At 43.3% G+C, this 144,179-nt stretch overlaps 2 protein-coding genes and 1 pseudogene across 6 annotated transcripts; 2 read left to right on the plus strand and 1 right to left on the minus strand.

The window, feature by feature from the left end:
* The first annotated feature begins 6,798 nt into the window (after positions 1–6,798).
* Positions 6,799–7,197, plus strand: LOC101519295 (small ribosomal subunit protein eS12-like). The gene has a single exon (XM_036497837.2). The coding sequence runs from the start codon at positions 6,799–6,801 to the stop codon at positions 7,195–7,197; it is 399 nt and encodes a 132-aa protein (XP_036353730.2).
* Positions 7,198–16,158: 8,961 nt separating this feature from the next.
* EVA1A (eva-1 homolog A, regulator of programmed cell death) lies at positions 16,159–94,209 on the plus strand. Of its 5 annotated transcripts, XM_058667706.1 has the most exons (5): positions 16,163–16,257; positions 23,441–23,538; positions 64,672–64,794; positions 71,908–72,078; positions 93,026–94,209. In XM_058667706.1, exons 4-5 carry the CDS (start codon positions 71,979–71,981, stop codon positions 93,397–93,399), a joined length of 474 nt encoding a protein of 157 aa, XP_058523689.1. In that variant the 5' UTR covers positions 16,163–16,257; positions 23,441–23,538; positions 64,672–64,794; positions 71,908–71,978; the 3' UTR covers positions 93,400–94,209. The 5 variants fall into 5 exon arrangements, with proteins under 5 accessions (XP_058523691.1, XP_058523689.1, XP_058523690.1 ...); XM_058667708.1 differs by lacking the exon at positions 23,441–23,538 and having other exon boundaries at positions 16,159–16,257; XM_058667707.1 differs by lacking the exons at positions 16,163–16,257; positions 23,441–23,538 and adding an exon at positions 37,023–37,067.
* A 25,898-nt stretch (positions 94,210–120,107) lies between these two features.
* Positions 120,108–120,527, minus strand: LOC101519448 (ubiquitin-conjugating enzyme E2 C-like; annotated as a pseudogene).
* Positions 120,528–144,179: the final 23,652 nt, after the last annotated feature.

The raw sequence follows: 144,179 nt of genomic DNA on the forward strand, positions 1-144,179 counted from the left end.
GACCCAACTCCCAAAAGAGGCTTCCACACCAGCTGCCAGTTATCAGAGAAAACAGAGGATTCTAGGAGGTAGGAATGAAAAATAAAATGGGTACCTAAGCCTCTGAAAGGTGTGCTTTTCAGGTAGGGTGGAGCAAAGGCCATGTCCTTTATGCAAGCAGGCTGCCTGGCTGGCTTGTTCAGTGCTAGTAGGTTCATGGACACTCAGAAAATATCTCCAGGGACTCATGGCCTAGAAATTTGAGGTGTTTGTCTACAATGGGGTTGCTAAATCACAGCATCACAATGCTGGGTGAGCAGACAGGAGGCATGTGTGCAGTCACTGTGTGAGGAAACCAGGGGCCAATGGTCAGGATGACTGCAATATGGTGGTCCTGAGTCTCACATGCTCATTCCAGCAGGATCCATCCTCTCTGCTCTGGGAAATGCAGGAGAAATAAGGACCAGATGACTATCGCATTTCACATTTCTATTCATTAAGAACAATGGCTACCGCTTCTCGGCCTTTTGGCTAAGATCAAGTGAAGAACGATGGCTGGTGTTTGCCAAGTGCCTGTTAAGGAACACACACTCATGCTGTAAGATCTACTTGCATTATCTCAAGTCCTACAACATCTCCATGAGATCAGTGTTATTTATGTTACCATTTAAAACAGAAAAATGGGTGAGCACAGTCCTCTGCCCTGCATACCAGAATCCCATATGGGTGCTAGTTCATGTCCCGGCTATTCCATTTCCTATCAAGCGCCTTGCTTGTGGCCTGGGAAAGCAATGAAGAATGGCTCTAGTTCTTGGGCCCCTGCTCCCTCGTGGGAGACCTGGAAGAAGCTTCTGGCTATTAACTCGGATCAGCTCAGCTCCGGCCATTGCGGCCATTTAGATAGTGAACCAGCAGATGGAAGACCTCTCTCTGTTCTTCTCTCGCTTTAAAACTTTTCCTTTCAGAAAAAGATAAAATAAATCTTTAAAAGTGAGAAAGATGAAATTGAAAGAGCCGAAGTTATTTTCCTAATATCTCACAGCTAGCATGTGGTGCCGGGGTGTTGGAACCTCTACTGTCTGGAGTTAGAGCCCACTCCTTGTCCTTGGAAGCTTTGCAGCCACCGAAATTTTGTGTCCATTTATTGCATGCTTAGTTTATCAGTTATTGCCCAGGAGAGGAGGCAAGAATGAAGGGGCTGGTTCAAAAGCCCCCAGATCAGCTTCTGGCAAGTTCTGGAAATTAGAATAGGACTGTGTCTTTGTGGAGGAAGAGGGCAGTGAGTTCAGAGGGAAACTCAGGGGAGTAGAGGTGCCCAGGGTCACTACTGCCATGGGACTTTATGTCTGACTGAGTTTAGCTGCCATCACATCCTGACCACCAAGGGTAGACTCCTAGACTGGACTTTGTTATCAGTCAGCAAATTATATGTCAGAACCAGGCATGCCAAGCTGTGGGGATTGGCAGCGAGCTCAAAGGTAAACCAGTCTAACTCTTCATTTCACAAGTGGGGAACCTTAGGCCTAAAGGGGAGAATAGGGATATGGCTGAGAGAGGCTGCAGTTTTTTGAACATTGTCTTGTTTAGAGAGCCCTACCCTGAGTCTTAGCTCTGTGAGTGATGCTGTGTCAATTTCCAGGTTCCAGTCTTAGGAGACCGGAAGCTTCTACTTCCTGCTCTGGCAACATGGACCCTTGGAGCCCAGCTGTCACACTCTGAGGAAGGCTGAACAGCCCCAACAGAGACACATGTGAAGAGGAGTGTTAGTCACCAAAACCAACGCACAGAAGACTCGTTGGGAGGTGAGGGTAAGGCCTCTCCCACTCAACCAATATCTGAATCTTGAGCACCAACTAGAAGGCCTGCAGTTTAATTCAGGCTGGGCACTAACTAACCAGAGTTGGTATCAGGCTGCACAGGTTTAAGGGTTCAGCCTTATAAGATTGTCTCACTTTAGGTGCCAGTCACAGCCATCGGTTTCCTGGGTAACCTGCTTTTCTATCTGACTGGGCCACACAGTTGATATTCCCATAATTGTTTCCTTGCCCAGGTTTTGATAATTTGCTAGAATGACTCTCAGAACTCAGGAAAATGCTATGCTCTATACTTACTAGCAAGTTTATTACAAAGCATGGAGACAAACATGAAGATGAAAGGTGTATAGTGACGGTTTGGAAAGGCTCTGATCACAGGACCTGTGTCCCCCAGGAGGTGGGCTGTACCTCCTCTCACCAGCATACACAGATGCACCCTGAACCCTATCATTTTAGGGGTTTTATGAAAGTTCTATTATGTAGGTGTGATTGACTAAATTGTTGGTTATTGGTGATTAAAGTTAATCTTCATCTCTCTCCTCCATGGAAGTTCAGAGTGGAACTAAAAGTTCAACCCTCTTATCATCTAGTTGATTCCTTCTAGTACCAGCACCCACCTGAAACCATCTAAGAGTTTACCAAAAGTTACCTCATTTAATATCAATTCAGTTATATCTGAAAAGGCATGTTACAAAAAAAAAAAAAAGGAGAAGCCCTTCTCATAACTTCTTTCACTCAGAAAATTCCAAGTTTTTGAAGCTCTGTGTCAGAAAAGGGAGTTAGGGACCGAGTATGTATTTTCACTGCACAGCGGGAGGTTGAGCATAAAGACTTAGGGGCCCTAGGACAGTCTGATGCAGAATTAGAATTCCTAGGATGTTTCTATTCTTCAGCCCTTCCCAGGTGATCCTGATGGTCTGGGTTGAAATCACTGATCACAAATCATTTGTGTGCCATTGGGAGAAACAGCCCAGCATCCTCTACATGCGTAGACTCTCCTAAATTCTGCACTTCTGGGTCTTCCTGTTTGTGGACAGATTCCTGGACAAGATGAGTTATTTCTACTCCCTGGTTAAGTCAACCTGGGAGTTCCAAGTTCTCATTTAACTTGTCTTGGGATCTGCAGTGTGATATCTGTTACCCTTGGGCCAGGCTAATATGACAGTTATTAGGGTTGTTTGACAAATATTTATGGCTCTCTCCCATTCTGAGACGTGGAAGGATTTTTCCTTTCTGCTTTTCTCTGATGGAGTGGGGCCAGATAAATAAGTCTGGCTAATGAGCAGATGTAATGTTTTTTCTGGGCCAGAGCATTTTATTAGAGGTGCAGGTCCTTACAGAATTCTCTTTCCTCCCATTTGCATCATGAATGGCAACATTCTGGATGGTGGTTATTCTACCACCATGGATTCCTGAGTAATAATGATGTATAGGGCCTCCATGCCTTTTGGTTGACTACAATATGCATGTGCTGTTATCAGTAAAGGGATTTTGACTGGAGCCACTGAGATTTGAGGGATGTTTGTTACTGTGGTAGAACCCCGTTCAGCCTTACTGATCAAACCAGAGGTGCAAGCTGAGGGCTCTGAGGCCTCCACATTCCTGTTTTTGGAGTTAAGGAGAATGCTTCATATTCAATTTGAGTGTTTTTGTTTTGTTCTACTTCAAAGATTTATTAATCAAAAAGTTCTAGCCTATTGCATGAATGAACATTTTCTCCCAACCCTCTCCAAGTAAGCCTGTCAGGGGCCTGTCAGTATTCTCAGAACAACCAGTAAGTGTTGAGAAAATGATATTATCAGTTGAAAGGTAACACTTTTGTTTGTCTATCACATGGGACTCTGATAGCAATGAATGCTGGAGCATAAACTGACAAAGGAAATTCTACCTAGCAGTGTTGAAAATATTTTGTAGAATATTGCTTTTTTGAAAGGCTAATGTACGCGATATGTTTTATCATTTTTCTGTAAAGTCAGTGGCTTGCCTATACTCAGCCAAGGAGTGATATACAGTCAAAGACCACGTAACAAAGTTTCAGATTGTATGTACAATGATGGCCATGTAACGTTATAATGAAGCTGAGAAATTCCTATCGCTTAGGAATTTCATTATATACTATAGCACTATGCATTACTTCTATGTTTGTGGCACTGCTAGTGTAAGCAACCGATCGTGTTACCAGTTGTATAAAAATACAGAGACTACGGGGCATCGACTGGTAGCCCAGCGAGTCAGACACTGAATGAGATGTCCACATCCCATTCTGGAGTGAGCAGTTTCAAGTTCCAGCTCTCCTCCCAACTCTAGCTCCTTTTTTGTTGTTGTTGTTTATAAAAAAAAGATTTATTTATTTTTATTGCAAGGTCAGATAAACAGAGAGGAGGAGAGTCAGAAAGGAAGATCTTCCCTCTGATGATTCACTCTCCAAGTGACTGCAACAGTCTGAGCTGAGCCAATCCAAATCCAGGGGCTAGGAGCTTCTTCCAGGTCTCCCACGCAGGTGCAGGGTCCCAAGACTGGGCCGTCCTCGACTGCTTTCCCAGGCCACAAGCAGGGAGCTGGATGGGAAATGGGGACATTGGGATTAGAACCAGCGCCCAAATGGGTTCCTGGCGCAGTCAAGAACTTTAGCTACTAGGCCACGCCGCCTGGCCCCTCTAGCTCCTTTTTAATGTGCACACCGTGAGGTGGTCATTTTCGGCTCAAGTAAGCAGGTCCGTACAACCCATCTGAAAGTTCTAAACTGAATTCCTGGCTTTAGCCTGGCCCAGCCCTGGGCATTGAAGACGTTTGGGAAGGGAACCAACAGCTGGTGATTTTCTCTGTATGTCTGTCTCTCTTTTTAAAAATAATTTATTTTATTTATTTGATGGTGATCACAGGGTTGACCAGGGTGGGAAGGATTGTTCTCCTTCCTCTGCGACAGTCCCAAATAGGCTGCCAATATTTGGAGCATGTGCGTCATGGAAACAGACATTCTCCATGTCTGTCTGTCTGTCTGTCTGTCTCTCTCTCTCTCTTTTTTGTTTAACCATTTATTTTATTTTATCGTATTTTATTCTCTTTTTTAAATTAATTAATTTTTAATCATCTTACTTAGTTGATTAGGGTACAAAGGATCAAGGGCTACAGAGTGAAAGTGGGTAATACCATTGTTTCCACACTAATATCATTTTTCCCTGTATCTGGGGTCAGGGGAGAAACAAAGGGAAAAGCCCCACCCAACCTCCCACCCATCCCAGATCCCCAATGGGAGGCGCGCTCTGAGGGTCCTGCTCATACAGTTTTGATAGTTCATCAGTTCTGGATTGCTGCCAATCTCTCAGTTCCAATTGCAATGAATCCTATTCAGAATCCACTGGCTGACAGGCTCTTCATGGTTGGGGTTCTAAGATTAGCAGTTCAGTTGGAGGGATCTCTGAACAAACTTCACCTGAGATGATCCCAGTCCTGGTTCTTGCGTGAGTTTGCTGGTACAGAGTCCGACACCGTCCATCACACCAATCAGCTTATGCACATGCTGGTCGTTGGGATTGCTGGGTTCGTTCTGTTTCCAGTCCTGTCTTCCTCGTGAATCAATGGGTGTTGTAGTCCAGCTCGATCTAGGCCTAACCATTTATTTTATTTTTTATTGAAAAGTCAGATGTACAGAGAGGAGGAGAGACAGAGAGAAAGATCTTTGGTCCACTGATTCGTTCCCCAAATGGCTGCATTGGCTGGAGCTGAGCCAATCTGAATCCAGCAGCCAGGAGCCTCTTCTGGGTCTCCCATGTGGATGCAGGGTCCTAAGGCCTTGGGCTGTTCTCAACTACTTTCCCAGGTCACCAGCAGGGAGATGGATGGGAAGTGAGAACGTCAGGGTTAGATCCAGTGCCCATGTGGGATCCTGGTGCATGCAAAGTGAGGACTTTAACCACTAGGCTTCCGTTCTAGGCCCTGCCTCTCTCTTTTTAAAGATTTATTTATTTTTACCTGAAAGACAAGCCATATTTATGGAGAAAAGAAGAGACAGAGAGAAGGATCTTCCATCTGCTGGTTCACTCCCCAAATGGTTGCAATGGCCAGAGATGAACTGATCTGAAGCCAGGAGCCAGGAACTTCCTTTAGGCCTCCAATGGGGTTATAGGTTCCCAAGGACTTGAGCCATCCTTCACTGCCTTCTCAGCCATAAGCAGAAAGCTGGATTGGAAGTGGAGTGGCCAGGACATGAGCTGTAGCCCATTTGGGATGCTGGTACCACTGGGCAGAGGATTAGCTTGCTGTGCCACTGCACTGGCACCTAAGTGTTTATCTCTTAAAAATAAAGTCTAGCATATGCTACATATGAATGCCATGTATTGCTTGATAATGATGATCTCTATATTACTGGCTTACATAGTTATGTTATATAAGCGATATATATATTATTATTTTAGAGTGTACTTCTGCTTATTTTTTCTAAGTTAACTATAAAACTGCCACAGGCAAGTCCTTCAAGATAGTTTCCAGAAGAAAGTATTATGGGACATGACAGCTTCATGTTTTTTATTGACCCTGAAAGGATGTAGAGTGGAAAGACTGTGTAGGGCCCAGTACGATACCGTAGTGGTTAAAGTCCTTGCCTTGCACTCGCCGGGATCCCATATGGATGCAGGTTCTAATCCCAGCAGCCCCACTTCCCATCCAGCTCCCTGCTTGTGGCCTGGCAGTGCAGTCTAGGATGGCCCAAAGCCTTGGGACCCTGCACCCTTGTGGGAGACCTGGAAGAGCTCTTGGCTCCTGGCTCCTGGCTTCAGATGGGCTCAGCTCCAGCCGTTGCAAGTCACTTGGAGAGTGAACCATCGGATGGAAGATCTTCCTCTCCGTCTCTCCTCCTCTTTGTATATCTGCCTTTCTAATAAAAACAAATAAATCCTTTTTTTTTTTTTTTTAAAGAAAGCTTTTTCTTTCCTGCCACTGCCACCGAGCTGCGCGGAGGCGAGGCCCTAGTGCGTTCGAGATTCGGCTTCACTCACAACCCACCGCCATGGCCAAGGAAGGCATCGCTGCTGGAGGTGTGATGGTCGTGAACACTGCTCTACAAGTGGTGCTCAAGACCGCCCTCATCCACGAAGGCCTCGCGCTTGGCATCTGTGAAGCCGCCAAAGCCTTAGACAAGCGCCAAGCCTACCTCTGTGTGCTGCCGTCCAACTGTGATGAGCCCATGTATGTCAAGTTGGTGGAGGCCCTGTGTGCCGAACACCAGATCAACCTCATTAAGGTTGATGACAACAAGAAACTTGGGGAATTTTTAGGCCTCTGTAAAACTGACCAAGAGGGGAAACCCGGTAAAGTGGTTGGCTGCAGTTGCATAGCCATTACGGACTATGGCAAAGAATCTCAAGCCAAAGATGTCATTGAAGAATGCTTCAAATGCAAGAAATGAATAAATAAATGTTTGGCTCATAAAAAAAAAAGAAAGACTGTGCTACTGATGATCTGGACCTTTTATACACCTAGGTTAGTATATACATTTGAATCCTAGTTTTCAATAAGCAACTTTAGAATTCTAGGGTTTACCAACTATGGGCAACTGCCTAGGTTATCTTGTACTTAGACAAGTGTTAACACTGCTAGAAGAAAAGCAACCCATATAAAGTGAAAAATGTTCATGTATTTCACAATATAGATTTAGGAGCATAATGGTACTTCTCCCTCTACCCTCCTTCCTGTCCACATGTCCCACTCATTGTATTCCCTCCTCATTTCTTTTTTTTTTCCCTTAACTTTTACAATGGCATAACTTTCAGTTCACTTCAGAATCACAGGCTTAAATAGCAAGTAGGGGAAAAGTTATACTGTTCCTAAAAGGGTATGGAGGAAGGTGCTACACAATAATCACATCTCAAAATGTCAGTCTCATTCAGATAGCTCATATTTTTTCACTCTGTGCATTAGTTACCATAGATCAAGGCAAATGTATGATATTTGTAGTTTTGAGACTGGTTTATTTCACTAAGTGTAATGGTTTCTGGTTGCATCCATGTTGTTGCAAAAGATAGGATTTCATTCTTTTTTTTTTAATGGCTGAGCAATATTCCTTAGGGTATATATACCGCATTTTCTTTCTTTTTTTTTTTAAGATTTATTCATTTTATTACAGCCAGATATACAGAGAGGAGGAGAGACAGAGAGGAAGATCTTCCGTCCGATGATTCACTCCCCAAGTGAGCGCAACGGCCGGTGAGCGCCGATCTGAAGCCGGGAACCTGGAACCTCTTCCGGGTCTCCCACGCGGGTACAGGGTCCCAAAGCTTTGGGCTGTCCTCGACTGCTTTCCCAGGCCACAAGCAGGGAGCTGGATGGGAAGTGGAGCTGCCGGGATTAGAACCGGTGCTCATATGGGATCCCGGGGCATTCAAGGCGAGGACTTTAGCCGCTAGGCCACGCCGCCGGGGCCCACCACATTTTCTTTATCCAGTCATCATCTGATGGACATTTGGATTGATTCCATATAGATTGTGCGTTGGATGTACATGTAGATCCAATTTTCCCATCACTATTTGTTGTCTTTTCTCCCTGGATTGATTTGTTTGTTTATTAAATATTAATTGACTGTAGATGTGTGGGTTAATTTCAGATTTTATTCGGCATTATTGATATGCATGTCAATTTTTTTGTCAGTGTCAAGCTGTTTTAATTACAGCCACTCTATAGAACATCTTAAAGTCTGATTCTGTGATATCTTCAGCTTTGTTTTTGTTGTTTAAGATTATTTTTGTGTAACTTTGTGCAGAAATCACTGCTTCTCTGGAGTGAATACAGAGATGTGGGAAGGATTTGTCCAAGGATCTTTATCTGTAATGGACATAAACCATATCTCCCTATGAAGTAAATCACTACCTAGGAGCAGGTAGCTGCTTCTCCATCTTTTTTTGGCCATCATATTGTTTTAAAGATAATTGATTTGAAAGCAAAGTGACAGAGATGGAGAGATCTTCCAACTATTAGCTTACTCCCCAAATGGTCACAACAGCTAGGATTGGACCATACCAAATTTTAGGAACCAGGAATTCCTTTTCAGTCTTCTATGTGGGTGATAGACACCCAATTATTTGGGTCATCACCTGCTTGCTGCCTTTCTTGGTATGTTATGATGCTGGTTTGGAAGTGTGGAGGAGCCAGGACTTGAACCAGGCACTCAAATAGAGAATGGGGGTGTCCCGAGTGGTGACTTAGGTTGCTGTGCCATAATATCATCCCTTGATTTCATGTTTTTATTTCTACTTAGAATCTTTTCTCATTTTCCTATTGCTGCCGTTATTTTTACTCTTCCTCTTTAATTTTTTTTTTTTATTTGAAAGAGAGAAAGAGATTGTGAGTCTATCTGCTGATTCATTTGCCAAATACCTGCAAGAGGCAGGCTGGAATTAAGTATGAGTCTCCCATAAGGGTGACAGGGACCTCAAGAATTTTAGCCATTACCTGCTGTTTCCCAGAGTACATAGCAGGCCTTTCTTTCTCCCCCTTCTGGAGTTTGGGAGGTTGGAGATCAGGATTCCAGCATGGCTGGGGTCTGGTGAAAGCTCTTTCTGCCTTACAGATCTCGACTTCCTCACTGTGCTCCCACAGGATGCAGAGAGCTGCTGCCTTTTGTTTTCTTGCAGCTCTTTATATACTCTGCTTATTGCTCCTTTGTCATATACATTGCAAATACTTTCTCTATTTTTGGGAACTTTTGGAGTATGTCTCTTGTTGCTCTGTTCTCTTGCAGCTGTTTTTTCTGCTTGCCTCTTTACCTTTGTTTCCCACTAGTTTCCTGTTCTTTGAGTTTGAAAGTGTCTCTTTTTAATGGTACAAACTTTCTTAGAATGTTTAATGATTTGTGATTGCAAGTGATTCTTTTTATTTGCTTTTGCCTCCATATACATCACCTATTTGCAAGCATGCGTAGTATTAGGTGAGGGGCATGAGAAAGCCACATTCCTTACTGCTATGATTGGTTACTTGCTGCCAGTCGCCATTTGGTAGTCATATTCTTAAGCGTGATAACCACGCTTACTTGCAGGGGTTGTCAATTGCCCAAGGCACAGGTGGCTTCCCACTAGGTGCAGACAGCTCTGTTGCTTGCTATCTAGAACAAATGGGGAGGGGTAGGAGGAAGTTGGAAGGTGAGGAAGAATTTCAAACACTTGGTGTCTTTCCCTGCAGAATCTTAAATAATAATCCTGTTGGTGATTCCAGAATTCTCTCCTTCGCTGGTAACCAACAGCTCTATTTTCGGAAAGGTGTGTCCTGTCTTTGACCTTTTGGAGCTGCCTTCTCTGTGCATATTGGTTGTGGTTTTTGCTTCCAGTTTAATCCATCTGCATTCCATGTTTTAGTCATTTTTCCTTATTTCTAGTTTACACAAGTAATATCTTCTTGTTTCCTGATGCAAATTATGCTTTCTAAGAATGTGAGGTGAAGGGAGAGGAAGCCATGTATAATCTGTCATCCCTTTTAGATCATCAAATCAGTCATTCCTATTGCGCAATATAAATATATATAGTCACTTATATTACACTATTCTAACATACTATAAAAGTGATTTATATTGCACCATCCAGTCTGATATTTCTGAAATATGAAGTGTTTCTTTTGGGCAAAAGAGCACTAAGAAGGACTGGAGAGTTTGCCTCGTTAATGTGAATATTCTCAAATAGGCATAGTTGTGCTTGACTGATTGTTTACTCAAAGCTAAAGAGGATGAAGAAAAGAAAGGGATTCAGACAAGGTTAAAATATCTGTCTTCACATTTATCTCTGATGCTGTTGTCTACTGCAATTTCCCAAATGTCCCATCCTGACTTAGGAGCCGCCTGTATCAATTGTGTTTAAATATCATTTACATATTCATATCTGAGTCAACTTTCAAGTTATAACACTTCTACAGCTGTCACTGGCTAATGATTCTGTTGGGAACAAAACCATCCTCTAATAAACCTGGCTGAGCTGAGTGGAAACAAATAGGCCATAAATTACAGAGAGTGGCCTTGGCTTGTGGCTTGTGGTTCATGGCTCAGGGACAAAATTTTCGTAAGTTGCCCGTGCCCATGACAAATATGTGCCCTTGCAACTTCTCCTTGAAGTGGCAGGGAACAGAAAAAAATCCTGCTTATGGACTTTAGGCATTGGTGAGTAGCCCTTAATTTTTCCTGTCTCTCTAACCTACTTTAAGGGAGCTAAGTATCCTATTTTTCTTATCCTACTTATTAAAATGCAAAATGATCAAAAAATTAAACTCTGTATTCCAGTTAGTGAATTTCACCCAATATATCATTTGTTCCTGGGGTAATACCCACTGGGCTTTGCCTACTGTCCTCCACCAATATACATAATAGCTTGGAAAAAACTTAATTGACATGCTATCGATGAACCAATGCAATTAAAGTAGGACAGACATCTATGTTTATGCTAAAAGAGAAGACAAATAAGTGACCCCATTGCCATCACTTTTCTGACTTAATGTTTTCTCCTTTGAATGTTTTTATCTGTTTGTGTAGGTGATTGGACCAAGAAAGTAAGCTAATCTAGCTTTTCTTCAGGATCATTCCTTCACCATTGCCCACTAAAGGGATACTGCCGTAAAAACAGAAATTTCTTTTATTTGCTGTCATCAAACGAAGTTTACTGAGATTTGTTCTCAGATCAAGGATTTTGGGAAATGAAAACACCATGAGAGAATGCTTCTAGTCAGATTCCCAATGACTCAGAGAATTTCATGTGTTTACTGATGTGAGAAGACATTTGAATACATTAACTTTGAATCTATAGGAAGGGAAAATTAAGAGTACCTCTCATTTGTTGAAGGAACTGAAGATATTCAGATACAAGCTTTCCTGAGTTTGTTGCAATACAGATATGTAGAAATTATGGACATTGGATGGAACTAGAGTATCAGGAGAGTTCCACATTTTGACATATTTACATAAATAACTCTTCAAGTTCACATAGCTGCTCTTAGAATGAAAATCTCAGGATATTCAGAACTGCCAAGTATTAGCTCTAATATTTGGGTTAAAAATGGACTACAATCTACCAAGAAGAAGTCATAATCCTGAAGTTTTGGGACAAGGATACACACACTAGACTAAACTGCTATTAAATTCCTCAGTTCTGATAATAACTCAGCCTGTTGCTACCAGTTCTACAATTAACAGGGACCAAGTTGAACTAAGACTGGTATCAGCAACATTTTAAAAAATGGTTTTTTTTTAATCCACATTGGGATTAGAGATTAAGAAGTTTATGACCACATTTATGGCCAGCAAACACTGCTGAGGCCCCTCATGACACAAAGGAATCCCCTGCATACTTTGTGTTCTGTCTTTTCCTGTGGCATTACAGTTCTCCAGTTTTGGATTTTTCCCTTTTCTGCATTTGATGGCTGCATAAAGTGTTTTTTTTATAATGGGACTTAAATCTTTGTTCTGGATAAATGCCATACTCAACTATATGCTTTTCTGCTTGGATTATTGCCACAGTTATTTTATGAACATATTTTTCTGCTCCACAATGTAATTTTGGTTTACCGCCCAAGGTCTGGGACAAATTATGCTCCTTTCTTTCTGATTTTTGTTTCTGTCTTTGTGGAAGGCCCGTTCATTTCCAGCAGAGATATCCTGAGCACACTATCTTGTTGGTCTTCTTGCCTCTAAGCCACTTAGGATTGATTAGAAGCACACGGACAATTTATTTCCGGTGCTAACAGATTCAGCCATAGTCCACGTTCTTGAAAAAATACCTGCTCCTAAGTCATTTTATGTTGTTAAAATCTTGTGGTTTCCATTCTTTTTTTTTTTTTTACATTCTACAGTCATTAAAAACGTGGGGTAGAGAGGAGAGATCTTGACCTTTAAATAGTTTACATAATAAAACTAACTCAAATAGTTTCATAGATTTAGACATCCTGATTATAAAAGCAATATATGTTTATTAGGGAAAAACTCAAAATAGAGAAAAAGAAAATTCAGAGAAAATATATATTAAGTTTGAGTGTCTTTTATTTAAAAATCTTTTTTTCCTATCTACATAAATAGCATTGCAGTTAGGGCTACACAGATTTGTATCTGGCTTTTTGAATTTTGTATCATATAAACATTTTCTCATATTATTATCAGTCTTATGAACATCTGTATTGGCTTCAAGGCATTCAGTCATGAAGATCTACCATAATTTTTGTTTATTTGTTTATTTATTTGAGAGGCAAGAGACAGACAGAGAGTTCCCAGGCTTTGGTCTACTCCTTAAATGAGTGCAACAGCTAGGGAGAGGCCAGGCAGAAACTGGGAGCCAGAAATCCACTCCATGTCTGCCACATAAGGATGCGGGTACCCAGCTGCTTGAGCCATCATCTGCTGCCCTGGGGAATGCACATTGGCAGGAAGCTGGAACTGGGAGCAGTGTTAACATTCAACAAACACACTCCAATTGGGAAGCAAGCATCCTAACACGTCCTACCTGCTGCAGGCTGGATGCCAATTCTGACATGCATCCTAACGTAACGACTCCTTTGCTGTTGAATATTTTGTTTCTGAAAGTTCTACCAGTGTACTTTATGATTTTTAAAAATCTGGTATTTAAAATAATTTTCTGGTTTGTTGCCTTGAATGACTCAAAACTCCATATGTTGTCTCATTAACGTACAGTTCAAACATTCAAAGAAGAAAAAGAAGACAATGCGAATATACATCTTATATAACCATAGCACTTTCGTAAAAACTAAGAAGCTGACATTGACTGTGGTCTGCACTTTTTTTTTTTTTCAAATTTTCCCAGGGTTTTTGTTGTTTGTTTTACTAATACAGTCTTCCTTTTATAGGATGCAATTCAGGAGACCTGACTGCACTTAGAAGTCAACTGTTAGAGCATGGTAACCAGTGGTATCCTCAGAAAGATGGGTGAGTTGTCTGTTTTTAGACCTTTTCATAGCTGACAATGTTGTTGTCTTCCCTTGACTCATCAAGAGCAGCCTTTGCGTTGTTGTTGAGTCACAATTTTCTCTTTCCGTATTTGAATATAATTCATGTTCCTTACATACTTCCTTTTCTTCAGCCTAATCATCCTATGTCTCTTGAGTTCTCTTCTATGATTCAGTTTCTCCTATGATCCGGCTCCTTGAGTGATTTTTGGCTGTCACAGCTTTGATTGCTTGCAACCTGGTAGAACTCTCATCTGTGGTATATTGCTTAGAATTCCAGACTCCAGAAGTCTCACCAATGAAGTACAATGAAATTTCTACTATCTCTCCAACTTTTGGTTTCCATCTTCAACACTTGAGATTTTGAGACAGCCTGTGACTATGAGATACTTCTCTGAGCAGATATATGTCTTTGTTAATTCACACTTGTTAATTCACATTGAATTAACAAAGACATATATCTTCAAATATAGTTCCCTAATTTATCATACTGTAATTCATGAATTCCCCATTGCAAGGGGAAATCTTAGACATTATAAGGGCTTAGGGTTCTTCAAAACTCATCGTCACCCAACAAAATCGTATGTCTTGAGAGAAATTTGACATTTAATTTTTAATTAATTGCTTTGATTTTTCACAGAGAAATTAAGTTAGAAATTTCTTCTTATGGAAGGTGATAATGAAAGTTATATAATTATTACCTTCAACAAAATTCAGATTGTCCCAAACTGACAGGATAATTTTAATTCTCTGGAGGCTTAAATTGCCTAAATATCCTTACTCTAAATTGATCCAAATAAATATTAACATATTAAAATTATACCACCTTGGTATAAATTAAATACTGAAGCCACCCTCAAGATTGACCAAGTTATTGACTTAGTATGATTATTCACACTGTTTATAGATAACATGATGTTATTTTGAGTATAAGAATAGAATATAGTGAAAGAATTTGCTAAATGTAGATAATAAAAATAGATTGGGCATAATGCTATTTTTTTCTTTGATTATGTAAATAAATGAAAAAACTACTAATAAAACATCCTCAGTGCGTAGTGATAATGGATTCTCTCAGTGCTTATAAATCATCATCATCAGTACCTTTGAGCTATTGATGCATATTGGTGTAATGATAATGCTTTACATTGCTTACTACTTAAAACAATCATGGGGAGGGATGCTGGTTATTGGCCTGGAGTTAAGATGCCTGAATCTCATACTGGATGGCTGGGCTTAGCCTCTGCTCCACTCCCCAGTCCAGCTTCCTAAAAGACGGCAGATGATGGTCCAGGTGATTGAGTTCCTACAACCAATCTAGGAGGCCCGAATTTTGGTTCCAGCTCCCAGTTTCTGTCTGGCTCAGCCTCCATCATTATGGACATTGGGGAGTGCATCAACAAATGGGAGCTCTCTGTCTGTCTCTCTTTGTGTCTGAAATAATAAAAAAGAAATGTATTATATGTATTAGTATCTGTACTTTACAGAATCAGAAAAGGATGCCTAGAAAAATAAATTTTCATGATAATATTCCTCTTGAAGGATAGGGCTGCCCTTCAAGGCCTGCCTACTTGGAAGCCAACATTTTCTCTCATTCGTATTTCTATTTTCATATTCACTAGTATGTTCCAGGCTCCAGGTATCTGGCATATAATTCCTGGATCCATTTTTTTATCCTGTTAGAAATTTTTAAAAAAATTTTTTTTTGGAAGATGTAGTTATTTTATTACAAAGTCAGATATACAGAGAGGAGGAGAGACAGAGAGGAAGATCTTCCATCCGATGATTCACTCCCCAAGTGAGCGCAACGGCTGGTGCTGCGCCGATCCAAAGCCCGGAACCTGGAACTTCTTCCGGGTCTTCCACGCGGGTGCAGGGTCCCAAAGCATTGGGCCGTCCTCAACTGCTTTCCCAGGCCACAAGCAGGGAGCTGGATGGGAAGTGGAGCTGCCGGGATCAGAACCGGCGCCCATATGGGATCCTGGGGCGTTCAAGGTGAGGACTTTAGCCGCTAGGGGATGCCGCTGGGCCCGAAATTTTCAAAAAAATTTTTAATCAATCATTATTATTTCTTTGGAATTTCTGACCATTCCTTGATCATATACTGCATCTACCCTCAAGAAAATGGTATGGTATAGATTTGAGCCTGGAGCATTAATTCACCTGTTACCGGCTTGTCATTGTCAGCACAATTAGGGATAGAATTTAATATACAAAGTGGGGAACTATGAAGTTTAGGTGAAGAAAGCCCTTGGGTTGAAATATCGCTGCAGACATTACCTGCTCCTTGCTAATCCTGATTCGGAGCCAGAGCTGAGCCAGCAGGATTCATGCCGAAGCTTCAGTTGGTATGACTGCGAATGTCCTGAATCTTTGGCTTCTCTTCTGTATGCAGCCCAGGTGAGGTTCCACTGTCGTTTGCCCATGGCCAACCTGTGAGTGAGGAAAGCTGTGAGAGACAAAGAGATGAGGCAACTGAAGAATGTATGTTGGCAGCATTCACCATGGCTCTTGCAAGATCCAGGACCCTCTTACCGATTCAGAGGTGAATTCTCAATGCTGTTTTTCTTTTAGAATCCTGGGTCTCTTCACTTTGACTCTTTGCACATCTTTTTTTTTTTTTTTTTAAGATTTATTCATTTTTGTAGAAAAGGAGATTCACGGAAAGGACAGAGAGATCTGCCATTCACTAGTTCACTCCTCAAATGGCTTAATGAGCAGAGCTGAGCTGACCCAGAGCCAGGAGCCTGGAGCTTCTTCCAGGTCTCCCACGTGGGTGAAGGATCCCAAAGCTTTGGGCCATCCCCTGCTGCTTTCCCAGGCTACAAACAGGGAGCTGGATAGGAAGAGGGACCATATGGGATCCCAGCGCGTGCAAGGTGAGAACGTTAGCCATTAGGTTACCACGCCGGGCCCTGAAATAGTTTCAAGAGTTCACTCGCTCTGATAGAAAGGCCAATTATTCATTGAATGCAAAAACCAGAAGAACTACAAAGATTAAAACTCGATGTATCTAAATATCTTAGTCCACTTAGGCTGCTATAATAGACTGCCACAGACTGTGTCATTTATAAACAACAGATTTATTTTTCACAGTTCCAGAGACTGGGGATCCCAAATATCAAAGTGCTAACAATTTGTCTGGTGAGGGCCACCATTATAGTTCTCGCTGTGTCCTCATGTGGCAGAAGGAGCAAAGAAAATGTATGGCACTATCATAGGAGAGTGCCACCCTCATGACCCAATCCCCTTCACATACATTAAGAATTAGATTTCTACATAGAATTTTGGGAGGAAACATACACATTCAATCTAAAACAACAGTAAGGTCAAAAATATATGCAATGTCAAATTTTATCACATTTGCTTTAGTTTCTTTGTAAAGAAATAAAAAAAAGTTGAATTCTTGTTTTCATACCTCTCCAATTACCTTCATCTGTTTCTCTCCCCAGCAAATTTGTCATGTAAAGGTAAATACATGCATGTCTACAAACAATATAAAATTATTTCTTGTCAAATGCACATGTTTTGCATGTTTTCCACCTCAACATTTACATTGCTGAAATATAAAAAATATGCTTGTCCTTTAATTGTGTTTCAATGGTCTCTCTCTCTCTGTCACACACACACACACACACACACATCAGTCCTTATTTATCTGGTTTTGTCTGAACATTAGTGATGACAATCAGAGGTGAAATGAACATTGTTCTGTGTTCTGAGGAGTGAGTGCAAGATTTCATCTGAGATGTCAACCTAGCCTCAGAATTGTTAGGTTGCCAACTTACAGGTTTCCATTATTTTATCTTAAAGTAGATCTTAGAGGTGGTTAAACCAATCTCTCTTGCCCTCTCTCTGTCTCTTCTCTCTGCAGCTCTGCCTTTCAAATAAAAGTAAAAAATGAAATCTTCTAAAAAATGTAAACAATTTAAAAAATGCAACTGAACTTTTACTTGCAGCATTTGACAAGTCCTGTTTTTCTCTCTCGACCTACAGGAATATGTCAGACTCGATTGTGTCCTATTGAGAAATGTTAAATGGAAAATCATTGTTATTTTGCATTCCATTTTCCAAGTAGTCATTTTTTTTCATATGCTAATCCTTCATTCATGCTCTTCATGTGAAGATAAGGAAGAAGCTCTTGCCCTTCTCTTTAAAAGTTGGTTTATTTCTCTTTTTTTAATCTTGTAGATTAAGACTTCTGGATACTAAACTTAGACAAATTAAATATGTTGAAAATGTCTTCTATTATGTCTGTTGTCTCTTGGAAACAAACATTATTTTATGTAAGTTGTCTTTATGTACTGAAGTTTTGTTATTGTCAAGCTCATTAAGCCTTTGTGATTTCTGCTTTTCATTTTTTCTTTGGGAATTCTTTCTATTTCCTAAATCATATAGATTTTTTTGAAGACTTTTTTTTTATTGGAAAGTCGGATTTACAGAGAGAAGTAGAGACAGTCAGGGAGATCTTCCATTTGCTGATTCACTCCCCAAGTGGCCACAACGGCCAGAGCTGAGCCGATCTGAAGCTAGGAGCCTAGAGCCTCTTTTGGGTCTCCCACGTGGGTGCAGGGTTCCAAGGCTTGGGCTGTCCTCAATTGCTTTCTCAGGACACAAGCAGGGAGCTGGAAGGGAAGTGAGGCTGCCAGGACATGAACCAGTGTACATATGGGATCCTGGTCTGTGCAAGGCAACGACTTTAGCCACTAGGCTACCGTGCAGGGCCCGATATATTTTTTTTAAATGTTATGAGGTATCTTCAGGTTCCAACAGTATCTTCAGGTTATGGAAATTTCCATAAATAAATCAAATTGTTTAAGTAACTCTCATAAATCACACTTTCCTTTACACGTCTTCGTCTACTTTCTACCAAGATACCTAATACATGTCAATTTGTTTCTGGTTTTTTTTCTTTCATTCCTTGGATCTATTTGTCCATTTGTGGGCTGGTCTTCTCACCTGCTTACTCTTGGGAGTCAAGTTCTTTGCTGCTCTCCTTTTTCAGAATTATTTTGACCTTTTGCATTTCAATAAGCCAACTTAGAATCAATCTTTCCATCTCAATGATAATGCTAACTGAAATTTTTATTATTATTACATGAAATTTATAGGCTAGTTTGATAAGATTTATTGTACCAAATAGCTCTCATTATTTCTTTTTTTGTTTTGTTTGTTTGTTTAGGAAAGTCAAATCTACAGAGAGAAGGCGAGACAAAAAGAAAGACCCTTCATCTGCTGATTCAATCCCCAAGTGGCCATAAAAGCCAGAGTTGAGCTGATTTGAAGCCAGGAGCCAGAGCAGGTGCAGGGTCCCCCATGCAGGTGCAGGGTACCAGGCCACAAGCAGGGAGCTGGAAGAGAAGTGTAGCAGCCAGGATTAGAACCAGAGCCCATGTGAGATCCTGGTGCATACAAGGCAAGGACTTGAGCCATTAGGCTACCATACTGAGCTCTTCCATTTTTCCTCCATTAGATACAGCCTTCTCTGTCTTAATCTATTCTTTGAAGTGCCAACTTTTATTCAGTCATCTTTTTGCACCTCAGTTCGTTGATCTACAATATGGGAATAGTAAGAATACCAGTATAGAATCATTAAAAAATTTAATATACCTAGACAGTAGTAAATCCTATATAATAGGTTGCTAAATAATTAACCGCAATATCTGAAAAGTGAAGGAATACAGTAATATCCATTGGAATGTACAAGGAATTTTGAAACAAAAATGGTTTAGATTTGGATCTTTTTTTTTTTAAGATTTTTAAGTTTATTTTTTATTGGAAAAGCAGACTTACAGAGGAAAGGGGAGACATAGAGATATATTTTCCATTCTCTGGTTCACTCTCCCAATGGCTGCAGTGGGTGGAAGTGGGCCAATCTAAAACCTGGAGCTTCTTCCAGGTCTCCCACTCCGGTGCAGGGTGAGGCCATGCTCTGCTGCTTTCCCAGGCCATAAGCAGGGAGCTGGATAGAAAGTGGTGAAGCAGGGACCCAGCGCGGTAGCCAAGCAACTAAAGTCCTCACATCGCACACACCAGGATCCCATATGGGCACCGGCTATAATCTGGGATGGACGGACGGAAGACCTTACTCTCTGTCTCTCCTCCTCTCTGTATACCTGACTTTCCATTAAAATAAATAAATCTTAAAAAAAAAGTGGTGAAGCATCTGGAACATTAACTAACACCAAGAAGGGATGCCAACACCAGCAGGTAGAAAGTTATCCAGTTGAACCATTGTTTCAGCCCCTAGATGTGGATCTTTAACATGGGAAAATATTAATGTTAAGACAAAAAAAGATTCCTAAATCTTGGAAAGGTCTATATAGTCTCTGAAATTAAAATACAAATCAATATGGGCTATAAACTCTAGATTAGGAAGCTTTCAAAAAAATCATTGGTGAGGGTCCGGCGCAATAGCGTAGGAGCTAAAGTCCTCGCCTTGCATGCGCCGGGATCCCATATGGGCGCTGGTTCTAATCACGGCAGCTCCACTTCCCATCCAGCTCCCTGCTTGTGGCCTGAGAAAGCAGTCGAGGATGGCCCAAAGCCTTGGGACCCTGCACCCATGTGGGAGACCTGGAGGAAGTTCCTGGCTCCTGGCTTCGGATTGGTTCAGCTCTAGCCATTCCGATCACTAGGGAAGTGAACCATTGGACAGAATATCTTCCTCTCTGTCTCTCCTCCTCTCTCTATAACCGCCTTTCCAATAAAAATAAATAAATCTTAAAAAAAACATTGGTGAATTGGAATATACTCTCATGTGATATACTCTCATGGCTGGACTAAGGAATATGCAGAGAACTGTTAGACATTATTTCTTGATACATCTGTGAAGGTGATTCTGGAGAAGATGGATATGTGAACCTGTAGACCAAGTGAAGATGATTTGCTGTCAGTGTTAGTGGCCCAAGCTGCACAGTCCCATGCATGGCTCATTGGGTGGAGCATCTCCTCAAATCTGGGCTAACTACCTGTATCACCCTTCGTCTGCTTCCATGCACTCCTTGTAGCACCAAGGAGAGGCTGGGAATGATGTTACCATAGCCCTCCTCTCCCCTGGAGGAGAGTTAGTGTCGGCCGTTGAAAGGTGTTTGAGATTGAAGGCAGAGGGGTCGGGGAAGCCACGCTAAAGGAATTGCAGGCAGGGGCGGGAGGCAGATGTGAGTTCTTCAGCAGCTTCAGAATATTCCAGTGTGAGTGTCCTTCTTTGCTGCTGTGGGCAATGGAGCGAGCCAGTGCTGTCCTCTAGAGAACGGAATATTTGAGGCAGCTTCCAAGTGAACTCTTCAGATCCTTTCTGTTGATGGTGCAGGCTGGGGTCATCTCAGAAGACCTCTTTGATTTTTATTCCTTGGCCCTAAAGTATGTATAAAAGTCTTGCTTGCCTTGTTTTAAAACCGGTTGTACCTGGAACAGATCAAGAAACATGGTAGCTGGCCTCCAAGATGGCCCTTGTACTTTCTCCTCACATTCAGGACTTTGAGGAATCTTGTGTTGCGCTGTGACAGGCTTGACCCATGTAACAGATAGAATAAGATGGAAGGGATGGCGTGTTGACTTCTGAGACTACATGTGAGTTTGTCCTGGGGCAAGCCATCTGTCCAACCCAGGAGATACTCTGGTAGCCTTCTGGAGAGGCTCACCTCATGAAGAACTGAGTTCTCAAAATAAATAAACAAACAAATAAATAAAAACAAACAAAGAAGGTGGGGCTTGGTGTGATAGCCTAAGGGCTAAAGTCCTCGCCTCGCATGCGCTGGGATCCCATATGGGTGCCAGTTCTATGCCCGACCAGCTACTCTTCCTATCCAGCTCCCTGCTTGTGGCCTGGGAAAGCAGTCAAGAACAGCCTAAAGTCTTGGGACCCTGTACCCGCATGGGAGACCCAGAAGAGGCTCCAGGTTCCTGGCTTTCGATCAGCTCAGCTCCAGACATTGTGGCTGCTTGGGGAGCAAATCAGTGGACGGAAGATTTTCCTCTCTCTCTCCTCCTCTCTGCATATCTGATTGTCCAGTAAAAATGAATCTTCAAAAAAATTAAAAGAACTGAGTCCTCTCACCAGCACCCAGCACCAACCTATCTAGCTGGGGAAGTGAGCTCCCTTGGAGTGGACCCTCATCCCTGGGCAAATCTTCAGATGACTTGGATCCCAACCAATATCCAACTATAACTGCCTGAGAGGCTCCTAGCTGGAACTCCCTAATTGAGCCACACCCAAATTCCTGATCCATGAACACCACGACATATAATAAAGGATTATTGTCATAAGTTGTTTCATTTTTTCCGGAGGGTAGTAATTACGCAGAAATAGAGATACATGGTAAGTGGCATCTGTATTCCTTAATAGAGTTGTCTTCTTCCTATTTGTTCCCAAATACCGTATGTATGTACACAGTCACCAAACAGTGAGAATTAAATTTTTTATCACCATTTTCTTACCTCAATTATTTGACAAGCCCAGATTTCTTGCGGGCTTTCAAATTGGTTGCTAGTTTCTGTCTTAAAAAGTTATTTGTGACTCTCAACCCTAGCAATATGCTCATTGCTTAGTCTTCTTGTAGAAAGAAGAGAGAAAGTTTGAGAATGACCAAAATTTAACTGGTTTGAGTACTCTTTCTGCCTAATCTTGTTATTATTTTCTTATTGGAAAGGCATAGTCGGAGAGAGAGAAGGGGAGAAAGAGTTCTTCCATTGGCTGGTTCATTCCCCAAATGGTCACAATGACCTGGGCTGGCCATGCAGAAGCCAAGAGGTGAGAGTTTCTTCGGGATCTCCCATGTAAGTGCAGGGGCCCAAGGATAACCATATCCTGCTGTTTTCCCAGGCACATTATCAGATAACTGAATAGAAAATGGAGCAGCTGGGACTTGAACTAGTGCCTACAGAGAACACTGGTGTTTCAGATGGCAGTTTTACAACACCAACCCCTCAGCTTGTATAAACTTGAGTGCATTTCCAAACGTGTCCAAGTTTTTGCTTTCTTGGTTATTAAATATAAATAGTAGTGTACTTCTAAGCTTTTAAACAAGTTACATTTTAAATGTATTTTAAAACATACTGTCTGGCACATCTTGGTCATTTGACAATGGTTTTGATGATGATGATGATGATGCTAATCATGATAATGTTTTGATTTGAATGTGGCTTGTTGTTCAAAGGGTGATGTGTTAGAAGCTTGGTTCCCATATTGGGAGATGTTGGGGGACCATTCTAGTTGGGTCATGTAGGAGGTGGTTAGGTTACTGGGAACGCTACTCTTGGAAGGTATTTTTTTATATTTATTTATTTTTATTGGAAAGGCAGATTTACAGAGAGGAGGAAAGATAGAGAGGAAAATCTTCTGTTGGATGATTCACTTTCCAAGTGGTTGCAATGGCCGGAGCTGAGCCAATCCAAAGCTGAAGCCAGGAGCCTCTTCTGGGTCTCCTAAGTAGATACAGAGTCCCAAGGCTTTGGGACATCCTTGACTGCTTTCCCAGGTCACATGCAGGGAGCCGAATGGGAAGTGGGACTGCTGGGGCACGAACTGGTGCCCATATGGGATCCTGGTGTGTGCAAGGTGAGGACTTTAATCCCTAGGTTACTGTGCTGGGCCCCTTGGGGTATTTCTTATAAGTGTGAGTTGTTATAAAAGAGCAAGCATGGACTCTGAATCCCTCTTTTTTCTCATTTCCCATATGATCTTTCCTGCATGCCCCACCCCCCGCCACAATGCCATCTACCATCAGGTCTTTACCAGAGCTGAACAAAAGCTGATGCCTGCTCTAGGACCGCCACAATCCTGAGCTGAATAAATCGCTCTTCTTTATGCAACACCTAGCCTCAGGTATTTTGCTTTAGCAACAGAAAATGAACTAATACAGATTATGATGGTGACTATGATTATAGACGCCAATGTTTGGCATTCGCCTTCCACAAGTCCCTGCTTGTTTCAGTTCTCTTCTATGGTTGTATGACCTAGTATCCCTCCTCCACGTTTGTATCTAACAGTAAGAGCTGTTCAGTTATCTGTGGCAATTCTGTGGGTTGACTCAGATTAATTGGTTGGTTCTTTTGCTCCAGGTGATAAATAAATGGATCTGTAGTCATCTGGTGGCTTGTTTGTGTTGGCAAAAGCAAGGTAGCCTGTTCACATGGCTGGTGTCTTTACTGTCTGTTGACTGGAAACTCAGTTTGGCTGTTGTTGGCAGAGGCTACAGTTGGTTTTTTCATATGGTTGTGTTTTTCATAGCGTGCTGATTGTGTTTTAAGAGAATACCTGAAGAGCAAAAGTTTCAAGAAGCAGGCATTGAAAGCTAGTGGTTTTTCTAAGGCTAGATCTAAAACTGTCTGCTATGCTTTGAATGGCTCCCCCCAAATTCATATTTTAATAGCATTTGATCAAAAGACATAAGGGAAGTGACTGGGTCAAGAGGGTTTTGCCCTCACTAACATGTGAATTCATTCATGGACTAATAGATGAATCGGCTACTCTGGGATTGGCTGTTGTAAAAACCAGTTTGGGGCTATTTTGCCAGGCACTTCTAACTCCTGGGGGATCTCTAGCACTGTTGGTTAGTGCCTTATACACAGTTTATGAAATCCCATGTGCCTGTTATTTGCCACTGCTCAGGCTGAAATCCTCATGTTGAGTGCTGTTTCCCACTGGAATTGTGTGTGTGTGTGTGTGTGTGTGTGTGTGTGTATTTCTTTTTGCACATAAGTTTGGTACAATTCTTTCCATTAATTAGTGCTTAGCAAGCATTTTGCAATTTGAATGCAATGCTGTAGGGAAGCAGTGATGGGAGGGAATTGACATCTATTAAACACTGGGTCAAGCATGATGCTACGTGTTTATATACACACACCATCATGTGTATTCTTCCTAACAGTCTGGTATAGTATCATTCCCACTGGGCAGATGAAAAAAACTGAGCACTGAACTTTTCCTGAGAACAATAAAGTCCGTCTGATGCCAGTACCCTTACCTATCATTGGCATTGCCCAGCCTGCCACAGCCTTGGCATGAAGCTATTTGGAGAAAGAAGGGGGAACTATGTGAGCAATGAGGGACTGTGGTTTCCAGAGCACTTGAACCATAAACTCCACATGGCGAGGGCACGCTCTTCTCAGCCTGGCTGTATGCAGGCATTCACTTCACCTGGGGCCTAAGCTAAACATTAACACACTCCAGCTCATTTTCCAATTCCCTTGGTTCCCATGGGCTTTGGCCAAACAGATCCTGTCCCTTCTTACTCCCATTGAAACAACTCTGGGCACCGTGACAGCATGTTTGGAAGCACTGTGGCATATTTGTGGTGATTAAACTTCACTCACACATCTGGCTTTCCAGCTTCCACAGGCCTCGTGGCTCCAGCCCAGCCTGAGGCTCCTCCTCCTGCTCTCTGAGAGTTCTCAGGCAGGGGCCTGTGGCTCCTGCTCCCCAGACTCAGAGTGGAGGAAAACCCCTGGCCATGCATTTCCAGAGGGACTTTCAAGGGATCAAAGAGAGAAAGCAAACACTGAGGGAAAATGTGCTACTTATTCTAGGGACAAATGACACTGGCAGCTTTCTCCTCCCTGGCAATACTTGTTTTCCCCAAAGGATTATGCTCCTGGTTGCTTCCTCCCACAGAACTGAGCTCTGCTCTGCTCACTGCCTGGAGCTTCTGTCTCCTGCCTCTCCCCACCACACTTTCTGCTTTCCCATAGGCTGGGAAAAAATTAAGAAGATTAAAACCATCCATGAGAGAAAGTGGGTTAGTGCCTGCAAATGCCCCTCATCAGCAGCTCAGATGAACTTGGCCATGTGATTGATTTTTCTTGGAACCAGAGGATCCCTGGGGAAGAAACACGAATGGGGTTGAGCAAGGAGGGCTACCATGTCTTTTTTTTTTTTAATTTTTTAATTGACACCGAGAGAGAGAGAGAGAAGAGAAGAGAGAGCAACAGAGACAGAATCTTCCATTTGCTTGTTCACTCCCCAGCTATAGGCCTGAAGCTTCTCCTGGGTCTCCCACAAAGATACAGGGACATAAATCTAGGCCATCCCCTACTGCTTTTCTCAAGGCATGTTAGTAAGGAGGTGTATCGGAAGTAGAACAGCTGGGACTCAAACTGGTGCCCATATGGGATTCCAGCACTGACAGCAGTAGCCTTATTTGCTATGCTACAGAGCCAGACCTGGAGGTGTTTTTCTTCAAAGAGTAATTCCACTTTTTCTTCCTCCTCCTTCTTCTTTTAAGATTTATTAATTTCAATAGAAAACCAGATCAGATTTACAGAGAGAAGAGACAGAGAGAAAAATCTGTCTGCTGGCTCACTCCCCAAGTGGCTGCAATTGTTGGAGCTTAGCTGATCCAAAGCCAGGAGCCAAGAGCTTCTTGCAGGTCTCCCACATGGGTGCAGGATCCCAAGGCTTTTGCAACATCCTCTACTGCTTTTCCAGGTCATAAGCGTTAAGTGCAGCAGCAGCGAGGAGATGAACCAGCACCCATATGGGATGCCAGTACTTGCAATGTGAGTATTTAGCTGTTAGGTCATCGCACCAGGCCCGCAATTCCATTTTCATGGTTGGTCTGAGAGCTGTTCTGCAGCATAACTGAAAGCAGTCTTTTTCTAGAGGGCAGAGCGTCCCTGGTCCTGGTTGTGTTCCAGCTGCCTGCACCCATAGAGGGAACTTGTGCTGCTCTGTCCTGGGGTGGCTTGGCAGCTTTGCATTTCTGAGGATGTATGACCTACCTAGAAATCAGGGAGTCCCTGAAAATGACAGAAAGAATAGGATCGCTGGGAGAGACTGTGAAGTGCGGTCCCTTTTATCCTGCTTTCCCTCAGCACCCACCATGGGGGCGGCTAAGACCAAGGGTGAGAGTAAGGAAGGTTGCCTTGACAACTTCTGTGGAAACAAGACCCACCTGCAAACTTCAGAGGAGGCTGCCTCGGACTCTCAGCTGGTCCTGGTGACCACGCCAACAGAATGGTGCCACTCCTCTGCAAGTCATGGTCTCTACAACTCATGAGAGACTTCCACCCCACCCTGGGGTGGGGGGACACCCCAGTAAGGATTGAACTTACATTTCAACTCAGAGGGATAAAAAAAAATATTACATTCTAGCATCCTAATCACATATTCGGTGTTGTGTCAAACTCTGGAGACAGAAAGATGGAGAAGTTCCCAGGGCCTGGATCCCAGTGCAACCCACGGCAGAACTCTACAAGGAGGACATGTCACTGGTGCTGAGGACTTGGGAGAGTTTACTACCGCTAGCTGGGAGCAGATGAGTCTTCTCCAATGGGCCCCCTTTGTTCTAAGTCTTAAAGAAGAACTAGAATTCCTTCCAGGAGGATGGGGGTGGAGTTGAGAATGTTCTGTACATAGGTACAGAAGTGTGAAATGGCACATAATTGGGAAATGGCAAAGAGGTTGATGAAGCCTTAGGTAGGGTACTGCGGGCTGAGTGGGAGGGGAATGCAGGTAGGTGCTGAAGAACTTTGCATCCCGGCATTTTAGTGACAGGAACAGATGCATTCATTCTGAAGCAGAGCCAGTGAAACGAGGTCACAGGGAAGGAATGATCACAAAGGTAGGAGGGGATGCCAGGGACGAACAGGAACCTCAGGACAGATACGGCAGAGAGAATGGGAACCCAAAGGCAGCCATTGGAGATTAATTCCAGTGTAGTGCTGGGGACAAAAATCAAACTTTAGTGAGCTGATGATTGAATGGTGGCAAAAACAAACAGAAAAAGCAAGAACTCTGAGTACAGCAATTTGTTTAGAATGTGTCTGTGAGAAGAAATAGAAAATGTGCATAAATGAGTCCAGAATGTGGAAGACATATTTAATAATAGTCTGTTACCATATTTTATTCATCTGATTTTTCTTATAGATAATTTACTACTATCTATATTTATGGGATACAAGGTGATGTTGTGACATATAAATACAATGTGAGATAATAAATGAAGTTACTAACATATCCATCACTGCAGATATTTATTATTTTTTAGTGAGTTGTGTTTATTATCTTTATAGTGATACTATCTGATTTTGATCTTATTTTTTATTTTAATTTTGAATATAATTTTGATTTTATAATATCAAAATATGAATATTTTGAAAGGAACAATGCCCTATTACTAGCTATATTCACCATGTTGTGCAGAAGAAACTAAAAACATCCATACCCTTATTTCTACTGTCTTAGTCTTCATCCTTCAACCCTCATTTCTATGTCCCCCACCCTCAGCCTGTGATAACTACCATTTATCTGCCTGTTTCAAGAGTTCTATTCTCTGAGATTTCACACATAAGAGATTATTATTTGTCTTTATGTATCATTACTTTTTCTTAGTATAATATAATTCCATCCATGGTAATGCTCATGACAGAATCTCTTCATTAAAAATTATTTTATTTGAAAGACAGTTTTTATGGAGAGAGAGGAGAGATAGGGAGAGAGGTCTTGCATCTGCTTGTTCACTCCCAAAATGGCTACATGGTCAGAGCTGAGCTGATTTGAAGCCAGGAACCAGGAGCTGCTTCCTGGGTCTTCCCTGCAGGTGCAGAGGCCCATAGATCTGAACTATCCTCCATTGTCTTCCCAGGTCATAAGCAGGGAGCTGGGTCAGAAGTGGAGCAGCTGGGACTTGAACTGACACTTTTATAGGATGTTGGCATTGCTGGTCCAAGAATTTTATCTGTTTCAAAGGCTACAAAGATTTCAATTATCTAAGTCCATTCATCTACTGGTGGACACTTGATTTCCTTTCTTGACCATTGTGGATAATGCTGCAATGAACATGGGAAATGCAGAAATCTTAGCAAATTGATTTAAAATATTTTGGGTAAATATCCAGAAGGGGGATTACTGGATTATATGGTGATTCTATCTTTAGCTTTTTGAGGCACATCCATATGATTTTCCATAATGGCTCTTATATGTCTTACATAACAGAGGAGGTTCAGGCATGTTCAATGGTCAGAGGAAGAAGTTACGAAACAGCAAAAGGGAAAGGAGAATGAAGCTGAGAAAGAAAGGCTTGGCAAGTGACAGATTGCAGCTCAGAGAGGATCCCCCAGACCAAACTCCTATGTTCCTAGGGAGTTTGAAGTCACACATCTGTGTGGCAGCTGTTCTCCTACTCATCTCCTGCTCATCTCTCTGCAAGTACAAATAACTTATGCTTCTGAGAAGTACAAGAGCAGTAAACCACTAAAAACAAACCCAAGTGCATCATACTGTACATACGTTAATCAAAGGATTCCTGAGTTGGACCTTCAGTGAAACAAATAAATCAGCCTTTTATGTATTATTTCTTCTTCACTTAGGATTAAAATTTTAGGTTCCTTATTCACATGTGTAGTAAATCCCAAACTCCCATCCGATATGTTCATTCAGGAGGTTGACTGGGTGCTGGTTACAGGTGAAGAATGAAATTAACTCCAGTTTGGGCACTGGGCTCCAGACTACATTGCCACTCATCCATCTGATCTGATTAGATCTAGTACAGCTGTGTGTGAGAACACCCTGTTCCAGAACTGGCTTCAGGAGGCTGATGAATGAGCAAGCTGATTCAATGCAGGGACTGTGCAGTTTTCAGGAATTTCAGACCTCCTCAATTATCTCTGGTGGCTGGTACACAATTCTCAAGGAAATTAGCAGTTTGGAAGGAGTTCTTTTTTCCCCTGTGTTTGCCCATTTATCTTTTAGACCAAATAACCCTATTGATTTCTCAAGATCACACATTTCAGAGTTGTGGGAGGTGCATCTTAGAGAAATCTTGGAGAGATACAGGTAACTTTGTAACAAATGCTGATTATGCTCACTGAAATACTGCAGTTATGCTGTTAGGCTTAGGAACCGTAATTCAGATACATACTTAATTCCAAACACTGATGTCTTCTTTTGTTCTAAAAGTGTGCAACTTTCTGCATTAAGAGGATGCTTTTTAATAGGTCTTGTGATAGGATGCCTCAGTGTCATGAAAGAGCCAATAGTATTTTCAAATAAGAAAAATTTGGATGTTTTGACAACTTTTTAAGGCCATATATATCATGGTTAGGTTTCTAATTTGCATTTCATTGAAGGACAACTATGGAAATTTTCTTCAGGAGTGTTTCATAGTTTCATTCTCTCTCTCTCTCTGTCTCTCTCTCTTTTTTTTCCTAACTGAGAATTTGTATTTTACAGTGGCTTCCTGGTGGGCAGAAAGAGTGCAGAGTGGGGCGGGTTTGTTAGGGTTCTGTTCATATTTATTTAATTTTGTTATCCAACATGAAAATGTAAAGGATATGTTAGTGTAGGCATGAGTATCTTCCTATAGAAAACAGATGGGGAAAAGCAGCAAAATTTACACCAAGCTATGTTTATGGTTTAACTGTTTGAGTGTGTTTTGATTTAAAACCTATCATTAATCAAATATAATGCATTGGGCAGCAGCAACTGGTTAGAGAAATATTTTGATATTTTTACTCGTACCCCTTCAACAAGACAAAGTGATTGTACCATGCATATTTACATCTCTACTCTTCTGACCAGGAAATAATTTAATGGGGTGAGCCCACAGACTGAACAAAAAGATAAAGATGATACTTAATGGATGCCTTTTCTCATGATTCTATCCATCTGGGGCACATTACATTGACAAAAGCTGTAAGAGAACTTTGTGGGGACTTAGCTGTGTAACTTTTGTTTCCTGGATTTTTAATTTTATTAAAATTCTTTGAAACAACTGAATGCTACACCCAGCATATCCTGTTATTCCTCTGTGCAGGCAAAGTTTTACCTTTAATAAAGGATGATAATGCCTGGAGAACATACATTTTTATGGTTTAGGGTCTACATTAGGAACTTAGAACTTCAAATAGGGTGTAACCACTAATACTGGCTTATTTGGGGACTAAAGGCATTCATTCGACCTTACAAAAGTTGCTGAAAGAGCTCTAAATATGCAATTTTATATTCTTTAGTGTCTAAAAAGTGTTGGTAGTTAATATAGTCCAATGAGTAGTTTCATTTTGGTGGGCTGTGGTGGAATGAATGAATTTAAGTCCCGGGGAATAGCTGTCTATGTGCCTTAAGAGAAATTCACTTAGTTTTCCAGGATATGTACAGGCAAAGGTGAAAGCAGGGGAAGAAGGGACAAAAGAAAGGGGAATGGAAAAGAGAGATACGGAAGCAAGCAGGGGCACTAACCTGCTTTTCCCCCAAGTATCATTTTGAGTACACATTTTCTTTTCAAGTTCACTTTTGCTACATTGAATAAATATAAAATGACCATAGGGCAAAACATTTAAAAAGTCTCAGCCTCCCAACTTTCCTAAAGTGACATCATTAATGGTGACACATTGGTGTCTCTGTCTGCACATCCATTAGCTTCTCATTGGGCCAGGAGGCAATTTCATTTTTTGCTTTTGCTTTTCATTATTCGGTTTACATGACTGTCTTGCTCCAGTGTTCCTGCAGATCATTTACTACTTCTGGAATGAATAAGAGCTCCAAGTTTGAAGGCTTCTTGTAAATAGCGGTGCCATAGCAGGAGCAGGAAAGGGTTCTGGTTTCAGTCATTTGTACTTTCTTGGGACAGAACCAGATTTCCCACCCTGGACTATGTGGGGATAACTTCATTTAACTTCAGGCTAACAGTCAAGTCCAGGGACTTTTTTCTATTTTGCACTTAGATTTTCCTTTTTCTGATGACTTTTGGAGACCAGTCACTACTAGACTGAGCTTCTTATAATTTTTCAAACTCCACATCTGTGAGAAACTATGGTTTGTCCCTGCATTTCCTATGAAAGTGGCTCCCAATCCTTACTACATGTTTTCACTACATGCAACGGCCAAACAAGCATAAGAAGCTCTCTTATTAGGGACTGGATTGGTCTGGTCAGGAGCCCACCTGGCGACTTTAGAGTGCTCTTCAGGTGAGGGTGGAGTGTCCTGTGCAGCTAGCTGGCTGCCAGTGGATAGGAGGGCATTCTGTGAAGGGCAGGTTCAAGGCAAGGACAATTAAATTGAACTGCATTGATAACTGGCTTACCCAGCAGCAGACAGCTTTGTGTGTGAGAGCATTCCTGCAGGTTTCTCAGTGGCTTTAGTAGCTCAGCATTGTGGGAGAACCATGGCCGTGTAAAGGTTTCTACTTGGGTTCAGCTGGTAGCTCAGCCTTTTTTGTTTTTTGTCTATTTTGGGATGTTGTGATTTACTTTGCTCACCAGTAAAATGGGAGTGTCGAGGGTCCCAGGCTGTGTTTTTGTCTGAGGTGAAAACCAGTACAAATTTGCCACACTGAGTTCTGTGTCAGATTGCTTATATACAAACATGGATGGAGCTCTGGAACTAGGAACAGCAAGAATATGGCTGGGGTTCCTACCAGTGGTAATCGGTGGGATTTGGTGATGACATAGAAGTAGCAGTCCTATGGAATCTTGTCATTAGGCTGTTGGTGTCACTGAGGGAATGCCCAGCCTCTGCTCATTAAAAGCAAAACTACCACCTCTCCTCTGTATGAACTGCAAGGCTCTGAGGCCCACACTTTGTTCTGTGAGTTGGATGTATACTGATGGTCAGGATATCAGTGTGGGGGAAGGCGGTCCTCTGCTTTGGCCACTAGAAATTGCCCCCAACACCAAAGCTGCTCACACTGGGAGCCCAGTTTATAGCCCTGGCCTATGACCACACATGGAGTGGTTACTTCAGATCCTGAGCTGCTGACCCTGGTTTCCTAGAACAAATTTTATTCATCTTTTGACTTCTCAAATCTCATTAGAACTGGAACTGCAAGCATGGATCCTTGCTCTGTCCTGCCTGTCTTATTCTGTGCATCCTAATCCCAGCTGGGGTTCCGTAATCACCCCTGACCTTAAGGTCAGTCCATCACACCCTATGAGACCAGGTTGAGCAGCCCATGTTCAGCCACTGAACACCAATCCTGGGGCTTATATTTTAATTTAATTATTTGGTGGTTGAGACAGAAAGAATGCTTCTATCTGCTGTTCTCTCCCTTTCTCCCTACTGCCCACCCCCCTAAATGCCTGCAACAAGCAGGAGCTGGATGCCAGGTTTCCCATAAAGGTGGAAGGAACCTGTTGTCTTCTTCAATGTCAAAAAGGTAGAATCAGGAGCTGGAGCTGGGTGTGAAGCCTAGATATTCCAACATGGGATGCTGGCATATTAAGGGCTAAGCTGAACACCTGCTTCCTGACTTAACATCTTCATCGATGTTTAATGCTATGTTTTCAATAGGTCTCTCTAGAAATGGTTACTGGATGATTACAATCTTCTTTAAGATTTGTATGATCCATGATGTACTGTCCCTCTCATTTGGGACAAATCATCCAATGTATTCAGTTTCTCTTAACCTATAGATTATTCCCTGTATTAATCAAATTTTTCTTATTACAAATGAAATGTCTAAAGAAAGTTTCTTTCCATTTGCTGTTTTGGAGTAGCCACATTGGTCTGGCATCTGGTGGGAGCAGTGGATGGTAGAATACTTGTGGAAGAAAAATCTTGTAGTGATGCAGGAAGGTGAGTGAGATGGAGTATGCTCATTATACAGTCACCATGATTAAGTCATGAGGCTGTACTCTGGCAGCCTAATGCAATCCTGTCACTTCCTAAATGCCCTACCGTCATATATCATGATTAATTTCCTATGCACTCAGCATCACTGAGTTTAGGGTTAGCTGTCTGCATGAGTTGGGACAGTAAATTAAGTTCTTTTTTTATTTATTATTTTTAATTCATTAATTACATTGTATTATGTGACACAGTTTCATGGGTACTTGGATTCTCCCCACCCCTCCCCAAACCCTCCCACCAAGTAAATTAAGTTCTAATTACAGCATCTCCCCTCACTTCCTCTCAGACTATCAAGGGTCAAAGCATGCACAGTACCTTAATAAAAAAGTAATCAAGGAAAATGTATTTTATAAGTGAAAACATGAGGCACAGGTTGTGTAATCATAGCAGGTGAATGGGAACTGAATCAGAGTTTCCTCTTCTATGGGAGGGCTGTGACTAGGGTTGAAGATGGACACAGAGAAAGGTGGCAAAGGAGCGTACTTCTTGGAAAAGTCAGGGGTTCCCACTATGGCATGCAGAGATTAGGTGGTCACTTATGATGCCCACTTCCCATAGAGAGTGCTGGTTGGGTCCTGGCTACTCCATTTCTGATCCAGCTTGCTGTTAATACATCTGGGAAAGCAGAAAAAAAAAAAAAAAAGGCCCAGGTACTTGAGTCCATGCCTCCCTTGTGAGAAATCCAGATATAATTCCTGGCTCCTGCTTTCAGTGTGACCTAGATGCGGATGTTGTGGTCAATTATGGTGTGAACCAGATGCAGAAGCCCTTTCTCTCAGCAGGATGCTGTGAGGATAGAGGAATATATTTGAGAAGGACAGGCTAAAGGGTTTGGCACCAAAAAAGGTTCTCATCTGGCAGCTTTGGGGACTCTGTTTCTAAGGCTTGGTCATAGCTCACAGTCTCCTGACTTAGCTCCTGGAAGCATCTTTCTCAGTAAGGCCCAGGAGCAGTTGTGTTCCTCAAGGTTCGTCTCTACGCTGGGATGTACAGTCTGGGGAACAACCCTCAGGAACCCCGAAGGGTCTCTGGTCAGCAATGGATGCACTATTACCAGCTATACAACAAGAAACAGGGGCTCCCCTTGATGGCAATTCCAGTCCCTTTATACCCCTGCTTCCTAAAGCTTGTGAAAGTGAAGAGTTCAACAGTATCACCTTCATTTTAATGAAATGAGGCAATGTTTATCAGCGGAACACTTAGCTCAATGTCTGGAATTTACTTAGTCACCTACTGGCAGTTCCTAGTAACAGTAGTTTTGTGTCCACAGCTACATTGCATCAGAATGCTTCCAAAATTCCTTTCTCTAGCCTGCAGGGCAAAAGAATGGACTCTGGATTGTGCTCAAGCAGTCACTAGAAAATGGACCACAGCCAAATAGTCCCAACAGAACATGCTTACATATTGGCAACTGTGCCTGCTTTGGTTGTTCAATATATTTTTTTTTTAAAAAGAAAATGATGTATTTATTTTCATTTGAAAAGCAGAGTTAGAGAGAGCTCTTCCATCTGCTGGTTCACTTCCCAAATGGTTAAAATGGCAGGAACTGAGCTGATCCAAAGCCAGGAACTTCCCTCATGTCTCTCACATGGGTGCAGGGGCCCAAGGACTTGAATTATCCTCCACTGCTTTCCCAGGCCATACGCAGATAGCTGAATTGAAAGTGGGGCAGCTGGGCCTAGAATCCACACCCATATGGGATACTGGTGCTACATGTGAAAGCTCAGCCTACTATACCATGTGCCAGCCCCATTCAATATACTTTCACAGAACATCACTCATGTTTGTGTTCAGCACACAAACCTCAGTGTTTTGGTATTTGTGCATGTGTTCTGAGCAGGTTGGCATAGTGTTAACATCAGCAAAACCTGCTTCTCAAAACAGCCCTTCCATCTGTTTGCTAAGACAGCTGTAGACCCCCTGTAAGCACTGAAATCCCACTGTGGCCACTTGAGGAGTGAACCAGTGGATGGAAGGTCTTTCTGTCTCGCCTTCTCTCTGTAAATCCGTCTTTCCAATGAAAATGAATTCTTAAAAAAATCAAGCTGAAGAGTGATATGGAGCTGTTACAGTGTCAACTTACAGGTGGGGTACGGAAGTTGGAGTCAGTCTTCTTTCTACAAAGGAACTGAAGTCTGAGAGTGCTTGCTTAAGTTCAGGGAGTCATGTGGTGGCTGTCTGAGGCTAGAACCTGGTTCCTTGATTAGTTTACAAAACACTTGTAGGAGGCCGTTTGATTGGGTATTATTTGCATGAGAATAATTGATTGGTTATTATTTGAGAACAAACTGACTAGATACATTTGAATGAGGACACTTGCCTGGATATACAAAACAAAGATACTTTCAGACAGTGGTGTGGAAACAATTGATGGGTTCTGTAGACAGGCTTATGGGAACCATGTAAGCTCCTTAATATCTCCTTTCTTATCCTATGCAACCTTCAGCCTATAAAAGCCTGATGCCACTAATAAACTTCGGCTATTGACCATCAGTCAGTAGCCCACGCGTGTTATTATCAGCTCAGTGCACCAAGTCTATCACTGCAGGACAGTGAACAAACAAGGATCCTTTGAACCAGATTTGTTGCCTGGGCATGAGGGTGAGACAACTGGTCTTTGTTTGCATCAACACGTGGTAGTTGTTTTTCTTTCAGAAGAACTGCATTTCCAGGCTAAGTGAAGTAGCTCTTCAATAGGTCTAGATCAGTGGTTCTCAACTCTGGCCCACCCTCATTAGGTCATCTGGAGAGCATTTCAAAAATACTAACTTAGGAACTCCATCCCAGACTTGTTAGATATTTGTGGAGGTGGAGCTGGGACCCCCTGTTGGTTTTTATGACTCCCCAGGTGTTTCTAATATACAAGCATGGCTCTACCGTGTAATACATGTCAGTGGTTTAGAGAGCAGTGTTCCCACATGCTAATGTGCATTTGAAGTCAGCCGAGGAGCTGGCTCAACTGCAGGGCAAACGGGGCCTGAGAATCTGCATTTTCAACAAGCTTGCATGTGATGTTAATACTCCCAACTGCACAACCGCGTGTGGGATAGCAGCTCCAGATGGTGTTCTGGATGGTGTTCCAGATGGTGGTCATCTATTTCGCTACTGATTATTCCAGTATGAGACTCAGGAGGTCCCTCTTCTCCGCATCTTCCCCTGTCCTCCACCCCATTGGCCTTGATCATTGGGTCCAGTCAATCCCATTCCAGTCCTCCCTGAAGGATAGATAGGCTGGCACAACGCTGGCTTCCCTGTCCTCACCATCACTCATTCCTCTGTCTCTGTAACCTCTCTAGACTACTTCTCCATGAGGGCTTTATTCCTTTTTGCTTCTGCCCAGGTTGTTTTGACTCCAGGGGAGCTTTCCCACCCTTGGATCCATCTCTAAACAGATCCCAGCGTCCCTGAACCTGAGCTCCCCCTGCACCACCCACCTCTGATGGCAGTCTAGGAACAGGATGCCCTTCTGGTTTTCTGTGTTTGCAGCACCCAGCTCCGAGCCTACCAGACTGTCAATAAGTACTTGTTGAATTTAACAAGCATAAACCCCAACCCTGAACAAGCAAGGCCAAACAAAGGCCTCAGCCGCTCTCATTCCCTTAAAAATAAACATTCCATCGAGATTATGCAGCATGCTTTAAGCTCCCCACACACCCCGGAAAAGAAAAAAAAGTTGATCAAATTGAACAAAGTAAGTGGTTATTTCCTGTCTGAGTTGGGTAGTTTAACACAGGCTCAAACGACGGCGACAGGGCAGGAAGGAGAGGATGGATACCGGCCGGAGCTCGAAGGTCTGCTCTCAAACCTGGGCTCTTTGACAGCACAGGGAAGGCTGGAGCTCCGGGACAGGGTGGGGACTGCCGACGGGAGACGTCGGAAGCGAGGGACAGCGGGCAGGCGTGGGGAGCGTGAGGGAGGCGCCGCATGCTGCAGCCGTTCAGGTTTCCCGTCCCGCGAGCGCCCACATGGGCCGCGGGCTTGGGGAAGGGGGCGGGGGATAGGGAGGGCAGGTCCCGAGCCGAGTGGGTGGAGGAGGGGGAGCCCGAAGGAAATGAGACAACCTTTTCCTCCCTCTGACTCGGGCTCCTGCAGCGTCTCCGGGGAGCGGCGCGGCCGCCCGTGAGCACCGAGGCCGGGACCCCACAGCCCCAACTAAGTTCCCACCCCGGCGGCCCGGTTTCCCTTGAAGCGCGGTGCTAGTGCAAGTCCCGAGCAGGACTTTTTTGGTCGCGTCGACCTCTCCGCGGGCGATCAAGCTGTGAGTCCCGCGGCTCGGCCCCCAGCTCTCGGAGCGCAGCCCCCGGAAGTGCATGAAGGTAAGTGGCGCCTAAGAGCGCGCCCAGGGCGCAAGGGCATCCCCAAGCGGACCCCGGCTTCTCCCCAGTGCCCTCTCTTTCGAAACACCCGGAGCACTTCTGACCTGAAACCGCCGCTTTGTTCCCGAGCCCCTGCCCAGGTGTTGAAGGCTGGATGCCCCCAAGGAACTTTCTTCCCTGCGCTTTCTTTTTTGCCCCTTCCTTTTCCTCCTACTTTTCTGTTACTGCCTCTCCACCCTCCGCTGCTTTTTGTGGATCAAACAACTCTTGGCTCCCGGGCTCTCCAGCCCGGCTTCTCAAATCTCGGCGCCTCTCTCAACTCCGGGGTGCAGCGCTGAGCGGGCCGGCCCCCCGGCTGTGACTGACTTTGACGCCGGCTCTGCGCCCAACAGACCTGCTTGAAATGTCTGTGGCGCGCGCAGAGCTATTTACCTGACTACTTTCGGAGGCACCCCGCTCGGTGCCCGCGGTTGGTGACCCCTAGAACCCTGAGTTGAGTGTGGATTGCAGAGCTAGAAGGTTGTTGGCGCCCCCTAATGCTTCCTTGGGACCTGATTTAGGGCTGCTGGGGCGCAGTTAATGCACTGCCGCGCCGTCTGCGGTAGGATGGGGGAGGGGTCCCAACCATTGGGGGCTGTGGGAGACAACTCAGCAGGAAACTCAGAGAGGGCGTGGGAGGTCTGAGAGTGGCTCGGGAGGAGAGCGGGGGACCACCGCACCTGCGCCAAAGCTGTGTTTCTCTCAGAACCGAGTTCTCTAATCAAGTCTCTGAACAGGAACTCCTGTGTCTGCTTTTTGAAGCAGCCAAGTGAGCGCGGTACCAAAGTCTATGGCTGGAAGCCTGAGCCAAGATTTGGCCCCGGTTGATATCACAGGTCCCACCCTGCTGAGGTTTCTCCGTTCAGTCTGACCAAGAACCCACTGCTTCCTGCTTGCTCATGCCACAGGGGTGGGCTTTGTTCATTTTCAACAAATAGTCCGGTGATTCTGGTCAGATCCCAATTATTTATTTAGTGGCTGCCGGACACTGAGGTCTTTGGACCTTTGACACACCTCCTTTCATCTCTGCCATTTAGCGTGTCATCACATTTCTGATTCTGCCGCCGCCAAACTCCAGCTTCCTCCAAAAGCGGGTAAACATAGTAGCTACAGGCCCACGGATGAGTCCTGGCTGGTCCTCTTCTTGTGTACTTTGGTGGGTGGATTTCCATCTCTCTGAAGTAGGGATTACAGGGTTTGAGGCAGTGGTTCTCAACTGGGGTTCAGATATTGCCTTCCAGATGACATGTGGCAATGCTTGAAGACATTTGGGGTCATCACTATCAAAATGGGGGTGGGGGCTCTTCATGTGATGGGGAAGGTCTGGGGTACTGCTGGAGAGCCTGCTATCAACCTCTGACTCCCTAGTCTACGATGAACTTTACAGCCCCGAAATGCCAACAGTGCTGAGGTGACAAACCCTAATTTAGGATGACAGCTCTTAAAGAGTGCTGTGATTTCCAAGCCTTCTCCTTTTGTCTGCTGCAGTTTAGCCAGTTCTACCAGATGCTGGCTGTGTGTGGCCCTTCCTTCCAGTGACAGAATTCTGTGGCTAAATCTGCAGTGGGTTGTGCTGCTGTGTTGCCACCCTACCTTTGTTGGCCGCTGTTGCTGAGAGATCAGTGTGTGGGAGTCGGCAGGAGTTCTGCACACACTTAGGGTGATTGCTCATGTTGGAGAGTCCTGGTCTTTGCAGAATATAACCTGGTCTGATCTGGCACACATGCTCTTCACAGCTGAACTTCAGCTTATTCTGCTCCTCTGCTGCTCTCTGTGCTCCTGCCCTGTCTCCCTACACATCTTCTGGTAATACAGGTTCCAATTTTGGGGATTGTGCTTCTCATTGCCCAGCAACCCTTTGTTCATTCTGTCCCTCTTTAGTGTGCTGTGTAGGGATCCCTTGTCCATCCCCCAAGGGGTCTTGTCACTTAGAACCTAGCACAGTGTTGTGCTCACTGTAGCGACCAAGCTTTTGGGTTTAGGAGTCAGTTCTGCTGCTTGTTAACTCTGTGACCCTGGACAAGTTGGCTCTGTCTCTTAAAGCCCTGCTGGTAAAATACAAAGAAATCGTCTACTTTCTCTACAGGCCAGTGTGACTAATGTGATAATAATTGTTCATCATAATACTGAGTTCCTCATCTAAGATTGCATATGGCTCAAGTTTAGCATTTTATAACTTTTCACTTATTTAGTCCTTCCCATGGTTTTTTTTTCATGTTAATGCGGATGTTGCCCTGTTTTCCAAACAAAGAAATGGAGGCACAGTGACAGAAAGCAGTCTGTCCAAGGTTACACAACTAATGAGAACTAGGATTCCCACAAATGTCTGGACTTCGTAGCACATACTCCTCACTCTGTGTGAGTAAAGGCTTGTCGTAGTGTTGGACACTTAGTAAGTGCTTGGTAAATGGGAGCTGAAGTTTGGTGAGTGCGTTGAGAGTCCAAGTCCATTGGGGTTTCCCATGTATACTCTACTTGTGGTTTAAAACTACCAGTTTTATAATTCCACTCCTTCCGCTAGGCCCAGAAAGCCAGGATATTGACATCAGTCACTGTCACAGCACTGGGCCAGCACTACTGACCATGTTATGTGGAGCCTTAGTGTGTCTGGTCAAGACCAAAACAGTGTGGGGAGGGAGTAGAGAGGGATGGAGTCATACATCTGCCTGGAGGAGAGAAATGTAGCTGTGTCTTCACCCAGCATGTGTGCTTGGCAGTGTGCGTCAATTGTGATGAAGCTCGTCAACGGATGAATGGGGACGATGTCTTCATGAGGTCTGCTACTGATGCAGAGCATGCCTTTGCTCTTAGTGTTATAAGGAGCATGGATCCACCAAAGAGAAAACTCACTAAGGAAATGTAATGACCCATTTGATGTGGTGGGGGAAAGCAGGTGTATGGCCCCAGATGATAGGTTACAGCTGACCACTTCACCAACTAGGAATCTTTTATTCCCTGAATGTAGCCATGGCTTTGAAAGCTGAGTCACCCGTCCCTGGGCTCCTTGCTTTGTAGGTCTGATTGACCTGCACCAGCACCTGCACATTTGTGCATTCTGGCTTCTTCTACAGCTGTTCTGCACAGCTGGAGTTCCCCATCATTTGCTTGCACTGGCAGATTGTCTCAAATTCTGGTGGGATGAGGTCACTTCGTGTGTTCAAGACCTCGTGGTTTTGTTGAATGTCACAGGGGTTGCTTTAGAAGGGGCAGTGGGGTGTGGCCTTTCCTGTTCATCTGCAATCCCCTGTGGCACTGGGGATGTTCCTCTGCCTCCACCCCCCACCTCCTGGGATGCTGTGACTGAAATAAAAAAAAAATCTGGCTCCAAATCTTTGGGCATCACTTCAATTTATGAGAGGTTTTTATAGCCTGGCTCAGAAGATAAACTGACTCAGAGGTAGTAGGTTGGAAAGTTATGAGACTCGGTGCCAGGTTTTCAGGCCCCTGATGTCATACCTTGTTGGCTGCCATATTGGTTAGCACCTCATAACTGGCCACCAGGCAGGTTTTTAATGAAGCAATCTCCTGGTTCCAGGGAGTGACGTTTTCCTGGTTGAGGTCTTGGGCTGTGTTCTGGGTGAAATGCATTCGTTCTGCTGCTTGAGTCTTGTGTGAAATCCTGTTTGGTGCTCTAAGGTGTGTTTTGGTCTTAGACTAAAATGGTGGCTGGAATCTTGAGGTGGTAGTGTGATCTTGGAATGCATGCCAGAGACCCAGACAAAGACCTGGTCTGTATTGTCAAGGTCACAGCCTGTGTCATTTGAGGGACACATGACTAACCTGTCATCAGAGATAAGTAGAGAACAGGTCTCAAAGGAGACAGCTTCTCTGCCAGCGAAAACCAGAAACGTCAGAGAGAAGAGGATGTTTCAGTGGGGCTCTTACACATGGCTAGAGGTTTGCAGGGTTTGGGGACCAGTGACTAAAAGTGATTACAGATAGGAAACAGCATATACTAGATAGTTAAGAAAGGTTGCTGAGTAGTAGGTCAGTGATGGGGACCCTAGGACTGGAGATGGGCCTTGGGAAATGACTGACTTCACAGCGTCTGTCCATATGCTGCTGGGTGACAGTAGAACAGGCACTGAAAACTCACTTGTGCTGAGCTCTGTGAATGGTGGCTCTGTGCCCCTTGACTCTCTGCTGGCCTTGCTTCCTCTTGGGACAGCGGAAACAGAGCCTGGGAGCCGGGGAGGGACACTGTTTCCAGTAACCCCAGAAACCACAGTCACACACACAGCTGAACTGGGTGTTGTGGTTGGTGGGTTTATTCAGAGCCTGGCTGATGAACTCTGTGAATGTTCCCATCCAGAGTTTGGGGTTTTGAACAGTTATCTTTAGAGTTTCGGTCTGTGTGAACTGCTAAGTTTCCCCATACTTGGGAGGGAAGTAAGGAGAGGAGTGTAGCGGTGGTATCAGGGTGAGAGACTGAGTTTGAGAGATTGTGCTACAGTGCTTAAGTTTTTTTGTTTGTTTGTTTGATTGATTCTCTGCCCGACACAGTGGCTGGGAGGCTTTATTGTACACGTGCTACCCTGGGCCACGGCGGGGATACAGTCCGCATGTCGGGGCAGGGGTGCCGGTGGTTCACAGGCCGGCGGGGAGGGTCTTTGGGGTCTTGGTGACGGGGTGGACCCTCAAGGGCGAGTGGGACGGCTCCCTCCTGCCGCGAACATCTGCTTGGATCTCTGTCGCATCTTCCTTTGCTTGCGCTTCAGCCTGCGCATCCTCTTCTTGCTCCGCTTGGCTCCCATAGCGCAGAGGTGTCCACGAAGATGGCGTTAAAGCCGAGAGAGGTCAAGTTCGTTTTATATACAGTCCAACAGATCTGCTTTCTCAGGACTGACACGTTTCTTGGGTATCTGTTCACATTGGTCATTCTTGTCTGAGCCCAGAGCCTATGGCATGTCCTGATGGCCAAAGTTGTGCTTGCTTGTGGGCGGTTGATGCAGGTCCTGCTATAGGTCCTCCTCAGACTTCACTTCCTGAAGCACAATGTAGTGACCCTCTGGCACACTGGAGACACTTAGCAGGTGATGGTGACTAGAATACAATACCACAGAAGTCACATTTCCAGATGCTCACAGCCAGAATGGGGACACAGGCAGGAAAGTCCACCCCACAGCTCAAGCTGTCAGTGCTTGCTGCCACCTTCAGGTGTCAGGCACGGTTCTAGTCTGTGGGAACACAGAGATGAACAAGAAACTCTCCATTTGCTCATGGAGCTCAGCACTCCAGCACAGCAACAGACGGCAGTTGGATATAGGTAGTGCTGCTACATTTTGTTGTCACAGGAAAGGTAACTGTGGGTACAGAGGAAGACCCAGTCCCAGAGATCGGGGAATGGAGGCAGGGAGAAGGGTACTGTCTCCTGGGCACTGTCCTATCTATGGTGGTTCCTAGTGCTCAACCACAGTTGCATATGTCAATGGGTGCCAGGTCTTCTGCTAGGAACCTTAAATGATGATATTGTACCCTCGGGGGTCAGCTTTAGAGGGTCCCATCCATGCTAAGCTGGGGAACCAGTATCAAATCTAGGCAGCTGTGCTTTAAGCCCTTCACATTGCCTTGGACAGCCTTGTTAGGATAAGCATGTCAGCATCACCAATGCTTTGAGAAAATCCGTTTATAAAAGAGAGAAGGTCTGAGATAGGGACTGCTGTGACCATGTGGGGAAAGGCCATTGCCTGCTTCAACCTGTCCACATGTAAGTCTGTGCCTGGGGCAATCAGCAGCTTCCTGCTCCAGGATTCAGCCACTCTGCTCCTCTTGCCCCTCTCTTTGATCACTGAGGCAGCCTGCACTTTGTCCTGTATGGCGAGAGAAGGCGGAAATGCTGTTCAGCAGAGAGGACACCATAAACTTGAGAGAAGCAAGGTTTTTCAACAAAGCACCTGCTGTAACTGAAGCCTCTCCCCTTTGCCCTATGTCCTCCTGCCCACATCTCTGATGGGCAGTTGCTACAAGTAACTGACTTCATGATTCCTGGTTCCTGCATAGGAACCTGATCACAATGGCTGGCTGAAGCTGTCTTGCCCTGGGCACTGACACAGATGAGGCTGTCTTGTTCCTTTGCTCCCTCATCTCAGCAGAAACCCATGGAAAGCTGAGGTCGGGCCTCTTGCTGGGAGACACCCACAGACACATGGGACACTTTCTTGAGGCTGCTACCTTGTGTGCTCCTTGGCTGAGCAGCCTCTGACAGCTGCTTCCTCCTGGTGATGAGGCAGTAATGCTGGGATGGGGAGAGAGAGCATTGCAGCTGGCCTGCTGTAAGACCTTGGCTGCTCAGTCCCTCTGCCCAGCAGCCACACTGGCAGGAGTGGATTGGCCTGGGTCTTCTCCAGAGTTATAGCCTGCTGCGTGTCAAAGCAGAGTTCCCTTTGGGGACCTCAGAAAAATCCAGAAAATAGTGACTTGGATGTTTAGTTTAGAAAAGACACATGAAAGGGTAGTGTGTCTTCCTTTTACAGGGTAGGGAGATTGTGTGCTCAGAGCGATGGCTTGGTGTTCTTGGTGTGTGTGCTCACCTCCAGGTGTGGTGTTTGCTGTCACTTTGGTGTATCAGGCACAGTTGAGGCCCTGAGGACACAGAGAAGAACAAAGCACTCTTTATCACCCATGGGGAGCAGCAAGCCAGCATACACACACATTTTTGCTCTCCATTGTTCTCATCAGTTTTTGAATGCAGGATACATGTCTCATTATTTTCCAAATCATTAGCGCCTTCCTGAACTCTAGTCCGTGGCAGGTGGCTAATGAGGGAGTGTTGTGCTACCCTAAAATGCTGTGCTAGAGACAATCACAGTGCCAGTACCAACCCCCACCCCACGAGGGCCACTAAACTCGACTTGCACACCTGTCCAAGGGGCTGTGAGGGAGGCATCCGGGCTGACGAGAGAGAGGCAGAGGGCCCAGTGAGGAGTGCAGAACAGGTGCAGGCCAAGACCAGAAGGTCGATGAGGTTTGTGGAGGAAAGAGACCAATCTGAAAAGGGTAACTGCATCAGGAAAGGGTTGTGTGGTAGAGTTGGAACTTTACTCTGAAGGCACTAGGGAGCTTCTAGAGGAATTCACACAAAGACTGCATGGGAGGCTTGTTGGACTGATAGATCTCTCGGGCAGCAGAGTGAATCCTAGAGCAGAAAAAAGGCAGGTGGTAGAAGTTCAGTTAGGACACTGTTGCAGTTAGAAATAACTGGTGTCAAAATCAAGCACACCCAGTCTGCTTCCCAGCCCCATGGCATCTCTGAAAGTCTCTGGGCTTCTGTCTTACCTGAAAACAGGATTAATTCCCCCATCATGTTTGGTGAACAGCATTATGTTCAATAAAGTCTGTGAAATGTATACTAGTAACATGGAAGAGTAGTAGCCTGTATTATTATTTTTTAAAAAATATTGTAGCTACTTACTATCATCCAGGTAAGAAATGAGATTCTCAGTCAGACACTGGTAATAGGGTGGGGAATTGGGCACAGACTCAAGAAATACTTTGGCAATCAGGTCAACCTGATTTGCTGACTGATTGAATGGAGGAGTGAGGGAGGGGCAGGAGTCCAGGATGACTGTGCTATCCTGGCGCGACCAAGCAACAGGGTAGATAGAGGGGCCATTCATTAGGCTGGAGGAATGAAGTGGGAGAGGAGTGGGGGAGAGGAGTGGTAGGAAAGGTGATGAGCTCAGTTTCAGACATGCCAAGTCTGAAACAGCCAGGATGGCAGGGAGAGGCACCCAGTGGGCAGTTGGTTTTGTAGGTTAGACCTTTAAGAGAGAGGTTTCAAAGAAGGTTTGTGAGCAACGTTTTAATAAGTAATAGTGAAGTCATGGTGGGGTTCAGTTAATCAAGGAGAGTGGGAAGAGGAATTATAATGACCATTGCTTACTGAATCTGTCCTGAGTATTCTAAACAGTTTATGTATATTAATTCTCTCAACAACCATTGCCACAGAGAACTGTTATTGTTTTATAGCTGAGGATCCTGGGGGACAGAGCTGGTGAGTGATGTTCCCAAGGTCACATAGCTGTAATAGATAAACCTAGGATTTCAGCCCAGCTGTCAGGAGTACCACACTGCCTCTGAATGTGTGTGTGTGTGTGTCGGGGGGTTGTTTTAAGATACAGTGCTGACTTTTAGGGCAGGGAATGAGAGGCCCCAAAGAAAGCCTCAAGGAAAGCAGCTGTGCAGAGAGGCAAGAATAAATGAGAGATGAGGCGTGGAAAAGCAGCATTTCCAGAAGGGAGGGATCAGCAGCATCAGCTGAAATGGAAGAACGTAAATGCCCATGGAGTTGGGAATTTGAAGCTTTTGTATTTGGTGAGACGTGTTTGAAAGATGAAATTGGTTAACAAACAAATGTGAGGTAGAGGCACTAAGTATAGGCAATTGTTTCTAAAAGCCTGGAGATGAAAGTAAGACAAGAGCAAGAGGTATTAGGTAGAGGCAGTGTTTTAGAGATGGAAAAGGTTGGTGCATATTTATAAAAGAAGAGTGTGCTATACACTCTGGGAGAAGTTCTTCCAGGTTAGCTTTCCTTCCCTACAAAGTTTTTAATATTTCTTCCATGTTCTGAATAGCTTCTGTGTTGATGGCTGGACATCACTTGAGTCCTCAGTAGGTGTTTCAAATCTTCACTTTTTATTAAATAAAGCAGGGAACATTTCTTGCTCAATGTCCCATGGTGAATTTTTACGTATGATTGAATCCATATCCTACCAAAGTAATTTACAGGATAGGGCGTGAGACCGCTGACCCTCTGAGCTGGGGGAGAAGTGGCCCAGGATGAAGACAAATCTGTGGGAGGAGACAGGGGGTGTTTCAAACTTGTAGGAAATGGAAGGTGCATTATAAGGAGGTTGGCTGGGTCACAGCGCTCTGCTTCAGATGATCCTGGATGATTTGGCTACTTCAGTTCTAAATGAAGGAAAAGACTGGAATTTTCTTATGAATACTTTAAGAGCCTTAGAGAATTCAGGTCTAAAGGCTCTGAAAAGATGTGTTTATCTAGGGGCGATGACAGTGTGTGTTTAGTACATAGATTTATTTGTCCAGCCCACATCAGGTCCACACAGGGTTAAAAGCTTGAATTCAACAAAAAGTTCAGCTTTGCCTTGGTTCATGGCCCTGACATCCCTGAGGCTCAGGGCTGGAATCAGAATTTAGCTGCCAACCTCATAACTTCACCTTGGTTGAAATGACATCTTTGCTGTTCTTGCACACATCTCAGTGACGTGCACGTACCTTCACAGAGGGCCTTTGTGGAGAGTGCCCTTCCCAAGAGACACTGTCCTGAAGCTGAGAGGCCACACAGGAAATGCCCTTGAGATATTATTTTTCTCTCCACACCAAGCAGCAACTTGGGTGAAGTATTTGCTTGATCTTAAGTCTTTGCATGCATATCAAGCAGCTTACCAGTATGTCTTTCAAGAGTCACAACATGAGCCTGGGGGTTCCTTGTGGGCATTCGCCTCTGGGCCTCTACCTGCTACCTGGTGGGCATGGCTCACTGCCTACCTGCCCATGACCTGAGGCACAGCTTCCAGTTGTACATGTGCAGCGTGACCTCTGCCATGACTACAAGGTCAAGGGAAATAGACGTGCCTTATAGTCAATTATAGCATCTTTGGACTGCCGGAAGATGCCCTCCTGCCCTCACCTTTAAAACTTGTAGCTTGTGTGTAAATAAAACTTGTGCATAACTTCCTCACCAGCTTGTCTTGTGAGTCTTACCCATGGAAGAACACCGTTGGTCACCTCACCTTGGTGACCTTTGGGCCTGTTGGCAGGTTTAAACCATGAGAGTTCCCAGTCCTGGAGGTCCCACACAGTGTAAGGCGAGGAAGGGTCCCCCACCCACACATGTCTGTCACCCTGATGTTGGTGTTGTGCAGAGTACCTTTGCCTCAGAGTGGTTATGGACTGGCAGAGCCAACTCTGTAGAGGAGGGTGAGGAGCCTTAAGTGTCTTGCCCCGTGTTGCTCCATAGACAGGGCTTGAAAGATGGCATCTGCACAGGTCGGGGATGCCACATGGCTCAGCACAGATGTGGACTTCACGGAGCTCTGTGGCCCTCTCTGTGGGTATATTCCAGCTTTAAAGGGTTTACATTGTCTGTCATGGAAGAGGCCTCTATTCATGTTCTACTCTAATTTCAAACAACAGGGCTTAGGACTGTGTGTATGGTGTCTTCCAAAAAGTTCATGGAAAAAGTACATTATGAAAGATTGTTTTAAAAATATTTTTGCTTCAAAAATTCAGCTCAATTCTGTTTTCTGAGAGTTTTTTTAAGTACCCTTATGCTTTAGACAGTCACATCTGTGCTGTAAGTATTGCTTATGGCCATGCAACCTTCCACATACTTTAAACATGGCCATGCAGCTGGACCGTGTGGAAGCCAGAAGGAACTGGGAAGCAGTAGCTGATGTACTGAGAAAGTAACAACTTGATACCTGAGACTCCTTCACTTACATTTGACCCATTAATAAGCTGTTTTTTTTTTTAATTCATCCAATTAGGGAGCCTCCGCTCATTCAACTACTGCAAAAATGACTGTGAGTAGCTCCAGGCTTGGTAATGGTAAAGCTGTAGTTCCAACATCCCTTGTTCCTGCCTTCTTAGACTCATAGTTATTAGGTGGGCAGCTATATAAGAAATCAAACTTTACATAAATGCAGTCATACATTACATATACTGTCTTGGTCAATAATGGGGTGCACATATGGTGGTCCCATAAGGTTCACATTGCTTGGGGACATCATGGCCTTCTTAAGAAATATCCTAATTTTTAGGGCAGGTGCCCATGATGAAGTGATGCATGTAAAAAGGTGCCCATGATGAAGTAATACTGTGATTACAAGCCATGGTATTTGCTATGCAGGACAAGAATAGGGTGGTCTTAGAAAAAATGAGGAAGAAAGCAGTTATGATTATGGTGCAATGAAAGAGACAAATGTGGACTCATATTTACTGTATACAACTTGCTGTTTATTTCGGGATTGTCACATGGTGCCAAGGCAGCTCCAAGGAAGGAGTGCCTGATGCCTTTGCAGGGACTCTACAAGGATAGAGTTGATGTGGCACTTATGGGAGGGATTAGAGATGAGCCAGGAGGACCAATATAGCTTACTTCTAAAAAATATTAAAGGCAAAGTTCCAAAATGACAAAGGAACTGGCAAACTTATGGTAAAGAATCAGGTAATAAATAATCTAAGCTTTGTGAGTGATACCGTCTCTATTGCGAATACTCAGCTGTACCATCATAGTACAGAAACAGCCACAGATATGACAGAAATGAATGGGCAACTAGTGCCAAGAAAACATCATGTACAAAAACAGGTGACTGTCTGGTTTGACCACTGAGTTGTAGTTTATCAAGGTCTTTTCTAGAATGGAAATTCTATATCCATGATGGTTGTACTAAGGGCTGGAGGTAGTGAAACCAGGTGAGAGTGAGTGCTTAAATTCAAGGGAACTAAGGAAGGGACCGTAAGGAGAAATGGTCTACGGCATGCTCCAAGGTGAAAGAGGCAGGCTGGCATGGCCAATTTAATGGGAATCTGTCCAGTTGTTTCTTTAATGCTCAGTGGACTGATTCGTTCAACCAAGGAAAAAAAATCAGGACATGCTAGGCTTGTGACTCAGAGTCATGCGCACATCTTGGAAGGTCACCTGCTGGTCACCAGACACTGTGCTTCGTGCGTTACATAGATTATCTCATTGTTAAGCGTACGCCTTAAGAATTCTTAAGAACATTAAGTTGAATTTATTTCCAAACTGACATTTAGAAATGGGAAATTGTTGGCCCCGAAGTCACCTAGCTGGTGGAGTTATGGTGGAGCAAGCTATGAGTTTGCTCAGCCTCCCTTGGATTTGGTGTCAGGCCTGGGCCATTCCTGACATGCAGAATTATCTCTCCTTGTTCAGGGTGTGGCCTAAAGCCCATCTGTGAATCTACATTCCTCTGTCCCCGTTTTCTTTGACCTAAGACGCATGCAGCTTTTTGAGGATTTCAGTTAGCTTCTATTATAGCAAGAACTGGTTTTATACACACACACACACACACACACACACACACACACACACACATATGCATGTATTTTTCCATGCAAAACTGTTGTGTTTGTGGTTATTCTTCTGAGTTTGAAAGGATAAACAGCAAAACTCAGGCCCAGACATATGGTTCCAGCCTCATGGTTTATGCTTGTTAGAGTATGGGAAAAGACAGTGTGGTATCAGTTTATAGGTTAGAGAATCCCTGAGTGTAAGTGCCTAGATTAGAACATTGTTTTTTTAGTGCCTAGTATAGATACCCGGGAGATGTTTAGCAGACTAAAGTAATAGTATCAGATGAGGAAATGCTTGTAAGCATAAGCCCTAGGGGTCAAGGTAATCATCTGAAAGTTCAAATCTAGTAAGGTTGGTCAAATAAACCAATCCAGTTCCCATTCTCCACCGGGGAATCAGTTGTCTAGAGCCTCATGATTATTTATTCTGTGTCTGTCCTAGTTCAGAAAGAGACTATTTGTACCACATACTTTAAACAAAATCCTTTCAACAAGGGAACTCTTCAAAGACAAGTATATTATATTATGGATGTAACATATATTATGGCTATAGCATATATTATGGATTTAAGATCTGCTAGCCAGTGTTGGGTCACATGATGGAGTGCCCTAGAGACCCCCACGATTGTCATGAATCATCATGTGACCCATGCCTTGGACTGGGGAAGGTAGATACACACACACACACACACACACACACACACACGCACACATACACGAAGGTGGGATTTTGAAAGGTGGGAGAAAATGTTTTGGGGAGATGAATGCCCGCGTCTGCTGCAGACGTCCAGCTGTCTTAGTTGCCAGCCTGTACTGCTTATCTGGGCTCCGTAACAAAGCATCACAATGCATAGTGCATTGTGTTACCATTCTGGAAGTCAGAGAGCAATGTCAGGGCACCAGTGGGGATTTGCTCCTTCTGAGAGCTTCAGGATTCTCCTGTAGTTCCTGGTAGCCACAGGCCTCTTCCTGTGTCTCCTCTTGTCTCCTCCCCTCTGGGTCTTGGTGTCCACATTTCCTCATTGTGAAAGGACTGCAATTACCATGGCCGGGGGCCACCCTGATGACTTCACCTTAATTTGAGTTAAATCTGTACAAACCCTTTCACTAAATAAGGTCGCCGTTTGGGGTACTAGGGGTTCGGAATTTACCCTTATCTTTCCATGGAAGGATACAGTTCAGCTCAGAACAACCCTTGTTCAATAAGTATCCAGGAACTTCCTCAAAGCAAAGTGCCCAGTGGGTTTCTGTTCATTTTCTACTCCTAAGTGTCTTTCCTTGGAATAGTTTTGAGGTATATTTCTTGTGTTTGCTTCTTAAAATGTATCAATTCTGACTGTGCTTGCTGTTCACTGAATTTTAATACTCCCAATGGTTTCCTGTCCTAGTGTCTTGGCCTTTGCACTTGCCAGGGTTCTCTAGGCCACACTTGCTGTCTGCCTCCCGGCCTCTCCTTTCCTTGTTTGCATTTTATTTTTCATTTGCTAGTTCATCTAACAACCAGTGTTGGGCTCCTCTTGCATTCCAGGCGCTACAAGCACTATACTAAGCTCTGAGGATGTAGGATGAAGACTGTTCCTACTATAGGGGCTTTCTTGAGGGAGGAAGTGCCAGGCAACAGCACAAAGCAGTGAATGGCATCTTCCATGGCTCCTTGGTGCTGACTTGAGAGAATCTGAGCTCCCTCAGAGTATACCAGGCTCCCCATGAGCTTGCCCAGCCTCCTCAACAGTTCCATCTCCCTTGCAAAACAAACAAAAAAAAAGTTCCATCTCCCTTTAAAAAAAATTATTCATCTTATTGGAAAGGCAGATTTACAGAGAGAAGGAGCTACAGAGAAAAAGATCTTCCATCTGCTTGTTCACTCCCCAAGTGGCCACGAAAACTGGAGCTGAGGTGATCTGAAGCCAGGAGCCAGGAGCTTCGTCCAAGTCTCCCATGTGGGTGTAGGTCCCAAGGCTTTGGGCTGTCCTCAACTGCTTTCCCAGGCCACAAGCAGGGATCTGGTTAGAAAGTGGAGCAACTGGACGTGAAGCAGTACCAATATGGGATCCTGGTGGATGCAAGGTGAGGACAGGCATTAGGCTGTCGTGCGGGGCCCCTTCTCTTGCATTTTTCTGACCTTCTAGCTGCGCCCTCTGTGAATCTTCTCTCAGTTGTGCTCCTTGTCCTTGGCTGTTAGCAGCTTGATGAACTCCTCTTTCTTTGAGACACGTCCTTGGCCACCACTTCCAGGAAGCCTCTTCCATCGTCTTAGCACCCCTTTGGTGATAACCGGTCCTCCCTGAAGTAACACCGGTGAAGGCTTCTGTGTCGCTGGGACTTCAGTCCTGGGATGAAGTCTGAATTCAGTGGTTCTTCTTCTTGCATGCAGGGATGAGGGATTCCTGGCTTCCACATTGCTTCTGCCCTCTTGGCTATGCCCTGGCTTTGGCTTCCTTCCTCCCAGGTCACAGAGCTAGGCACCACCACACTTTCTCTGCCACGAGTTCTGAGATGTTTCTGTTTGTGCATTTGTTTCCATATTGCTGACCCCTCAGCAAAGCCAGCCCTCATGGTCACTGCTGCAGTTGGCTGCCCCTGACCAACCTGTCTTTAGTCTTCCTTGCCTCCAGGCGGGACACCTTCCTCAGTGGTCCCCACTGTTTCTCCATTCCCAAGGCATCTCCACCTCCAGTCCTTTCCAGGAGTAAAAGGCACAGCTTTTGTGTTTCATTCATGAAGAACATGTGTATATTTGAACCCAGATTTTTATAGCCGGGCTGTGCTTGAAGCACATTCATTGTCATCTAATTTCTGCCTTTCTAACCAGAAAGTTCTGTTTGTCTCACTCTTTCCTCTTAATATTTTGGGTTTCTCCTAGATATTAAAAGACAGTTTTTTTCTAATATTAAAAATCTTTAAATAAAATCTTATATGGAAAGTACAAAATAAAAAATATATATATATATGAAAGAAAAATTTTATATGGAATATCAATGAGTAAGGTAGAAGAAACCAAGACTGGTTTTGTTATCTATAAAAAATTTATTTGATAAGTCTAGTTTAGTATTTTTATTATTTATTTATTGCTTTTTTTGTCTTTTGGCTTGTTTTTTTTTTGATAAGCCTAGTTTATAACATACAGTTAATAGAAACAATAAGTCTGCTATAATGAATATGAAAATTTGAAACTGAGGATGTGGGCCGACACATAGCATCCTTACTACTAGATGTCCTTATCTTTTGTATTGGTTGTAAATGTGTGGAGAAAAGTGGCAACAGATTAACATTGGAAATGGTAGTGCTTTCAAACAAGATACCTTACAAACCCAGATTATTCTGATGATAATGATCGAGGAACTTATAAAAAGAAGGTAGAAAAAAATCAGTTTTAACGTTGGCTCAGTGCCACACAATAATTGTTTATATTCTGTAAATGTAGGAAATTCAAATGAGGTGCATAGACAAAGTGGTGCTTCCACCTTTGGTGAAAACTGCTTGGCAGAATTATGTTGCATAATTAGGAGATGTTAATTGTACTAGTATTTTTTTCTAAAGTTTTCAGAACTATGTAAAGCCTTTAACACAGCAAATAAAAAAAAAGAAACCTTTTATTTCCCATATTGGGCCCAAAGTTCACTTGCCAGCTTTAAAATCAGCATTTTACCAGTTACAGTAAGAACAGTAACAGTATGGTCCTGCATTGGTAAGTTGGGTTTGTTCAGATTTTAAAAGTCAGCCAGTCTGTCTACCCTTAACACTTATCGTGATGTAGCATATTTTCTTTCCTTAAAAAAATCAATTGGAAACATTGTTGTGGCATAGCAAGTAAAGCCACAGCCTGTGGTGCTGGCGTCTCATACAAATGCCAGTTCAAATCCTGGTTACCCAACTTCCAATCCAGCTTCCTGCTGAAGCACCTTGGGAGGCAATGGAGGATAGCCCAAGTACATGGGCCCCTGCATCCATATGGGAGATTTGGAAGAAGTTACTGGTTCTTGGCATTGGCCTGGCCAATCCCTGGCTGTTGGGAACACTGGGGATTGAACCAGTGGTGAAAGATTCTCTCTCTTTATAACTCAACCTTTCAAACAAATAAATGAAACTTTTAAAAATAATTAATGAATAAAGACTGAGATACATAAAGTAACACAGTGAGATACTCCATCTGCTAGTTCACTTCCTAGATACCCATGACAGCTGTGCCTGGGCCAGGACAGAGTTAGGAGCCTGGAGCTCAGTCTGGGTCACCCATATGGGTTGAGTTGTTATCTGCTGCTTCCCAGGGTGCGTAGCACCAGGAAGCTGGAATGGAAAATGGATCCAGGTCTTGAGCCCCGCACTAATGTAAGATACAGTGGATGTCTTAACCACTGTGTAAAGTGTTCTCCTCCGCAGTGGTAAGCATGTTACATGGTCACGTGCTACTGTGTGGTTTACCGTTGAGCCTGCATGCAGTGCAAGCTCCTGGGTTCTTCCTGGCCATCATTCACATGATACATGGGAGCCAGGGAAGTGGTTGGTAATAGACCCACTTGTACAGTTTTTCAGCATGAAAGATTTGCAGGATAGGAATTGTTAAAAGGTCCTTAAGAATTTGCATTTTTTAAAATGAATGACACAACTACACTGTGCATGAAATCACTCATATTCATAGTTTTGGCAGAAGCTTTGTTCTGCAGTGGACCTGAGTGTATTAGCATACAACTTGTAGACCACTGATGTTTGTGATTGTTCACATCAGATATATCAAACTGAAATGTGTCTGCTTATCGTTTTAAACATGCTTTTTAAAGCATAATTTGAGTTTAACATTTGAAACAAATAAGTTGACCTCCATTGCATTGGAGTAAGGTGTAAAACATTTCTAGTTTTGAGTGGGACAGTTAGTGCATTGGCTGGCTTGGAAGCCTACCCAGTTGTTATCAGCTAAATGTCTGCACAGCTCTAGGCATTTATCTGCCAGGTGCTCTCTGTGTGGAACTGAACTGAGTTGGCTCAGAGCTGATCCTGAGTGACGGAGGGAGCAACAACCTCTGGTGAGGAAGGATCAGGAAGGTGAATTCTGTTTCCTCAAGATTCCACTTCTGCCCAGGGAAGCTGACCCAGCCCTCCTACTTGCAACTGTTCTTTCCTCCAGCTCCTGGCTGAGTGTGGGGTCTGCCATGGGTTCCCAGGCTCCCACTAATGGAGGTTTTGAGTACCCTCTGCTGACCTCTTCTGGGTCCCTAAGATTATGCCATGGTTTTAATGTTGCTGGACTTAGAAATTACTTTTTTGGATGGCCATGAGTGCTTCTCATTTTCATTTCTGTGATCCCTGGCCAGACATTGTGTCTGTGAATTCTCTCATTTGCAGGCGTCATATGTTCTCTGGGCTTGAGAGGTCCACTCATGGTAGATGGAAGCTTGCGCTTGAGGAATGAGGGTTGAGAGTGAAAGGGAGGCAGGCAGATCCCCATTTTTAATGTTCTGATTCAGGGATCCACAAGTCTACGCACATCCTCCTTATTTGCAACTCTGAAGGGAAAAGACATATGAAATCTGATCATATCTTTCAAGTATGTATCTTTCAAATATCTTTTCAAGCTGAAACTCTCCTCATGTGGGTTATTAAACAGATGTTGTGTTTGTCTTCTGTTTTGTGTGACCATTTCCTGCCTGTGTTCATGACAGTTTCTACATTCTTCACTCCAGGGTTGTGACACTTGCAGGCTGACATGCCCTCAGGAGGAGGTGGATGGCCTTGTAGAATGAAATTAGATTGTATTGTGCTGAGGATTCTGGGAAATTCAGGTGAAGACTGCCAGCCCCTACCCCAGCCTCAGTGGTCTAGACTCCCTTTTCAAGCCTCCACAGTCTGGCTGCCTTCCTACCCTGCCCAACTAGGACCAGCTAACACTAGAGCTCACACTTCTGTGACTTGAGACTGTAAGTGCTTCATTAGGTGATAAGTACTTCATTAGGTGCTGTTCATTGGGCATAGATAGTAGGAATCATTTCTATTTAAACATATTTATTTTATTGAGAGAGAGAGAGATCTCCCATCTACTGTGTCTTACTTGGAATGTACTGGGCCAGATCAAAGTCAGGATCCATCTCTCAGTCAAGACCTTCCGTACAGGTGCTGGGGACCCAACCACATGATCTATAACTTGCTGCTTCCAAGAGTAAGCACTAGCAGGAAGCTGGAATTGGGAGCAGAGTCAGAACTGAGAGGAGAGGAAGAGGGAGAGAAGAGATCTTCCATATTCTGGTTCATTCCTCAAAGATGGTCACAACAGCCAGGCAAAAACCAACAGCCAGGAGCCAGGAACAAATTCCAGATCTCACATGTGGGTTGCAGGGACTCAAGCACTTGGGCCATCTTCCACTGCTTTTCCCAGGCTGTTAGTAGGGAGATGGATTAGAGGTGAAGCAGCCAGGACACAAACTGGCACCCATAGGGGATACTTTCCTTGCAGGCAGTAGCTTTATCCACTATGCCTGAAAGCTCACTAAAAATTTTTTTAAATTTTTATTTGAAAGTCAGATTTAGAAAGCAGAAAGGGAGAGGAAGAGAGAGAGATCTTCCATTTGCTGTTTCACTTTCAAAGTGACTGAAACAGCTGGAGCTGAGCTGATCTGTAACCAGAAGCTTCTTCTGGTTCTCCCACATTTGTTCAGGGGACCAAAGGACTTGAGCCACTTTCGTTGCTTTCCTAGTCTATAAGCAGGGAGCTGGACTGCAAATGTAGCACCGGGACGAGAACCAGTGTTCACATAGGATGTTGGCACTGCAGGTGAATGATCAGCCTGTTGAGCCCCAAACTGGCCCCGAAAGCTTATTTTTTATAGCTAGGTTCTTGTGTGTGTGTCTAATCTGCCTAGGTGAAAGTTCACAGCTTTTTGCTTTTTGACCATTTTTAAGCCACACAGGGATAGCTTCACACTTTTGTCTGCAAGATGTGGTGCCAAATGCCTGAGTAGGCCTCACAAATCATCCTGTGGCCCTAGTCCCACACTCAGGTGCTGCTTGAAGCCCCATCCATACCTTTCCAGTGACTGGAGGAAGGTGGAAATACCAGCAGATACATGGCATCCTCTGCACCTTGCATCCTCTTAGAGCCTTAGTGAGACCAGCTTAGCCCTTGCCTCTTAGGACTCAAACAGTCTTTTGTATTCTCACCTCTCTGCTCCTCCTGTGTCTGCAGGGCCCATCTGTGAACACATGAGCTTCATGTTGCCCTGGTGGTCCTCAGACTGCTGCTGCTGGGGTCTTTCACCCTGGCTGTTTTTATTGCTGGTTGCATCTTCTTTCTGACGGTGCTGTCATCCAGTTCCGTGGGAGTGTCCTTTGTGTTTAGGGTTGCGACTGCAGAAATAAAGTGAAATTAGAGAAAGGCCTGGCAGCTTCCAGGGCCTCCATGACTGATTGAGTCAAACATCTTCAATCACTTTCTTCTCATTCCGAAGACTTCACATAATTAAAACCATCCCCAGCCAAACACTAAATAAATTTTGCACATGCTGGTTGAATTACTGAGCAGTCGTATCCCAGCATGGTTTTCTCAGAGATTAATATTTCACTAAAACTGTTCCTTTGGGTAGCCTGAAGCCAGCAGCTGTGAAAACCATGCATTTGCTTTATGCAGTGAAGCTTCAGGGTAGGCCTGCTTTTCACATGTCTCAGAGATGGAGCTCGTTTGGAAAATGACTCTTGGCAAAGGCCATCTGACTTGAGCCCTTGCTTGTGCTTCCATCTGTTCTGTTGTGTGGTTCTAAATACTGTCACAGAACATTGGTATAAACAAATATTTATCATTCATTGAGTACCCTTATGAATGTGCCAGACCTGAAGCTGTTGGCCTGCTGGTCCCTGCACTGCGTGAGACCAGAGGCGCTGCTAGGCTCCCAGCTTTTTTGAGTTCCTTCTAGAGGTGCCAGTGGGAGGTTGGAGGGTAGTGATAAACCTGGGTCTTTCCTGTCTCTCTGCTTCAGAAGCCTGCTTCATGGTTCCTGGTCCCACTGTTTGGGCCCTTTAGGGTTCTAGATTGTTCCTGATGACCTGGGCCGGTGGGATGGGGCAACATTGCCCCCTACCTTTGTGCTTCCAACTACCTGCTGTCTATTATTGCTAGTGTCTGGATACATTGTGATACCGCCCCTCAAGACCACACTGCAACTACTTTCATCTTTTTGCAATCAAACTCCTGTCATTTTTCGCAGCAGTTTCCAAATCACAACTCTTCTATCACCTACTACCTACTTTTATCTTTATCGCTGCAACCAGTTCCCTACAGTTTCTTCTGTTGCAAATGCAATGTAGTTTCTATTTTTCTACGTAGACATTGATAGATGAATTGAGGTAGGAATTATTAGCCTTGGTTTTAGAAATGAGGAAATGAAAAAAAGTTAAAATAAAGATAAGGAGATAACAATTCAGAGAGATTAACTAATTTGCTCATTCTTAACTATAGGGAATGGTGGAGTCAATTTTAAAGCCAGGCCTAATTAATCCTGACGCATGTACACTTTTCTGTGTATCAGTCTGTGTTACTGGCACCATTGCACATCAACTCTTCTTACATGTAATCTCTTCATTTTCGGGAAACAGAAAACCCTCATAGTGCTTTCCTCCAAAAATTCTCAAGATAAAACACTTTGACCCCTCAGTTATTCCTCATGAGAAGGAGGATATGTGCCCCAATGTCCTTCCAGATTATTTTTTTTTCTTTCAAATGAGGTTTTATGCAGATATATACATATGTACAAACAGTGGAGGGCTCTATTCCTTATTCTGTTCTCACCAGTGACTAAATCCTTGATCGCTGTGTGTCAGTCATGCAGGAATGAGGGAGTGTAGACTTCACATTCTGAAATAACGGTGGCAAAACGCAACATCGATGGATGCTCAACTGAGGGAAATAAAACTGGGAGCAGAACATGATTAGAAGGATCTACCACTAATCCTGGGTTCCTCACATTGACACTTGCGTGCAGAGCCACCCATCCCCATGTCAGAGTTTTACAGAGAAGGATGACCCACATGAACAGGCTTGCCGTGCCTGAGGATTGTTCAACACTTGAAATGAGCTTCGGATCAGTTCCTGGCTGAAGTCCACTTGGGCGCCATTCACGAAGGTCAAGCTCCCTGTGTCCACTACCACTCTGGCTCCACCCTGTTCAAACACCCTGTCCTTGGGGTTGATTACTATGTACAGTGAAAACTTGTATTGGAATCCGGAGCATCCACCTCCAATTGGAGGAACTCGGACCCTTCCGTAATCTCCAGATGCCTCTGGACACAGCTATGGACACAGCTATCGGTGAGGTGAATCTGCCCTTCTCCAGCCTCGGTGCCAGAGGACGACGCTACCCGGCGCGCCTCAAGTCCGTGAGAGGCTGCAAGAACCCTGCCCTCGGCCAGCAGGGGACAGCTCTCAGCATGCAGGCCATTAGGGACAACCACCCCACCCCACGGGTGGCTGCCATCTTGCCCTCACTCTGTTTATTATTACTGAGACTTTAATATGCAGGTTATGATTCAGAATGAGCTAAGAGAATTAAATAAAATCTCTTCGCTTAGATGTTTTGAGAGAGAGAATTTCAAGATTTGTATGTAGTTACAATAAATAATACAGAGATTCTGTGTTCCACTTAGCAAGTTTTCCTTTATAATAACATCTTATTAAGCTATAGCACAGTATCACAACCAGGATATGGAAACAGTCATGATACAGGACATTTATGTTTTTACAGAAATCTCGGTACTGCCCTTTTTAAATGATAATTATTTCCCTTTTGATCCTAACCCTCTCTTAGCTCCTGTCAACTACTAATTTGTCACCTGTTTCCATAATTTGGTTGTTTAGAATGTTGCATAAATAAAATAATAAAGGATGCAACATTTTGGGATTAGACTTCTTCATTCAGTATAATTCACTTGAGACTCATCCAGGTTGTTTTATGTAGTTTATTCCTTGTTTATTATCAAATTATATTCCATGATATGGATATGTCACAGTCAGTTTAAATATTCACCAGCTAAAGAAAGTCTGGACCTTTAGTTTCAGTTTTTGGCTATTACAAATAAAGCTGCTTTAAATATCAAAGTTTTTGCATGAATGTATGTGTTCATTTTTTTCTGGGCTAAAATGATTGCTTTTTGCTGTTGAATTTGAGAGTTCTTTACATACATACATACATACATATATATATATATTCTAGATGCTTCTTAATTAGAACTATATTTGAAAATAGTTTCTCCACTTTGCAGCTTACTTTTTTTTTAAATTTTTTTTTTAATTGGAAAGGCAGATATACAGAGAGGATGAGAGGCAGAGAGGACGATCTTCCATCCAATGATTCACTCCCCAAGTGACTGCAATAGCTGGTGCTATGCAGATACGAAGCCAGGAGCCAGGAACTTCTTCTCTAGGTCTGCCACATGGGTGCAGGGTCCATAGACTTTGGGCCGTCTTCGACTGCTTTCCCAGGCCACAAGCAGGGAGCTGGATGAGAAGTAAGGTTGCCATGATTAGAACTGGCATCCATATGGTATCCCGGTGCTTGCAAGGTGAGGACTAGCTGCTAGGCTATGCCAGGTCCTGTAGCCTACTTTTCTTTTTTTTCTTTTTTTTTTTTTTAAAGATTTATTATTATTGGAAAGCCGGATATACAGAGAGGAGGAGAGACAGAGAGGATGATCTTCCGTCTGATGATTCACTCCCCAAGTGAGCCGCAACGGGCCAGTGCGCACTGATCCGAAGCCAGGGAACCTGGAACCTCTTCTGGGTCTCCCACGCGGATGCAGTGTCCCAAAGCTTTGGGCCGTCCTCGACTGCTTTCCCAGGCCACAAGCAGGGAGCTGGATGGGAAGTGGAGCTGCCGAGATTAGAACCGGCGCCCATATGGGATCCTGGGGCGTTCAAGGTGAGGACTTTAGCCGCTAGGCCACGCTTTTTTTTTTTTTTTCAAAAAAAGTCTTTAGCAGGGGAAATTTTATTGATTTTGGTGAAGCCCAAATTACTAATTCTTCCTTGATATGGATAATCGTTTTAGTGTCAGTTCTAAGAACCCTTTGATCATAGGTCCTGAAGGTTTTTCTTGTGTTTTTTTTTTTCTAAAATTGTCGTTGTTTTACATTCCTATCTTAATGTCTAGGTTCCATTTTGAATTCATTTTCATGTAAAATGTAAGATTTATGTCCAGGACTACTTTTGTACTTGCAGATACTCATTTCCTGAAGCACTATTTGGAGAGAGGTTATTTTCTACACTTGATCTTAGCCAAAAGTGAAAGAAGTGATTAAAAGTCTATTTTATTATATTGAATTGTTTGAACATTTGTCAGAAATCAGTTGATCATATTTGTGGCTCTGCATCTAGATTCTCTATTGTACTTAAATTAATCAGTGAACCTCTCTATAATAATAGTCTTGATTAATTTAGCAGTGCAGTTATTCTTGAAATTGGGGCAGGCTGATTCCTCTCACTTTTTTCTTTTTCAAAAATTTTAGCAATGCACATTCCCTTGCCTTTCCATATTACTTTTAAGGAATGTTGTTTATATCTGAAAAAGTCTAACTAAGACTTTAATAGAAAATACATGAAACCTGTGTATCAATTTGGGCGGAGTTTGCATCTTCACTATGGTAAATGTGAGCTGTTAGTATAGTTAGTTATTCAATTAATATCCAGTAGTTCAGCATTCAGTGTGAATGCTACATCTCTCTGAAGTCTTCACGGGTTCTCACGTGTTGCTACCCATTATTGGAATTAACTCTATCCCAACTGGCCCATATGACTTAGTCTGCATTCCTTTTATAATTCATTCTATTTGCAGCGCAAGTAGTTAGATTGCAAATATCTCTTGCTGACCACATTTATTGTTTCTGGATTTATTCATTTGAAGAAAGCACTCAATGTGAGTCAGTCTCTGAGTGCAGAGATAGCTAAAGCAGAGACCTTCCTGCAGGGCATTTTCAGTCTCTTGAGAGCAGCAGACTGCTTTGCTGAATAAATGCTCCCAGTGGGATTTAACAAATACTTATTGACTTAAGACAGCAGACTGCCTTATGATAGGAAGACAGTCTGCCTCCAGGCTTGAAGGCACTGTGGTGTGTTAATGGTGTGCCGCCCTTTCTAGCACTGACCTCTGCCTGGTGCTACGGGTATGCTCCAGGCTTTGTGTCTCATCCCTGCTGTAATAACATTGGGACTTTTCTGGTCTGTGTTCATGGGAGGTTGGTAAGGGCCATACCAGTCTGCACTCTAGTTCTGTACTATAGCTTTATGTTCAATTCAAGACAGTTTCTTGTTGGGGGTTCAGACGTTATATTAGTAATGGGTGAGCAACTGTTGCTTATGTTTTCAATCCCGTGTCTAACAATCTTAGCCCCACATACCTTGATTCCCATGACCATGACAGAATGTCTTTGAAAGCATGTATGTGCCAGGTACTGTACTAATCAGCCTTGTTGGAGGATGAGACAGGAGATACTTGCCAGCCAGGAGTTCCTAGTCTCCATCTGGAAGCACTCAAGGGTAGCACAAACCTGATGCTTTCACTATGGCTATCACCCCACTGATGAATCTTTGCTAGACAGTCTGGGTATAGGGCCAGGCTTTTTTCAGGCCAATGGCTGAATGATAGAAGAAATGGAAAGAAAGAACTATAAGTTTCTATGAAGATGTTTGGCTGTGAAGAGAAGAGAGTGAGAAGAAACTACAGGGGAAATGGAGCAAATGGATGATCATTCAGGGTGGGGGAGGAAATCAAGTAACTGTATAGTACACAGTGACCAGACTAGAATACTGAGGGAGTGATGTGGAGAGGACAAGGAAATATCTGAGAAAGATAATATACAAACACAAATATACATATCTATATGTCTACACATACAGGAGCATATCCATGTGTACTCATGCGTAAGTGTTTTGTACACACCTAGAAAGGAGGGAGAAGAAAATGAAAGGGAGATGCTGAGGGAAAGTTTGATAGAGAACTACACATGTATGTAATATGTATATATGCAGAACATCTACTTATCTGCCCATTCACCCATCTGTCTGACCACTTACCTGCTTCCCTGTTTATGTAGTTAGATGGAGATTAGTAAAAGAAAAAAAAAAAGCAAAATGAGATAAAGGTCAGTCAGTGATGGAACTATGTCCTGTAGGAAGAAGGAATGAGTGTTTGATCAAAAGCTCAGGATGGGGAAGGTCAGAATGAAGTGGAAGAAAGCAAAGTTCGAGCTCATGTAGAGTGACCTTTGTTTTCTGGAAAGCTGGGAACGTTTGAAAGAGGTGAGGGCGGAAAGATGAGCTTGAGATAACGGAGGTTTGGTAGACTTTAGGGAATGAGAAAGTGACATATCATTTTCCATCAACTGATGAGTTTGTAAACCAAATATTTACCATACATAAATACAAATGCTTGTTTGTTTGGTTTTTTTCTTTCAGAAGCACTTGTACTGTGGGCTGGAGAGCAGATCAGTGAGGTTTGAGGAGTTGGGGGGTTAACCTGCAGGGGAGGGAGGGAAGCAGAAAGCTCTAGAGCAGAGAGGTGTAGCTGTGGTAGCCGGCGTGGGCTGTGCGGGGAAAATGTTCACTGAGGATGAGAGCCTACTAGAGAACAGGAGAAGCTGAAAATCGGAGAGGTTGGAGCATATTTGTTTTGCTTCCAAGCGTGGGAGAAATAGGACAGAAGGTTCTAATTGGAGAGTGGGATTTCTGAGTGAGTCATTCATCCACATCCCTGAGCATGAGCTCTCTGCACTTGCTGCAGGAGCCCCTGAGAACAATGAGGAGTTCACAGCCCAGCTCTCAGAGGGACAGATGCCTCTCAGCTCTCAGGTGATGGCATGGACCAGAATATGTCCCCAGAAGTGACTGACTGAGGCAGGCTGGAGGGGAAGATTGTTGGAGCAAAGCAAGCCAGGCTGGCATGTTGGATGTGTCACTCATGGGGTACTTGCTAGTCTTATGGAGGAAATTAGGGTTTCTCCATGCACTCGATTCTTGCGGGGGCCTTGTGTATCTTCTGCCTAGTCTGGAATGTGGGAGCTGTCCTTCCATGTAGGCTTTGTCCCCGCAGACTCTGAGTGACAGCCTCATGTTTCTCACAGGTGCAGAGCGGATGGTTGGTGAGCCTCAGAGATCTGCTCCTGCACTTTGGTGCATGAATCAGTAAAGCAGCACTCATGGTGTACTTTGAGTTTCCTTTTCTCTCTTGCTGTTAATTTCTTGAGCAGTAATAAAACACAGATAGGAAGGCGCCACACATCTTTTATGAGGCAGAAGCAACTGCAACAAGTATCTCTAACGTCCCAAACAGACGTCAGTAGTGCTCCGGGAGTTGGCAGGAAGCGGTGGTGACAACTGAATGAGTGTGTCCGCACAGTGTGGGGGGCTGCTGAGGGCTCTGAAAGCTCTGTCACTGATTGCATTCTTCCTGCACACTCCCACACGGAGCTGGCTGCAGGAAGGAGCTTCCCTGGCTGGGTCACATAGGGGCCTTGACACTTGTGCATGGAAGTTATGGGCTGTGGGAACCCACACGTCAGCATTTCCAGGATTTTGCTGCCACACAGAGCTGCATCAAACTTCCTTTCATGGTGCATCTGGGCTTAACTGTTTTTGGAACCACCTTCCTTCCCTTCTTGCTCCAGAGAGGCTGGGCTGAAGGGAGACTGGTAGACCCACGTGTTCCACTCTAACAGTAGTGGTAGGCTTTGACTGTTGGGAGGGAAGAGGAAGTAGCTGTCTTTGATCTTTTCCCTCTCACTGCCTTTCTGTTACGACCTTGGGAAGTGGTTTTTTTTTTTTTTAGTATTGTCTGGTCTGAATTCCAGATCAAACTGGCAAGGGCTTTCTGACCTCGGGGAATGCTGTTTGTTTAAAGATCCACACACACTAATGAGACTTCTCTGTTGGGTTCCTGGTGATGCCTGATCCAAGAGATGTTGTGTTTTCTCAGGTATGTGATACATTTCTCCTGCTGCTGTTTCCCTTTAGAACCTGAGAAGCCAGCTGGGGCAAGCCAAGCTTTAGAACCTCTACTGGATGAAACCAGCATCTTCAGGAATGAACTCTTCCTGCCAGATACTGCTCTGCTCCTGACAGCACACTTCTCTACAGGTAGCTGAAGTGATAATGAGATTTCTACCCACTGAGGATGCCCATTGCTTCTACTGAAATATATATGTGTATATATATATATATATATATGTACATACATATGTGATGAAATGCAGTATCTCCCAATACCTTTCCTTTTATACTTTGGGTTTCAGTGATCAACTCCATGTTAATGGGCAGTCTTAAATGCCTAGGGAGAGTATGGACTTGCAACATTGAGAGTTAATTTTTTTTATAAAATAGAAGCCTATGAAAGTAACATACCATTTACGCTGTTAGCTGTTCAAGCTGAGAGGTGACGTGCATGAGACAAAGTCAGTTACCCGCTTTGTCAGGAGACCAGCATGTGGAGGAAGACAAGATCCTCCCTGAGAGAAATGGTGGTCCTTTCCATGGGACTGTCGTTTGGTAGTAATTAGGGGAAGGACCTTTGGACCAAAGATGAAGGAAACGTACCCAAAGAGAATATGTCCTGAGGCTGGTTTACTACTGATGTTTTCTACAAATGGTTTTTCTCTTGAATGAGATAAGGTTATCCCATGAACTGTTGCCGAGAGAACACTCTGGCTTTGAAAATGTCCAGTTCCTCACTCTTAATTCTGTCCTTACCGACATAATCCTTGAGATTGATATATCTAAAAGAATAACTAAGCTGGAACTTGTGCCAAGTGGCTATCCGTCTTAACATTGATAAATGTATGGGTGTAGGTTGATGATATGCTTTTTTGAGTCATTCTCCCAGAGCCTGATCATTCTGGTGAGTGGGAATGTTGAGTTGCTGGTCCAGGATTTGGACCTGTGTTTTCCTGATCAAGGTGCTGAGAGCTGCCTTGACATCTTGATGGCTGTGATGCGTGTACGGTCATAAACTGAGAATTGCTAAAGCCTGTTGTTGAACTAGTGATGTTTGCGCTAGACAGATATCTCTATCTGCTGGTACTATGAAAATGCTTTGGGATGGATAGTTCTTTAAAATGTTGGACTGCCCTGGGCTTTGTGGGATTTCTAGCAACATCCTTGACCCCTACGCACTAGATGCCAGTGTAGTACAATGACCAAAAAAAAAAATTTCTCAATATTGTCACTTGTTCCCTGGAGGGTGAAAGTGCTTCAGGTTGACAACCACTGTTCCTGGCACTAAATTGGTGATGAGAGGCTTCCTTGACATACAGAGCACACAACTGCACTTGGGGGTGGAGACTTCATTCCCCTTGCCTAGAAATTATAAGGCAAACAACTGGCAAAAGTGGTCAGAGCTACTTGAAACTATTCCATTCCTATTAAGGGAATGCTTAGTGAGAAGAGTCAGAGTAGAGATTGGCTGTAGGGTTCATTGATTTTGTAACTTCTACAGACCACGTCCTGCAGCTGCCCTGAACAGACCCTCCTCTGCCACATTCTGCCCCCTGGCATGGTGCTTCACTAAGGGACTCCAGCTGCTGGTAGGACCCAAGTATATGAGAGAGTCGCTTCCGACCCCAATAAGATTTATACAGATGGCATGAGTGTAACTCTCCTGGCCCTCTGCTGAGTGTGTCTCATCACCCAGGCTGCAGGGGCTCACAAGGTCATGCGAACACTTCTCAAATAGGACTGGGCCCCCTGTGAAAAGACGCTCTGATACAGTTTGCCTCACACCCAAGTTTATGCAGATCTAATTAGCTTCCAAGTAATATTCATGTTGCTGCTTCTCGTTTTGCACTTTGAGGTTAGCAGGAAAAACAAAGATTACCTCAATAGATGCAAAAATGTGTTTGTGCAAGTCTAATGAAAATGTATGATTTTTAAAAAATGCAATATTAGATGCAATATTAGAATCATACAGATGCAATATTAAAAGAACATTTGGATGCTTGGGCAACATCTGGAGAGGGCGTGGGGATTGTTACCACTGTTGACTTTGTTTTCTTAATGTGAGGGGTAGGGAGCAAGGGAGAGACAGAGATCTCCTGCCTACTGTTCACTCCCCAGATTCCCTTGACGGCCAGGCTGGGCCAGGATCTAGTTAGAAGACAGGAATATAATCCAGGTCTTCTGTGCAGGTGATAGACCCATTAGTTGAGCCATAACTGCTGCCTTCCAGAAGCTTCTTGGCAGGGAAGTGGGGTCAGGAGTTGGAGCAGAGAATCAAACCCAGGTGCTTGGAACTGGCTTTCTGATGTCTTCACTGCTAGATTAGACTCCCACTCCAACCATTTTTTTTTTTTAGATTTATTCATTTTATTACAGCCAGATATACATAGAGGAGGAGAGACAGAGAGGAAGATCTTCCGTCCGATGATTCACTCCCCAAGTGAGCCGCAACGGGCCGATGCGTGCCGATCCGAAGCCAGGGAACCTGGAACCTCTTCCAGGTCTCCCACGCGGGTGCAGTGTCCCAATGCATTGGGCCGTCCTCAACTGCTTTCCCAGGCCACAAGCAGGGAGCTGGATGGGAAGTGGAGCTGCCGAGATTAGAACCGGCACCCATATGGGATCCCGGGGCGTTCAAGGCGAGGACTTTAGCCGCTAGGCCACGCCGCCGGGCCCTCCAACCATTTTTTTTAAATCATAAATTTTCATTAGACTTGCACAAACACATTTTTGCATCTATTGTGGTGATCTTTGTTTTTCCTGCTAACCTATAAATGTGATGTTACTATTTATTTTATTTTATTTTATGTTATCATGTTATGTCATGTTATTTTATTTTACTTTGTTATTATGTTATGTCATGTTATTTTATTTTATTTTGTTATTATGTTATGTTATGTTATGTCATGTTATTTTATTTTATTTTATTTTATTTTATTTTATTTTACTTATTGGAAAGTCAGGTATACAGAGAGGAAGATCTTCAGTCTACTTATTCACTCCCCAGGCAGTCGCAACAGCCGGAGCTAAAGCCAGGAGCCTCTTCCAGGTCTCCCATTCAGGTGCAGGATCCCAAGACTTTGGGCCGTCCTCAACTGCTTTTCCAGTCCACAAGCAGGGAGCTGCATGGGAAGCGTGGCCACTGGGATTAGAACAAGTACCCATATTGGATCCTGGCGCATGCAAGGTGAGGACTTTAGCTTCTAGGCTACCATGCTGGGCCCACGATTCAGTTTTAAATGAGACAGCACCTTTTACTTAAAAACTAAAGTATAACCTTAGATTATATGAATTAGAATTTTAATACTGCTAAAAGGTAACTCAGCCACCATTGTTAACTTAAAATCAAATTGTGAGTGTAGGATTCCATCAGTTATCTTCAAAATTCACTTTTGTACCTTAACATCTGGTTATTACTATTGTTAGCAGTAGTTTATCAACTGTTTTTAAATGTCAGTTCAGTAGACTAAGTACATTTGCATTGTTGTGCAACCATACCATCATCCATGTCCAGAACACTTCATCTTGCAAAACTGAAACTTTGTACCCTGTACTCATTAAACAGTAACTCTTCATTGATTCTTGACCCAGTCCCTGACAACCACCGTTCTGCATTCTGAGTCTGTGAGTTTGACAACTCAAGGTACTACATATACAGGGAAGCATGCATTATCTGTCCTTTTCTAACTGAGAGCATCATGTGCTCAAGTTTTGCCCATGTTGTAGCTTATATCAGAATTTCCTTCCATGGTAAGGCAAGATATTGCATGGTCCATATAAACCACACTTTGTTTCTCTGTTCTTCTGTGGATGGACACTTGAATAGCTTCTACCTTTTGGCAATTTTGCATAATGCCACTCTGAACATTGGTATCTGTTTGTGTGTCTTCTTTCAGAAGTAGACTCTTTGAGCCACATAATTGTAGGTTTTTTTAAGTTTTATTTATTTTTATTGGAAAGATAAATTTAAAGAGAGGATAGAGAAGGATCTTCCATCCACGGGTTCACTCCCCGAATGCTCGCAGTTGCCAGAGCTGAGCCTATGTGAAGTCAGGAGCTTGGAGCTTCTTTGGAGTCTCCCATGTGGGTACAGGGTTCAAAAGACTTTGTGGTGTCCTCAACTGCTTTCCCAGGCCACAAGCAGGGAGCTGTATGGGAAGCGGGGCAGCCGGGATAGGATCTGGCACCCACATGGGATCTCAGCGCATGCAAGGCGAGGATTTTAGCTGCTAGGCTACTGCACTGGGCCCTTGTAATTGTTTTTAAGTATTTAGAGCATCCATAGTATTTCCCATAGTGGCTGTATAAATTTACCTTCCTATCAGGAATGCATGAGGGGTCAAACTTCTCCAAACCCTCTCTAAAGATTTATTTATTAGAAAGCAATTACTCAGAGAGATGAAGAGTCAGAGACACAAAGAGAGGGAAGTAGATACACACACAAACTTATCCAACCTCTGGTTCACTCGCCAAGTGACTGCGATAGCCTGGGCTAGACCAGTCCCAAGCATGGCGCTCTATTTGGGTCTCTCAAATAGGTGGCAGGGGTGCAGTTCCATGGGCCATCTTCTGCTGTTTTCACAGGCACATTAGGAGAGCTAGATTGGAAGTGGACCTGGCTGGGATTTGAATTGTTTGCTCATATGAAATGCTGGTGACACAGGCGGCATCAGAACACTGGCCCCTTAAGTTATGTTTTTAAATGATGTAAAGTAAGGGCTCAGGGCCCGGCATGGTAGCCTAATGGCTGCGGTTCTCACCTTACATGCACTGGGATTCCGTACAGATGCCAGTTCTAATCCCAGCAGCCCCGCTTCCCATCCAGCTCCCTGCTTGTGGCCTGGGAAAGCAGTCGAGGATGGCCCAAAGCCTTGGGACCCTGCACCCGTGTGGGAGACCCAGAAGAGGCTCCAGGCTCCTGGCTTCAGATCAGCTCAGCTCCGGCCATTGTGGTCACTTGGGGAGTGAATCATTGAACGGAGGATCTTGCTCTCTGTCTCTCCTCCTCTCTGTATATCTGTCTTTCCAATCAAAAATTAAAAATTAAAAAAACTTAAAATAAGGGTTAAGTTTCATTTTTTTGCATGTAAATACCTGAATATCCAGATTTTCCAGTATCATTTATTAGAAATGTTTTTTCCTGCTGAAGAATCTCAGGTTCTTCATTGAAAATTATTCAAAAATATATTTTCATAAATATATATTTTAATGTGTATTTGAGGATTTTATGTGTCCCATGTTGCTTTGATTACTGCAACTTTCTAATAAGTTTTGAAATCAGTAAGAGGGACACCTCCAACTTTGATCTTCAGAATTTCAAGATGCTCTGGCTATTTGGAGTCAGTTGAGGCTTCTCTTCCAGCATTGACTTTCCTATTTTCATGTTGCTGGGATTTTGAGACTACCATGGAACTTTTCAATTTTCTTTTAAAGGAAACATTTGCCAGACAGATGAGGGGGGAAAGGGCATTTTAGGCAAAAGGAAGAACATGATCAAAAGCATGGAAAGATGAAAGAGGGTTGTGTGTTTGAGGAACTGAAAGTCATCTGGAATTGTTGGAGATTTAGGCATGCTCGTATCTTAGTGTGCATATGTGTGTAAGTGCAGGTTTGGGCAACAGATAAAGTAAGCGCTAATGTAGGGGGTCAGCTATTATGAAAGTGAATCTGAATTGGGACCAGCATGGTGGCCTAGTGGCAGAAGTCCTTACCTTGCATGCACCAGGATCCCATAAGGGCGCCGGTTACTGCCCCAGCTGCCCCGCTTCCCATCCAGCTCCCTGCCTGTGGCCTGGAAAAGCAGTTGAGGATGGGCCAGTCTAAGGATCCTGCACCATGTGGGAGACCTGGAAGAGGCTCCAGGCTCCTGGCTTCGGATCAGCCTAGCTCTGGCTGTTGCAGCCACATGGGGAGTGAATAAATAGATTGCAGATCTTCCTCTCTGTCTCTCCTCTTCTCTGTGTGTCCAACTTTCCAATAATCTTTTTTTTTTAAAAAAAAAAAAAAAGTGGATCTGTGCTGAGAAGTTTGATGGAATTGAAGCAATGGTCCATGACGTTAGTGAGATTGGTCACCACTGAGGACGGAGAAGGAGTTATCTGAAATGGTAGCTAGAATACTTTTGCGAACTCCTAACAATGTGCTGTGGAGACAGGTAGGAGGAAATGGATGTGAAATAGTCTTGTCTTGCTATCCAATCAGACATTTTCTAGCAACTTCATTTCTCCTGAGTCTTGAAATCCTCGGGACAGAAAATTCCAACTCCTTCCCTCTGTCCTACAGTTTGACACCACTGAAGAGCTCAAGTGGCTGTTGCTGAGGGCTCCGTTCTGTGTGTCAGAGGCTCAGGCAGTCCCACCATATTCCCCCACTTCTCATTCTGCCTCTCTGAGGGCCTCTGGCTAGTCTCAGGACCTTGTGGTTGTATGTGTCTTGCCTGTGAGGTGGTCAGCCATTCCTGATTTTGATCTTCTCTGAAGGTCTGTTGGAATGTCACTGCTCACTCTCCGTCCTCAGGGGCTCTGGGGGCGGGACCGTCTCTTAGTTCACTGTATGATGCTGCCAGGCCTGGACTGTAACAATAGCCAGCAGAGGATGTCATTGGCACTGGGTTTCTAAGTGCCAGTAACAGCCGGGGCTGGGACTGTTCCGTTGATGGGCGATGTGTGGGCCACACGAGGCATGTATATATGCATGGCTGCCCTGTGGTAGCAGTGGGGGAGTTATAGAGCTCAGGCAGGGAGAAGGCTTGAACTCCCAAATTCTTGTGAATATTTCAGTAGTTCTGGGATAGCCAGCTCTGACTCATCGCCCAGGTGCACACTGGGTGACCTGAGGGATGAGGCAAACTGATCAAGGTACACAGCTATTCTCGGTCCAGGCTCCAGGGAGAGGAGAGGGGAGGAGAAGACTGTGGCTTACAGTGAAAAATGTGCTGAGTAAGAAAAAGATTTGAACCCCTATGGGTTCTAATGCCTAGAAAGTGGACTAAGGAGTATCAGGTAAGGTAAGGGAGGAAATCAGGTGGGGAGCAGGGATAGGCTGGGGAGGGAGAAAGACCAGGAAGCACAGATGCAGAGCGCTGTGCTTCCTTGAAAGCTCAATTAGTGAAGGGAACAAATCTCAGCTCTCGGTGTTCCCCTGGCTGGGGAAGTTGGCTGGCACTTAAGAAACTAGCCCTTTGTCCGTAAGGCTAAGTACCTGGAACACAGCCTTGGGAAAGCAAAATGTGTCTCACTATTGCTTTGTGTGCCCAAACAGAAGAGAAGACGGGGAGAGAGCCGCACTGATTCAGCCTAAGCACCTCAGAGAGGCTTCCTCTGGATGCCCCAATGAAGCTGCCCTTCACCCCCAGCGTGGAGCCGGCCACCTCGGAGCACATGGAGATGGCTCTGCTCAGCAATATCCTGGCTACCTACTCGTTTGTCTCAGGTAGGTGCCCAGTGTCTGTCGGCCAGAGCTGTTTTCTGGGTGGTCGTCTCTGGCCTCCGTGCTAGGACAGAAATACCATGTTATCCAGTTTCTTCTTTTGCTCTGCGAAGTGAGTGAAGTCACTGGGGGCTGCTGTTGGCTTCTGTCATTGGGTGTTAGTTTGGTGAAGTAAGGCAATGGTTATTTTGTGTAGTTCTCCACCCACCCTGATAGCTGGGAGTGTGTGAGTGTGTGTGTGGGGGGGGTAATCTCTTGGGTGTATGCTATCGTTCTTGGAGCGAGGAGACAGAGGGATGTAAGGGTTGGGGAGCCTGATATTTGCCCCTTGCTTGGATATGTTGTGCTCTTTAGAAAGGTGACTTTCTCCTCCAGATCATTTCTGAAGAGTAGATTTTGCTCACTTAATGGGGCCAGTTGAACATATCTGGAAATGCTCTGTGGTTTAAGCGACCATGCTGTTCCTTTGCTATGTGAGTTTTCAGTTTTTGGATAGTTTGCTGTTGATTTGTGTTGTCTGATGTCTCAGGCTGGCGTACGAAAGGGATGGGACTAAGACCCTGATTAGATTTTTTGTGAGCAAGGAATGGTTTTATATTTTCCTTCTCTAGACACAGTTGATGTGTGGAGACCTAACGGTTAAGATGCATAACCTGACATTTTCTATTTACGGTGCAAACTCTGAGCCAAAGCCCAAGGGTAAAAGGCAGCTTGTGGCTTCTCTTTGGGAGGGAATCTCGGCTGGCTTGTGACCTGATTTCTGAAAGGGAGTCTTCTCAGGGCTTACCTGGCTGTCCTTACCTGGCTGCTTCATGTGCAGTTGGCAAAACGCAGCATATCGTCTTGCCTGCACAAGGTCCTGTCTTCTTGAATCAGCATATGCTCAGGTCTTTGGTCAGCTCCTTGCCCTGTTTGAGAAAATCCAGAGCCTAGGGTCTCCTTGCCCAGGTGCTCACAGATCAAAGGAATTTCACCTTTGCTGTTTCTCTGAGACCTATCTGGAGAGAAAGGACATGAGAGCTGGAAAAGATGTTTGACACTCGGGCATCAAGCTTTCACAAGCAGCTGAATGAGTGCTGAGCTCTTGAGCCGGAGGATAAAGATACTCCCCAAATGAAGTGAGAATAAAAGAGGAGTCTGGGCTTGCCAAAGCCTCAAAGACTCCTCAAAGTTAGCTGTTGCAAGAAAACGTAGGGGTGGGGTGGGGTGGGGTGGGGGACGTGATGGTTTGGGGCAGCAGTTATGATGATGCCACTTGGGGCACCTGCATCTGCTGTCCAGGTCCTTGGTTCAAGTCCTGTCTGTTTTGCTTTTGATCTAACTTACCGCTGGCGCACACCCTGGGAGACAACACTGCACACTTAGGCGCCTGACGCTCACAGCATAGAGCCTGGGGAGTTCTGGGCTCTTGCGAGCTAGTAGATGGAAGAGCTCTCTCCTCTGTCTCTCAGCCTTTGCAAACGAAAATGCAAATAAATAAAATTAAACAACAAAGAAAAGAAAACTTGTTATGTGAGAGTGAGCAGAGTGCTGGACTTTGGAGCCCTGCTTGGCACAGGCTGTACCTGGCCATTTTCCATTTCGGCCAGCGTGACCCTCAGTTCTGACCACTGAATGTGGTAATTCATTGAATGGGTGGTGTTTACCATCCCTGATCTTATGATCTTGTCAAGGCTGAAAGGGTACATGACCCTGTTTTTCTCTGCCCTTCAAACTCCCACCTTTCTCACCCAGCCCATAGTCTAGAATTAAATACTAAAGATGCTCTCTTTAAGTGAACATGGGCTTAGATATACAGAGAATACAAGGAAATGGGGCATACAGTGCCTAAAGTAAAATGTGTTAGATCCAGTAAATTGGTTTGATGACTGACAATTGATTCTAAATTGGGTAACATTGCTTGATTGTAAGACAATTAAATTCAGAAATTCTAAAATATGAGGGTAAATATATAAGAGATACAAATAATCCTTATTTTATTTTTTAAATATTTATTTATTTATTTGGTAGCACAGATTTGCAGTGAGGAGAGACAAAGAAAGAGCTTTCATTCACTGGTTTCAAAGAAAGAGCTTTTATTCACTGGTTTACTTCCCAAATGGCCGCAATGGCCAGAGCTGAGCCAGTCCAAAGCCAGGAACCAGGAACTTCTCCTGGGCCTCCCATGCAGGTACAGGGTCCCAAGGTTTTAGGCCATTTACCACTGCTTTCCTAGGTCATAAGTATGGAGCTGCATTGGAAGCAGAGCAGCTGGGACACTGCTGTAGGTAGGGGATTAGCCAGTTAAGCCATCATGATGGACCCAAGCCTTGATTTTAGGAGAAGAAAATAGAAAAAAAAATTAGGGCTGGTGCCTTGGAATAGTAAGTTAGACATTTACCTGTGTTGCCAATATCCCATAGGGGCACCAACTCATGTCCTGGCTGCTCCCTGCTTATGTGTGGGAAGGCTGTGGAGGATCTCAGGTCCTTACACCCCTGTACTCACATGGGAGACCTGAAGGATGCTCCTGCCTGCTTGGCTCCTTACTTAGGGTAGACTCAACTGGAGCCATTGCAGCTGTTTGGGGAGTGAACTAGTGGATGGAAGATCTTTCTCTCCCTCTCTCTCTCCTCTCTCTGCTCTGTCATTCAAATAAAAATTAGAAAAAAAATAAAAAGAAAAAAATAGAAAAAATGGATTGGGAGTACTGATGGAAAGTATGATAAAGAAAAATGGTGAAAATTCCCTCATCTTGTAGCTCTCTCCTGTTCTCACTCTGCTGTACTTGATCTTCAGCTACTCAGGGGACCCTGAGCCCTCTTGTCATATCCATGACACTCTTTTAGCAACACACCTGGTGATACAGACCACTGCCTTAAACCTTTGTCCAGCAATAGAAGAAACTGAAACTCTAGGCATTCCTACTCATGTTTGTGTTTCTGCTCTGTGTCCAGGGCATCTGAGATGTCTGATCAATTTAAATGAGATGGAGACAGAAGGACTGTGAGTCCGGGGGAATCTGACATTTGTCCTTTCCTTAGTTCAAAGTTGTACTCTTTCAGGAGGATGGCTGGCCTTCTCTTCCAGATAATTTCTGGAGAATGGATGCTTTGCATATGAAAAGAGTCAGTTAAAACTACTTGAAAATAAATGCTCAGTGGTTTAAATGACCAAACTGCTCTTCCTCTGCTGGATGAATGAGTTTCTCTTTAATATATATATATAAATATATAAACTACAAGTTATATATTTATATTCTATATAATAAGTTATCATATATTAACTTGTTATATATAATATATTACTATTATATATTAAGTTATTATCTATTAAGTTATATATAATAAGTTATATTAGTGTTTTATATATATATAAAACTTCTTTTTATTACTATCATTTTATGATACAGTTCCATAGACCCTGGGGTTTCCCTTATCCCCTCCCCAATTCCCTGCTCCCTCACCAAGTTCCCTTATATTATCACCATAGCATAGTTCCTCATACACAGTCATGTGTCCATCATTGTGGGCATGGACAATGGCAGAGAGCCCAGCATTCTTCAGTGACTCATAGACCATACAGTAGCATCATTTTCTTCAAGAAGGTTCTTGATTTTCTTTTTCATTTCTTCAGTGACACATTAGTCATTCAGTAGCATGTTATTTAACTTCATGGTGTTGTTAATTTCTTGTTTTTTGTTTTCTTCCTGTTGTTCCTATTTGTTTTGTGGCTTTTCATTTAAGGGGATGTATAATAACTGTGTAATGGAGACTGTCATATTCAGAAGTGGGGAAGCAGTGCAGTGTGCATCTCTGCTGACAAAGGTGGATTCCCAATGAAGCTGTTTACTATATCGTGACAGCTCTTCATTTTTTGATAATGTGATTTGTTTTGCCCTGGATGCCCTACAACTGATTAGATTTCCTCTGGGTGAGGACTGTTTTTGTTTTCTAGTTCTCTAATTCTCTCACCAGGATTCATATGGGAAGACTTAAGAAAGATGACGGATAACCCATTCTCCCTCTATACCCAGGTTACCAAGCATTGGTTTGATTTGTAAATTTAACCTCTGTCTGGTCTCCGGACACAGCTGAGCCTTCCACAGAACACTTTGATCTCTGTTTCTGAAACCAACGTGTTCTCATTTTTCATAATCTACACTTCAGGCCTTGCATATGCCAATAATTTAAAGATCCACTTACCAGCGTGTTCTCTGGAAGTAAATGACATGCTTGAATTTTTCTGAATTTAACATTAGTGAACAAGGGTTAGAGTTTATAACATGTAAAGAATTCTTATGAAGAAAAAAAAATCCCCAAAGATTAGGTAACAGGATAAAATGAGCAGTTTGTAACAAAAAATTGTAAATTGCCAGCGAAACATCATTAACTCAAATTCTATTCAACCAGTGCAAAATGGAAGCAGTAATTAGATGAACAGTTATTTTATAAAAGCCTCGAAGATTTAAATGGCTAAGTAAGTATCTAGTTTTATAGAAAGTGCGGAGAGAGAAGTACTTTCATCAGGTACTGATGGAACTGTAAATTGCTGTCATCTGTCTGTGGAAAGCCCATACACTGGGATGGACATCTGGTATAGGATTGAAGAGGTCCATGTTCTGCCTTGGAGTGCCTCGTTCAATTCTAGATTCTGGATCCAGTGCCAGCCACGGAAGCAGTGATGCTAGCACGGTTTACCTGCAGCTCACAAGGGATAGCAGGATTGCAGACCCAGTGTTCATCTTTTGTCCCAGCCCAGTGTCAGCTGTTGCAGACCTTTGGGGATGAACCACCCTACATGAACACTCTCGCTCTATGTGTGTGTGGCTATCTCTCTTTGCCTTTGAAAGACTTTTTAAAAAGCACACATTCTGTTTATCTAGCAATCCCACTTCTCGCAACTGCTCCTGAGAAAATAATTAGGGATTTAAGCATAAATTTTCCATGAGGAAAATTAATTACAGGACTGCTTACAGTAGGAAAAAAAAAGAAAAGCCCTGAATATTTATTGAATTAGAAAGATATTTCTTTTGACATGTTACCAAGTAAATAAAGTCCTTTGCTACAGAACATATATGCAGTGTAGTAATATATTAATATATGTATACTATGTGTGTGTGCATAACCACATTTTATTAGAAATTATTCTGCATGCCAGGATTATATGGGTGTATGTTTGTATATTTTAAGAGTACATTCCTTTGTTTATCTGTATATCTAGCTATATTATTGATATCTTTTATGGTAAGTATTATTTGGCATTATTTAATAGTAAATATTTTATTGAAATATCACTTTTTTGTATTTATTTTCATTTAATGTTACTACTCATTTTCATTTTTGGAAACTGATATAAATCAAAAGCTTGTCTTTTGAAAAGCTATATAATATTCCTTTGGGCAGATGTATATATTGTGTGTGTGTGGTTTTTTTTTAATTAATTACATTTCATTTTGTGACACAGTTTCATAGGTTCTGGGATTCCCCCAATCCCTCCCCATACCCTTCCCCCCATGGTGGATTCCTCCACCTTGTTGCAGTATGACAGTTCAAATCCAGACAAGATTCTTTCATTGCAAGCATATACCAAGCATAAAGTGCAGCATCTTGTTGTCCAGATAAATTCAGCGGTTTCTTGGGGAGATCATCTCTGGTCTGAAGGCAGAGCTGGCAGAGTATCATCCCGACCAATTAAAAGCTACAACATAACATCAACAACAATTTACAACATTGTGGAATTAATTGACGTGGTGTTGAGTAACCAAAACGTTAGAAAATGCAAGTTCTCTAACGACATCGTGTGACTACTTCATTGACATTTCAATTTTAGTTTATATACAACTGGCTGCTATACACCTTAAAATGGCTATAGGGTACTATTCAGCTGTCTCGTGTCTATTTTCATTTTAGTATTTAGCAGTTTATAGTGTTGAAGCATAATTTTACTGAACTTAAAATATCACGTTTTTAAAAAGATTTATTTATTTTGGTTGGAAAGGCAGATATACAGAGAGGAGGAGAGACAGAGAGGAAGATCTTCCATCCAATGATTCACTCCCCCAAGTGACTGCAATGGCCAGAGCTGAGCCTATCCAAAGCCAGGAGACAGGAACCTCTTTCAAGTCTCCCACACGGGTGCAGGGCCCCAAGGCTTTGGGCCATCCTCAACTTTCTTTCCCAGGCCACAAGCAGGGAACTGGATGGAAAGCGGGGCTGCTGGGATTAGAACTGGTGCCCATATGGAATCCTGGCATGTACTTGGCGAGGACTTTAGCCACTAGGCCACTGCGCTGGGCTGCAAAACTGACATTTTGAATTTGATCATGCATCCAAGCAGTAGACAACAGTGACTACTCTAGTGTTGTCACTAGAGTAGTGCTCTAGTGTTCTGAGAATTACCTCTTGGAGGTACTGTAGGCATTTCAAATTCAACCTGACCTAGAATGGAAACGTGTCCTTCTGTGTAACAATATGGCTTTGTGTACCCACCTAGGTACCTCTTCCAGAAACTTGAGTTTTGACTTTTGATGTTCTTCTTCACTGCTCTTACTGTAAGCAGTTGTGGGCTGGCTCATTTCACCTCTAGTGGTTGCTGAGATGCAATACCTCCACTTATTCCCACCATCATTGCTTTGGTTCAGGCCCCATCATTCTGTGATCTGCCTTGCCATATTGGAATTTTCCATGGTCTTCCTGCTTCCAAGCACGTGTCGCAGTCTGGATTTCATGGTTAAATGATCTTTCTAAACTGTAGGTATTTTTTAGACCCTCAATGGATCTTTGTTATTTCTGAAATAAAATCTGAATATCTTTGTATGGTTTAATAGTGTTGCTTTCAACTGCAAATAATGGAAAACCCCATCTTGCACACACAGTGATACACATTATCTTACCTACCTAGCAAGAAGTGTATATTTCATTATCCATTTACCCATGAGTGGACTCTTGGTTGTTTTTGAATCTTGCCCATTGTGAATAATGCTACAGTGAACATGAGAGTGTTGACATCTCTATAAGGTACTGATTTCGTTTCCTTTGGGCATACGCCCAGTAGAGACAGAGAAAGAAAAATATTACATGAGCTCACTTACATGTTAGATGTAATAAAATCTTGAATCCTTAGAAATAGAAAATAGAGTGGTGGTTTGCCGAGAGTGGAGAAAGGCAGGAAATGGGGAGAAGTGGATCAAAGGGTACATACTTGCAGTTACACAGGTTGAGTAAGTCTAAAGATCTTACACACTGCATGAGCATTGGGGTTAAAATATGGTATCTCACTAAAAATTCATGAAGAAGGTAGGTTATAGGTGCTATCACAAAGAGTAAAAAAGATTTCCATAGAAGATGTGATGTGTGTTATTCACTTGAATTAGTTATCATTTCATTCTGTTTATGTATAATAGTATATTATATTGTATACTTTAAATGTATATAACAAAAACGTAAAGGCCGACATCTGGAATTCTTGTGGCCTTTCTGTTGTTCTTGTCAACTTCTTGCTGTTGTTCTTATTGTCATTCAAGATCAAACAGAAACAGAAAATCAAAGGGAGTTCTAGTGTCTCTTCTCTCATGTTTCATTGACTGGATGTACTTCCCTGGCCATTTCTAGTCGTGAGGGGGTAGGCTGAGAAAATGGAAACTTCAGCTCTTTCAGTCTTGCCAGGGGTGATTTTTCCTTTGGAGGTGGGGATTTTTCTTTCTGTAATTCTGGTAAAGTCTGGAAAAATTTTTGGCTGTCACAGCATGCATGGAGAGATGCTGCTGACATCCGGTAGGTAGAGAAACACAAGTCAACCTCTTGCAAGAAACCATTGATCAGTCTAAGGTGGCATTGGTGTTAAGGCTGAGAAATATGCTGCAGAGTGGAGGCAAGCAAGCAAGAAAGGACTTGGGGCTGGCATAGGCCATCCTGCTCTGTAGTTCTTGTGTGGCTTATCTGGGCTGTTAGCATTAGAATATTGTTCCTCTGTGTTCTCAGATAGTCAAAGCCCTGCTCCAATCACTCAGAAACACTTGCCAGGATTTTTCTCGTCTCTGCTTTTGCATATTCTTCCCCCTGTCTTGGAGTGATTAATGGCCTCCACACAGTAATGGTCTGATTCCCTAAGTGCCATCTCTTCTCCTCCCTGCCCCAGCTGGCTTAGGTACTCCTACCTGTTTTCTGCCAGGTGTTTGTTTTTCTTAGTACTTGGATTGGATGAGTTAACATTTCTTATTTTAATGATTTACAAGTAACTCATTGAGACAGATATCGTTATCCTTACACTGAGAGAAACAATATCATTATTAATAATAACCTGATTAATAACTCCTAACAGAGTTGTTAGGAAGAGTAAGTAAATATTTTTCAATTTAATGATTTGGATATTTAAAGCATTCTCCAGACTCACTCCTCCATTTCCTTTAGATTTTGCCTTGAAAGTCACCTTTTTTTCTAAAAAAAGAAGATGTATTTATTTTTATTGGAAAGTCATATATGCAGAGAGGAGAGACAGAGAGGAAGATCTTCTGTCCGATGATTTACTCCTCAAGTGACTGCAATGGCCAGTGCTGCCCCAACCCAAAGCCAGGTGCCAGGAACCTCCTCTAGGTCTCCCACGCGGGTTCAGGGTCCCAAGGCTTTGGGCCATCCTCGACTGTCTTCCCAGGCCACAAGCAGGGAGCTGGATGGGAAGCAGGGCTGCTGGGATTAGAACCGGTGCCTGTATGGGATCCCGGTGCGTTCAAGATGAGGACTTTAGCCACTAGGCCTCTGCACCATTTCTGATTTTTTTCCTTTATTTTTTTTAACCATCTTACCATCATCTAGCATACTACATGCTTTATTTGTTTAGAACAGCTTTTCTTGCCACACTGTATACTTCCAGGAACAGAGAAATTTCTGTTTGTTTTTTGGCTGCTATATCCTTGGTATGTCGATTCATGCCTGCCATTTATTGGGTGCTCCGCAAATCAGTGAATGAGTATGAATCAATGACCATATAACATAAAAATACATAGCAAGAAGACTTACCCCACAGGTGTTCCCTCCACCCAGTTCCTATGTGTGAACTATCATCAAGCTTGTGTGTACTCTTCCAGAGTTCTAAATGCAGATATAGGAAAATATGAGCACGCAGTCTCCTGTTGTACCATTTATGCACAGGTATATGATGCTTTTCCCTCTCCTTTTTTCACTGACATGTCATGGAGGTATTTCAGAACAGTGTGCATATAGCTTCCTCGTTCTTTCATGCAAGTACATACTATATCATTGTATAGCGGGAACCTTCTTAATCCAGACCGCTAGAAGTGGTTCAGATTTTCAAACAGAACAACTAACAGAGCCACGATGAATAACCGCTGCACATATGTTCAAGTGCATTTATGAAATAAATTTCCCGAACTGCTGGATCAAAGGTTTATAAATTCAGAAAAATATTGCCAAGTTATTTAAAATTTTACCAGTCTACTCTTTGTAAAACGTGTGATGAGCACATCAGTGGCAGAGCAGTTACGTCACCTCTTGAGATGCTGTCTCTTACATCAGAGTTCCTCACTCAAGTCCCAGTTACTCTACTTCCAATCCAGTTTCCTGCTAAGACACACTGTGAAGACTGCAGGTATTGGTCCTTTGGTTCCTGTCACCTGTTTGGAGATCCAGATAGAATTCTAGGCTTCTGGTCCTGGCTGTTACAGATATTAAGGAGTAACTCAACAGATGAATGAATCTCTGTACCTTTCAAATAAAAAGAAATGCTACTCATCCATAACAAATAATGAACTCCTATCCTTTGCAACAAAATAGATGCAGCTAGAAACCATTGTGCTCAGCAAAACAAATCAGTCTCAAAAAGACAAGCTGATATAGAATATAATAAAAATGGAATGAGATAACTTTGGGATATGATTATCATTTTAGCTCATGTTTTTTTTCAAGATTTATTTGTTTTTATTTGAAAGGCACATTTACAGAGAGAAAGAGAAACAAAGATCTTTTGTCTGCTGGTTCACTCCCCACGTGACCACAAGGGCCAGAGCTGAGCCGATCTGAAGCCAGGAGCTTCTTCTGGGTCTCCCATACAGGTACAGGGCTCCATGGGCTTGGGCTATCCTCTCCTACTTTCCTAGCCCACAAGCAGAGAACTAGAAGGGAAGTGGAGCAGCCAGGATTAGAATCAGTGCCCATATGGGATCCTGGTGCATGGAAGGTGAGGATTTAACCACTAGGCTATCATGTTGGGCCTCTTGGCTCATGTTTCTGCTCTTGGAACCGTGGTTTTCTCATTTTTTCCTTGTAGAATGTTATGGTTAGTGGCAAGTTAAGCCTGTGAATATAGAGTGAATTAAAATTCTGTTTTAGTAAAAACTGGTGGGAAGAGGGAAGGGGGATTGAGAGGAGCAGGAAGTGAGGGAAGTATGATTGTCTTCTTGGAATTGCACTTACAGAATGCACAAAATTGTTTTCTTTTATATATTAATGGAAAATGAAATAAATTTAAAGTATATGAGAAGCTTCTGCAATGATGTATTTCAAACTTTTGGATTTTAGACAACCTGATAGATGAGAAATGCTAGTCAAGTGTCACTTAATTTCAGTCTCTCTGGGTCAGGGAACAGCAAGCTTTTTCCATAAAAGGCTGAAGAGTAAATATTATCAGGCTGGTCTCTGTATTTATGAGTCAACCTCGCACTGTAAAATGAAAGCAGACACGGACCATAAGTCAAAGAATGGGCAAAGCTGTGGTCCAAGTGGAATGTTATTTACGACAGCAGATGGCTGGCCAGAATTGACTTCTGAGCCACAGTGTGCCAATCCCCGTTTGAGGTGAGTATCTTTTCATTTTATCCTTTGCTCCTGCGAACTGCTTTTGTCTTGTGTCCATTTTCTTTCTTTCTTTTTTTTTTTTTGTTAAATTTATTCATTAATTACATTGTGTTGTAATTTCATAGGAACTGGGATTCTCCCCACACTTCCCCACACCCTCCCCCCATGGTGGGTTCCTCCACCTTGTTGCGTAACCAATTTCAGTTGAGATTCCCTCTTAGCAAGCATATGCCATTTTCTTTACTATCTTTTTCCCTATGCCCTTTGTAGATGCTCTTTATAATTAGTGCTGTGTATCTGTTACATTATAAAGATTTTTTTTTCTCCTAATTTGCCGTTCATCTTTCAATTATTTTCACTATAGAAGTTTTGGGGAATCATGAAGTTTCTTGTTCAGCCAATATTCTTTGAATGTGCAACTGCAAGCTTATTTAGCTATGCTGACTGTTTTATCCAGAATTTGAGTCATTTTTCCTATGAATTTGGGATGAGGTAAGTGCTCTCTTAGTTGTAGGAGAGCCTGACTGTTCATAACTCAGGTGATTATGGTTATTTGAGAGAAAGTTTTATAGACTCGTAGTATATTTGTTTGGAATAAAGTAATAATTATATTTTACTTTCGCAATTGAAAAAAAAATGTACCCATTGGAATATCCCTGCTTGGAGTACTTAGAAAAGGGTTTGGTGAAAGTGATACTTTGATACATAGTTAATGGTGAGGGGAGGACTTCTCTTGTCTACATGGCAGGGCAGATTTCTATGCAGAGATCACCTTATTACAATGCTTGAAGGATTTAGAGAAGACATTTTGCTGAGCACTCCCTGTCATTCTCTTTCCACTCAAGGGATTGGAGGCTTGGGGACAGAAGCAGCCCAGGCAGGGAAAAAGTTGTACTTGCAGTAGAAGTGGCCTGAGCCAGTGTTGCCTCTCCCGAGGAGAGTCTGCTGGGCAGGAGCTGACCTCTGGGGGTGCAAGTGAAATTAGCCCGAGACCTCCTCTTGGGGCCTCTTCCTGCCTATGAAAACAATGACCCTGCAGGAAGCAAGATAGAGCAATACATTTATTTTTATTTATTAAGGGAAAACAGCTGACAATAGCCCTCCCGACTCTGCTTCCTGGGCAGTTAACAGCTGTCTGGGTTTGGTCAAGACCAGGGTGGATGGTTGGCCAAGAGGAAGTGACCTGAAGCAGGAAGTATTATAGGAGAAAACAAACAAACAAACAAACAAATAAAAAAAAGAAAACTATACCATAGAGCTGGGGCTTTGATTTATGCAGTAAAATGATGAAGACACAAGACAGATTCTGTCAGCTGTGAAAATCAGCTGCAAGTCCCTAGCCTGGGACCCAGTAAGATCCAGGGAATTCCTCCACTATTTTGGGTTGTTTTTGATGGGCACCTCTGGGAACACATGCCTGGGGGACCAAGGGGGCAAAGTGGGGTTGGCCACACTAAGCTAGAGGGAGAATAGAGATTTCCAAGGTAGAGTTAAAATTACCTATAATATTATGTCTGTTTATTGGCAAGCATGGAATGTGAAAGCCAACTTTATATTAAGTATATTATATTATATATTATAATATATAATACATGTAATATATATTATAATATATATTATATGTGTAATGTAGCCTCAAGCATCATTTTCTATCCTAGTGAAGCAAGAATTTGAGTGTCAGACAAATGTATATTTGACACCTAATCTCAGCCTCAATCTTTTTTTTTTTTGAAAGTCAGATATGCAGAGAGGAGGAGAGACAGGAAGATCTTCTGTCCGATGATTCACTCTCCAAGGAGCCACAACGACTGGAGGTGAGCCGATCTGAAGCCAGGAGCCAGAAGCTTCTTCTGGGTCTCACACGCGGGTGCAAGGTTCCAAGGCTTTGGGCCGTCCTCAACTGCTTTCCCAGGTCACAAGCAGGGAGCTGGATGGGAAGTGGTGCTGCAAGGATTAGAACTGGCACCCATATGAGATCCTGGTGTGTGCAAGGTGAGGACTTTAGCTGCTAGGCTAGTACACTGGGTCTAGCCTCAATCTTTAAAAAAAATTTTTTTAAAGGCTTATCTATTTGAAAGGTAGAAAAAGAGAAAAATAGGGAGAAATGGAGAGTGAAAGAGACCCTTCATCCTCTGATTCACTCCCCAAATGGCCACGATGGCCAGGCTGGACCAGGCCAAACCTAGAAGCCTGGAATTCCATCTAGGTCTCCAACATGAATTACAGGGACCCCAATACTTGCGCCATAACCTACTATCTTTCCAGAACATTAGCAAGAAGCTAGATCAGAGAGTGGCTAAGACTTGGAACAGCTCTCTGATAAGAGCTGCCAGCATCCCAAATGACTACTTAACCATTTTGGACAGTGTAGCAATCTTTGAAACAAAGGTGATGCCACTTACCTAACCTGTTGAATTGTGGGCATAGTTAAAAGTATTGTAGATGACAAGTATAAAAGAATTATCCCAGGGCCCAGTGCAGCTAAAGTCCTCACCTTGAATGTGCAGGGATCCCATATGGGCACCAGTTCTAATCTCATCCAGCTCCCTGCTTGTAGCCCGGAAAAGCAGTTGAGGATGACCCAAAGCCTTGGGACCCTGCACCTGCATGGGAGACCCAGAAGAGGCTCAGATCCTAGCAAACAAAGGTGGTCAGTAAATGATAGCTCATCTGACTGTCTCTCTTTCCCTCTCTTCCTTTTCTCCTTCCTTCTTTCCTTTGCTGATCACCCCCCCCTTCCTTCTCTAACATTGCACATCACTGTCTTTGTGTATACAGTATGTACACACAGCTTCTTAGATCTCAGTGTTGAAACAGGTATGCAGGAAGAGATTCCTGTGAATGAGTTGGAAAATAAAGGGAGGAGCCAAAGCCCTGCTGCTATGGCTACCCAGCATTTATAGATTTTTCTTCACTTTGTATTTCAGTGGAGTATGTGCCCAGTGAGATTATGCTGGAAACCTTCATTGCCAGCAAACCCTGTTAAGTCTCCAGGAAATAGAAACAATTATGGAAAGAGATAGGTGTGCCCTACAGGAGATGGGCTGTGCTTGCTGCCTTAGTGGACCTGTGAGCTGTCTAAAGCTTTTTAAAGGCAGCCTGTTTATTTCTATCTTAACTTCAAATTTGTTTCTGGCATCGATACCATGCATGACATAGTAAGCTAAGCCTACGCCTGCTTTGTCAGCATCCCATATGGGCATCAGTTTGTGTCTCTGCTGCTCTGCTTGCAATCCAGTTCCTGCTCATGGCTTGGGAAAACAGAGGAGGATGACTCGAGACCTGGAAGAGGCTCCTGGCTCCTAGCTTCAGATTAGTTCAGCTCTGGCCATTGCGGCCATTTGGGGAGTGAATCAGTGGACCGAAGATCTCTTTTTGTCTCCTCTCTGTATAACTCTGTTTTTCGAATAAAAATAAAATAATTCTTTAAAAAACTTTATTCCTAACCTATCGGTAGTGATTGGTTGGGTTAAGTTCTTCGATTTTACTAATGGTGAAAGGTTTGATTTATTGAATTCAGTGATAAAGTCATTGTAACTGACCATATTTGCTTCCACTCTGGAACCCAAGTGGATTCCTTCTCGATGGGGAAGCTGTTTGCCCTGGGCCCGAGGGACTGGCAGCTGATGCAGTATTGGTGCGTTCTTCTCACCTGCAGCTTGTCCAGGGCAGGTTCTCTTCAAGGCTTCAGGGTAGCACAATGGTCCAGCAGAAGGCTCAGCCACAGAGGTCCAATCTCAGTAGCTCTGCTGGCTGATGTTGCTCACTTGGATCACTTCAGTTGAACTTAGAAAATTTGTAATTGGACTATAATTGGATCATTTTTTTTAGTTTCACTTAGAAGAAGCTAACCAAGGCTGTAAGTCAAAATCTTTTTGTTCCTAGATCACATTGAACAATAAAGTCATAGCCATACTACCTAAACCAATTGGATGCAGAGTGATTATAGATTGTTCTTTTCCAAAGAGAGAATTTTCATGATAACCTTCTGTTAAACATTTTTATCCTCATTAACATGTGATCTTTAGTAGAATTCTTAGAAGCAAGTCCTTTCAAATATTCTATACTGCAGAAAGGAGTAATTAAATATCTGTGGAGTTCAAGGCATGCCACTTTGAATATAAAAATGAAGGGCCAGGGCCCAGCACAGTAGCCTAGCAGCTAAAGTCCTACCCTTGCATGCACCAGGATCCCATATGGGCACCAGTTCTAATCCCAGCCACCTGCTTCCCATCCAGTTCCCTGCCTATTGCCTGGGAAAGCAGTCAAGGACAGCCCAAAACCTTGGGACCCTGCACGCGCATGGAAGATCCAGAAAAGGCTCTGGGCTCGTGGCTTCAGATGAGCGTAGCTCTAACCCTTGTGGCCTCTTGGGGAGTAAATCATAGGTTGGAAGCTCTTCCTCTCTGTCTCTCCTTCTCTCTGCATATCTGACTTTCAATTAAAAAAATAAATCTTAAAAAAAAATGAAGGGCTAACTTTTATTGAAAGTTAACGATATGTTTGAATAATCCAAAGAGGGGCCCACACTTCTGGCAGCCTAGCCAAGGAAACAGAAATGGAGAGAAAGTGAAAGAGGACTAGTTTGTAGATTAGGAGAGGTCAAGGCAGCTCTGGGCTTGCCTGGAGTGAAGTATAATATGGAAGAGTTCAGGGGAACATAATTGGAGACAGAGAATGGAACAAGATTTTTGAGTCCTCAGAGTCCATTTAAAAATTTAATAAATCACATAATGGAAGTCACACTCAAAAATTTGACATTGACAGAACATGTGCAAAAGGCATTGGAAGTGGGTGGAACTGAAACCAATTGTTGAGCCAGGAAGCTGCAGAAGTAATTCATGTATGGGAAAATGGCAATGAGAATGGAGACGGTGGGTGAGATAGGAGAAGGACCATGGTTCACAAAGGCAGAGAATGCAGCCGAAGAGAATGGCCAAGAGGATCTCAGGCTTTGGTCATGGATGATTGGCAGGCAGAAGGGAGCCTCCGGCAGAAAGGAGATCTTTAGAGGAGGGAGGGAAGAAGGATAATGAGAGGGTGAGAGAAACTGACTAATTTGAGGTAAAAGAGTTCAGTATGAGTTATACTTTATATGAGAGTGTAAGGTACAAAGGAATGTGTAAACAAAAATGGAAAGTTTTTAGTTAAATAGGAAATTAATTTTTTCAAGAGGTAAATAAACCCCCACTCAAAACCCCTGCCCCCATTGCTTAGTTTAGTATTCAAGGATAAGAATCAGTTACTGTAGGAGTGAGGTCTGGTACAATGAAAATCATATTTGTGGTCTTCGTTTTTATAGGCATGGGTGTTAAGAAACTTCGTCCTCATAAATATATAGACAGAAACAAATGTAGCGTTGTTTTAATGACATCACTCAAGTCTCTGAATTAAATTTGTGTTCTCTGGCAAAAATCAGAGTGATCTGTCATCAGAAGTTATTCTTTATTGGTCAGTCAGCTGACAGCTTGTTTAGGCCTACTTTGGGCTTTGTTGAAAACCAAGGATTGGAAATAGACTTGGAAGGGGATGTGTGACTTGGTCCTTAAGAGCTTTTACCTCCTGACCATTAGTGGCCATTAGTATTTGGGGTTGTTATTTTGCTCATTGGCCATTTGTGCAGCCTGGAGCAGCCCCTGAACTAAGACTCAGGATGTGTGGAGTCTGCCACACAAAACCAACTATGGAATGGGAAATGGCACAGAGATGGGGAAGAAAGTGGGGAGAGCTTCCCTCCAGCTCAGGTGCCTGTCAGAGCCAGTGGAGGAAAAAACAGACAAATGGCTCTTAAAGGACATTGATTTTCTTAAAATCATTGGTATCTGCTCATCTTTTTGGTAGCATGTTCTCCACTGTGGAGCCTGCTTGCCTACAGAAAAGCACAATAATTAAGGGAAGCTGAGGCCCTGGTAGACGCCCTGGAACTAAGGCAGGGTCAGGGACTCCAGGGCCCATGGCTCCCCAGGGACCAGTTATCTTCCTGAATGCAATGATCTTATTCCTGCCTGATGCAGCTGCTAGCAGAAAATCAATTTTATTAGCGATTGAGGACAGGTTTCTAAGACAAAGTTAAGCTTGATTTTAGGGCAAAAAACTTTGAAAAAATGGCAGTCCAAGAAATGGCCCTAGGACAAGGTTTATCTTATTAAACAAAATTCGTTTTTCTTGTGATTTTTTAAAATTTCAATCATGACTGGATCTAGGTCTTACATAAAGAGTGCTCTAGACTAAATGTTTCTCGCTTGTTTTTATTCTTCCATTCCCTATCCCCACTGACTTTTTGCCAGCCTGCACTCTCAGCTGGTGCCAGTGCTGCCTCACAAGTAGTTTGTTCAATAACCCTGTATTCTTACGTGGTTTCGTTGTGCACCTGCCTCTTCCAGTATAGTTGTAAGTTCAGTGAGGTTGGATTGGCCCAAGATTATCCTCCTAAGCTTACAAAAAAGTGTACCAAGGGGTAGGGGGAGCAAATAATAAGATGAACTCAGTCATGAGAGATCAAGTTCAGGGATTTGTTTTGTGTGTGCAAACATGTGCCCTGTGTCTGAGTATATAAGATTTTTCCAAGTTTACTATAGAGCCTGAGATTCAGGCCACTCTAGCTTGTCACCAGATACCTTGTTATATATTTTGGGCATGTTAATTGCACTGACATGGGCATGAGCTAATTCTGGGTAAATGTAGGTTGGTGTGCAGTTCATGGATTTCCTGGCCAGTATTTTCTTAGGGAAACACAACAGAGGTGGTATAATCTCTGTGGGCATAGTATAGTGGCAATAGACAATGGATTCTCACAAAAACATCTTTACCCAGAGAGGAACCCTTACCAAGCATTTTCACATATCCTCCCAGTCAACTGGGTGATGGATGACACCTCAGCACTTAGAATGACTGTAAGAATTGATGAGAGGGGAATGGGCTTTGAAAGCTCACAGATTAGGCTTTGCTTGCTTGGTTGTTTATATTTGTTATCTGTCATATCACCTGTGTTTGCTTCTGCCCTTTTTAAAAAGTGAACCACAAAAGGAAGAAAAGATAAATATAGGAAGGAAGAGGGGAAAAATATACTGTTTAAAAATTGAGGGCCCAGCGCAGTGGCCTAGCGGCTAAAGTCCTCGCCTTGAATGTGCCAGGATCCCATATGGGCGCCGGTTCTAATCCCAGCAGCTCCACTTCCCATCCAGCTCCCTGCTTGTGGCCTGGGAAAGCAGTCGAGGATGGCCCAAAGCCTTGGGACCCTGCACCCATGTGGGAGACCTGGAGGAGGTTCCTGGCTCCTGGCTCTGGATCAGCACAGCACCGGGCGTTGTGGTTACTTGGGGAGTGAATCATCGGACGGAAGATCTTCCTCTCTGTCTCTCCTCCTATCTATATATCTGACTTTGTAATAAAAATAAATAAATCTTTAAAAAAAGAACTTGAGGTTGCTCTGGAAATTTAAAATATTTAGTTTCTGTCTTATGAAAGCATCCAATGAGGTATAAGCAACAGATAGTGGGTAAAATAATTGGTTCTTTGTGATTTGCTAGGGTGATGAGGAAATTCATAGCTGCTGAACATCACTGTGCTTTGTATGGATGGCAAGTCAACCTTAACAGATGTTTGCTGCAGGTCATCTTCCTGTTGAATACTTCTTTATCTTCTTTGATGGTTACACACTTTTTGGCAGCTTTCACTGGGTTCTAATAGGCTTTAGATGACAGTATTAAGGTAACAAATAATTTCAACACTAGGCCCAAGTTGAAACAGTAAAGTATTTTACTATTTGTATTAAAAGGAATCCTATAGTAATCGTTTTTTAAAATGAGGGAATGAGTCTTTATGCTATTTTCTCTGTTAAAGTTTTGCCAGGTCAACTTGACAATAAGCTTACTACATGAGGATTTTGTGAGTTGGTGATAATGACTTGGGGCTGCATGACTAGATGCCAAAAAGGTTATGGTTCTGCTACTTTCTGTGTCACATATGTTCAAGGAGTGACTGCAATGTTGGAATACCAATCAGTGTTCTTTGCAGGCTAGCCATAGCCTGGGTCCTAAAGGACCACCAAAGAAGAGAATTTATTTAACATTCTGTTTGTAGGTTTGACCCAAGTCTCTTGTTGTGATGTTCCCTCTGGCTGGAACACTGTTCCTAATCTTCATGGCAATAACCCATCTCCACCTTCAACTCTGGGCTCAGAAGCTGTCTTTTCTGGAAACCTTTTAGCAAGGTCGCTTGCCCTTGTGTTGCCAGAGCTTCCCCCCCTTGCTCCTATTGCAGTACTTCTCCTTAGTGGTAGAACAGGGTGGCTCAGCCTGCCTGCTGCCTCATTGGTTGCTTAGCCCTCTCTGCATCTGCCAAGAGTCAGCTGGACAGAATCCAGTCTCGGCATCCTTCACCACACTTTTGCCTGCTGATCAACCATTGCATCCACTCTTCTCCTGTTCTGTGTTCTTGTCTTTGTACTTGTAACTTATGTCTATTTTATTTACATCACTGTCATTCTGTCGGAGTTTTCAGAGGGAACAAGGAAAAAAGGATTGTTAACACATGGGTTCAATAAGCTGTGTTTGGATTAATAAGAGACTTTTATTGGCTACAAGATAGAATGCCCCAAACTTCAAGCTCGCTGTTCTCTTTGATGCTGCTGTTCTATTTCTAGGAAGCCTATAGAAATTCATCCAGCATGCTTTTGAAGAGGTGTGTGTAAGTCAAAGGACATTAACTTTATCATTGATTGTAATGGTGGAAAATCAGAAATAATTTATATAAGGAGATGAATAGACTTAGATTGTGCAACAAAACACTATGCAGCAGTCAAAAACTGCTGTTAGGCGAAATATAGTGTTTGGGAAATCTCTTAAGAAATGATAAATGAGCTGCTTGTATTATTTTGAACTCCATGGAATTAAAATTTAATTCATACTTTTAAGTGGTTACAGAATATGGAAAACCAATTTGGTGATGTCAGTCTTAAGATCTCTCAGCAGAGGGATCTGCTGACCACACAGTGTGACTGACCACACAGTGTGACTCAGGCCAGGCACATCCTTGTGTTCTCATTATTAAAGGAACAGACACTTCCCCACCGACTGTCCTTCATTCTGTGAGCACCTCTTCATGAGATCACCAAGGGCACCACTGAGTAATTCTATTCTCTCTCAGCAAGGAAGAGCTCAAATTTCTTCCCTTTCAGTTCACTTGAGATCATTTAAAAAAATGCCCACACTCGGCTTTCATGTGTAACTGATTGCATAAATTATCTGTTGCTACTGGAAAAATTAACACACATTATCTCAGTTTCTGTGGGTCAGAAATCTGGGTGTGGCTTAGTTGGGCTCTGTGGTTCAAGACCTCTCACAAGGCTGTCCGAGTCTTGCACAAAGTTGCTGCCAGCCCAGGGCTGCGGTGAAGCAGAGGGTGCACCAGGGAGTGATTCACTTCCAAGTTCACTCCCGTGGCTCTTGGCCTCCTTGAGCTCCTTGAAGACTGTTGGCCAGAGGTCCCTCTTGGATCCTTGACCCAGGAGGCTCTGCAGGGCAGCTGGCTTCATAGGATCCGGCAAGTAGGAAGAGAGAGTGTGAGCATGACAGAACAACATTATAGCCTTAGTCTGTACCTCCGTCTTAGAACCACCATCACGTGGCTGCTGTTATAGTCTGTTCCTGGGTTAAGGCATTAGGTCTCAGCCTTAGGACTCTTGGCTTGCACAAGGGCGAGAATACCAGGAGGTGGGGGTCATCTCAGAAGTTGCTCTCGCTGTCATTAAAAGGAGGATCAGAGGGGGTTGTATGCCAAGTCACCACGTTGTTGTGCCTGTTGAAATAGGTAAGAGGCTTTTAACAGACATGTCTATTTAACAAATGTCACCAAGCCAGGTCGGTTGCTTTCATTTCTGCAGGTGCAAAATAATTATAGGTGTTCTTCCCTTTGCCCTTCGTTTGGAAAGAATTTCCAAGTTAAAGGTGAAAGAAAAGCAAAAGAACATCCTTTTCCCTTTAGTGAGTCACCGTCTGTCAGTAACTGTATTGTGAATACATCATGAAGTTGTCACACGGGAGAGCAGTGTTCGTAACCTTCAACGCCTTGGGCCTGATGAGAGGGGTGGGCAGGTTGTTTTTGCTCTTTGCCTTTGAAGTCACGGTGGTCTCTCCATTCCTTGCTTTTTCAACCCCCAGAAAACCCTGAGCGAGCCGCACTATACTTCGTCTCTGGCGTGTGCATCGGGCTGGTCGTGACGCTGGCTGCCCTGGTGATGCGACTCTCCTGCCACACAGACTGCCGGCCGCGCCGCCAGAGGAAGTTCCTGCAGGACCGAGAGAGCAGCTGTGACAGCAGCGACAGCGAGGACGGCAGCGAGGACACAGCGTCCGACCTCTCGGTGCGCAGACACCGCCGCTTCGAGAGGACGTTGAACAAGAACGTGTTCACCTCGGCCGAGGAGCTGGAGCGGGCGCAGCGGCTGGAGGAGCGCGAGCGCATCATCCGCGAGATCTGGATGAATGGGCAGCCGGAGGCGCCCGGCGCCCGCAGCCTGAACCGCTACTACTAGGGTGCGGCAAGGCCCAAGAAACCGGTGCGCACCCACCTGTTTCCTAGTCTGGAGGACAGATTTTTCTTAAGAACTCAGTCTCCCACGAAGGAGAATAAAGCAAATTGTAGGGACCTCAACCATTCCAGGTGTTGGAATGGTGCTGAATGGTCCAACCTTGTGGATGGAGGAGATTCGGGCTCTGGGTCTCTGAGGTTCTCAGAGGTTTCTGCAAACTTTATCACTGCCTGTTACCTCCTTTACAAAAGGAAAGGCAGCTGTGATGCAAAAGCTGGGAGGAGCAGGGCGAACATTACTCCGGAAAAGCAGTTTTGCTAAGCATCTTCTCGCTGTGTAGGGCGATTCTGACTCAGCGGGCTCTGTGCTTCTTATTTAAGGCTGGTGTTGTAAATCCCACGTTGCAATGGCAACTTCTCCGTTTTAAACTGGCACCTCAGGGATTAAAATCCTATTTTTTTTTTAGTATATTTCCCACCTCATTCGTGAAAATGAATAGAGTTATTGTATTGTGGGAGATGTGTCAGTGAACTAGGAATAATGTTGGTAACCTCAAAGGATGAAGGGTTTTTATTTTATATAGTTTATAAAAATATATATTGACATGCATGTTTAAACTGCTGCATAAAAATTAAACATGTCTTGTCTCTCTCCCCACCTCAACTTTGAAGAAATGGCTTCATGCTTCAGATGATCATGATTATAAATACTTAAAAAAAAAAAAACAACTTTAGGTTTCCAAGAAAAGAATGAAAATGGGAGATAAGGATTAAAAAACCAAAATTAGGATGAAATAAAAGCAAATTCATGAACTCTTTCTTGTTTCTAGTCTGTCGTGGTGGCTAAAGGATAGCCCCTTTACGCAAGTAGGGGTGCAGTTTTGCCAGACCCCGCAAGGATTAGAATGCAGAAATGACCCCAGTGTGGATTTCTGGGCTTTCATTTGCTGTATTTGTATGTTGTGGTTGTAATATGGTTGAGTCAGTCAGAGAGAAGAATAGAAGACTCACCTCTGGCCACAGATAAGAGGGTGACCCCCATATGGGGAGAGGAAGTTGATAGGGAAGGAAGAGAAGCAAGACAGTGCCATATTTAGAAGTGGGTTGAGGAGGAAGAGGAAGCCACGGCCTCAAGACTGGTAAACAGGAACAGGGAGATGTGCCTTTGGGCTCTCTTCTCCTGCCTTGGAGTAGGTTCCTTTGTCTGGTGCCCTGGAACTTTCTCACTGGAAGCTCTCCCCTGTCCACTGATTTTTGTGACCTTGCCAAATGGGATTTTGAGAAGACTTCTTCCAGGTGGGGGCTCTACTGCTGCCCAGCCCTCTCTGTTGGTGGGGTACAGACGGCTGTTTTACAGGCAGAACCGTCATATCCACTGTGTGTCCAGGGGGAAATAACAATATGACTGAATTCCCCAGTGGCCTACTTGTATCATTCTCGATGGCCACATTGGTTAGGAACAAGTCCCAAAGATCTTGCTAGATTTGCCTCTCTGACTTATGGTTCCCCCTTTAAAAAAATAGAAATTATTCCTTTTCATTTTATTTAGAAGGACAGATTTTCTTTCTGCTCATTCATTCCCTAACTGCCTACAATAGCCTGGGCTGAGCCAGGCAGAAGCCAGGAGCTGGAGCTTGAGACGGCATCTGAGTCTCCCACCTGGGTGGTGGAACTCAAGTGCTTGAGCCCTTATCTGCTGCCTCTCAGGGTGTGCGTTAGCAGGAGGCTGGAATCAGAAGCAGAGCCAGAGTTAGGGTTAGGCACTTTGATATGGGATGTGGGTGCTGCATGCGACATCTTTTTTTTTTAAGATTTATTTATTTTTATTGGAAAGGCAGATATAGAGAGAAGAGACAGAGGAAGATCTTCTGTCCAATGATTCAATCTCCAAGAAGCCACAATGGCTAGAGCCAGGAGCCCCTTCCAGGTTTCCCATACGAGTGCAGGGTCCCAAGGTTTTGGGCTGTCCTCAGCTGTTTTCCCAGGCCATAAGCAGGGAGCTGCGTGGGAAGTGGGATATTTGGGATTAGAACCATCTCCCATATGGGATCCCGGCACGTTCAAGGTGAGGACTTTGGCCGCTGGACTACCATGTCAGGCCCAACATGTGACATCTTAAGCACCGCTCCAAACACCTGCCCTGAGAGTCTCACTCATGGTTTTGTTCTTTAGCTGTGTGGAGGGGATTATTGCATCATCTTGGACTTTAGATTCGTGTCATCTGTCTTGGTCTTGCTCAGAAAAGTGGAACAACTGGAACCTGTTTTCAAGGCTAGGACTGGATCCAAAGCTGATTTTATGGCCATTGTCAGAGCAGAAACTGAGTAATGGAAAAATTTGGGAGAGCTCTGGGGGCACTTGACGATCTCAGATCTCACTCCAATATCCTGATGCTTTTTGTAAAACTCTTCCTTATTTTTCTGATTTTTAAAATTTAAATTGTAATCATTTTTAAATTTTTTATGATACAGTTCGATAGGTTCATCCTGATGTTTTTAAACTAAGCCCTGAATGTTTCCTTGTTTTAGGAAGGTGGTGACATCCCCTGAGACACAAAATGCACTGGGTAGAAGTTTAACAGGCTTCTTCACTTACACTGTTTGAGAAGAACCCAAGCGTCCCTCTCGTGACTCACCCAATTAGTTCCACATTTTAGGTCTGCTACTTTACTTCTGTTTCCAGTATTTGGATGAGGATGCTTGTCTGTGCAACAGAGATGTTCAAGCCAAGAGCATTTATTGATTCACCTAACAATGAATCGGTCGGTCTGGGTCTGGGTTGGATAGCTGGGTCCTAGAGCCCAAGTGCTACCACGATGTTGTAGCTTGGCTTTCAGCTGTGTGTTTCTCTGCATGTGGTCTCATTTTGTCCTGTTGCAGCTGAAACTTTCGTGTTTGAACCAGTGGAGGGTGTGGGACAGCTTGCTTCTGATCGGATCCTCGTGAAGTTCATGGGGGAGGGGGGGTGTGTATGTACATGGTATTTCTCCTTTTCTGTACTTTGAACTCAGCATCAAGTGACAGCATGGAAAGGCTGTTTTGGGTACAACCTTCTTTATCCTCCATCGTTCCAAGGGGAGACTGAGCTCAAAAAATCCTCTTTAGCTATGAGCAAGTTCTCAGTTTGACTCAGAGCCTCATTTTGACTTACAAGAGACGGGTGGCTCTGATCCATGCAGCACCCAAAGCAACTCAGCTGAACTCTTGTGCTGTGGCATGCCCCAGGTACTTCAGGATTTATGTTGCTCCAAATGAACAGCACCAAAGTAAAGATCACTTTCACACTATGAAATCACAAGAAAGGCCCCCTGTGGCCTGCATAATGTGCTCAGTCAACGTTGAATCACTGTGGCTCAGAGCTAGAACTGGCTGAGAGGAGACAAGGTGTCGGACAGAGAGAATAGTCACTGCACCTGTCTTCCTTGTCTCTTGGTTTTCCTTCTCTCTGGAGTTTTTATTTGTCTGTTTCTCTGAATGTTCTTTTCTGCTTTTTCTTATTCCCTTCCATATGAGTGTGTCCTTCTCAACTTGAACCACTCACTGATCAGGTGTGGCAATGACGCCAAAGACCTGCTGATCACTTGAAATGTCCCTCTCTAGCCCACCAGTCCTCAACCAAGGGAGACAGTTGTGCCACAGGAGGTGTTTGGCAATGTCAGGAAGACAATCTGGTTGGTCCTGCTGGGTGGCTGGGATATTGATTTCTAGCGGCCAGAGATGCCGCTAAATGCTCTCCAATGCTGAGTCCTGTTTTCCATCCATCTCCACAAATACCCCACAAATAAGTAAAGAAATCTGCACATGATTCCAGACTCTGATAGTATATCTCTTTCTTTTTTTAAAAAAAGAATTCTTTATTTTTATTGAAAAGGCAGATTTATAGAGAGAAGGAGATACGGAGACAAAGATTTTCCATCTGCTAGTTCACTCCCCAAGTGGTCACAACAGCTGGAACTAAGCCGATCTAAAGCTAGGAGCCAAGAGCTTCTTCTGGGTCTCCCATGAGGATGCAGGGTCCCAATGCTTTGGGCTGTCCTCTACTACTTTTACAGGCCACAAGCAGGGAGCTGAATGGGAAGTAGAGCAATTGGGACATTAGGAATCCCAGTGCTTGCCAGGTGAGGATTAAGCTATTGAGCCATCTTGCTAGGCCCTCTCTAGCAAAGTCCTGGATGTTGTAGTTCAGAGACAATAGTTTCTGCTGAGTCCTGTCTCACAGATTATTCTTTCAAATCCATCAGCATCAGCATTGGAGGTGTTTTGTAACACAATAGATGATTCCTCAAAGTGCACTCATTGCCCAGACCTGCTACTCTGCTTCCTGTCTGTCAACGACAAAGGAAATTCCAGGTTTACACCCCTTGCCAGCAGTTTGAGGTCATTCCAACTCCTATTTTCCTTGAGTACTCACAATCAATTAGAAAATTCTCCCAATTCTTGGTCATGTGTATTTCTTGCATCTAACCTTGCTTTACAGTTTCCTTTAAACCTTTATGGTCTCCTGCCTAAATGATTGTGAACCTCCAATCTGTTCTCTGTGCCCTGCCTCCAGCAAAGCCATCCTAAATACAGCTACCCCTCTTGCAGCCTCCCAAGTACCTTCCCATCACGTGTAAAAAGGCCCAAACTCCTGTAGATATCATGTGCCTCCCCATGAAGTCCCACAGTTGCTTTGCCTCCTTTCCCTCCTGGCCCATTTCTTTATATTCTAGTGATAAACTGCACAGAGTTGCCCCCCATATACTTTAATCTGAAGGTTTTTTCCGCCTGAAATTTCCCTCATTCTCTCTCTTATCCTTCTACCTCTCCTCATGATTAACACAAACATTTCCTCTACTAAGAAACCTTCTAAAGTGTCTCCAGGCTGGGTTAAGTACTGTGCCCTGAGTTCGCAGGTATCTTGTGTTTGCTTTGTTCATTGCTCTTACCACAACACTGTGAACTCAGTCCATTGCGTTTCAAAGGTAGGGAGGCATCTATCTGATTCTTTTGCTTGAATTCCAGCCTGAAATGCAGAATTTGGCAGATCAAATACTTTGAGCAACTTTTGTTGAACTATGTAAAGACTATGATGTGTTCACCAAATCGTGTTTCTTCTGTTTTCTGGGCACACAGATGGGTTGGTTCCAGTTATCTGTCACTCATACTGTTAAATGTGATCACGTGATCATGGAGCAGGCCTTCCTAATCGACATTTGACATTTCGATGATGCCTGTTTTATAAAAGATTCCACATGATTCTCTAGGACCTCCCCGACCCTGTCCCAGTTGCTAGATGCAGAGGATCCAACAGAATTGTGAGACCCCTCAGGGTGGGTCTGCAGGTTGTATAAAACCAACATGCAAAGGCCATGATAGCATTTGGTCTGGCTCTGCCAAGGCAACCACAAGCAGGACTTGAAATAAATCTACAGCTGGTTCATTCATAAGTTGATAATTTTGTGTGACTTGCAATAGATGATATAGGTTTCCAAATGGCCTTTGGCAGGAAAAAGAAAATGATTCCGCAATCCTACTGTTGGATGGTATTGGATGCAGGAACCACACACAGGGAAGGAGTCTGGGTTTCTGAATGATCACATAGAAGAACACTGAGTGAGCTGGAAAATCCATGTGGTATTGATTTTGTGTGAAGAAAATTTGCCAGAAAAAAATCTCTGAATCCAAGGCTGAAAGGACTCGGGGAGTCTCTGCCTTCATTTCCCCATCTTTGGGCAGGCTCACTCCTAACTCATCCTCCTTGAGTAAGAGTGATCCTCCATCTTCAGAAGGAATTCTGTAGAGCAGAATAACCATCTTACTTAGGCAATCATTTTCCTTTATTATTAAGTTATGCTTTAATTGCTGTTAGCTGATGTTCATACCAATTGTTCATTCATCTCTCTTTACCATCATTCACACTGAACTCAAAGTTGACTTGAATATTGGCATTCTACTCTGTGCTCTGTATTTTCTACTTTATGTTTCTTATGGCACATCTCCCTTATTCTAACATTAAATATGAAATAGCACAGATTTAAAATTGGACTCTTCCAGTTAGGTGTTGGACTAAGGCATTGTTTGGAATGTTCACATTCCATATTGGGATGCCAATTTGAGTCCCCAGTACTCTGCTTTTGTTCCAGTTTCCTGTGCCCAAGAGGTAGTGGATGAATGAGCTGATGGGAGAAATCTCTGTCTCTTTGTCTCTCTCCTGCTCCATCCCTCCATATGTGTGTTGTGTGTGTGTGTGTGTGTGTTTGCACTTGATCTTAGCCAAAAGGCCGAGAAGCGACTGTGTGTATGTTTGCACACATGTATATCTACCTTTCAGATAAATAAAAACAAAATGAATAAAAACTTTATTTCTAAAAAAGATTGTAGTCAAATAGGTCAAGATCCTATTGTTGGCCAGCTTAAATCAATCTTTATCTGTTAGGGTACATTATTTTGTTCTAAATATTGAACTCAATGCTTAAAAATAGTGCAAAAATATCAGTCTTCAACGTAACAGATGGTCATCCCAAGTCTTTAAAACTATGCATCACCATTGCTTCTCAGCCTTTTGACTAAGATAAAGTGTAAAAATATGCATCATGCCTTCACTTTATCACCCATGGTAGATTTAAAGTCTCCTGATATTTCTTAAGTTGAAAGAGGTACACTGCTTTGCCACTTGGGATAATAATATCTTCCTACATTTAGCCAGTCATATTCTACTGCATTCCCATTACCCCTTGATGTAAACGCTATTTTATTTTCCTGTGCCTGTCTTTGTGCCCTTGTCTCTGAGGTTGGTGGCTAGTGTGCCTCATACTCACCTCTGTATTCTCATTTTGTGTGTCTCACAGTAGAATCTCCTTATACATATTTGAGGTCATAGCATAATGAGTAAAGTCTCAGATAGAATGATAATCCTTTGCTGTGTGCCATCCCACCAAGACTCAAGGTGGTTCGTGATGGGGATGATTTCTGAAGTTTATGAAGGTTATGTTTTCCCTGCCTTCATTTATCCTTTGCTGCGGTACTAAGCATTTTCTCTTTGTTTCCGCTTCAGTGTCTTTTGCATCTCCCTGTACACTGACTTAGATGTGACCCTGTGGAAGAGCTTACTGTGAATTTTCCAAGTGCAACTGAATATGGAGAGTTTTACCAAATTCCTATAGGTTTGGAAGTCATGGGTATGTTTTTTCCTTGATCTTTGATGGCTCTTCTTAATCTCATTGGTGGCCATCTTCCAAGGGAAGAACAAATAAGGGAAACTTAGAAAGCCCAGCCACTGTGAGTTTGCCTTCTTTGTTTCCTCATTGGCCACATCAGTTAGCCCTTGTTTGGATTTTTTTTTTCTTGATTTCAAGACTATCTGAGTCTCATTCCTCTTGTTGAACACTTGACCTTCACACACATTTTATCTGCTTTCTGTAAGAAAGCCCATGATTCAGTCACTGGGAAGGGGACTGCTGTATGAATGTCTTCCAGCCATCCACTCCCTTTCTCTTCTTTCTTTCAGTGAGGATGTGGTGCTACTAGTGGCAAAGGTACAGTTAAAAATGACCTTCACTTCCAGCTGTCATTTGAAAAACACAAGACACCTTGGAGGCTCTAGGAATAAAGATTTCTCTGGGCCCAAGGCCAGAGGCCATTTAGGAGAGTCCTTTCAGGCTCAGAAGCATGCAGTCCGCCCTTTATAAAGAGTCCATGTGATTCACTAAACATGTTCTTTTATAGTTTGGAAAATGTGTGTTTTTAGCTGTAGTCTTCAGCCTTTTATGAGGACTCTCTGATTCATTATATTCTGTTATGACTCCAAATCTGACATATGTTTTGGAGTAGAAAAATTATGGCACTCAGAGTGGTCTCCAGATATTCGGAGTGAATTTCCTGAATGAAGACAGTACATTTATGAACCAGGAACTTTTTTTAAAAAAAGTAAACATATCTAGCAATAACATTTTTTTCTGTGAACTTTAAAGCACTTTTTATTTATTATTTTTAATTTTAGAGACAGGAAAAAGGAAAGAGAGAGTATTTGTGTTTCTATCTACTAATTGGTTCCCAAAATGCCTGCATGACCCTGGGCAGGGCCAAAGCCAGCAATTGGAATATAATCCAAGTCTTCTACAGTCTTGGAAGGAGCCCATATATTTGAGCCATCATCTCTATCTTTCAGGGTATTTATTAGTAGGAGGCCAGAGTCAGAAACTGGAACTTGTACTCAAACCTAGGTACTCAAATGTGGGATATGGGCACTTAAAAATATTTATTTATTTGAGAGACAGAGAGAAAGAAATCTTGTATTTGTGGTCAGCTTTGAGCTGATGTGAAACCATAAGCCAGGGCTTCTACTGGGGCTTCCATGTGGGTGCAGAGGCCCAAATACTTGGTCCATCATCCACTACTTTCCCAGGCTGTGAGCAGGAAGCCGGGTGGAAATGGAGTAGCTGGGAGTTGAACTGGGGCCCATATGAAATGCTACTGGTACCTTTGCCTGCTGGGCCACTGCACTGGCCCAGGATGTGGGTATTTTAATCAATAGGGTGACTCCAACTTCCTGAACTAGGAACTTGTAATAGAAATGGAACTGATGAACAGGAAAGCATTTTCTCTACAATATACTGTTGAGGGCTATGTCTTCCATCCTCAATGGTATTGAACCATTTAAGCTAAGTATGACCGGGATATCTGTAAGGAATAAAGGCACAATAAAGCAACAGAGATTTAGATAAATGGCCTGAGATTCTACTGAAGTTTAATACCAGAGATTATATCGCCGAATTCAATAAACTACAGTTTATGCGCCAAATCCAGCTACTACCTATTTATATTCTGCTTGCCAAATAAAAATCTTTTTTCTACATTTTTAAACCCATTATACTTTAAATGACCATATAAGCACCTACTTCAAGGTTTTGCCTTTTGGTCCACAAATCCTAAATTTTTTACAATATAACCTTTTATAGGAAAAGCTTGCTTATGCCTGTTGTACAGTGAGGCTCCTGCAATATCAAAAAATTGAAACAAAACAAGACTAATGCAGAACCCACTGTCTTCCTCTCCTCCTATGGCAGGCTACTAAATTTCCCCCCATAGGTTCATGTTCTCAACTCGGACCTGTGAATGTGTTACTTTGCCTGACAAAAGGGGATTCACAGAATTGATTAAATGAAGGATCTTGAGCTGGAGAGGTGATCCTAGGTTGTTTGAGTGGGTCCAATGTCAACCCAAAGCTCCTTGTAGAAAGGGGTGGGAGGGTCAGGACCAGAAACGAGTGGTGGTGGGAGCAGAGATTGGAATGATACAGCCACAACCCCAGGGATGCAGACCACTGCTAGAAGCAGAAAAACAAGTAGAGGATTCTCTAGAGTCTCTAGAAGTAGCCATCTTTTTTTTTTTTTAACCTCTTAGGACACATCTCAGATTCTGACCCCTACAAGTTTAAAATAATGATCAGTTTGAAGCCACTAAATGAGTAGTGATTCTTTACAGCAGCACCAGAAAGCCTACCCAATAGCAGCCCTATGCTCACAGGCTTCATCAGGGGCTGTCACAAAATGTAGTTCCTGTAGGGAATTTGGGTCAGAAAGAGCCAGAAGCAATGTTGTGAGAGGAAGCACAGGCTGTGGGACAACTGTCTAATTAAAGAACAATGACTTTTAGAGAGCGCTTGGAAAAGGCACTTGAAAAATACCTCAATTATGTGGTCAGTTGCACAAAGAGTAGTTAAATAATTGAGGAGTTCATTGAGGCTAGAAGTCAAGGGGAGGTAGACAACTAAAGGAGCTAGGAGATGGCACACGGTTGCATAGGCTGGGCTAGGGTTTAAAAAGGACTCCACTCAGCTGTCTACCTAAGACTTAGTGATGTATTTACTGGTAGAAAAACAAAAAGGAGAGGGATTTGAAGACTATAAGGATTTTTTAAATATCAGCCATGAAAACGGTATGACATTCGTTCAGATCAGAGTATTTATCTCCACCTGTCTCCTAATTTCAGATTTCCCCGCCTCAACCAAGAATCCATCTGCTCATTATAATTTGCACCTAGTGGTATTGTTGGCAACCAGTTATGTTCACATGTACAGCCTTTAAAGAGGATGATCTTCCATTCACTGTTTCGCTTCCTAGTGTTCACAATGGCTGGAGCTGAGCTGATCTGAAGCCAGAGTCAAGAGCATCTTCTTTGTTTCCCATGTGAGTACAGGGTCCCAAGGACTTGACTAATGCTTTCCCAGACAGGGATCTTCCATCTACTTGTTCACTCCTCCAGATGGTTGCAGCAGCCAGGGCTGGGCCAGCCCAAAGCCAGGAGCCAAGAGCTTCGTGTGGGTATCGCATATGGGTGGTAGGGGCCCCAATACTTGAGTCATCCTCTGCTGATTTTCCTTGATCATTAGCAAGGAGTCGGGGTCAGAAGTGGAGGAGCCAGGACATGAACTGGCACCCATATGGAATGCTGGCTTCGCAGGTGGCAGATTTACTCACTCTCCCACAATGCTGGCTCTTGACCGGACTTCTTTAAGGAACATAAAGGCAGCAGGCATCTAAGGACTTTGATGAAGATAATGTCCAATTCTGCCTTTTGCCTAACTCTGAAAGTGTGAAGTACTGCAGGAATGTGCATGTTGCCTGGTTGTATATGAAACAGCCCAGAGACTAGTCTAGAATAAACTTGAGATTCAACTAATAAAAGAGGCAGGCATTTCATTTAAATTTCACTGTTCTTTTGTACCCACTACTTAAATGGATGTTGAGGCAGGTGATTTTTTGTTAGTCTGTCTCCTCCACTAGATGACTCCAAGTTCTTTAGTCAGCCCGTATGTCTAAAAGTCCTAGTGCAATTCCACTCTGCGGCACATTATCAGCCAACCTATGCTGAAAGAATGAATAGCTGAACGTTAAGATTCAGCATCCAAAACCTCTTTTGAAATTCAGAGGGACTTTTGAGCAGTGCTTTGCTAGTACTGTTCAAAATGATAATAGTAATTAAATTGATTCATTTTCTGTAAGATTATTTGAGGTTGCTAACAAAATTAAAATGTCTACCAGAAGGTGAAAATGAGTGAATAACATAATCTCTAGATATATCCAAATGTACTGTTTTTTGGTATAAAAGTAGAATGCTTAATAAGACACATTTTTTTTTAGCTGCATAGGTCCCTTGGCAAAGCTTTTGGAGCTTCTACTGGCATCATTTCAGTGTGTGCTTTCCCAGGACTGGCTTTGTTCAAGAATCAGAAGGACTGTGACCCTTACTTCAATCTGCCAGAGGAGATAAGAAAGCAAAAAAGGCTACTTTGTAGAGTACAATACAATAAAAATCATGTTAACTGAAAGAGCTAAGTGCTAGAACGTCCAGTGACACAGAAAACTGGCCACTAGGGAAAATAGCCTCAGAGCTCTCATCATTTTTCTGAAGTGTTTTGTTTTAGGGAGAATGAAGATTCAAAGAGAGGCAAAAAATATGCTTCTGAAATAGAAGTTAACTCATTGACCATCTCCTGTGCTGGTTGGAGGACAGCCTACGCTCATAATATTGACCTCCAGTTCTAGAAAGGACAGCCTTAGAACATTCCAGTTGCCACCACGCTAGACTAATTCTTGTTTACCACAGCCCTTTATGAATAAATAATACATAAAGATAGTCCTGACAAACAGAAATCTATCATCCTAGATTAACAGAGAAATAAATATTGGGGCTTGCATTGTGGTGTAGTACATAATGCTGTCTCCTATAATACTGGCATCTCATATCCCATCCAGTTCCCTGCTAATGCATCTGAGATGTCAAAAGAAGATGACCTATGGAGTTGGACCCCTGCCACACATGTGAGAGAGCTGGCTTTGTTCTGGCTCAGTCCTGATCGTCATAGCCATTTGGGGAGTTAACGGAATGAATGGAAGATCTCTATCTCTTTTTGTCCCCATGACACCACCCTTAATCCCCTGCCTCATGTCACTCTAGCATTCAAAAAAATTTTTTTAAAGGAAATGCTTGCTGATTCAGGCTTCTTTCTATTTTGAAATAACTTTATATAGCTACATAACAATTCCTTTCTGAAATATCCAAAAAGACCATGGTGTAGAGACCACAGAATGGTGAAAATGCTCTTGGAGAAGTGAGGAGTGATGTATCTTTGCTGTAGGCCACATCCTAAGTTCCAGAGGTAGAAAGATTCAGGGCCAGTGAATCTGTTGGTTGGAAGTATAGGGATACTTGGAGGACAGGTGAGGAATAAAATTCTTTTTAAGATTTATTTATTTTTATTTAAAAGATTTACAGAGATAGAAACACAGAGAGAAAGATCTTCCGTAAACTGGTTCACTCCACAAGTGACCACAATGGCTGGAACTGAGCCTATCTGAAGCCAGGAACCAGGAACAACTTCTGGGTATCCCTTGTGGGTGCAGGATTTCAAGGCTTTGGGCCATTCTCTGCTTTCTTAGGCCACAAGCAGGGGACTGGACAGAAAGTAGAGCAGCCAGGGCATGAACCGGCACCCATATGAGATCCCAACATTTGCCAGGTGAGGATTTAGCTGCAGAGCCATCATGTTGGGCCTGAGGAATAAATTTGGAAAGATGAATTGGATCTAATTCCTGGAGGCTTAGACTTTGAGGACTGGCCCATCAGAATGCCCATTTGTACTCAAGCATTGAGGGCACAGAAGGCATAAAAACCAGAAGCTGAGCCACCCTATGCTTCTAAAACAGTTCATCTGGATTGGGAAGCATGAAGCCTTATCGTATGGGATTGAGATGAAAGACTGTGGTATCAATTTGGTTCCTGAATCAGGGAGATCTGGCAGCCAATTAAACAGTGAGGAACAACGAAAAAATGTAGCCAAAGATAGCTGTGAGGGGTTGATGCCTGAATTATTTATACTGGTGATATCATTAGAATGGTAGTGGTAAATTTAATGTTTGAGGAATACCATTCAGTTTATGTAATTTTTTTATAACATTATCTTGCTTAAACAAGTCAATGAGGTTGTCGGAGAGGAGGTAGATTTAATGGAGATTTGTTTCTTTTGCCTAAGCAGCATACTTGACCTTTTTGTTTCATATTTCCGTGGAAGATTAAGGCTCCCAGCACTCAGTTCATGGGATTGATATTTGTCCGTAGCTTCCAGTGACTTAGACTTCAATAATTAACATTTTCCCATGCTTGAGAAATGTGTTTAGTTATAGGACATTAAGTGTCCCAAGTTAATCCAGTGAAATGCAATTGCCAGCAGTGTGAACAGTGGGTTAAGTAGCTGTTTGCATGCTGGGATCCCATATCAGTGTGCGGGATTGAGTCCTGGCTACTGCGTTTCTGATCCAGCTTCCTGCTATTATGCCAGGGAAGACGGTGAATGATCCAAGTAGTTGGGTCCCTGCCACTCATGTGGGAGACCTATTTGGAATCCTTGGTTGCCAGAGTGACCTGGCCCAGATTTGGCTATTGTGGCCACTTGGAGAGTGAACCAGTGGATAGATTTGTGTGTGTGTGTGTGTGTGTGTGTGTGTGTGTGTGTGTGTGCAACTCTCTGCCTTTCAAATACATTAGACACATTTTAGAAAAAAACAAATATAATTGTAGGATTTTTTAATGAAACTATTGGAAAAGGCAAGTCCCTTCAGGCCTGGTTTTACTGTAGCTGTGATGGTAATTGTGGAGTAAACTACCTGATTTGCTTTCTCCCCCATCTCTCTTTCCTTCTCAAATAACTAAATACATTAAAATAACTTAAACTTTCTCCCTTAAAATTAAGGAAAAGGAACATAGTTTGAAACAAGTTGAAAAATAAGCCCAATTGTACACGTTAACTCTCGTCAAATGACAGTGTTGGCCTAGAGTGCTGGATGAGTAGAGGATTGTATGGCTCTATGGAAAACAATTTATGGCACTCATTGAGTATTGATGTCTACCATGAGCAAAGGAAAGGAGATGAATCTCACTTTATTTGTGTCTCTACTCTGACCACAGCTCCTTTCCTGGTTGTTTAATCAAAATATCTTGTTTTTCTTCTTGACATTCAGTATGATTCAACATTACGTCATGAATACGCAGTTTATGGTCTGATTTCTTTTCTCTAGAGTGTAAGCTCCACAAGGAGTTCACTGCTCTATTCTCATAGCCTAAAAATAGACCTTCCTCCACAAACATTTGTTGAATGAATGAGCGGTTTTCTTACTCTGTATTAGCCAAACAAAGCTAAGCAAAGGTTCATGTTTGCAACTGGAGAGCTCAAAAATAGCACAGCTTATAGAAAATTGCACCCCATTGAAAGATTCCCCCCCCCCCAAATACCTATAGTTTAAGGAAAGGAGAGTAGAACTCCTGTAGGCCCATATGTGCAAGTGCTGACATTCACTGAAAGCTCAGAGTTAGGAGCAGAAAAGCAAGCAAGATGCCCTCTCTTCCCTTTCTCAGAGACTGTGTGGAACTACATGCTGGGACCACCCATGGAGCAGGGGCTTGCGGATGGCAGATGTGTAGGTTCCACACTCACTTTCCATCTTAATGGAAAAGCTGTTTAAAAGACACAATCATAACCTTTAGACAGAGAGTTAAAGCAATGAATCATAACATTGTAGTGACACTAATTTAGGATCCAAAAGGTTTGGGAGGCACAACTGTCAAACAGTAGAATGAGTGATGTGAGGCTTAGGAACTTTGGTTATGAATGAGTGAGCATGTGTTAATGAAGCAGCGGACAGAAATACACAAAGGAAACCCTTGGATAAGTTTATTCCGTTGCTCAGGGTTTGGGAGTAGAATGGAAGAATCAGAGGACTCAAGGAAATCTGACTTAGATCCCTGCCAAGGGAGTGTGTAATTTCTTTGGAGGAAACTATTGTGAAGATACCAGTGGTACTAATTCCACTTGGGCGGAATGTGTATTACCAAGGCCAAGCTCAGGGAGACAGGGAAATACAGTAAAGCTAGGACAAAAAAACAATGGACACTAAGTAAGTGTTAGGATTCAAGGTAGGGTGGTAGCCATAAATAAGGCCAGCAAGTGGAAGTGTGAAGAGAATGAAGGGGTGGAAAAGTTCCACAGGTGTTACCGGAGCCTGCCCTGAATAGGAACAAAACAACATGATGGAGTCTGGGAAAAAAAAAATAGGAAGATTGCATGACAATGGAACTGCAGTCAGGGGAGGGTTAAAGGCACTGGTGGGTGGGAGAAAACGGACACATGTGTTTTGTTTCATCATTATTTATATCTGCATAAAACTTCCAAGAAAGTTAAGGCAGCTTTCAAGAATAGAAACAATTGCAAAGCAGCTGTTAAAATAGAAAGAAATGAAAGAAAAATGTTAAACAAAAGGCAGCAGGAAACAAATTGAGTCATTGCCTAGGAAAATCTGGTTATTTTAACAGAACACTGAATTTAGATTTGCATTTCCTACTAGTCAAAGGAAAGAAAGAGGGAGATTTTAATAGCTAGCTGTCCAAGAAAAGAAAGCAGCAGGATTAAGTGAAACTTACTTTATTATTCAAAATAAAGAGAAAGGAATCTGCTGTGGGAAGCTACAGTGACTGGAGTTGAAGAGGAAAGGTTTGAGTAAGTGGAAAGCCAAGGCCAAGTGGAGGGCGCAGGCATCCAGGCCCCCGGCGCTGTGGGCTGAGGTCTGTTCCTCCCGCTGAAGCTAGCTCACCACAGACTCATTTCTGCCCCCTGAGAATTTCACACGCTGTCTTCTTACTTGTGGCCTGGCTGCTGGCTCGCACCACAGTTTGGAAACATCTGTCCTTTTCTGCTGTGCTCATCACAAGCTCATCCTCTTTTTTTAGTTTCTTGCTTCTTGTTAGTCTGCGTGAGGCCCCAGAAACTAGGAAGGTTTTGCGATCCGTTGATCATGAAATGACAATGATTGCGGACTTTTTTCTTAACCCCCACCTCATGGGTGCTGTAGAGCTGTTCTGTAACCTGGTGCGCCCCTTGGGTGGTGCTTGGTCTGTCTCTTACCTTGCCCACCCTCTGGGCGATCTTGTGGGTTCCTGCATGCACAGAGTTGTCCTCGGTACCTGATTGGAAAAGACATGGGCCAGGCTGTTCCCTCCCCTCAGTGGTCTCCGGAGTTGCCACCGATCCTGACATTATCACCACAATGCTGTGCCACCATAATCCTCTTTATGCTATATTGTGGTTGATTACTTAGTTTGTCAACCTGTCCGCTGTTGTCTTTCCCCCTCCTCAAATGCCAGAAGGCATACAAGGACAGCTCATGCCTGTCCAGTTTTCAGTGGGATCCCCAACACTTAGCTCAGTGGCTGGCACAAAGTGAACATTAAAGAAACATCCCATTCATTTAATAAATATTAAGACAGGACCAAGTGAGGGGCACTGTTCTAAGAATCTGGGCTACATCAGTGAAGGAAAGAGGCAAATGCCTTGTCCTTGTTGAGTTTATGATCTTGTGGGGCTTGGTAAATGAGTGGCTGAAGGTCTTGAAGGAATAAGAAGCAATGAGATGGGACAGCACATTCCCCTGATGATTCTTCAACTGGCATGTGCCTGAGTGCTAGTATCGAGGGACTGGAGAAGCAGGCAGGTAGCAGAGGGTCTCTCTCCAGTGGGTGGTCCTCAGACCACACTTGGAGAAACAGCACGGGAAACTTGGAAACTTGCCTGGCATCCTGGTGGGAAGCGTTAGAAGAGCATTTGAATGATTGGAGCCTGGCTTTGTGGTCAGGTCAAAGAAAGCAACCTAGGGGCACTGAGTTGTAAAAATAAATAAATAAATAAAATTTAAAAAATAAGGCAAAACCTGGGAAGGTTGTCTTCCAAGGCAGTGACGTTTCTGGCTATGCAGGATTCCCATGCTGAGGTCTTAATTAAGCAGGCGACTGGACTGGAGCACCTCCCCTGGGTGGCATAAATACCCTGGGCCATTTCCCGGGAGGGGCTGGGTGTGGGTATCTTTTCCTGGCTCACATCTTTTGCTTCCTCCTGTGTGTGTCTATCTGTAGAAAGAAAGGGAACTTTTTGTCCTGCTCTTAGTGTGCTTTGCAACCTGGAGCATGTGGGTAGACTACACAAAGGTACCATGTCCTCCGACACATATTTCCTGTCTCATGCTCAAAGTCAGAATTCACACTGGAAATCAAACATTTTTTTTTTAAAGATTTATTCAGTTTTTTACAAAGTCAGATATACAGAGAGGAGGAGAGACAGAGAGGAAGATCTTCCCTCCGATGTTTCACTCCCCAAGTGAGCCGCAACGGGCCGGTGAGCGCCGATCCGAAGCCTGGAACCAGGAACCTCCTCCGGGTCTCCCACGCGGGTGCAGGGTCCCAAAGCCTTGGGCCATCCTCGACTGCTTTCCCAGGCCACAAGCAGGGAGCTGGATGGGAAGTGGAGCTGCTGGGATTAGAACCGGCGCCCATATGGGATCCCGGGGCTTTCAAGGCGAGGACTTTAGCCGCTAGGCCATGCTGCCGGGCCCTGAAATCAGGCTTTTAATCAGGAAGAGGGAGACCTCCCTAGCCCTGGCAAGTTCCTGTCTTGGCATCCGAAGACCCTATGCAAGGACCCCTGAACCTGCTAGGGGAGTGCTTGTTGGTGCCCCCAGGCTCTTGGGGAGCACAATGGGGGTACCTCTACCCCGTGTCTCTAAGGCCGCAATGCAAGTCCTCTGTCCTCTCAATCCCATACCCTCTTTGCTTCCTTTCTTCTCCCACTTCTAAGGGCTATGGTTTAAATGCAGCCGCTTCAAAGTTCAGGTGTTGTCAATAGCCAAGATTAAGAGGTGGAGCCTCTAGGAGGTGATTGGGCCCTGAAGATTCCACCATGTGAGGAGGTTTAAGGTGCTTATAAAAGCAGCTTCAGCCAAGGTTTGGTAAGCTTGTGCTGCCGCTCTCCACTGGGTGAGGATGTGGCATTCCTTGGAGACACGGCTTTCACCAGACCCCCAAACCTGCCAGATCCCTGGACTGCCCTGCTCTTCAGAACTGTAAGAAAAAATTTTCTTTCTTTATAAAGCTAGCCAGTCTCGGGTATTCTATCACAGCAGCAAAAACCAGGTTGAGACTTGAGGTTTTTCTCCGTAGTCCTGTGGGAGCTGCATGATAAAATGAAAAACAGTTATCATCACGTAATGGAAACCGCTCTTGCAGCCACGGTGGGGTTCCTGCCTGTAGCTCTCCGGGCTGGAGGCTGCCCGTTTCAACAGGCTCCTCAAAGGACTTGGTAGAGACTACTTTCTCCAAGTCCTTCACTGCCGCTCCAACTCTGTTTCTCTGGTGTAGAAGCCTCCTCTTGAGGGGACGGTGTGTGGGTCTGGAGAAACCCAACTGTCTATCACCCTGGCTCCAAAATACGGACCTTAGGTTAAAAACAAAGATCACCCAGGTTTGTAGGCTGCTGCGTTGATGCATGCCAGCTTTGATTGGAACTAGTTCGGTCTTCTCCCTCTACCCCACTTTTAATTACTGCAGTGTCTCTCGTCATTTACAGAGCACTCTTGTCTACCTCGCTGTGGATGAGCTCATGTACTGCAGCTGAGGTTAAAATGGGGCTCTGGGGTGTAGCAGAAGCAGCATTCAGACTCAGGAACTGACTGGCTCTGCATGTCGGCCTCTTCATGTTTTGGCATATAACCTTGGTTTCCCCTCCCCCTGCCATTTTCTGCTTTCTTTCTGAAAAATGATATTTTGTGTGTCTACAATGAGGGTCAAATGATTGAGTGTGCAGAAAAACAGCTTGGCATATGATATAAACCCAATGAGTATCATTTAGTATCTTTATCAGTGTCTTCTGGTCTTCCCTCCAAAGGAGCATGGGCATCCCCTCCCAGCAACTTTAGAGACAGATTGCTAAATATGAGGAGGCTTTGTGGATATCTGTATTTATCATGGGAACATGCAGCTAGACTGCAAGTCTAGCCCAGAGAAAGCTGATCAAGAAGTTTTGCTTATAACCTCCTTACTTCCATTCTCTGCCATTCCAATAGTTCATATACCTTACTAGGTGCAATAAGCTGTTTTAAGGAGAAATGAAAGTGAACTTCCTAATTCATCCTCCTGACGTAGAGTTGCTTGCCAAGATGGTTTTGTTTGGGCATTTTGTGGCCAGCAGAGCCTGCTCATGTGTGCTAGGAAATACGTCAGGTAGAACCAGGGGACTCTTTGTTCCTTTACCAAGGAGCTCGCTTTCCCAATGCTCAGGAAATGCCAATACTAGGGAAATGAATTGCAAATTACAAGAGAGCACATGTGTAGCCAATAAGGTTGGTCACGAAGGGTCTACTTCCCAAGCCAGGTGTTGGCTGTTTACAGCGTTAGCGTTACTTCTCCGCTTTGGAACCTATCCCATCTCACCTCCACCCCGAGTACATAAACTTACTTCACGTTGGTATACTTTGTTTTCATATAAGAATAATCGGGCTTCCTGTGCTTCCAGGTACTCCTTATTGTAAAGGATAGTAAGTTCCCAAATAATTCAGCTCGGTTTCAGGGAAAACCAAAGGGATGCTTAATTAATGGAGTTCAGATGTGTAAACAAGAGCACTATCTCTGGCTCCCCTGTAAAGGACACTACAGGACAGATTCTGTGACAGAAAAAGAAAGTGACTCCTCCCAAGAGGAACACCAAATATCTGGTACAGCAAAGGGGTCACTCTGACCAGAAGACTAATGAGTGTTATAAAGTCCTTCCTACTCTTCTTTCCGCACACCTTCAAAGGTTTTGTCATTGTTGTCCATCTGGTTGCAGGCACTTGCTTTTCATCTCGTTGGGCTGGATTTACTAAATCTTCCAATGCTCTCCAACTTTTGGTTAGATTAGAGTTAACTGCTTGAGACGGTTCCAGGAAAGTTTGTTTTTCCATCCCTGGAAGTTACGACTCTAATCAGTGAGAATAAGAGACCTGCATGGTAGGTGCAGGGCTGGGTACTCCTTCAGGGTACAGAAGGACAGGACGTGACAGCACTCAGTTGTCATGGGGGTGGGGAGTGGGTCTTTACCCCCACTGAGCTGAGACCATCTTTGCAGGACTTTGAGACTCGGACTATAGTCCTAAATCTACAGGCATACTGCTTAACCACTTTATACCTAGGACCTTTATTTTAAAAGGCACAGTCAACCACTAGTTTTTAGTGCCTCTCTGAAAACATTATCTTTTAATAGGTCTAGGTGGGGTAGACATTACTGCCATTTAAAAGGGCTCTCGTGTATTACTTGAATTTTCAATAGAAATTAAAACCCACATGTAAAAGATAAAATAAATAGGCTTGCTCACAGGCCAATGACAAAAGGCTAATTAGGCTATGAGATTTCTCGTTGATTCCTAGCTTGACCCCAGTTTCTCAGAGGTCTTGGGAAATTAAAGTACTCAGGGTTTACCACTCTTCAATCTTCAGAAGAAAAAAAGGAGCCAAACAAGGAAATGAGTAGATGAAACATTTAAAATCAGAGACATTAAACCTTGTACTTGGATAATTCCTCAGATAACTAGGAGTGACAATTGGGAGTTCATACAGCACCCGCAATATGGCTTTGCTCCTCAGATTCCGGTGCCAGTGGATCAACAATTCAAACTGGGATGGGCGTTGGGCTAGTGCTTAACATGCCTACATTCCACATAGGCTTGTTCAGGACTCCGGCTCCTGATTCTAGTTTCCTGCTAATGCAGACTCTGGGACACACTGGTGATGATTCAGGTAATTGTGTTTTTTGCCACCGCTTTGAGACCTGGGTTGCATTGCAGGCTCCAGCCCCAGCCATTGCAGGAATGTGGGAAATTAGTCTGTAGATGGCAGCTCTGTTCCTTTCCTTTTCTGTCAAAGAATTAACTGGAAAAGGTTATCACTAAGTTTCAGTAGATGCTGGTAATACAACCATCCTTGTTGACTGTAGCACATCCAGTCATGGACTCACAATCTCCTTGTATTGAGTTATGTTTCAGTATACATAAATGTAAATTTGGCAACCCTTGGCCAAATCCAAGGATAACTTTCAAGGAGAATAATCGGAATGTAAAATAACTATAGCTAAACCAAGTCTTCTTTTAAAAAGACTTCTTTATTTTGGTTTGAAAGGCAAATTTACAGTGAGGAGACACAAATAAAAAATCATTGAGGCAAAAGATGAAGATGACTTGAATTTAAAGTAAGACTAAATCACAGTAATGTCACTTAAATAGCTCTACATCTAGACCTCTGTATTTATTACAAGGGCTTGATGCTGTAGCCAAATGGCTAAAGTCCTCATCTTGCATGCACCAGGATCCCATATGGGCACTGGTTCTAGTCCCAACAGCCCCACTTTCCAACTAGCTCCCTGCTTGTGGCCTAGGAAAGCAGTCAAGGATGGCCCAAACCTTTGGGACCCTGCACCTGCATGGGAGATCCGGAAGAGGCTCTGAGCTCCTTGCTTTGGGTTGGCACAGCTCCAGCCGTTATGGCTACTTGGGGAGTAAACCATCGGATGGAAGATCTTCCTCTCTGTATATCTGACTTTCCAATAAAAATAAAACAAATCTTTAAAAATAAAAGTCTGTTAATCCTGACATCAGAGCCAATTGGAGAGGTGAGTATATGTGTGAAGGATTCTGGTCACAATTGTACAGACTGCAATTCAGTAGTATAACTTTGAGATCCAAAAATCTGTTTTTCAGAATTGCCCAGGTACTCTTCATGCATGACCTCAGTTATGAGCTTAACCTTGTGGGCCCTTGAACCCCATCAGCTAGGCTTGAGGAGGTTAGAAGACAAAATAACTTTTAAAGGGACAAATCCATAAATTCCTGGCATTATTCTCCCAGTTGTTAAGCTATGCTGTTCGGCAACTTGCCTCATAGACTAACTTTTAAAGGGACAGAATTCTGAGGAAAAGGTGAGACCTCTGAGGTCTATTGGAGATTGGATACTACCACTGTTCTTTTTGTATTTCTCCCATGGTTAGCTCTCCATTTGTGTAATGAGCCCATTGGCCTGTCCAGACAGGTTTGTGAGTCCAGTCCCCAGATGCTTCCCTACCAGGTGCAGGAGCAAGAGGTGATTATTTATTTATTATTTATTTATTGATAAGGTGATGATATCCTTGATCTTCCCAATTGGGGGTACTCCTGAAAGTGAAAGGAGGCACTGTTGATCATCACACTGGACCACAGGCATACCAACATGTGTTAGAGTCCTACTGTACTCATTCTTTGGGACTGTTAATCATAGGTAAAAATCTGTCTGAATCACGCTCCTGTCCTATCTGTTGCAAGATCTTGGCCATTCTGGTATTTGGTGTGGGTTGATGTTTCTACAAGTCACAATGATTGTTAACTAATTAAAAATTATAATAAAACATTGAATCTAAGGTTTTGGTGTTTTTTTAAAATTTTCTTTAGCATTCAGTGTGGCTTGTAGATAAAATTCTAAGAACATAGTGATAATCTTCATCTGTCCCTTCCGATGTATTCTTTTAAATCCTCTCTATTGGAGCATATTTTATTCACACTGAAAAGTACCAAGAATTGCATTGCAAAATAACATCTAACTGTTACATGTCTAGCAGGTTTAGGTAGGATTCCTTTTATTCCCTCTATCATCTTCTCAGATTATCCTGAATTATTCCTAAACTTATAATTTTCTTGCCATGGTTTTCACTTAACCACATGTTCTCAAATCCATAAATTGCTGGCATTGTTCTCCCAGTTGTTAAGCTGTGCTGTTTGGGACTTGCCTCATAAACAGTAAGGTATTGGAGACTGATCCATACTGACACATGTCATTCCAATTCCTTTACTTGAAACACCGCTCATGTCTTTTCTAACAGACCACAGCTTAGTTGTCCATTGAACATTTCTTTATCTGATTATTAGTGGTTACAAATAGTGCTGCTATGAAGAGATTTCTGTGTCTGTTTTGGAATGTGTATGCATTTAAGGTATGTTCGTAGATGTTGAATTTTAGGTTGTAGATTTGTGCTTGTTTAACTGTACTAGATACTGCTATTTTTCTCCAGTGTGTGTACAGCTTGTACACGCAGCAGCAGCAGCATCGTAAGTCACTTCTCTCCTCCATCCTCGCCAACAGTTTTGTGAGCAATTTTAATCATAGCTGATACATGCAGTGTTACCTTATTATTTCAAAGTGCATTCCTTTGATTGCTAATGATACTAAGCACTTATTCACATGGTCATGTCATCCACAGTACCTCTTCTGTGCATTGTGCATTCATAATCTTTGTTTTTCTCAGTTGCATAGTATTATTCTTCCTGATTTGTGGTCTATTTATAAATTCTAGATACAAGGTTTTGTAATATGCTTTGTAGGTCTTCCAGTGTGTGACTTCAATTTTCATTTCCTTTGTGGTGTCTCATGGTGAACATGTTCTCATTTTGGAGGAGTCAGACGAATCAGTGTTTCTTGTGGCTCATGCTCTCTTGGTGTCTTAAGCCCCTGGCCCTACTCTGAAACTAACAAGGTATTCCCCCATATTAAAGTTTGTTTTGTTCAGACCTTACCCACTTTTATTCATGAATTAGGTTAAGGTCTAATTTCACATCTCCAGGGATGGTCAATTGTCTTAGTGTCATTTATTGAATAGGCCATCCTCTTGCCCACTTACCCCTTGTGTCTGATACTTTCATTTCATTAAACTGGCCTTTTATCTATACCTGCACCATTACTGTCGTCTTATTAATGTAACTATGGAGTGAGTTCTGGAATATGGTGGCTAATGTCCTGTCTTAAAAATTTTCAGAACTGTTCTTGGCACTGACTTTGATATAACAAATTGAGAGTAAAGACAGGCGTGAAGGAGGGTCTGTCTGTCCTCATAGAATTTGTCTTCCTCAGGAAACTATGCATCGCTTATGATAAATGATGATCAACACTTCAGTGAAGGATCCAACATAGATATTTGGGAAACTTCTTTTCTTCTTGCTTTTTTTTAATTAAAATATAATTCTCCTCATTTTATAGAAGCCATTTCTAAGAGTGCAAGCCACATTTTGAAGTTCTCTTGCCCAGATCAATAGGTTGCTTTCAAAATCTGAGATTCCTTGCTTAATCATTAGTCTGGATCAGAGATATTGCCTGAAAATTCTTACTTTGAATAATACCCCAAATGATCCTGTTGCACTTCTAGTTTAACTTACAAAGTTGTTCATTTTCCAAGGAATAGCATTAGTTCCAGGCCTTAAATACCAGTTTTCTATTATCCTTGCCTTCCAGGAAGGACCGCACCACAGCTTCAGCCCAGTCCTGCCAGTTTTTCTGTAAGGCCCATGAGCTGAGAAGAATTTTTAAAACTTTAGGTAGTTGAGCTTCAAATCTTTTCTAGCATATGAAAGTCTTACGGAATTCAAATCTGGTGTCCCTAAATAGTTGTGTTGGAATATGCTCCTGTGCATTAGCACTTGAGCTGTGAATGCTTTAGCACTAAAAAGCAGGATTAAGTAGTTGTAGTAGAGTCCAAATGACCTGTAAAACTGAAAACATTTATGCTTTGGTAATCCTTGGTTTAGGGTGTTGAGCAAAAGTGTTACTGGGTCATGGAGAAAGAGGATGCTGGGGCCCTGAGTGAGCAATAGATTCTCACCTGTGAGTCTCTGGCAATTTCTTCTGAAGCCCTCCAACCAGGCTTCTGGGGCTCTGAAGGTCTAGGGTAAGAACCACTTTTAGACCTATCCTCCCTAGTCCTTCAGGCTTCACTGGACTTTGTTAATGTGTACTATAGCCAATAGATGTAATTTATTATTTTTTTAAAGATTTATTCATTTTATTACAAAGTCAGATATACTATACAGAGAGGAGGAGAGACAGGAAGATTTGCTGTCTGATGATTCGCTCCCCAAGTGAGCCGCAACAGCTGGTGCATGCCGATCTGAAGCCGGGAACCAGGAACCTCCTCCAGTTCTCCCATGCAGATGCAGGGTCCCAATGCATTGAGCCATCCTCGACTGCTTTCCCAGGCCACAAGCAGGGAGCTGGATGGGAAGTGGAGCTGCCGGGATTAGAACCGGCGCCCATATGGGATCCAGGCGTGTTCAAGGCAAGGACTTTAGCCGCTAGGCAACGCCGCTGGGCCCCAATAGATGTAATTTACATGTAACTGTAACGATTGAACTGGAGTATAGTTTTCTGGTTGACAGATACCCTATTTTATAGATATTGAGATTAAAGATTCACTGTGGTGAGATTATTGGCTTGGAGATGCAGATCAAGGACCAAGGAACAATTTGCTTGGATTTAAGCCCTATAATTAGTAGTAGAAAAGCTAAATGCTGTGTGCCTCAGTTTCCCTAACTAACATGAAGAGAAGATAAGCAGTCGGTGCTTGAGGATGCTGAGGAACAAACAGGACACAGAAGTTCTTAATCGCCAGAGGCCTAGCAAGTACTACCTAGTCATTTGCCAATGTTAATTATTTTATTTTATAGTTTTGAACATCTATTTATTTTGCTTGCATCCATCCACTAATTCACTCCCCAAATGGCTAAACCAGCCAAGTCTGGGCTGATCCAAAGCCAGGAGCTTCTTCTGGGTCTCCCATTTGAAGGCCTTGGGCCATCCTCTACTATTTTCTCAGGCTATTAGGCAAGGAGCTGGTTGGAAGGTGGAGCAGCCAGGACTAGAACCAGTGCCCATTTACAATGGTGGCTCTGCAGGCAACATGGTAGCCTGCGTGTGGCTACTGATTCTCAATGTTTAAATCCTTCGAAGTTTCCTTAAGGTTCAAACAGTGTATTTGTAGGCCCTAGTGACTCAGACAAGCTCTGCCTTGGTTTCAGGACCCAGTCACCTCCTAGCTCTGTTTGGCTACCCTGTAGTCATCATCAGACAAAACCTGAGAAGATGAATCTAGGATTTAACTCCTTCGGAGAAAGCCATTAGTCTTGTACACTAAACTTTAGTTTGGGCCTCCATGAAGTCCGCTTAATTCATCAGAAGACCATGTCAAAGACTCAACAATAGTAGTAAACAGGGGCCTGTGCTTCTTAGATCCTGTCCTCAGATTGCCTATGCCGTTCCATAGGCTTTTTGGCTGAGAATGACTTGGTGTTCTGGTCAGTTCATTATTCCTCACAATGATTATTCTAAGGCGGTATCCCACATAATGTGCTGACACCCCTATCCTGGAAGGTAGAACTCCTTTTTACATCACAGCTCCACTGCTTGGGGTGCAGATCCTGAGGCCTCCGTTAGTCATTCCAGTACCCCCAGCTGGGCTGTGTGTAAATCTTTCTGCAATCCAGGCAAGTCTAAACCTGAGAGAACTTCCTAAGACTCCCCCATGAACTTAATTGCTGCACTCAATTCTCCTTTTCTGTTACTTGACACAGACTTCAAGTCAACAATAATGGTAATTGACAGGATTTTATATGTGAAGCTCTCTTTATTTTCATTTTCTTGTAAATCTCAGGGTTCCTAAGTATGGGGTGTTATCTTGTAAGCATGTGAGAGATCTCCCTCTACTGGGCAGACACACAATTGCAGCAGACACTTAGAATGAAGAGAACTAGTTTTTATGTTCTACATTGCAAAAGAAAATAATCCATGCTTTTCTATTTAAAAAAATGACTTTGTGACAGTCATTCTTAACCTGGATATATTGCCACTGGTCTCTACCCTTCCTCTACTTTTTAATATAAAAACAACCAAAATTTATGTATTTAACATACATCACAAGAACTCAAACTTAATTAAAAAAACAAAGACTACAGTTCAAGATAGAGTTCAATACAGAAAACAAGGAAAGGACAGAGACTGCAAGAAAAGATTAAGAAGACAGCGCAGGGAGTAGCTAGACACCCCAGATCCCGGGGTCTTGGCTGGAGCCCAGCTTTGAGCGGGTTTCTTGCCGTCACTTTTTCAAAGCTGTGGAAGTTTCCAGAGTTCAGCAGCATGTGTGTTTGAAGGGTTATGGATGTTTGGTTCTCCTAGCAGACTCTGAATGGAGAGCAGGGTGGCTCCAACGTCACACAGGGCAGATCACTTGTCCTTTAGGATGTCGAGGTAGATGGTACCCTGGGTGTCCACTTTGGGGTGATAGCAGGACATGAGGAATTTTGCTGTGGCTGCGTTGTAAGAGTAGACACTGGAGGCCTTCAAGGAGAGCCTCTAACTCTGCAGCTGCTCCATGGATGGTCCCTATCCATGTGAAAAGGTTGTTTGATTCAGGGAAGGCAGAAATTCCTTTGTTGCAAGTCGACATGAGGTTCATTAACTCCTGTTGTAGCCTGTTACCCACCAGGTGCTCCAGCTGAGCTTGGCTGCGTTTTGAGAGGACATAAAGTTGGCACTTGGCAGTGAAACAAACTTGAGCAACACAATCGCAATTGCCCCTTTCTCTACTTTTATCCTTTGCCAAAGTAGTTCGCGTTGGGTTGTCTTGACCCATGTTGGCAATGAGCAACACAGTTTTGGGCTATTGTAAGCTTTTTGATCACAGTTGTGGAAAAAAATTGATGTAGAGTCAGGGAACAGAGCCATAATGCCTTTAACTAGGTTCACTAATGAAGAAGTGTACTTAAATTTTGTAGGGGTTCATCACAGATGGATAATTTTTTTGGCTTCATAATTTCTTATGTCTTCTGGGGATAAATTCTGTAGTAAGTTTGCAGCTTGTCTTCCCTTCCCCATGACTTTTCTTCACTGCTAATAAATATTAGTGGGGCTGGATTAATGTCTCAACAGACTAATCCTCTGTCTGCAAGCACCAGCATCTCATATGGGTGCCAGTTTGTGTCCCAAATGCTCCACTTCCCATCCAGCTCCCAGCATATGACCTGGGAAAGCAGCAGAGGATGCTTCAAGTCCTTGGGCTCCCGGCGCTCTCAGCTCAGCTCTGGCTATTGAGGCCGTTGGAGGAGTGAACTAGTGGATGGAAGATCTTTCTAGTTCTCTGTAAATTAGCCTTTCCAATAAAAGTAAATAAATCTTTTTTTAAGTGGGTATTGGTGAATATTGGAACAGTGTATCAATGGGTTGAAAGAGAGGAACAACACAGTATGTTTTCCACTAATTTAGAGAAATTAGAATACTGGGATATTAAACAAATAATGTTGGAGATGCGAGCTGTGTGTGGGTTAAGCAGATCTCTTCCACATTGAGTCCAGACCTTACCTCGCATAAAAAGTTAGAATTTTAAGAGCTCTTAGGGCCAGGCAGATAAGCGATTGAAACTTCCTAATAGGAACGAGAGAAATTGACTCATTCAAAGGGATCAACCATAATTTTTGTAAAGAATACTTAGATCATTTTTCATTTCCAGGCACATTATCAGGGAATTGAATCAGAAGTAGAGTGTTTAGGACTCAAATCAGGTTTTTTTTAAAGATTTATTTTTATCACAAAGTCAGATATACAGAGAGGAGGAGAGACAGAGGAAGATCTTCCGTCCGATGATTCACTCCCCAAGTGAGCCGCAACGGGCCGATGCATGCCGATCCGATGCCGGGAACCAGGAACCTCTTCCGGGTCTCCCACGCGGGTGCAGGGTCCCAATGCATTGGGCCGTTCTCAACTGCTTTCCCAGGCCACAAACAGGGAGCTGGATGGGAAGTGGAGCTGCCAGGATTAGAACCGGCACCCATATGGGATCCCGGGGCGTTGAAGGCGAGGACTGTAGCCACTAGGCCACGCTGCCGGGCCCTCAAATCAGTTCTTACAAGGGATGTTAGTATTGCAAGTGTTGGTTTAAATCTGTGCCATTAACAGAGGTCCCAGCCAATCACAATTATACTCAGCTAATAGTTACTATGCACAATCATCTCTTTTCCAAGTAGATCTATACTTTTAAATTTAGGCAGTATAAAAATGCTTCTTCTGAGACAAGTGAATAAGCTATTGGGACAATAGACTAGGATTTGATCAATGAAAACTAATCTATCTCTGCTGTTGTGTCCCCAGAGTCATTATTAACTGATTAGTTCTCTTTATGGCAAGATTTCAGGATAATATAAGTTGAATTCCTAGCCTAGCAAAAAAACTATACAACTTCTCAATGTGCCAAGCCTAATCCTTCAATGTAAGTCTAACGTTTGTGACAGTTCTTTCTGACTGGATCAGAGAGTATACACAGAAGCTTTGTGTATGCTAAAGTTATCTCAAGAATGCATAACAGCCTCACAGAACATGCAATCCCTTAGATTAGATGAAATCCTGCATCTTAAATAATGGCAACAAATGACTTGATCATAGGGCTATCGAATAAAAACAATTCAGCTCATGGTTGACTTGATTACAAGCTGAGAGGAGATGCCAAAATGTAATTTTGTTTTTGTAAGCGGGAATATCCTCAGAAGAAATTTTAGTCTATGCTACCTCTAGAGGCCTTGAACTAGCTTACGAAAGTACTAGATACTAGTGTTTCGAAGTAAGAGCACAAAGCAACTGGAAACTAAGGAAGACTGTCCTACAAGCAGAGGAGACTCTTGTTTAGACCAGGACTGCTTCCAGGAACCCTCTTCATCATTTATCTAACGTGTCTTTATTAGAAAACCATGTATCAGGCTTTGGGGATAGAGCAGAGTCAATCACCCAGGGTGACATGTGCCATGAAAAGGAAGGTTCAGGGTGTTTGGGAAATGTCTAGAAGCACATGTGAAGCATCCTGGAGGGTTGGGTCTCCATGAGGGAGCAATGCCTGTGTGGGGAACGACAGCCTGTACCAGAATCATTCCAGGCAGAGACTTTTGGTTGGGCCGGGGGGTGGGCTGTGGGTAGGAGAAGGAGACAGTGAAAGGGGGCATAGAAGAGTAAACCAAAAAAGTATATTCAAATACTAGCACGCAGAAGCAAACTCAGTGTGTCCCCACAAGGGGAAAGCCATTTATTCTAAATGGAATTCAGAGCCCAAAAGACAAGTGGCAACATCTGAGACTGGAGCCGCCATGAGAGAGTAGATCCCGAAGGACCTTGTGGACGATGTTTGGGACTTTGGATGTTGGTATAGGAACACAGGGAAAGCCTGGAATTCTGATCAAGAAGTACATCAGGGGAGTCAGACAATCTGCTTTACATTTTAGAAAGGTCATTTAGTGGTGAGGAGAGCGATTGAACTGGAACAAGATTGAAGCCAATCAATTATTGTTGCAATATTCTAGGAGAAGGTAAAGGTCAAACGTGGAAATGTGGCTTGAGAGGATGACACAGGTATGAAGGGTTCTTAAATAAGAATCCTTGCCTATTCACTCTTTCTTCCTCCCCATATCCAACCCCTGTCCCTGTCAGGAATTGCAGGGATGCTGTGGTGTTTGACAACTTTCTTTTTTTTTTTTTTTTTTTTTTTCATTTGGTTGACAGTATGTAATTGTAACAACTTTCTAATTGCAGTCATGTTTAATTGTGATTCCCACTTTATATTTATACAAAGCATAATAAAAACCAGAAGACTTAAAAAAAACCCTAAGAATACATTTCATGGGGTTTTATTTGAAGCATGTCTTCACCTACTGGTTTATTTTGCAGTTCTCCCTAACAACCACGGTTGGACCAGACCTACTGGAAATCCAGGACTCAATCTGGTTATCCCATGTGGGTGACAGGGACCTATTTCACATTTACTGGCTGCCTCCTAGGATGCACATTAGTAGGAAATCGTATGCACAGATGGTGATTAGGTTGCTGAACCTTCCTGAATTAAGATTTTGTTTATTAGAAAGGCAGACTAGATTGGGATAAAAGGTCTTCCATTCTCTGGTTCACCTCCCTCCCACCCTACCCCCAGGACTTAGCCTGACCAAGGCCAGAAACCCAAAACCCTCCATCCAGATTTCCCACATAGGTGACTGGGATCTAAGTACTTGAGCCTTCACTCAGGATACCTCCCAGTGTAGGCATCAGCAGATATTATTGGAAGCTGAGATGAGACTTGAACCCACGGACTGCAATATGGGAAATAGCCTTTTCTGTGCCAAGTACACACACAACTTGCTGAATTTTTAGATCATTCATTTGAGCATGGCTGAAGCCAGGAGCCTGAAACTCCATCCCAGATCTCTAGCATACATGGCAGTAGGTCATCATCATCAAACCAGCACTGAAACAGGATGCTGGTGTGGCAGGTGTCAACCTGACATGCTGTGTCCCAGTGCTGGCCCTTCTTCCATCCTCTTACTATAGATAAAAATGCTTTCCCTCTCAAACTCAGTATTTCTCACCACTGCAGGCTCTTGCTTGCCTGCTATCTTGCTCCTTGACACCATTATCCCAACATGCACTTGGGATCCCGAATCTTACATTTTACTGGCACCCTGACCTCTTTCTCCTTTGAACCCTATGCTTGATTTCCTTGTAATTGTCAATTCTCTTCTGAATTCATCTTATCTTCTGGTCGATACTTTGACATAGGTTGCAGTTTTGGACTGCTAATTTGCCTCTTTCCTTGCAGATTTTGCCTGACTGTAACTGTTCATCCCTGTGGTTGTGCAAGTGCTGTTTGTAAAATGTGTGTTTGTGTGTGTGTGTGTGTGTGTGTGTGTATGAGCGTGCACCTCCAAACTCCTCCCAGCGGTTTGCCCTTTAGGACAAAGCCCCAGCTTTTCACCTTTCTTCTGTCCCTGCTTGCCTCTTGGCTCCCTTCGCATGGAACTGCTTTGAGTTGCTATCTGAGGTTATACAGTGGTGGGTGGGGAGAGCTTTAGAAAGAACAAACTTTGAGATCTATTGCATAGAGGGATTGTTGTAGTCAATGTGTGCTACGAAACAACTCAGGAAATTTCAAATGTCTCCCTATAAAAGGCAGGTGACATGTTAATTGGTATGACTTCATCATTCCACATTGTACAGAGGGATCACAACACCTCACTCTATCCCATAAATACCTGTACTTACAACTTACAAATCTAAGAACTTTAATAATTTTAAACAGAAAAGAGAAGAAAATTTTGTATCAGCACTGGACCTCCCTTGTTCCCTTTACCCTGGAAGGAAAGTTCTTGGGCAGGTCAGCAACGTGGAGCTTTTCCTGGCATGCTTTGTGTAAACTACCCCATAAGGTTGGCTCAACTGTATCTAAAATGCCACTTAAAATGATCTTCAGCTTAGGCCCAGCACTAGTGACTAAAGTCCTTGTCTTGCATGTGCCAGGATCCCATATGGGTGTCAATTTGTATCCTGGCTACTCCACCTCCCATCCATCACCCTGTTGGTGGCCTGAGAAAGCAGTAGAAAACAGCAGAGTATGGCCCAAAGCTTTGAAACCCTGCACCCACATGGGAGACCTGAAAGAAGCTCCTGGCTTTAGACTGGCTGGGCTCTGGCCATTGTGGCCACTACGACTACTTGGGAATTAACCTGTGGATGGAAGATCTTTCTGTCTCTCCTTCTCTCTGTAAATCTATCTTTCTGATAAAAACAATTAACTTTTTTTTAAAGTGTCTTCGATTTAATAAGCACTTAAAGCATTGTGTGGCACCCTTAGAGCCTTCTTAGCAGGATTAGGCCTTAGTGGGTCAGGAGTTTGGAACACAGGTTTCAGTGTCTGTGATCAAACCTTTACCTACTAAGCTGGGTTTATCTGCGAAGCACCTATCCATTTGCTGTCTCATTGTCAGGAAGAAATATTTTCTGGGTTGTAGAGTAATGAAAGTAAATTGGCCCAGTGATTTCTCATTACATTAACGGAGATTTGTTGACACTCACTGACATCTTGAGATTTGATTATTGTTTCTAGCCCTGTCTGTACTTCTGAGGAACAGTGGTTTTTCTTAATGCTCATTGAAGTCTAGTGGAGGGTTAAGCCTGTGACGAAAAGGAAAATTGAAAGAATGCCTTTGCAAACAAAAGAGAAAGAAGGAAGGAAAGGAGGGAGAGTGCGGAGTATCATTATGTTCTTAAAACTGTGTTTGAAAGAGGTGAAATCTGTGCCCTTTATACAAATGAAAACAACTGTGTCATAAGGAAGTCTCAAACAGAAATATCCTGAATGTAAACTGGAGGGAATGCTGTCTGAATATTACGTAATCAGTCCCATTTTGGGAATCGGTTGTCCTTGGATAGACACTGTGAAATCTAATAAAGGAACACACAAACACTAGGAAGGTTTCCATGGCAAGCATGGTCAGACACACTCTGGCTAATAGAAAGTGGGATGCTGAAGACATCAATTAGCTCGGTGTGGAGCGGTGTGTGCATTGGCCTCACATGCTGAAAGCTTCATGTTGCTGGTTGTAAAAACACAGATATGAATATTTTTGAGGTGGACCTGTTGGTCTTGTCACCTTTTTTCAAGAAAAATAACAGCAAAATATGGTTGTTTCATGAAACACAAGAGCAAGATTGCAACTGCCCCCGGAACAGAAAGACCCAAATGGCCTCTGGTTCATTGTCTCTCCTGCTTTGTTGTAGTTTGCTAGAACAATGACCTCTTTCATTAAAAATTTGTTGTAACACAAGTACACTTATCACTACAGCTGGGACCGAGAGAAAAGCGCCTCATGCCATCCTTCTGTAGGCACACTGTCCTCACCCATAATCCCTGAAAACTCTGGGCAGGTCTTCATCAGCATGGTTTCTTTTTCGAGGATGCCTTTTGACAGTGGCATCTCTTCAGCAGCATCGTATCCTTGAGACTAATGCAAGTAAATGTGTGTATCAATAGTGTCTTCTGTCTTACAATTGTGTAGCATTACATTGTGTGTAGTAGAGTTAATTTGCTCACTGAGGGAAGAAATGGGGTTTTAGTGTTTATTCTTCAGTTGCATAAAAAAAAGATCTATGGATGTTCTTGGTTTCAAGTTACGAAAACCACAGTGCAGTTCTCAGAGAGCCAATAAGACTTAGATTGCCATCCTTGGCAGATTCCTCTGGGACTGTCGTGGGGAAGTGTTAGGTTGGCCCAGCCTGGTGCATCTTGTCGTACTTGGTGCATTACCTGGGGGCCAAGAGTGTGGTGTCACGGGAGACTGTAAAAATGGAGTTGAGGAGTGCGAGATAGAAAAAAGCAGTGCCAGTTGCTTGTCAAACTTTTCTCAAACAGACCAGGGTAAAACATCTGATTCTCCACCTGCACTCATTTCTTTAGGGCTGTGTTGCCAACTGAACTGGAGGGAAGTAATCACAGACCTTCATTATCTGAATAGCAACAGACAACAGGTAGTGATTGCTGTGGGGCATGGGTCGGGCTGCTGCTCTAGCACTGCAGTAGCTTGGGTGTCCTTAGCTGTGTCCTGAATTGAAAGACAAGATCAAAGAGGCCGAATTCCAGCCTGTCCTGGACTGGCATTCCTTATTCACCTGTCTTCTCTGGTATCCCTCATTCACATGTCTTCTCTTTTCTTGAGTGAAAGACTTGTTGATTTCTCACCTAAACTTTTGCGTCCCCATCTAAAGCAGCTTCCAAGTCTGGGCAGTGTTGCCTTCACAATGCATTTATCCTGGTAGGAACACTGGAATAGCAGTGATTGACCAAGGATTGAAACCAAGTTTCCATTCAGCTTTGCCTGACATCAGCATGCCACGCGCATCACACAGAGCTGTCTCCTAATACAATCCCTAAAGCCAAGAAAACCCGAACAGAAAAAGCAACCCCTTGTTGATCTCACTTTCAGAGGTACCTAGGGCTTTGTTCCTGAGAAACAGGGTTGATGGGGTGGGAGTTGGGGAGGAGGAAGGGGGGGAGAATGGAGGAGGAGCTGAGGATTTCCTATCTCTTCAGCCAGAGTGATACTACTTTTGCTTTATGGGACCTCCCTGTAGACTTTGTTTGAAGAGAGAATTCCCACACCGGGGAGGGAAAAACTGACAGGCATTACCTGGCTAAAACAAAAGTTCCTACCCCCTTATACATGCTGTTTCTCTAAGACCTGCCTAGCACATAATCTAGTTATTTTTTCTTCTGGTGCATTTAGGAGGGTTTTTTTTTTTTAAATCTTAGTCTAAAAAAACAATTGAAATAATTCACTTAAGAAAACTATGACATGCATAAAAATAAAGAGGTGGGCCTGGTGCGATGGCCCAGTGCCTAAATCCTTGCATTGCACGCCTAGGATCTCATATGGGCTCGCTGGTTCATGTCCCAGCTGCTCCACTTGCCATCTGGCTCTCTGCTTGTGGCCTGGGAAAGCAGAAGAGGATGGCCCAAAGCCTTGGGACCCTGCACCCGAGTGGAAGACCTGGAAGAGGCTCCTGGCTTCAGACCAGTTTGGCCCTGGCATTTTGTGGCCACTTGGGGAGTGAACGGAAGATCTTTCTCGCTGTATCTCCTTCTCACTGTAAATCTGCTTTCCCAGTGCAAGTGAATATTTTTTTAAAATTAGTGGTAACTTAAAACTCTTCATTCTTACCAATCAGCTACTTTAAATATTCAGTCTGATAAATCGTATTGTTGGAGCATCCATCTATATGGGAAAACGTTCACTTTATTCCGTTTCCCTGTCTATCATCCTAATCCATAGCTCTTAACTGATCTGGGTATCCCTTTCTTGTTCCATCCCATTTTATTTCTCTGTATGGCAACTGGATTAACGGACAAATCGATATGTTTTATTATCTTGGCTAAACTTCTCAATAAAGCCAACAGATAAATAAAATAATTTTCCTATGATCCACAAGGGATTTCAAGTTCTGGTCTTAAGCATTCCTTTAGCCATGACCTTATCCTCTTTGTTCTGAGAAGTTGACAGTCCCTGTGATTCCTTCAACACAGTATCTGAAGTTTCTTCTGGTGTCTGGTGTATATTGACATACCTCCTTAGGTGCTAGTGTTAAAATACCCAACTTCCTCTGAGTATTTCAGTGGAAATGTGAAATGACACATGAAGTGTATGGAATCAAGTTGCCATCTTTTCTGTTTAAGAAAAAAAAATCTCCTTTTTACATGGTTAGTGGTGCTTTTGGGGGCAATGTCAGCTGCATCCCTCAGATAAGACAGCAAAGTTCAAAATCAACAATTTTGGGTGATCGGTACCCAGCCTTGTCTGGTTGCTTTTGACCTCCCCACAGAGCAATACTAACATTGTCATTGCCCTCTCCTGCCCCATCTATCTCAACCCCGCTGGGGTCACCAACCACAGTTTTTGTGTGGCTCCTTCCAAGACAAGTTCAACAGCACTGTCACAGCTGACATTGGGAAGCTTGTCATGGATGGGAAGCACGTTTCCCTCTTGTAGCTTTGAGTGGGGGTGCTGTTCGTGTTGGATATGTTGGGAGTCTGGCACTAGCATCATTGCCTTGCAGAAGATCTGGGCTCACCTCACAGCTAGACCCAAAAGGATCATCATCTCTGTCCTTTTCCCTAAGGCGGCTGTGTTTGTGGTGGGTGGAAGCCACAAGATGCGTGACCACTCCTCAGTGATGGTCAGCAGCACCTCCTATAGCAGCCAACTGTCTTCTTGGCAATGGGTGTCCTGACACTGACGGTGTGGAGAGATTGGTGATCACCGCCCTCACTGTGGCTGTCTGGTAGAAAGCTGCTCTGGAAGCTAGCATGGTAACGAGGGTGCGGGGCATATAGAGTATTATCCCCACATCCATTGGCACTGCCAAGGCAGTGAGTGGGAAAGTAGTCCTTGAACTGAGGAGGAAGCTGATGGGCACAGCTTTCCATCTCTTATGATAAGGTCTCTTCTGAATTTGACCTGATCTCTGGAGAAAGCTGCAAAGTATGAAAAATAAAGAAGGCACTGAAGCAATTAGAGGGGGCCCTTTAGGGGTGTCCCAAGCTATATTTAGATTTTACAACAATATTTTTTCTTTTATCTTTGACATGTTACCTGAATTTGGCCTTAGGGCTTGTTTGTTAAATTTATTTTCTGAAGAAATAGCCCTCATGGCCTCTTAAGGAAAAAAAATAAAAAGTAACCTGACCACCAGCCCTAGCGCAAGAAGAGGGAGGAAGGTTCTGGGATGAGATTTTGAGCAGAACCGTGTTTTTAGCGCTTAAGGCTCTCAGTGGGAGACGTTAAAATAATTAAAGAATGAAGTCAGACTCAACCTGCTTCCTTTTCTGACCAAAGGTCGACTGCTCCAGCATCTGAGTTCATAGTTCTAAACCACCTGAATGGAAGAAATTAACCCTTTATTATTAGGAACTTGTCCCAGGGCCCATCTACTCTCTCTTCACTTCATGCATTTCTTTGTTTCTGTGTAAATATGGGGCATTCATAATGTTGATGTAACAATATCATTGCAAATAACTTTTATTTTATTTTATTTTTTTTAAAGATTTATTCATTTTATTACAGCCAGATATACAGAGAGGAGGAGAGACAGAGGAAGGTCTTCCATCCGATGTTTTACTCCCCAAGTGAGCCGCAACGGGCCGGTGTGCGCTGATCCGATGCCGGGAACCAGGAACCTCTTCTGGGTCTCCCATGCGGGTGCAGGGTCCCAATGCATTGGGCTGTCCTCAACTGCTTTCCCAGGCCACAGGCAGGGAGCTGGATGGGAAGTGGAGCTGCCAGGATTAGAACCGGCGCCCATATGGGATCCTGGGGCTTTGAAGGCGAGGACTTTAGCCACTAGGCCACGCCGCCGGGCCCAGCAAATAACTTTTAAATGATGTATATGCAGTTCTACTCAATTGCAAATGAACTATTTCAGGAATCTCTGATCTTGGGACTCTAAACTCCAAGACTTTGAATAATTTACATTTAATTGTTCAAGTGTGATATTATGGAGCCTTCCTCCTTGTGACAGGAGGCCTATCCTGTCTTGTAATCTTGAATCATCTGACACAATACGCACTCCAGTGAGCACAGTGGGTGCTCCACAAATATTTGTGGAATGAATGAGTAAATGGATAAAAAAATGAGAAAAACTTGTAAGTAGGTGGATAACTTGATGCATTTTTCCTTTGGCCTCTTGGTGACTCCTCCCAGAGTTTCAGCCTCATCATCCAGCTGTCTTCCATACCCCATGCTCTGCAAAATCTCAGCAGGTGGTGATTGCCCACTGCATATGCCAAGCATTTTCCCTCCTAACATCTGCACTCAAGCTCTTCTCCCAGCTGGAAGGCACCTCTTCCACACTCCTGTCTAACAAATGCACTCCACTTAGCCATTTTTGTCCAGCCTAAATACAGTGTTTAGCCTGTGGATTTCTCACCTCATACCCCAGTTGGTATAATTGCTTGCCCTAGTGCACCTCATAGATGTTTATTACAGAGTTGGTGAAAATGAGTTGTAAGTTATGCATGTCTTAATTTCTTTCCTAGAACAGTGGATCTTCAGCTATATAAATTATCTGGAGAACTTTGGATCTATTTAATCAGAATTTCCAGGGTAGAGCCTGGGGGTCATTATTTTTATTTAGCAAAGACCTCAGTTGTAATTATTTGCAATCCTTTGGGCCCATTTTGAGAAATTGTTGCTTAGTCCTTAAATCAGGGCATGCATTTCACTAAGTATTTTTCTTTATCCTGGAATGGTGTGTTTATTATTAAACACACACATACTGGGTGTCTGCTATTGATTGTAAACAAAATGGAATTGATTATAACTTCTTGCCTGCAGCTCTCAGATTTTTAAAATTAGTAGAAGAAAGGGTGACATTAAGATTACTAATAGAATTTCTAGCAGTTGTTTAGAAAATGCATAAGGGCAAAAAGATTGCCTACTAATTGTGCATAAGACCTCTAAGTAAGTATTATCAAATTATAAAATAATTTAAAAAATCCTTGAGTAAGGCCTCTTGTAAAGCAAGAAATCCTCCCTCCCAAATGCACTGAAAGTTCAAACCCTGGCTTTGATTATATGTTGGATGAACTAGCCAGGAGAACCATCTGTATTATGTTCGTGTTGGTTACCAAGATAGTTTCATCAAGTGTTAAATTGATCACCAGTGATGGTAACAGCTATTGCAACTGATTAGCTTACAAAAAAGCATTGCAGTATCATGAGAATATTAGCTAGTAGGACCATAAATATTTGCCAGATCTTTATTGTGAAAAAGGCAAAATGACTTGAGTTACTAACATATTTTACAGGGCCAAAGAAAAATTTGGTAGTCATAATTTTTTTTACTGGTTAGCATTCCATCTATAGCTATGTTCCATATTAGCTTCCAGTGCAAATCATATAGACACAACAAAACAAAATCCCACAAATGCTTGAATTTAGGCTGAGATGTACAGATTTTTTTCCTTCCCAGAACTCAGTCTTTTTTTTGTTCTTTTCCATGACCCAAACATGAATTTTGGGAGACAAGGAAGATCTTATTTCCAATACTGATTAATCAGTTTGCATATTATATGATGAGAGAAAAAACAATTAGGAATTTCAGGATCTTGAATGGAAGTAAAATCAACCTGAGACTTGGAAGATGAAGGGGAACAGGACATAGGGTAACTAGCAATAGAACACCACAGAAGCAAGTTTGAGCATATCTGGGAGTTGAACTTGAGACACTAGACTTCAATATTTGCATCTCTTTAAATGGAACAGTCTGGAATTTGTCCATTGTTCTCGTGTGTGTGTGTGTGTGCATGCGCACGCTACAAGAGTATAAGTATGTAAAAATCTTAATGTTTATAAGAAAATATTTACAAAAAATGTTCCAATACATTTACTTGCTGCTCTGCTTCTTTGTCTTATTTTGGGTTTGTAAACTCTAGAATAGTGGCTCAACTATAGATAAAAACTTAGAAAGTATTGACTGACGGGCTGGATGGTAATGGTTGAGAGCGTAAGAAAGATCAATTCGGACCAAATGTATATTGATACACAGTGTTGTTTTCCTGGGTTACGAGGATTGCTTAGAAGCTGAATTTCAGTTCAGAATCTAGAAGTGATCAAAATGTTCCCCAACATCTGAAATAGAAAACAAAATAAGTCTAAACCAAGAATTTAACAGGAATCAGAGGACAGTTACTAGATCTACTTATTAATAATTCCTACTATGTATTAGCTATATGACCAGGTTGAGCTTAATTCCTATGCCTAAGCCTTGATTTTGCCATCTACAAAATAGATTTCCATAGTTAACTTACATAATAGTAATTATGGCTAGGTATAAAAGAGGTAAGACATGCAGTAGCTAGGACAGAGCCTTGAATTTATTGAAGGTTGGTTATTATAGGACTCTTTCATTTCCCACCATTCAGTCCCTGTGGTTCACCATCCAAGCTACATTTCATTGTCATCAACTTCCAAGCTGCCACATCTGTTTTACTCTTCCTTTCTGTCCTATCCAGTTCTGACAACTCACCCCTTAAAACCATTTTTATTATGTCCTGTGGAGGATTTAAATAACAAGTCCTTAAATACTTAGTAAACCCTAAATTCTGAGTCTTAGGTATGCAGCCTGTTTCAAACACTGTGCTAGCTGTCTTCCATGAGTTACTCATTATCCCTCACAATTCCGATTTATGAGTACTAATTTCCAAAAGAAAAAAATAGAATCTGGGACTCCAAAACTTGCTCAAAATCACATAGCTTGTGATTGAGGCTCAGGTAAAGCCAGCCTGTGCTCTGTTCTAACTCATGGGTTTGTTTTCTCCCTCATATGACAGTCCCTTCTTTGTTGTCTTCACATTGAACTTTTAGCCTTCCAGCAGCAGACTCAGCTTCATTGTTTGTACCTCTATGAGACAGAAAAAGCCCACATACTGCCTACTAATACCCAATCGAGTCTGGCCCTGGAGAGGAGTTCAGTTTTGAGTTCGTCTTACAGTTTAGCTTCTATCATAAGATAGATCAACAAAAGAGGACTTTCCAACCTGCTACTCATATCCATGCTCATCTTACTTCCATTCTGATGCTTTCTGATTCTGCAGAATTCGTGCTCTACCCCTTTCAAAACTGATATCCCTATTACTCCATTTTTATGTTGTTTGCTTGTTACATCTATCAAGTGTGTATCAGAATATACAGGGCAGTCACATACTTCTTTGTTTTCCATTCAAAGTTACATTGCTAGAACCATGTTTGGGCACCAGATGGGCCTGACATTGACCTTGATCTCCCTCTATTTAACTGGAATTGGAAACATGTTCTTTAATCTGTAGCAATTTCAACTATATAGTGATAGTAATATCACTATGATTTGCATGTCCATATCAAGACTCTTGTTTGAAACTTAATTTCCAGTAGAAAGTATGAAGAGTAGAAAGGTTTTGTGATTGCAGTATTCAAAGGCAGAGCTTTGGAGAGATAATTAAGGTTGAGTGAAGCCATAAAAGTAGGGCCTCCTGAGTGTATTATTGGCTTCATAAGAAGAGTAAGGGAGATGAAAGTTAGCAAACTTGATGTTTGGTACATATATCATGACCAAGCAAGAAGTGTTGTATAAACCACTCACCCTCCAAACCTGAACAGTTTGCACAACACTGAGCAAGCATACTGATGCCAAGTAGTGAAACACAGTATCTACTACAAAGCATACAGCAATGAGCTAAACATTTATTTAATTCCAGCCAGCTTGAGCTTAGATGTAGGGATCTATAGATTGAAGCTGGGGTTGAAAGATACAAGTTGAGCTTGTGAGGGTTCTTGGTTGGTGGCCCTGCATCAGTTGGTCAACATTGTTGTGTTCCCTTAGTAATTTTGATGGCCAAGGGGGATCCAGTCAGTTGGGTGGTGGGTAGCTCTAAGTCAGCACCTGAGGTCCCTGGAGAAACTCGCAAGAGAAGACCATAGTGGAAGATGCGATCTACTGGGGAGATAAGTGACCTTATGAACCTTATGATCAGGACCATATACAGGAGGCTGCATCCTTTGCTCAATTTAAGAGGGAGAAAGAAGTTAACTTGTGAAGAAAGTTTACCCTGAGGGAGGCTGACCAACAGACAGAAGACTAGCGCTGAGAGCATCTGGCATGCTCATCAAAGGAAATCCCCCACAGGTGTCAGCACAGTGCCCTTGGGATTCTGGAGTCAAGCACTATTCACCTTTATACATAACTCAGTCTGTGATACTCAGCCACGGCAACAGAAAGCAGACTAATACCCACCTGATACGGTTCATGATTGTCAAGGGAGCTAGTGTATTTGCAAAAGGCTGTGATGGTATTCAGTCAGCCCTCAGTACATCACAGCAACAACAACTTGTGATAGCTGCTTTGTCTGCATGACCAGCAGCACTTCCCCGTCTCTGAGTTGGGTGACAAGGCCTTGCTGGCTGGGCGTGCCATGACATGTACTGGACATAGGCTAAACCACATTGAGGTGCACTCTTGCCCCTGGAGCTTCTCCTCAGGTTGTGTTGGGAACTGTGGCTTTTCATTCTCATGTCAGCTCTTTGAGAATCAAGAAGAACATTTCCATTTCTTATGCTTCCTGTTTTTCATATTAAACAGATTCCTTCAGAACATAAAGTACTGATGGCATGATGCTATCATTTCACACAAAATTGTTGATTATGCTCAGCCGATTTCTGACGGGTGGGACTGCATCCCAATCAGAAGCTATTGTCCCCCACACACCTCCATTCAAATTGCACCTGTGTGCGCATCTGAGGACTGTTTCCAGGATGAGACTTCAAAGCTGTGGGCTAGGGCATGTTGGGGGCCTGATGCTGCTCTACTTGGAGGTTTCACAGTCACAGACGTGTCGTGTCTGTGTGTGTGAAGGAAGGGGCCGCTTATGAAATCTGTCCTTGTTAGGATCCGAGCTCCATGAATAGCCAAGTGATTACATTCTGCAGAGGTTTCAGAGAGGCAGACATGGGGGTGGCAGAGAGAAGGCAGAGCAGTTCAGTTCAGATGAGAACACGGTGACATGGAATTTAGGCTTGCCGTCAGGGAGAGCTATGTCACCCAGAGATTGAATGATTAATACTTGATTAAGATCGTCTCCTGTTGAGGATGGATCCTGGAGCCCGTGGACTTTCTCACCACAGCTTCTTCTAGGCTAAAGACACACTTGGCAATGCTTTGCTTCAGGGCCCATGTTGTGCTTAGAAAAGTGTTCTAGAGAAACGAGTGGCTGATGTCTGAGTGTTCAGTGACAAAGGCAGCACAGCTGATCTCGGACATGAGTATGGCCAAGAATGACTGAGAGAAAGTGTTGCAAAGACAGAGTCCTCTACTTGATGCCAGACCTCTTGGATCAAAACTGTTGGTATGCAGGAGATGGTGCCTGGAGGCTTGAAAGCTTACATTATAAAAATAAATGTATTATCAATGACAGCATAGGCAGTCAGCCCTTACATAGCCATTACTATGTGGTAAACACTGTCCTAAGTGTTCAAAGTAATTAACTTATTTGCTATTCCTAGCAGAGCTGAGAAGAGGCTATTAATTCTCACTCCCACTTACAGATTAAGAAGCAATGGTTCCATAACTGGTCCAAAGTCTCTCTATCAAGTAAATGGCTCTGCTTCTCAAAGCTGGCATAGGGAGTAGTTTTCTGGGCCACAATGTGATAGGAAATCTTCACTCTAAGTTCATGCAAATGTCTCTCCTTAAATTTGGTGCTGTACGGGCCTCCCCTGAGTCCTGGAATTGGCCATGGAATTTAACCCCATGGAGTCTCTAGTTGCAGTATCTGTCACTACCACAGGAAAGGACCGAAGACATGGAGACGTTTTTTCCTTTTCCTTCAGCATTGCCTCCAAGACTCGATCTCTTTCTGAGAAAAAGTTGCTGCAGTCAATTGGCCCTTCAGGGTCAACTGTAGCCTTCATGCAGGTACCACACCATTCCTGCACTAGGAAGTAACTTTCTGCTGGTCTCTTTCTGTTTAATGCCACACTGAGTTAGAGGACAGCATTTGGGATCCTGTGCTGCTATGCCTTGGGTTTAGCCATGGCCCACATCCTACATGAGCACTGGTTGGAGTGTCAGCTGATCCACTTCTGATTCAGCTCCCTGCTAATGAACCTGGGAAAGCAGAAGGCATCTCAAGCAAATGGGCCACTGGGAGACTCTGCTGTAGTTCCAGGCTCCCAGCAATGGCTCTTGCAGCCGTTTGGAGAGTGAACCAGCAAATAAAAGAACTTTGTCTCTCTGTATCTCCTCCTGTACAACTCTGCCTATCAAATAAATAGATAAGAATAAGCCTTTCCAAAAACAATGAAGGAAAATATTTACTGTGAGGTTTCCATTAACCAAGGTAAAACTCAGAACTGCGCTGTGGTCCAGGGTCTTTGCTTCCCAGCCGCCTTGCTTCCCTCGTGCCATGGCCACGGTTTATTGCAATGTGGAAACACGGAGATCCGGTGTAACCTCAGGATCGATGTCTTGCTGAGCCTTTTGAAGACCCTTCTATGAGTGTGTGCTTGATCATCTGTAGACAAGGAGGCTTCAAGAAGTTTATGGAAATCAAATTAATGGCACGCGTTTATTTTAATGCCAAATATTAATCTATGCATTGCTTTTTCATAGTAATGCGTTCCCCATGTATTTTGAAAAGCTTTGAATTAAGTTTTTGCACCAAAATGTGAAATTCAGTTTTTCTCACTTCTCTAAGTATCCTTGTATGTGAACATACATGTATTAGAGAACATGTCTCAAAAGTGATACCTTTCTTTACCATACATGTGTTCAGTATGTGATTCTTCTGTGTCATTGGGAAAGAACAGCTCTGTTTATAATCCACAAAGTTGCATTCAAGACCAAACACATAGCAGAAATGCCAGTTATCTTCACCAATTGGCAGCATTTGCTGAGGGCCGTATGATGGTAGAATTTACATTTGATTGCTCTGCCTTCGGCCAGTGCAAGAGGCTCATTGCATGGCATTCTCATCTTCTGTGGTCTTTTTTCTAGCAGCTTCTTTCTGGTGTGATGCAGACATGCTTGGATGAAATGGATATCAATTCAAAATATTCTTAAGAATAATTTCCAATTGTTCCAGTTACAGGCATACTCATAATCAGGATAACCAAAACATCTTAAATTTCATGCTTTCATGGTACATCTCTATATAAACTTAATTATATACAATGATTTATATGCAAGATAGTCATGGTGACACAGCTAAAATTGGGGGAAAAATCTTAATTTCAAATAGTGGGATGGTCACAGTGTATCTGTAAGATTATAGGAGATGTTTCCCATGTACTGTTAGGGTATAAAGACAGGAGCCTGAACTGCACATAAAATTTAAGGTCTGTATCATAAAAACATGAATACTAGTAGTTAGTAGCTGAGGTGTTAAGGTGATACCTTTTACATTATATAGCAGTGTCCCTCAGCTGGGAGAATTTTGCCCCTTCCCAACCCACTCCCACACCAACCTGGGAACATTTGATAGTCATTTGGTAGATACTTTCTAGATGTGAGAGGTGGAGTGGGAGTGATACTGGCACCTAGTGGAGAGAGGCCTGCAATGCTCCTTGTCACCCTACCGTGCACAGACCCACCCTGAATGTCAATCCTACTAAGATTAAGAAACTCTAGGAACAGGAACCAGTTTAGTTCATTATAATTGTTACAGCAATTCCCAAGTGTTTTTAATTTTACTAGAAAGGCATATATTATATATGATCAAAAAAATTGCCTAAGCAATCAGAGCTCACTTAAATATAAAGTAAAAATTCTAAGTGATAAATCACTATGTCTTGGTTTTTCAGGTTGATGTCCACCCCACCCCCCACCTGCAGCCCCGTCCTTGTTTCTGTGGCTTACAAAAGAGTGTGTACCCATTGGTGGTGTCTTAGATGGATGTGTTACATCATCTTCTAATTGGGAAGATTTCCACTTCTGGAAGCTCTTCTACATTCCTCCCACTCTGTGCTTTGGTGTGGGATTCTATGGGTTTTGGTTTGTTCGTTTGTTTTTTGGGATGGATGTTTTCCTCTTCTCTTTCTGTTATTTCCCAGGCTGTCATCCCTGGGTTCAGAACGTGAAGTCTCGGGGTTTGCACTGAGAGGTGTGAGGATCTGCTTCTGCACAGGCACCAGGTGAAAGTCTTCCACTCACTGGGTTTGTGGCTTCACAAAGTCTGAGGAACCCATCTGCAAACTCAAGTCTTCAGTTACTCTACTCCTTGGCCCAATGTTTTTCTTTTTTTTTTTTTTTTACTCTTTTTTTTTAAAGGTTTGTTTTTTATTGCAAAGTCAGATATACAGAGAGGAGAGACACAGAGGAAGATTTTCCGTCTGATGATTCACTCCAAGTGGCCACAATGACCAGACCTGAGCCAATCCAAAGCCAGGAGTCGGGAGCTTCTTTTGGGTCTCCCACACGGGTGTAGGGTCCCAAGGCTTTGGGCCATCCCCACTGTTCTCCCAGGCCACAAGCAGGAGCTGGGAAGCAGGGCTACTAGGATTAGAACTGGTGCTCATATGGGATCCCAGCACACGCAAGGGCTACAGCGCTGGGCCTGTCTTACAGATATTAACTGGTCCATTCTAATCTCTAGCCTCTTTGTTTCAGTGCTGCCTTTGTAAGTGTTTTAGGGAAGACACTATTTAACTTGACAATCCTTGCAGAATTCCAGTAGAGATTGCTAAAAAATGTACATAAATCTAATCCCAGCTTCTCCAAAGGAGTTGAGCAACAGGGCCTGGCGCAGTGGCCTGGTGGCTAAAGTCCTCACCTTGCACATGCCAGGATCCCATATAGGATCCAGTTCGTGTCCCTGTGGCCCCGCTTCCCATCCAACTCCCTGCTTGTGACTGGGAAAGCAGTCGAGGACGGCCCAAAGGCTTGGGACCCTGCTCCTGGAAGAAGCTCCTGGCTCCGGATCGGCTCAACTTTGGCCGTTACAGCCACATATGGAGTGAACCAGCAAACAGAAGATGCTGTCTCTTCTCTGCAAATATGCCTTTCCAATAAAATTAAAAAAGAAATCCTAAAGAAAGGTTGAGCAACACTGACTTGAATTTGTGTTGACCACACAGATCTAGACAACTGCTACTCACTTCAGACCATGAGACTGGTTTCCCGCTTCTGTTACTCCTCCCTATTGCCTACTACCTAGACTCTTTACTTGTGCACCAGCCTGGCCACGATGACCATTAAGGTTTTGATTTTTCACTGACATAATTCAGTCCAAGTTCTCTTTCATGGTGTGGTAGGCTCAATAAATCCTTTCCCCTACTTCCTTCCTTCCCCCAACTTCTGCCCCATGCCCATGTCTTAATCTTGGTCATGTGTGACTACATCACCTCATGTGGCCAAAAGGGCTTCAGGGAGTGATTGTGGAGAGATGTCTTTGTGTTGGCCTTCTTTAACGCTGGTAACTAGTAAAGGGATTTCTACCACTTCACTATCAGCTGAGGTTGCTGAAAGACACCAAGGAGCATTCCATGAGTTTGTTTCCAGAATACATTAGAAGAGTCCCGTGACTCAACCCTCATTTGAGAATATTAGAACTAGACCTGAAGGCAGGTTGATGGAACAGCTAGAGAGTTCCTGACTTGAAGTCTGGCGATATACGGGACGCCCTGGGAGGCAGTACAGTGGGGAGCGGAAGAACAATCACGTGAGAGGCAAGTGGAAAGACAACACATGGCGAGGCTTCCCAATTTACAGCTTCTTCACTCCTTCCTGAACTTCCACGTTCTAATCTTTATCACGTCATTTGTAATGAAAAGACTTTCAGAACAGTTTTGGGTCTGCCTTTAAAGCCAGTTTCAGTCTTACCTTGCACCAGTAGTCTTAGTTGTACAGGATGGCCATCTGCCCACGGCACAGAGAGCATTGCCCCAGCTGGCAGCCCCCATAGCTACATCAGCTCAACCAAGACAGCCAGCTGCAGCAGCTACATGTGCCCCAGCTGCTTGTGGGATCCCAGGCACCACGTGGTCACATGCCTGGTCGAGCCTGCTGAGTTGCTTTGTTTTCCAGCAGCAACATTCCCGCCAGTGGGACCTGTTAGTGCAGGTACCTTGGCAACATTGACAAGCATCTGTAGGAATAGTAGTGCTCACACACGCCTAAGCAGGTACAAGGCATGGTGGGTGGCTGCCAGCATTTTGCCAGATCTGCCTCCGGTGCAGCAGGGAGATGTTTTCAATGTCACACCTGGGGACTGATATTCAAGGCGCCCATCCATTGTACTTGGGTAGGCACCCCTTCCACAGGGAAAGGTAACATCTTAGGCTGTCTTCTTGGCTTCTTCCAACAATAATGCTTTGTGTACAGCCACAAACATTCTGCAGCAGAATAGATTGCAACTTAAGCCTGAGGTCTTCATGAAGTCCCTTCCCAGAGGACTCCATTAGTAAGGCAGAAGGGCATCAGAACCCCACTGTTTGGTTGCCACGGCTGGGCTGCCTGCCGAGAGGGCCCTTCCTAATGGCTGCCACTGGAGTATTTTTAAATGACAGTTCATAGGACTGTCAGTCCATTATTGCATCGCTGAGAAATGAGGGATAAGCTTGGGACTCTATGCTGCTTGGTATTGACACCAGATTTTTATACTTCCAGTCTTTTATGGGCTTATATTGCAGAATTTCTTTGCCATGAGTAGTTGCTTTCATGCTGCTAAGGCTGTCCCCCCCAACCCAGAGAATGATGGCTTCTGGACTGGATTCTTTCAGGAAGCGGAGCGGGCTACTGGAGGTCACATCTTCCTCATCGTGAACCTTGCCCAGCAGGTCTGTGCTCCTTCTGAGCAAGCCTGTGTGGCCTGCCCCCATCACATTTCATTCCAGTAACATTTTTGTGATAGACTGGTCTTGAATTCCAGATGATGAAATTGTTTTTTTCATCCTGTGTTTACTTAGGCCCTTTAGTGAGGGGTTGAAAAAGACTGCATTCAGGCCTGCTGGTCAAGTGATTTGCTAAATTGAAACTCCTACATGGAAGTTTCAAAAATCTATTTTGATATTTCCTTCTAGGTTTGACTATTCAGACAAGTCCATTTTACAGGTTGTGGAACAGAGCTAAATGAAAGTAGTTATTATGAAGAACAAGGGGTAGCACTCAATAATTTTTTAAATAAAAAAATGATTGCTTTCAATGGAAAACTCAGAAACCCTGGTTTTACATGTTACTTACCAGTGTTGTGTTGCCAATTTTCCTTTCATTTGGATGAGAGGGAAGTGGTAGTCAGTTGTGACTTTACAATGCAATACCTGAGGTCTCCTTAACTGATAAGCAATTGCATCACATCAGCTAATGATGGTTCTTTTTCCATAGTATGTATGGTGATTCTTGAGTAGAGAAGAGATTGTTTTTAAAATTTGAAGGCTTTCCTTTGGAAATCTAGCTGCCATTCTGTTTATTCTCCATTCAGCTATGATCTTAAAGAAAAATTTGTGCTTGCAGCCTCATTCTCAACTCATTCCAGTTGTGACTAGTTGCTCCCTGGATTCTGGCCACTGTCACTCTATTGCAGCTCATCAAAGATCATTAGTGAATTTCTAACAACAAAATTCAACCTCCAAACTTTTCAGCCCTTGTATCATCTAATGTACAATCTCTTATTTCACCTCTTCATAGGGAAAATAGCTGTGAATATGTGTGTTTTGTTTCATCTAAATACCTTGAGATGACTCATTCTTTATTACTGCACCTGCAGCCTGAGTCTGTTTGCTGAAAACACTCCATTTTTGAAGTTCCATACTACCAGTTCTATTGGACTCTAATGTTTCATCAGTTTCTCTTACATACTTGGGCTTTCTGCATCTACTAGCTCCTTTCAAATACACCCATAGATGTAATGAGTCAAGGACATCTCATTTTTTTCTCACTTAACCACTGTCCATTCCTTGACCCATGAGAAGGGAGGGAGACAGAGATCTTTGACCCACTGGTTCATTCTCCAAAGGGCTGCAACAGCTGGGGCTGGGATGAATTGGGATGAGTTGGGCTGAAACCAGCAATGAGGAGCTTGATCACAGTCTCCCATGTGAGTGCAGGGGCTCAAGGACTTGGGCCATCTTCTGCTTTCTCTGGCTCATTAGTGCAGAGCTGGATTGGAAGTAGAGCAGTGAGGGCTCAAACTAGTGCCCATATGGGATGCCAGCATTGCAGGTTATGGTTATGGTTAACCTGCTACCATAAGTTAGGCCCCAGGAGTTTGTAATTTTTTTAAATAATAATTCAATGTATTAAATTTTTATTTAAAAATTTTTGTGGGGGGAAATCTGATTCATAGAGAGGCAGAGACAGAGAAAGATCTTCCATCCTCTGGTTCACTCTTCAAGTGGCCACAACAGCCAGAGCTGAGCCAATCTGAAGCCAGGAACCAGAAACTTATTCAAGGTCTCCCACATGCAGGTGCAGGGTCCGAAGGGTTTGGGCCATCTTCCACTGCTTTCCCATGCCACAAGGAGGGAGCTGGATGGAAAATGGAGCAGCCAGAACACGAACCAGCATCCATATGGGATCCCAGAGCATGCAAGGCAAGGACTTTAGCCACTAGGCTATCGTGCCAAGTCCTGTATTAAAAATTTTTATTTTGAAATTAGCATGGCACAAAGACTTTCCCTTACAACCACCTGAGAGATTACAATTAAAAATAAGCACAGATGATAGGTAACCCTGTGATTACCACTGCTCTATCTTTTCTGAGTCTTAATTCTTTTCCTTGTCTTTTTTTTTAAAGTTGAAACTGATACAACAAAGTTTTATATTTGCATACATAATCAAAGGAAACAAACTTAAGAAGTTGGTTGATATAATCAGCTTAAATTTATGCACAACTACAGTTTCTATATATAGACAACCATGCAGAATAGAGCCCAATTAAAAGTATCAATAAGGGCCTGGTGCAGTGGCTCAGTTGGCTAATCCTTCTTGTTGTAAATGCCAGGATGCTATCTGTGACACAGTGTGTGTCCTGGCTGCTCCACTTCCCATCCAACTCCGTCTGTAGCCTAAGAAAGCAATAGAGGATGGCCCAAAGTCTTGGGACTCTGTAACCACATGGGAGACCTGGAGGAAGCTCCTGGCTTCGAATCAGCTCAGCTTGGCCTTTGCAGCCAATTAGGGAATGAACCATCAGATGGAAAATCTTTGTATATCCTCCTCTTTCTCTCTCCTCTTTATAATTTGCTTTTCCAATTTAAAAAATCTTAAAATTATCAATTAAAATATG

This window comes from Ochotona princeps, chromosome 8 (assembly GCF_030435755.1).
Source record: "Ochotona princeps isolate mOchPri1 chromosome 8, mOchPri1.hap1, whole genome shotgun sequence".
In the NCBI taxonomy this organism is placed as follows: Eukaryota; Metazoa; Chordata; class Mammalia; order Lagomorpha; family Ochotonidae; genus Ochotona; species Ochotona princeps.

Bases quoted from the DNA above. Each gene is read 5' to 3' on its own strand.
- EVA1A (XM_058667708.1), top strand. From the start codon at position 71,979: ATGAAGCTGCCCTTCACCCCCAGCGTGGAGCCGGCCACCTCGGAGCAC. The intron at 72,079-93,025 runs GTAGGTGCCCAG...TTCAACCCCCAG, and splicing joins TACCTACTCGTTTGTCTCAG to AAAACCCTGAGCGAGCCGCA.
- LOC101519295 (XM_036497837.2), top strand. From the start codon at position 6,799: ATGGCCAAGGAAGGCATCGCTGCTGGAGGTGTGATGGTCGTGAACACT.